The 144,179-nt window shown below is 37.0% G+C and overlaps 6 protein-coding genes and 1 pseudogene across 8 annotated transcripts; 6 read left to right on the top strand and 1 right to left on the bottom strand.

Moving 5' to 3' along the window:
- Positions 1–24,447: 24,447 nt before the first annotated feature.
- On the bottom strand, positions 24,448–29,011 carry LOC145953304 (uncharacterized). Its single transcript, XM_083067247.1, has 3 exons — positions 27,920–29,011; positions 25,316–26,973; positions 24,448–24,504 (listed from the first exon to the last, which is right to left on the bottom strand). The coding sequence occupies exons 2-3, from the start codon at positions 26,465–26,467 to the stop codon at positions 24,448–24,450; spliced, it is 1,209 nt and encodes a 402-aa protein (XP_082923373.1). The 5' UTR covers positions 26,468–26,973; positions 27,920–29,011.
- A 16,865-nt stretch (positions 29,012–45,876) lies between these two features.
- On the top strand, positions 45,877–51,793 carry LOC145953144 (uncharacterized). The gene is made up of 2 exons (XM_083066834.1): positions 45,877–46,718; positions 48,000–51,793. The coding sequence occupies exon 2, from the start codon at positions 48,003–48,005 to the stop codon at positions 48,489–48,491; it is 489 nt and encodes a 162-aa protein (XP_082922960.1). The 5' UTR covers positions 45,877–46,718; positions 48,000–48,002; the 3' UTR covers positions 48,492–51,793.
- A 3,896-nt stretch (positions 51,794–55,689) lies between these two features.
- LOC109792793 (transcription factor SRM1) lies at positions 55,690–68,939 on the top strand. 3 transcript variants are annotated; one of them, XM_083066831.1, is made up of 3 exons: positions 55,690–55,842; positions 57,488–58,202; positions 67,972–68,939. In XM_083066831.1, the coding sequence occupies exons 2-3, from the start codon at positions 57,817–57,819 to the stop codon at positions 68,474–68,476; spliced, it is 891 nt and encodes a 296-aa protein (XP_082922957.1). In that variant the 5' UTR covers positions 55,690–55,842; positions 57,488–57,816; the 3' UTR covers positions 68,477–68,939. The 3 variants fall into 3 exon arrangements, with proteins under 3 accessions (XP_082922957.1, XP_082922959.1, XP_082922958.1); XM_083066833.1 differs by lacking the exon at positions 55,690–55,842 and adding an exon at positions 57,172–57,334; XM_083066832.1 differs by lacking the exon at positions 55,690–55,842 and having other exon boundaries at positions 57,399–58,202.
- A 14,121-nt stretch (positions 68,940–83,060) lies between these two features.
- LOC145953046 (uncharacterized) lies at positions 83,061–84,728 on the top strand. The gene has a single exon (XM_083066530.1). The coding sequence runs from the start codon at positions 83,950–83,952 to the stop codon at positions 84,469–84,471; it is 522 nt and encodes a 173-aa protein (XP_082922656.1). The 5' UTR covers positions 83,061–83,949; the 3' UTR covers positions 84,472–84,728.
- On the top strand, positions 84,476–89,912 carry LOC145953303 (uncharacterized). Its single transcript, XM_083067246.1, has 2 exons — positions 84,476–84,505; positions 84,547–89,912. Exons 1-2 carry the CDS (start codon positions 84,476–84,478, stop codon positions 86,446–86,448), a joined length of 1,932 nt encoding a protein of 643 aa, XP_082923372.1. The 3' UTR covers positions 86,449–89,912.
- A 22,934-nt stretch (positions 89,913–112,846) lies between these two features.
- LOC145953302 (uncharacterized) lies at positions 112,847–114,117 on the top strand. The gene is made up of 2 exons (XM_083067245.1): positions 112,847–114,019; positions 114,061–114,117. Exons 1-2 carry the CDS (start codon positions 112,847–112,849, stop codon positions 114,115–114,117), a joined length of 1,230 nt encoding a protein of 409 aa, XP_082923371.1.
- Positions 114,118–120,195: 6,078 nt separating this feature from the next.
- On the top strand, positions 120,196–128,047 carry LOC145953121 (uncharacterized; annotated as a pseudogene).
- Positions 128,048–144,179: the final 16,132 nt, after the last annotated feature.

Raw genomic sequence — 144,179 nt, 5'->3', positions numbered from 1 at the left:
TCCTCAGAGCAGGGTACTATTGGTCGACCATGGAAAGGGATTGTTACCAATACGTTCGTAAATGCCACAAATGTCAAACATATGCCGACAATATTCATGTCCCACCAACGCCACTCAATGTGTTGGCTTCACCTTGGCCATTTGCAATGTGGGGCATGGATGTTATTGGACCCATCGAGCCAAAAGCATCCAACGGACATAGGTTCATCCTTGTGGCCATTGACTATTTCACCAAATGGGTAGAAGCGGCATCGTATGCTCATGTGACCCGAAAGGTGGTAACATCCTTCATCAGAAAGAATATCATATGCAGATACGGTATTCCCGACAAAATCATCACTGATAACGGATCCAATTTGAACAATAAGATGGTGGAAGAGCTGTGCAAAGAGTTCAAAATTCAGCACCATAACTCTTCCCCATATCGACCAAAGATGAATGGGGCAGTCAAGGCAGCCAATAAGAATATCAAGAAGATAGTACAAAAGATGGTTGTCTCATTCAAAGACTGGCATGAGATGCTACCCTTCGCTCTCCATGGTTATAGGACTTCAGTACGTACATCCACAGGAGCTACTCCATTCTCCCTTGTTTATGGAATGGAGGCAGTTCTGCCGGTTGAAGTCGAGATACCGTCTCTGAGAGTAATCATGGAAGCAAAACTTTCCGAGGCAGAATGGGTTCAAAGTCGACACGACCAATTGAACCTTATCGAAGAAAAACGACTGAACGCCATATGCCATGGTCAAGCCTACCAAAGGAAGATCAAAAAGGCTTTTGACAAGAAAGTCCATCCTCGAGTCTACCATGAGGGAGAGCTGGTGATGAAGAAATTGCTACCGGCTCAAAAGGACAAAATCGGAAAGTGGGCCCCAAATTACGAAGGACCATACGTGGTAAAGCGAGCCTTCTCCGGAGGATCATTGATTCTCACAGACATGGACGGAGAAGAACTTCGATACCCAGTCAACGCTGACGTGGTAAAGAAGTATTATGCTTGAAGACGTTGCTTGCATCAGCCCGCTAGGATGAAAACCCAAAAAGGGCATCCTAGGCAAAAGTTAGGGCAAAACAAAAAGCCCGCCAGTACAAGGGTACTAGGCAAAACAAAGGCAAAATTATCCCCGCTAGGACACGTCCTAGGCAAAAATTAGGGGCAAAAGAATAAGATGCAAAAAGTAAAGCAAGCAACGATCACTTCAACCGAAAACCGAAAGGCGGTCCGAGTGATAATCTTCTGGAAGCAAGCGTCTTGCAGTATCTACACTCCTGGCTCAGGCATCTCACCCGAAACGATTAGGGAAACGGGAAGAGCGACAATTACAGATATAATTGTTTAAGCCAAAAATGTATAGCCTACCTTGGCCAGCCATTCTTCAGAAATTCCCTTTGTAAATCTTTCTGTATAAACATTTGTGAATATCAATAAAATATCCATTTGTTTCTTTTCTTTCTTGACCTTGTGATTATGCCTTTAAATTGATGTTTCTAAAAATTGTACGAAACTCTTAATAATCGGTCAATAAAAGAAAATTGGAGGGGTTCCTGTAAAATCCATAATCTCCTGCATAAAGGCTCACAAAAATACTCCCTCGCGTCAATGACCGAAAGTCCTCCAAGAAGAAGAGGATAGGGAGAGCCACTCACTTTTCTAAATAAATGAACAAAAATAAAAAAATTGTATTGCATTTGTGCATCACACACACATTAGTTGCACATTCAAAGACCTTATCATGAGGCAACTGCATAAAATAGAAAAATAGAAAATTGCTTGTGTATGACAGCAGCAAGCAAAATACAAAGATTCAGAAAATCAGCAGCATCATACAGAATAATTGAGCCTGGAGAGGCTTGCCGAAAGAATACTCTCAAAATAACTGAGCCTGGAGAGGCTCGCTGAAATAATACTCTCTCAGAATAATTGAGCCTGGAGAGGCTTGCCGAAAGAATACTCTCAAAATAACTGAGCCTGGAGAGGCTCGCCGAAATAATACTCTCTCATAATAACTGAATTTAATTTAAATTCTGTACAGCAAAAGCCAAAAACATAAAAAAAAAAAAAGAAAAAGGCAAAATACAGAAAAAGCCAAAAAATAAAAAAGGCAAGGATACAGAAAATCCAACAATCAGTTTGCACAGAATAACTGAGCCTGGAGAGGCTTGCCGAAAGAATACTCTCAGAATAATTGAGCCTGGAGAGGCTCGCAGAAATAATACCCCCCAGAGAAACCTCAACTCACGCTCTTGAACTCAAAATCCCCAGCAAGAGCTATCAAAGCAAGATCGATGACATTCCCAATGGAAGTACGATCACCCAAGCAGAATATCCAAGTCAAAGGACTTAAACTTCCTCAGTGAAGATAGCTCTCCAACTCAAGTGTCGAGTGAGGCTAAGCCTGTAGAGGCTTCCTAAATAATACTCTGGGATACATAAGATCCCCAAATCCCCAGTCGCCTACTCAAGAGGCATCCCTGCAGAAGGAGAAAAAATAAAAAAAATCAATCAATAATCATTCCCCAAGTGGAATCTGGCTCTCAGCCAATCATTGAACGTCAAGCTGATACGCCTAACAGAAGAGGCTAATCAAAATCAACGACAAAATCCCCCAGTGGATAACAGCCTACACAGAGGCAGCAAAATCAGAAAACCGAAAGAGACACCCGAACAAGGATAACCGGGATACTCTACCAACGTCGAAAGGACGTCAGCCAATCATAAGGCACCGCTCACACCAGAAAGAGCATCTTTGTGTCTGCATCCCTAAGGAATCAGAAATTCCCCAGTGGGCACCAACTACGCAATGGAAAGTTGGGACACAAGAACCTATGAGTAATTGCACATCCCCTAGACGGATCCCTGCGTTATCCAGCCCTTAGTGGCACAAAATCAAAAAACAACCGTCGAAGCAGCATCGTGGACTGTGGAGACAAAATCATCACGAATCCCTGAAAAGGAGATATTCACGCTACCCCGTCGTCACAAACACGGAGGTATGCAGCTTCCGGCTCGGGCAATGAGCGAAGCTATCTCTGGAAAAGGGGTACTCACCGCTTACCGTTGTCACAAAGGTACTTAGCTTCCGGCTCAAACAAAGAGTGAAGCTAAGCCTGGAGAGACGGTACTTACAGCTTCCAGCTTGGGCAACAAGCAAAGCAAGGCCTGGAGAGGCAAAAGCTCACACTGCTCACCGTCGTCACAAGGATACTTAGCTTCCGGCTCGAACAAAGAGTGAAGCTAAGCCTGGAGAGGCGGTACTCAACCATCAGCGTCATCAGAGGCGCGTCGATGTCCAACTTCCGGCTCGGGCGTCGAGTGAAGTTGACCTTGGAGAAGGTAAACTCAGCTACCGAGGATGTCAGAAGCGCCGAGGTATGCACCCACTTGGAGAGGCTACTCAACATTTTTCCACCGGAAGACGCTACAAGTCAGAAGGTCGGCACAATACCCGGACAATTGGGTCAACTCCTTTACTTGTCAGCCGATACACCAAAAGGCCGTCCGACTAAGTAAAGGGGGGGCAGCTGTAGACCCCTAAAATTGTCCGGGTCGGAAATAAAGCTTGAAGACTCTCGAAGACTGAAGGATAATCAGCCAGAAGGACTCCTCGAAGGCCCTAGGAGGGTTCTCGGTAGGTCTAGAGGTCTTAGAATAGCTCAAAATAAGGAAGTGGAGGGAAAAAGCCCAATACGGCCGTACTGAACTTAATACGGCCGTATTGAAGCTTCAATACGGCCGCAGCGAAACTCAATACGGCGTATTGAAGTTTCTGAAACTTCAATACGGCCGTACTGAAGTCAATACGACCGTATTGACACTTCAATACGGTCGTACTGAAGTCAATACGACCGTATTGACACTTCAATACAACCGCAGCGAACTCAATACGGGCGTATTGAAATTTCTGAATTTCAATACGACCGTATTGAACTTCAATACGACCGTATTGAAGTTCAAAAATTTCAATACGGCCGTATTGCCCCTGTAGGCCGTATTGCGCCTATTCCCTATAAATATGACGTCAATTGGACGTCATTCCACACTTTTTCACTCAGTTTTGACTCCCTCCTTGAGTATTCTGGGGTTTTTGAGCAGTGTTCTGCCCTAGAAATCTCTCTGGGAGTCGATCCGACGAAGTTCTTGAGCCCCGAGCCATTTTGCTTGAGGATCGAACCTAGTCGAGGGGAAATCTTTTTGATTCCCTTAGTTAAAATTTTGTTCTAGGAGAGCGAGGAGCGGGCTTGTAGAGCGAGGGAACGCCAAAACGCTTCCCAGTTCTTTGCAATATATAAAAGCACGCTTCAAGAGGTTTCCCTTCAATCCTTCCTTTTACTGCTTTCTGTGTGCATATTTAAACTGTCATCATGTAGATAGTCAATTTATAATCGCTTAGAATAAATAGGGGTAATTTAGTAATTTTATACTGTTCTTTTAAAAATAATCTGTCATAGGGAACCCGAAAGGGGCGCCGTGGGGTGCTAACACCTTCCCCACGCGTAACCGACTCCCTTACCCAACTCTGGTTGTAATGGCCAAAGTTGATTTATAAAATCAATTGCCTTATCCCTTTTTCCAATGTTTTGAGTAAAACATTGGTGGCGACTCCACGAACCCCTCCTTTTGCGAAAACCACTAATCCATGGAGGGTCCCGCTTGGGATTAATATGGATTGGTGAGACGTTTTAATAAATAAATTGGATAGGATCGACAAGGTCTCAGTTTGAGAACAAGTCGTTCTAATAATCCAATACATTTTCAAAACTAAAATAAAAGCGAGCTCGACCGTCTTCGCGAATGCCGAAAGCCCGTTTCGGGCCGGTGGCGACAATGATAAAATGTAGTCCGTGTCCATACATGTGTCTTTTGATGTTATATGACAAATGAATATGCCTTGAATGAGTAAGATGTGATATTGTTATTAATCTATGTTATACATATTTTGTTTGTGCTTGGCTATCTGGTATATATTTCTACACTGTGAGCCGAGTGAGATGTTTTCTCACTCCCTTTTTCTTTGTGTTGTTTTTCTCTGACTGTTATACAGGTGATTATCAGTATGAGGCTGAGAATGTTGGTCGTGAAGCTTAGGCTTCTTTATGGGCTATGCTCTGATAGGACATGTGACATCGGGGCATAGATAAGATTAGATTAGGATGTTAATGTTATTATTTTGGAAACTTGAGATTTATTTCTTTGTAATTTCTGCTGATTGTGTTTGTTAAAAATGTGATACTCTTTAAACATGTTTGATTATTAAATGTTATATTTAAATTTATTGAGTTATGATATGCGGGGTAGAGGGTGTCACAAGTTGCAATTTGAGCCTTCCAATCTGTGTGCGAACCACAACATCAATTTTTGTGAGCCCTGAATGGTAACCTAAACGACTTTATTAGGATTTGTGTTCTTCATGAAAGTTGTATATATTGATGTTAGGATTCTAATTGAGTTGGGATCACTTAGAAAGGATATGTATATCTCAAGTTATGGTTAAATTATTAACTGAATGTCATAGATATTGTGATGTGTGTGAAGAATTATGTGAAATTTGTGATCTATGATGTTGATAACTTAATGATAGGTACCTAGCATGTGAGGATGATATTGCATGGATTGTTATTGACATGTGATGATGTTATATAATGGAGATGCATTAATTATGAGTTACGTGGGATGCATGAGTTGCATGAGACTTATGAGTTGCATGTGGTGAGAAGCCAGATGTGGCTATATTGCATTGGACCCTGGGCCCAGAGAGGGGTTGAGACAGGGGGGACCATGACGGGAGGCATTCCATGCGTGGGCCGTTGGGTGTTTAACTGCGCAGCTCACTGGCCACAGAGGGTTTAACGGTGGGTGGATTGCCTTTGCACGGGCCGCTGGGTGTTTAACCGTGCAACATACCGGCCCTAGGAGGGTGTGAGAACGGTATGCCCGCATTGGCAACAACTAAGGGAATTGACGAGGTACACCCATTGTGCGGAGTGCCAAGTTGAGACTCTTAGGAGAGGAGATGTGTATGAGATATAGTGAGCATGTGTATGAAAGCTTGTATGATTGAAAAAAAAAATGATGTTTGGTAATTATATGAGATGTATTTGTTGTTTATATTTAATGATGATATTTTGGTGCACGGTGTGGGGTGGGAATTGGGTAGCTCTATGTTCATATATGATGTTATCTATCTCTCACCGTCCTATTTTTATGTGGTTTTCTTTTAGGTGAAGATGAAGGCACTCATAGTGTTGAGTTCTAAAGGGAAAGGGTTCTGCTATGATAGGATGTGACATTGGGGCATGAATTTAGGATGCTTTAGTTATGAATTGTTATTTGTCGTTTGAGGAAACTTATTTTTAAGAGTTTTATATTCACCTTATATTTGTAAATTCTGGATTCCTTTCATTTTTCTTTAGAGACCTTGATAATTTTCTTTTAAGAGTAAAACTTTATTATTATTATTATTATTATTTCTATTTATTTCAAGACTTGTGAACCTATGAGTTTTTATTAAAATATGTGGACCCTTCTTGATGTTATATTTATTGAATTATTCTTATTGTTGTTACTTATTTATTATGGGGTAGAAGGGTGTCATATTTAGTTGTATCAGAGCAGGTCGATCCAATTGGCCATGAGTTATGAGTCTACTATGCTTGTTTGGTAGATGAATGATGGAATATGTTTTGCTTTATGATGAGGATAATGATGATGATGATGTTTCCCTTGTGTTGTTAGTGTTGTGCTTACACTTATATTGTTTTCTCAGAATTTGGCTGAAAGACATGATATAGCTTAGTTGAGGCTATTCATGATTGCTTATTTGTTTTGATACTTCTTTCTTACGTAAGAAGTAGTGGTTGAGTGGTATCGCTCGTATTGCGAGCATATGTGCCAGTAGTAGTGGACGAAGCCTTGCTAATCAACTAGAAATTATTGGGACCTTAGATTTGGGTGAGACATTGATTTGTCGAGAGTTTACGGTTAATGGAGTTTCTAGAATCTATAGTTGTAGCGATTGAATCCAAGGAGGTTGTATATGAGAATTGGAGTTTTGGTATCCTTGATGAGAGATTGAAATGTTGGTAATTCCCTTGAGTGTTGGTGTTGGCATGTTTACCGTTTATGGTTTAGGTAGCATGTGAGTTTTATTTTCTAAGTCTGTTGTGCTAAATATGTGAGTTGTTTGGCTTAGGATTGTAGTGGGAAGCTTGAATATGAAGTTGAGGTGTGAGTTTGGAAGGGTTGATGTATTTTTGTGGCCTTAGATATATTGATATACTATTGCTGTTTGGTGTAGAGGATATTTTCGCTGCAGTTTTGTTGTGCCATTATGACTACCATATTGACAGATTTAGATTTTATGATCTTCATAAAAGTTGTAGCCTTAGACGTTATCTTTCCAATGGAATTGGAAGCAGGTAAAACGGAGGTCTAGAACTCCAATTATAGCTACTTTGGTGATCAAAGGTCTAGCTGTAAGCGCCGAATATATCTGCTGCGGTTTTTGAAATTTTTAGCTAAGAAGATGATCTTTTAGAATTTTATGTCTTCATAAGAGTTTTAAATTTTTCTCTTATCTTTATTTTGAGATAGGTTTGAGATCATTTGGATGAGTATAACTCTCTAGGTATCATTTTCTTTGATCATTGTTGAAGGGATATGTATGGTGTCATGATATTTTTGAATCGTTAGACAATGCAAGGATAAAAATTGATTTTTGTCATGATTCTAAGATGTTAGGTGGATTGAGAGGTTGTTTAAGATTGTATGATGTTATGTGGTAAAGTTGGTTCATGTACATACTATATGGAGTAAATGGTGATTGATTCGTACATGCTTAGGAATGATATATATCGATTGTTTGAAGTAGATATTCTAATATGATTTGATATGCATGTATGTTGATATGAGGATAAATGACCTTATGGATCAATTAGCGGGTGTTTAGTAAGGTTGACCTTAACGTGTGCTATCATCAAATTGGAATTGAGAGTGAGGATTTATCCAAGATAGCTTTAGGCTAAGTTATCTAAGTATGAATTTTGGTTGTATAAGAAGAGTTTTCTAGGTCCTGTAATTTTAGTGGGGGTATAATGTAGATCTATCTAAGGTAGAAGTTGTATTTCAGTGGGTGATACCTAACTCAATTAGTGAGGTTAAGTGTCTTTTTAGATAAGCTTATTATTATAGGAGAGTTATTGAGGAAATTCTTAAAATAACATTACCTTAGACTAGATTGACGAGAAAGAGGAGTTGCCTTTATGTGGGATAGTGAGTGTGAGAGTAGTTTCCAAACTCTTAAGGAAAGATTGACTAGTGTTAATATTACTGGATTTTAGTAAGCCTTTTATGGTATATAGTAGTGCTTCTAAGATAGGTTTGGGCGGAGTGTTGATGCAAGAAGGAATGGTAGTAGCTTATGCTTCTAGGAAATTGAGAAATCACGAGAGGAATTACCTTACCATGACTTTAAGTTAGCGGCTGTAATATTTATACTAAGATTTGGAGACACTACCTATATGATTCTAAGCTTGAGGTATTTAGTGATCATTAGAGCCTTAAATATCTTTTGACCAAAGGAGATAGTTGGAATTTCTTAAGGACTAGGATTTTAATCTTAGTTGTTATCTAGGTAAAGCCAATGTGGTGATCGATGCTTTGAGTAGGAAACATTTATATTTGCTTTTCCTTATGATTAGAGAGATGGATCTTTTAGTTCAAATTAGGGATTTAAGCTTGACTTATGAGGTTATCCTTAGTAGTGTGAAACTAGGTATGACTCGAATAACTAGTCGATTGTTAAAGGAAAATTGGAGGAAAATAATTTGTTGATTCATTTTGGTGATAAGATATGAGGCTATAGGACAAGATAATGGATAAGTGTTTATCTCGGGTATAGATGAAGTGGTAAGACTTTGAGATCTAGTATGTGTACCTAGTGCACTTATGCTTAGGTGGTTGATCTTTAGAGAGGGTCATAGAAGAAAAGCTAATATTATGGCAGATACCTTGAGTAGGATGATCTTTCATCTATCGTCTTTGATGATTTAAGGTTGGATTTGATTGAAGAGTTTACAGACTTAAGCTTGATGTGTGAGCTTACCCTTAGAAGCATTGAATTGAGTATGTCGAAAGTGACTAGTGAATTAATGGATGAGATTAGAAAAAGCCCAAGAGTCAGATCCTTTCTTAGTGAACCAAGTGAAGAAGATTGATAGGAATATAGGTAACCTTTTCTGAGTAGGAATCGATGTTGTTTTGAGGTGCAAGAACAAAATTTGGGTGCCTAGTAATCCCGAATTAAGAGATGATCTTAGAGGAAGGGCAAAAGAGTACTTTTAGCATCCACTTAGGAGCTATTAACATGTATCAGAGTGGCGCAGCGGAAGCGTGGTGGCCTAAGGTGAAGAGAGAAGGAGAGGAAGTTTGTGTACTCATGTTTAGTATAATATAAGTCTAAGACAGAACATCATAAACCTTTTAGGACTTTTGTAACCTTTAGATGTCCCTGTTTGGAAGTGAGATAATGTGTCTAGACTTTGTTGTGGGTTTGCCTAGGAAGTTTAGGAAGAATCTTGAGTTTAATGAAGGAGTCATAGTCGAACCTCTTCATTTCATAAATTCGAGGACGAATTTCTTAAAAGGGGGGAAGTATTATAACACCCCAATTTTCAAAAAGGTTATTATTATTATATTATTATATTTAGGGTCAGAAATATATTATTATTATAGAGAAAAAATATTTTATAATATACATGTATTTATTTTATTTAATTATTTTGAGGAAAATTAGAAGTGGGTTAGAAAAGAAGGAAAATGGGTTGGGTTGACCCAGTCCAATGGATTAATTTTAAGAAAGGAGTCAGGTGGTGTTAACCCTATCTGCCTCATTTGCGTTCTGAAGGGTTAGGGAAAAAAAAAGGAGAAACAAAGAGCTCTAAGGAAGAGTACTCAGGAACGATCTTAGATCACACCAAGATCATTCATCTTCTGCTCATCCAGGTACGGGGGAGATGGGTTTCTTCATATGTGAATATAGGGGCGTTCGGGTAGTGAGGGCAATCCCTAAGTCCCTCTAGGAACTCTATTTAAAATTCTGAACGATTATCTGTGCAATCGTTGTTCTAAATTCTTAATTCATTTGGAAGAACTTATTTCTTGAATTGTCTTTGAATTCCATTGGGGCTTTCTTGTTAATTCTTTATCCTTAAATTTGATGACTTGAATTTTATGTGTTAAGAAGAGTTTAGATTTTTTTTTGTAAAACCAATGGAAACCAATTTTTGAGGCTTGAGATGTGTATGGATTGATTTGGAACGTATGAAGAATATAAATGGAGTTAAACTGAACCAACAGGGTGTAGAAGTAGTGAAAATTGGTAAAAACCTTGTTGGAACTCGTAAAACGCAGGTTTAATTTCACAGAGGGGAGTCTGGACAGAGATTTGGGCGCTCAGCGCCAGTTTTGGGCGTCGGGCGTCGGGACCCCGACATACGTTTGTAATTTTTCGATATCTTTCTGTGTAGTTATCCAAATCGAGTGCCGTTTGTTTTGTTAGAAACTAGACATCTGGGGATACTATTTAGACACAAACATCGTGTAAAAATATTAATATTTGATCAAGTTATGTGAGTTGCAATTTGAGCCTTCCAATCTATGTGCGAACCACAACATCAATTTTTGTGAGCCCTGAATGGTAACCTAAACGACTTTATTATGATTTGTGTTCTTCATGAAAGTTGTATATATTGATGTTAGGATTCTAATGGAGTTGGGATCACTTATAAAGGATATGTATATCTCGAGTTATGGTTAAATTATTAACTGAATGTCATAGATATTGTGATGTGTGTGAAGAATTATGTGAAATTTGTGATCTATGATGTTGATAACTTAATGATAGGTACCTAGCATGTGAGGATGATATTGCATGGATTTTTATTGACATGTGATGATGTTATATAATGGAGATGCATTAATTATGAGTTACGTGGGATGCATGAGTTGCATGAGACTTATGAGTTGCATGTGGTGCTTGAGAAGCCAGACGTGGCTATATTGCATTGGACCCTGGGCCCAGAGAGGGGTTGAGACAGGGGGACCATGACGGGAGGCATTCCATGCGTGGGCCGTTGGGTGTTTAACTGTGCAGCTCACTGGCCACAGAGGGTTTAACGGTGGGTGGATTGCCTTTGCACGGGCCGCTGGGTGTTTAACCGTGCAACATACCGGCCCTGGGAGGGTGTGAGAACGGTATGCCCGCATTGGCAACAACTAAGGGAATTGACGAGGTACGCCCATTGTGCGGAGTGCCAAGTTGAGACTCTTAGGAGAGGAGATGTGTATGAGCATATAGTGAGCATGTGTATGAAAGCTTGTATGATTGAAAGAAAAAATGATGTTTGGTAATTATATGAGATGTATTTGTTGTTTATATTTAATGATGATATTTTGGTGCACGGTGTGGGGTGGGAATTGGGTAGCTCTATGTTCATATATGATGTTATCTATCTCTCACCGTCCTGTTTTTATGTGGTTTTCTTTTAGGTGAAGATGAAGGCACTCATAGTGTTGAGTTCTAAAGGGAAAGGGTTCTGCTCTGATAGGATGTGACATTGGGGCATGAATTTAGGATGCTTTAGTTATGAATTGTTATTTGTCGTTTGAGGAGACTTATTTTTAAGAGTTTTATATTCACCTTATATTTGTAAATTCTGGATTCCTTCTTGATGTTATATTTATTGAATTATTCTTATTGTTGTTACTTATTTATTATGGGGTAGAAGGGTGTCACACTTTCTAATCAAAGACATTGTACGATATCTCCATTTTCTTTATATTATCATTTTCCCTTTCATAATTTTCTTAATTATTGTAATTAGTTCATCATCAATTTTGCATCCATTAATTGTTGCAATAAGATTCTCTCGAACAAACATTAAACTAAACTAACTCACATTTGAAGTTGGGTTTAGGATTATCAATGTTAAATTTATGTAGCAATTCATTAGGCTAGCAGGAATGAAAGTGGGGATTATTTAGGATACGAGTGACATTATAGCCTAACATAAAAAGATAAACAAACATTAATATTTTGATCAAGTATTATGATATATGATTAAGAACCAATAATTGGGAAAAAAGAATTAATAATTTTAGAGATAGGATTTTTTTCCTATTCCAATTGGATTGTTTAAATACTAATTCAAACTTAATATCTAATACTGAAAGATTTATTATTTGTAGCGAAGAAGAGAAAAACAATGTCAAAGCTTGAAACTTTCTATAATACCCTATTTTCATAAAATATAATATAAGTATTTTATTAATAATTTTTTTTATATTTTTATTTTATTAATAAGGGTTGTTAATTTGTTTTGATTATGTAATATATTTTAGAATATATTACATGATATTTTATTAAAGAATAGTATAATATTTTATTAAAAAGGGAATAGATCTTTTGGATAACTGGGGTCAATATAATTAACTAGATGGTTAAAGGGAGGTTAGGGTTTTTAAAATAGGAGTTTTCTGATCAAAATCTTTTTACGCCTATATGGCTATATTTTCACATACGCTCTTTAGAGCTTGGAGAACAAGAGAACAAAGGAAATCACCTCAAAGTCGTGCACTTGTCATCTAAAGCTTATCCAAGTGAAGGGGGAGTGAAAAACCTCACTCTGGGTGTGAGTTTGTATGCTAGGCAGTGAGATTGGCTCCCAATCCTATGGATGTTTATGCTCATGTATGAGGATTTTTTCCAATTGTGTCTGTTTCACTTTTTGGTTTTTTTTATATGTAATTAATTGAATGAATTGTTTGAATAGATGATCTATTGCATATTTTAATGTTGTAATTGTATGATTTGAGATCCCTATAGGTTCCTTGGAAAACCCTAAGGGAATGCATTGACAATTATGTGAGAAAATTGATTAGGTATGCATTTATATGTATGTAATGTGTCATTTAGAATGCTTATCACATAATTTGAGAATGTTTTTACAAATTGAAATGTGGATTTCGAAATTAAGGTTCTTGTTTAAGAATTCACAATTCTACAGATGTGTAAATTTTGATATGTCATTAGGTGCAACATAGGGAACGTCATGCGTCGTCAAGGATGAGAGCAAGGTTTGCTCTCGGGGTCTCTCATACCTAGTGTGGGATGACCCTCACTAGGTGCGGAAGCTCCAGGGGTTGCTTATGACACTTGCATGAGTTGACTCTTGCTCGGTTTGGACACTCTAGAAAGCTTTTGGTGGTGTTGTTGTTAGGCATAGACTCGGTCATGTTGGGCATGGTTTAGATAGAGACTAATGTGATCCTCTACAAGTATCTCCTTAAGCACGATATGTGTCTTGTTGGGTGTTATCTTGCATGCAAATTCCTTGTTGATCTTTTGTTAAGTTCAATGATGTAATTCACGTATTATAATGTTGATGTGGAATTGAATTGAACTCCGTTGATGAATATATGAAGGCATGTGATAAGTAATCAGATGTGATGAATGTGTTAAGTGTGAGATCATGGAACCATGTGAATGTAATTCATAGAGTCTATTTGACATGCATCATGCGCACAAAATGTTTTTAAAGGGTACTCTATGGAATACACTGCCAAGGAAAGTCCCTTGTGTAAAAGCTTGGGAACCCACCTTAGGGATATTTCAGTTTGGAAGTCCTAGTCCTACCCTCATGAGCATGGGATGTATCTTGCTTGACTTAGCTATCTTGACCAAACCCTAATATGTCCTTCTAGTAAGAGTGCGTAAAGGGTGTGACCTATCATGTACTCCTAGACTACTCTAGTGTGTTGCTGGTATCAATGCACAAGTGTGATGTTTTTACTAATGCCTCATGCATGATAACATGTAGTTTGTGTCCATTGCATACACATTGGTTGGTTATTATGTTATGGATGAACTAAGTATGATAATGATGTGTAATTGTGAATGATATATCATATTTTATGTGTTGTTTGTGTTTGACTAGCCAGTTTGCATTGTTGCTCCGTAAACTAAAGTGAGATGTTTTTCACTCCCTTTTTTTTTGTGTTGTCTTATTGTGTTTTTTGTAGGTAATCCTCAGCATTGTGTTGAGGATGTTAGTGATGAGGCTTAGTCTTTAATGTTGGATTTTGCTTTGATAGGAAACGTGACATCGAAGATTAATTAAGACAAGCAAGTATTTGAATTATTTTATTTAATTTGAGTAGTTTAATTTTAATTCCTTGGAATTTGTTGTTTTTGCTAAGTCTAGTTATGTTAAAATGCGATTTTTTCTACCTATGTGAACTTTGAGTTTATTTTTTATATCTGAGGTATTTTAATTTTATATTATATTTGTAATGGCATGTTAGGTAAAGGGTGTCACACTTCCAAGTATGAGGAGTAGAGGATGCAAAGAATTGTAGATAATAGAGCAAGATTAGAGGCTTTGGGATTACCCCAAATCTCCTCCATTTTTAAGGGTCTAATTCAAAATGCTAAGAACAAAGATAAAAAGAAAGTTGAAAAAGATGAAGAAGACTACATCTTGAAGATGAAGGAAAACTTGTATCAAATTTATCTAGTGAGGATAACAATGATAATGATTTTGCTGTTCAAAATGCTTTTGTATCATGCAAAAGAAAGGTAAGTCTTGAAATTTTTTTCATTGTAATTCTAATATACATTTTTTTGGTATTGAATTTTAGTATATTGTATTAGAGTAATTTAGCTTGTTAGTCATTTGAGTCAATAACATATACATTTATGGAAAACATTTCCTATCAAATATTATTAATCCCTAAAATTTGTAGTTTACAAGTTCATGCATGTTAATTTTTCAACCAAGTACAGTGCCCCATAATCTTATATGCTCAAATGAAATTTGTAGAAATTGTTTGGGTAGCCACTTTATAGTTATTACAGGACACTAATTTTAAAGAAGTCTTAGAATTTTGAATCGACACTTGAAATGCATAGGCAATTTGCCAATTTATTTACTGTTAAGTCAGACGAAGCGAAATTTGCAATTCCCACTAAAGTTTTGAATATGACTAATATAATATATATTGTTATTTCTGACTTGTGCATTAGTGTTTCAATCCGAAAAAAGAAAAGTTCAAACAGTGGGAGATGTTAGACGATAGAGAAGCCAGCATCAAGGCTAAGGATAATCCAGGCTCAAATCAGATACAAAGTTTATCAAATAGAAGCCTAAGGCATCAGACGAAAATTGGACAATATATTGTCATCAATGACCAAGGCATCGACATGAAGTGACCGTCAGGAAGAATTAATATAAAAGATGAAGTTATCACTTCCACACTCAAACGATAAGAAGCGTCAAGATCAGATGTAACATCTAGTAACCAGACGATGTCATGAATACTGAAGCACGTCTGAAGTCCACTAATCACATTGAAAGGAAGTATATAAGAAACATAAGAGGACATAGTCGAGAATAAAAAATTGTTCAAGAATGTTTCCCAAGTCAAAGCCGGATGCGTCAGAGAAAGAACACTTACTTTTCAGGGAAAGACAGCACGATAGCAGCTAAATTGATGAAAAGTACAAATATACCTAGACCATGATTGGACTCAGACATCGAAGAAATCTACTACTCAGAGAGGCTCCACGAATACAAGCAAACATTTAATGCAAAGATGAAATGCATTAAATGAGAAGATCTGCATGAACATGAAAGAAGCCTTCATCTACATCAACAAAAGATTACGCTCCAATAGATAAATTCAAATTCAAACAAGGGGCAGATTTATCAGAAGTATATAAGTATCAAGACCAAGAAGAAGAAGATAGAGATCGAAAAAAAAATAAAACGAGAAATTCAAGAGCCTAAAAGCTTCAACTATTCTTCCTCTCAAAGGACTTCCTGTATATCCGTGTACTAAGATAGCTTGTCTTAGTGAGTGTTGCCAATAGTTCATCCTCTCTTCGAGAGTAACCAAACACTCAGACACTTATCCTTGAAAAACTAAGGTTACGCACCTTAGTGACTGTAGAAATTACCCTATTCTCTTTGTGAGAGTTATACACACACTCAAAATATATAACTGTTGTAACGCCTGAAAAGGCTGATAGAAAGAATACTTGCAAACCAGAAGTAGTTGAGAATACTAGCGTTGGTGAGTGAAGCCGACGGGCCAAGAGTGGTCAAAAGTACTTGGTGAACCAGAAGTGGTTAAGAATACTAGCGTCTAGTTGACGAGCCAGAAGTGGCTAAGAATACTTGTAATCTTTTGTGATTAGTGGAACCCTTCAAGATTCAAGGAAACTAGACGTAGCTTAGTTTGAGTGAACCAATATAACTGTCTGTGCAATCTTTCTAAATTTCATTATTACATGTTTTTCTTTTGAACCATTTCGTTTCTCATCAAAGCTTTGGACGAAAACTTACTTGACCTTGTGAAAACTATCTTTACTAGACGATAAACCTTTTTCAGATAGAGATCTAATCTACTTAGTTTTCTACATTAAGAATTAGTTTGAGTCAACACGAATCACTAGATGAAAATTCTGCTTAAAGTTTGCCAACCAAAAGTATGCTTGCGAAAATATTTTTAAAACTTTCCTTTGAATCCTAACACACACATTCAACCCCCCCCCCCCCCTTTTTGTGTGTATTTCTGCTAACCTCATTTACGACATTCCTTTATACTTATTTAATAATGTAATTTGTATTTACCTTTAATTTTTATAGTTAATTCTTGTAATTGATTGGTGATGAGACCATTTGATGGAGGACTATCCAAGGAGGATGCATACATGAACGCCATTGGACCTTTGACTAGGTCCATGGTTAGGAAGCTAGAGGAGGCTTCTACAGAGGAGGTGCTTCTTAGACCTTTGCTCTTCATGAGCATTGAGTATGATTCCTCTTATTAGTCTCTTGAGTTTCCATTGTACATACATTGTATAGTTTGATTTCTTGTACCTTGTATATAGTAGATACTTGTATAAGTGTATTTTTGCCTTTGTATTTGTGACACTTTATTTCCTTTTATTAGCTATTGTATATTGTTTCTAGGGTAGGTTACTTTGACTCCATTTAACCTAATCTAGAAATACACTCTTTTCTTACTTTTTTAGTAGTAGGATTGAGGGTGGCATTTAGCAAGTTAGAGGGTGTGACTAGTAATTGGGCCAGAGTTGGGCCTAGGCAAAATTTTATATATTAGACTCATTTTGCTCCTAATTTTTCATAGATTTGATTTAGCTAGGTTCCATTCACATTGGATGAACCTAACTAAACCAAATCAACATTTTTCAAAACCGGTTGGAGCATAAATGAGACCTTTGAGCCGCCCACCTTACCTAGACCTTCACTTGGCCGAATTGCTTCTTCCCTCTCAAGCTTAGAAGCTTGAGGCACAAGCTTCTTCTCCTTAGCTAGCTTACCAAGCAAGCTAGGTGAGTAGCTTGCTCTCCAAGTTTCTAGACCATGGACGGTTGGCTAAACCTTTCCATGGTTCCTAGTGAACAATGGTTAAGAATAGCTTGCTCTCCAAGCTACCTTCTCCTATATATTTGTATTTCCTTCATTGTAGTTAACTTTTGGCATATATTGAGAGTGATTTCCGAAAATTGTTCAGCAATCTTTCTCTCTTCTAAAAGTCCTAACCTCTTTGATATTCATCCAATTCTCTTATCCCTTCCCTAGAAGAGTGTGGTGAGAATTGAAGAGACTTATCTCTTCTCCAACGAGTGGCGTCTCTTGAGAGAGTTTTCCACCAAAGCGTGGTGCTTCTAAGGTCTCTTCCTCCATTGGAGACCTTGGAGAAGCTTAAGAAGAATCAAGGAGCCGAAGATCTAGGGAGGAACTTGAAGAGGAATCAACATCAATCCGGTTTCTCTACAAGTTTTCCATCACCATTGATATTGAATTCTAAAGGAGTCTCTAGTGATCCATTTATACACGTTGAATAACAAGTGAATGAGTTTCAACTCAATAGTGCAGCTCATGCCTCAAAAGTGATGAATGTAGAACAAATTGAATCTAATTTAGGTACTTTTATGACACTTTTTTTTAGGAAAAATTAAAATAATGTTATTATAAAATGTTATTTTAATTTATCTTATTTATTCTAGGTGATCATACTATATATTAGGAAAGGACGTGGACATATAATTAATGCTGTAACAACCCACCCTAGGCCGTCACATCAATAACCAACCAAAATAAAATAATATAAAATAAAGAAAATAGAGCAAAAGCCAGCTACGCTAGAGTGTAATTATACAATAACATATAAATTGTTTCCAAAATATATAATATAATCTGCTATGGCAGAGTCATCATCCTTAGTAAAGTTATACAGTAATCCAAAAGATAATATAATTACAATGTCATGAAAACATTAAAATAAGACACCCTAGGTGCTGGTCAAGCTCTAAACCTAGCCACTTCTCAAAGTAGCTATCCAAAAGACTCCTTGTTAACCCAAAGCCTCATACCTGATCTGCTCCCCCACATAGTGAGATCATCACAGTCCAAACCACATGGAAACATGCAAGGGTTAGCACATATAAAACTAATTATAGTACATCATGATAAAATATCATTAAACAAATATTTATCCACAGTATTTATCCAGACCAACAAGTCATTTCCATTCTAAATTTAAACCAATATATTGTATACACGTCCATGCCAATGTATACATATTTTATGATAATAAAATAATCCATAACCAATGTATACAATCCATACCATATGTATACAGATTCCATATCCAAAACAAAGTCACACCACTGTATAATCCATGATGTAACCAACACATCCAAACCAAATGTTGGCCTCAACACCATCCAAACCAAGTGTTGATACGGTGAAACATGTCAGCAACCCATGTCCCACGCCTAACCTCTCATGGAAAATATACAGTTGGATTACGTCGTCACGTAACCCTGGTGGTCATGGCCACTTCATCCATCGGTATGACTCGGCCTGGCCCCCATACCGGTAGCAAATAGAATACTTAAAGGAGTACTTCAGAATCCACCTAACATCTGAAGTGGTTTATTATATAATCTTTGGAAAAGTTCCACATTGGAATCCTCACCATGGGATTCCCAAATTTCATATTTTTTTCCAAAGATTATATCCTGATCTCACCAAGAGATCTAATCCATACCATAACCTTACTCCTTTAAGTCCTATTTACTTTTCCAAACCACATACACATAATATATTCCATAATTAAACATAACCATAACCATGACAATTTGTCAATAATATAACAATAATATAAATAATTAAATATCCAAAATAACCATCAATTAATCCAAATTATATTATGTTAAATGAAAATCTCCACATAAAATAGCATATTAAAATTATACTATTCCTATCATGGTCATACGCACTAGATTAATTTTATAAGCACTACCCTTACTTGTATAAACCTGAACTGAAACTCGGGCAGAACCTCCACCTCTCTCCTTAAACAAGAACCGAAACTCGGGCAGAATCTCCTCTACTGGATTCTTCTTTCTCTCTCTCCTCTTTCCTCTCTCTTTCTCCCTTTCTCTCTCTTCTTTCTCTCTAAAACTTCACTCTTCAAGTTATGAATTTCCTTCAACCCCTAGCCCCTATTTATATAAATTTTCGCCACCTAACCCAGAACGGCCCGTTCCGAAAACGGAACGGCCGTTCTGAACCCTTCAGAACAACGTAAAATTTTCGACTGGAACGGCCCCGGAACGGCCCGTTTCGAAACCCAGCAGAACGGCCCGTTCTCCTTTCGGAACGGCCCGTTCTGCAAGGAGAACGCCCCGTTCTCCAAGCAGAACGGCCCGTTCTGCAAGGGGAACGCCCCGTTCTCCAAGCAGAACGGCCCGTTCTCCTTTGGAGAACGGCCCGTTCCAGTCCTGTTCTGCACAAACCCAGAACACATATTTTTATCTTTTGGAACGGCCCGTTCCGCTTTTGGAACAGCCCGTTCCAAAATCCGAAAATACCCCAAAAACTTTAATAAAATTACGAAAATGTCACCGATAATTACGAAAATGCCATTGATAATTAATAATAATAAAATGGGTATTACAATTCTCTCCAACAACAAAAATTTTCGTCCTCGAAAATTCACTTACTCTAAAAGAGATATGGGTATTGATCCTTCATCCTTTCCTCCAATTCCCAAGTAGCTTCATTAGTAATCTCATCCCAAATAACTTTCACCAAATTGATAGATTTACCTCGCAACTGTTTAACTTTCTTATCTACCACTGAAACTGGCTGTTTCTCAAAAGTTAAATTTTCCTTAACTTGTACTGCCTCTGATTCCAAGACATGACTTGGATCGTGAATATATTTCCTCAGTTGTGAAACATGGAACACATCATGCAGATTAGAAAGGAATGGAGGTAATGCAATCTGATATGCCACTGGTCCAATCCTCTTGAGAATTTGATACGGTCCAATAAACTTAGGATTCAACTTCTTAGCTTTGATAGCTCTTCCCACACCTGTGGTAGGAGTTACTTTCAAAAACACATGTTCTCCTTCTGAAAACTCCAAAGGTTTCCTCCTTTTGTCTGCATAAGACTTTTGCCGACTCTGAGCAGCTCTCATTCTTTCCTGAATTTGTTTCACCTTTTCAGTAGTCTGTAAGATGATCTCTGGCCCCACCATCACTGATTCTCCCTCTTTAAACCAACACAAAGGTGTTCGACATTTCCTCCCATACAGAGCCTCAAACGGTGCCATTCCTATACTTGCATGAAAACTGTTATTATAAGTGAACTCAACCAAAGGCAACATCTCTTCCCAATTCCCTAGATGATCCAAAATACAAGCCCTCAACAAGTCCTCCAAAGATTGGATAGTCCTCTCAGACTGCCCATCAGTTTGTGGGTGATAAGCAGAACTGAGCCTCAACTTAGTCCCTAACGCTTGATGCAAACTTTGCCAAAATCGGGATGTAAAACGAGGATCCCTATCAGAGATGATACTGGAGGGCACACCATGTAATCTAACAATCTCCTTAATATACAATTGAGTTAACTTTTCCAAGGACCACTTTATATTCATTGGAAGGAAATGAGCACACTTAGTTAATCTATCCACGATCACCCAAATAGAATCACAATTCTTAGCAGACCTTGGTAATCCAACAACAAAATCCATGGTTATACTATCCCATTTCCATTCTGGCACTTCCATCATTTGTAACAAACCTCCTGGTTTTTGATGTTCTACTTTAGCTTTTTGACACACAATGCAAGATGTAACATACTCAGCTATCTCCCTCTTCATACCATTCCACCAGAACATTTTCTTCAAATCTTGATACATTTTTGTCATACCTGGATGTACACTCAACTTACTTTTATGACCTTCCTCAAGTATCAACTTCTTCAACTCTTTATCTTGTGGAATACAAATTCTACCCTTGTACCTCAAGATTCCATCCATATCTTGTTCAAATCCTTCAGCTTTCTCAGAACCCAACAACTCTCTAACCTTATTCAATCTCATATCCTGAACTTGTTTTTGTTTCACCATCTCCAAGAAATCACTAGTAATGGTAGTCATACCACAACTAATAAAATCTGGGGCAACCAAAACATTAAGATTCATATCCCTGAATTTCTCTACCAACTCCATCTCTTTAACCATCATGTATGACATATGAAGAGATTTTCTGCTCAAAGCATCTGCCACCACATTTGCTTTACCTGGATGGTACATTAACTGAAAATCATAATCTTTCAAAAACTCAATCCACCTCCTTTGCCTCATATTTAACTCTTTCTGATCAAACAAATATTTCAAACTCTTATGATCACTGAACACATCAAACTTTGCTCCATAGAGATAATGTCTCCAAATCTTCAAAGCAAAAACCACCGCAGCCAACTCTAGATCATGCGTAGGATAATTTCGTTCATGAGTCTTTAACTGCCTAGATGCATAAGCCACAACCTGTCTATCTTGCATAAGAACACATCCTAAACCTTGATGAGATGCATCACAATAAACCTCAAAAGATTTATTAGGATCTGGCAGAATCAACACTGGAGACGAAGTCAGTTTCTCCTTTAACTCTTGAAAACTCCTCTCACACTCCTCCGTCCATACAAAAGGATGATCCTTCCTAGTTAGCTGTGTCAAAGGCATAACTATTTTAGAAAATCCTTCTATGAATCTTCTATAATAGCCAGCCAATCCCACAAAACCTCTAATTTCAGTAACTGATTTTGGACGCTCCCACCTCAAAATCGCTTCCACCTTAGTAGGATCAACTGCAATTCCTCGTGCAGAAATCACATGACCCAAGAACTTAACTTCAGATAACCAAAACTCACATTTTGACAACTTTGCAAATAAATGTTTCTCCTTCAATACCTGCAAAACTACCCTCAAATGTTCTCTATGTTCTTCCATAGATTTAGAATAAACCAGAATATCATCAATGAACACCACCACAAACTTATCCAGAAAGGGTCTGAAAATCCTGTTCATATAATCCATGAAAATAGCTGGAGCATTTGTCACTCCAAAAGGCATGACAACATACTCATAATGGCCATATCGAGTCCTGAAAGCAGTCTTTGGTATGTGATAAATCATAATTTGATATGTATCTTTTCCTTCAATTTAGCTATTTTACATTCCATCTATGGTTAATTATAGGATTTAGATAGATATGTGTGTTGTTGGGCCAAATTGGAAAGTTGGGAATTATTATTCTAAATTCTCGCTGTTTTTGGGCTTATGAACATGTCTCGGTTTTCAGGGCATAACTTGGGCTGTAGGGATCCAAATGGTGCAAACTCGGTGGCCCTGGAAAGCTAAGACAAAGACCTAAATATTTGCAGAAGGCGCTGTCGGCCAATTCGATCATCTAGAAGGTCTAATTCGGTGGAAAACAACTCGGAGCGGAAAAGAATAATGGAATCCAACTCATCCCACCAACTCATCCCACCAACTCTCCCATTTCGTTTTGTCTAAGCTTTTTCCATTATTTTATATTTCTTGTGTGTTATATGAAGGCTATAAATAGGCCTTCACTCTCCCATTGTAAGACATCCCAAAACACCTTCAAATAAGTTACTCTTGGGTGTTCTTCTACCTCCCTTCTCTTTGTTTTCTTTAAGTTTATTTTCTCTCTTGTAGTTGCAATTTATGTTTTATTGTCTTCTCCTTTTGTATGCATTTTAGTTCTGTTCTTTGCCTCCTCCATGGAAGGCTAGGTTGTAGTACTCTTTAACTTGATTTAATGCATTTTCATTTTCCTTGCATTTTCATTTCCATTTCTATTTTAATGGAAGGCTAAAACCTTTGGGTTGGCTTCTTGTTATGGATTGTAATCTCTGTTTGAGGTTGGGTATGTTTGTGTGTCTCTGTTCTACTTTGTTCTCCTTCATTCAACCTCTATATTAGTATGTCCATGCTTAATGGGCTATGCTTAATGACACAGTTGCTTAATCTGTGAAGAGGTTGATGTTGTATACGTTTGCTTAATTCGTGTAGGGAAATCTTGAGTTAATCTTCGCTTAGTTGGTTAACTCGGATGGAACAAGGATTAAGTGGTTAACAGAGCAATCTTATTATGAACCAAGGATAAGAGAGTTACAATCCAAACAAGGAGCCAATCTATTTTACTTATTGTGTTATCTGCATTTTATTGTGTTATAAAATTAAAAATTTGAACAACCAAACCCCCCCCCACTTCGTGTGTTTAAGCCTTTGACAGAGAAAAATGGTCCTTGAGAGACGACCTAGGACAACTTCCTAGTACTACATTTAATTGTTTTTATTTGACCGGATACGACTTCGATCAAATTTGGCGCCGTTGCCGGGGACCATCGGTTTCTGTAAAAGGCTGTGTGTTTATGTGTATTTGTTTTTGTTGTGTTTTGTTGTGTGTTTTGTGTCTTGCGTTTTATGTTGATTAGCTTAGGGTTTAATTTACTAGCTAGTGCTATGAGTAGCTAAGTAGCTTTGGTTGGATTTCTTAATGTGGATAGCAACGTCTCTTTGAGGTTAATGGTATTGTAATATTGTTTTTGAGTTGAATTATGTTCCATAATCTCTAATTAAGTCCTTAATGAATGGTTCTTATATTTTCGCTTAGTTAATTGACGAACCATTAATAATTTCACAAGTCATATAATTGGGTTTTCGCTTAGTTAACAAGATTATGTGAATTGTGATGAGATTTATAATTAGAGAATTGAAGTGGGTTGTGTAAGTGCTTAACTACAACTTACTTTGTTTAATTCTTAATTAATCTTCGCTTAGTTGGTTAATTAGGAGCTCGAATGTGATTTAACTCAGTAACTTGCATCTTTAGATTAATTGAGGATAAGAGGTCAAGCTATCTAGTTAAGGAATCCAACTATTTAGTTTATTGTTTGTTACCGTTTGGTTACCATTTATTCGTTTCTTTCAAAACCCCCCCCACTCTATTTTAATTTCAGTTGCTTGATATGAGTGTCAGTAGTGCTTCAGCCTCAATAATCTATCCTGAAAGCAGTCTTTGGTATGCTCCAGCTATATTCTCATAATGGCCATATCGAGTCCTGAAAGCAGTCTTTGGTATGTCCTCTTCCTTTACCCGAATCTGGTGATACCCAGATCTCAAATCAATCTTGGAGAAAACAGAAGCTCCCCTCAATTGGTCCATCAAATCATCTATCCTTGGCAAAGGATACTTATTCTTGATTGTCAATTTATTTAACTGCCTGTAATCCACACATAACCTCACACCACCATCCTTCTTCTTTACCAATAACACTGGTGCTCCCCACGGAGAGACACTTGGTCTGATCATCTGCTTCTCCAAAAGCTCCTCAACCTGCTTCTTCAATTCAGATAACTCCGCTGGTGCCATTCTATAAGGAGAAATGGACACTGGTCCCGCACCTGGTATAAGATCAATACTAAACTCTAACTCTCGCTTTGGTGGTAATCCCAGAACATCATCCGGAAAAACCTCTGGAAATTCTCTAACAACATCAATACTATTCAACAACTTTTCATTCTCTATACTAATAAAAGATAAGATCATAAACCCAAGAGCTCCATTCTTCAACAACCCATCCACCTGTCTATTAGAAATAAATCTCTCCTGTTCATTAGTAGGAAAGATTAATTTCTTCTCTGAACAATCTATCAAAATCCTATTGGCAGAAAGCCAATCCATCCCTAAAATTACATCCAAATCGGATAGAGGTAAACAAAACAAATTCACTTTATAACAACGCCCTTCCACCTCCACTGGACATCTCAAACAAACCTCAGAAGTCAAAATAGACCCTGAAGCTGGGGTAGAAACAACTAGATCCACACACAAGGAACTCACAACTAAATTTAACCTTGCCACGCATTCATAAGAAATAAAAGAATGTGAAGCACCAGAATCAAATAAAATAGAAATATCATTACCATCAGCTTTGCCCTTTCCTTTTACCAGCTCAGATGTCGTTTCAGCTTCAGCACCTGTTAAAGCAAAGACACGACCTGCTGCAGTAGGCCGATCCACTTTCTGGTTCTCTCTAGCTGGAATATTTTTGACATTGCAATCTTTAGCCATGTGACCCACCTTGCCACATTTAAAACACGTATAGTTCTTTGTAGGACAGTCCTTCATCATATGTGGGCCTCCACAGATATAACATCTAATACTCTGAACATCTCTTGTGGTAGTAGTCCCCATCGGTTTCTTATTAGCATTTCCAATTTGAAACTGAGATGGTCTCTTTTGAGGATGTTTCCCCCTACCAAATCCAGATGATCCCTCTGGACCCTTTGCCATTTTATTTCCTCCTTCAAATCTCTCAACTGTTTTTGCCTTTTCAACTAGAACTGGGAACTCCATAATTTCCATAGGGACAATAGTCTTTTTCAGCTCAAATCTTAGACCCTCACTAAACTTCCTGCATCTCCAGGCTTCAGTGATAGCTTGAGAATAATACCTAGCCAAGTGTTCAAACTTGACCACATACTCTTGTACTGACATATTTCCTTGTTGCAATCTCAAAAATTCAGCTTCCTTAGCATATCTGGCGCTATCTGGAAAATATTTCTCTAGAAATACCTTTTTGAAATTTTTCCAATTTATCACCTCCCCTCTAGCTTCCATCATAGCTTGAGCACCTTTCCACCAGAAACTAGCCTCACCCACCAACATATAAACAGCATAAACTAGCTTCCTCTCCTCGGGGCATTGCATCACCATGAAAATTTTCTCCATCTCCTCAATCCATTGATCAGCAACTTCAGGTCCATTAACACCTGTAAATTGAGGAGGATTCCCTTTTCTGAATTCTAACAAGCCCCTATATTCATCAGGTACTTCAGTCCTAGCTGCTTCAGCTGCAGCCCGGTTGGTCTCCATCTGAGCCAACAAAGTATTCTGTTGTCCAATAGCAGCAGCAATTAACTCCATAGCTTGAGCAATTTGCCGCCCATCCATGCTTGAAGAAGAATTAGAATGATTTCCCCTACCAGCCATCCTAAAAAGGTCAAAGAACTTTATGAGTTTACACGAAACTCATAAGAAATTCCTAATCAAGATTAAGAAACTCATGAGTTACTCATGAAGTTCCTTTCAAAATTCGTTTCCATACAACGGAAACATAACAAGACCATTCCCCACAAACCCTAAAGAGACTCGACCAGCTCTGATACCAAAATTGTAACAACCCACCCTAGGCCGTCACATCAATAACCAACCAAAATAAAATAATATAAAATAAAGAAAATAGAGCAAAAGCCAGCTACGCTAGAGTGTAATTATACAATAACATATAAATTGTTTCCAAAATATATAATATAATCTGCTATGGCAGAGTCATCATCCTTAGTAAAGTTATACAGTAATCCAAAAGATAATATAATTACAATGTCATGAAAACATTAAAATAAGACACCCTAGGTGCTGGTCAAGCTCTAAACCTAGCCACTTCTCAAAGTAGCTATCCAAAAGACTCCTTGTTAACCCAAAGCCTCATACCTGATCTGCTCCCCCACATAGTGAGATCATCACAGTCCAAACCACATGGAAACATGCAAGGGTTAGCACATATAAAACTAATTATAGTACATCATGATAAAATATCATTAAACAAATATTTATCCACAGTATTTATCCAGACCAACAAGTCATTTCCATTCTAAATTTAAACCAATATATTGTATACACGTCCATGCCAATGTATACATATTTTATGATAATAAAATAATCCATAACCAATGTATACAATCCATACCATATGTATACAGATTCCATATCCAAAACAAAGTCACACCACTGTATAATCCATGATGTAACCAACACATCCAAACCAAATGTTGGCCTCAACACCATCCAAACCAAGTGTTGATACGGTGAAACATGTCAGCAACCCATGTCCCACGCCTAACCTCTCATGGAAAATATACAGTTGGATTACGTCGTCACGTAACCCTGGTGGTCATGGCCACTTCATCCATCGGTATGACTCGGCCTGGCCCCCATACCGGTAGCAAATAGAATACTTAAAGGAGTACTTCAGAATCCACCTAACATCTGAAGTGGTTTATTATATAATCTTTGGAAAAGTTCCACATTGGAATCCTCACCATGGGATTCCCAAATTTCATATTTTTTTCCAAAGATTATATCCTGATCTCACCAAGAGATCTAATCCATACCATAACCTTACTCCTTTAAGTCCTATTTACTTTTCCAAACCACATACACATAATATATTCCATAATTAAACATAACCATAACCATGACAATTTGTCAATAATATAACAATAATATAAATAATTAAATATCCAAAATAACCATCAATTAATCCAAATTATATTATGTTAAATGAAAATCTCCACATAAAATAGCATATTAAAATTATACTATTCCTATCATGGTCATACGCACTAGATTAATTTTATAAGCACTACCCTTACTTGTATAAACCTGAACTGAAACTCGGGCAGAACCTCCACCTCTCTCCTTAAACAAGAACCGAAACTCGGGCAGAATCTCCTCTACTGGATTCTTCTTTCTCTCTCTCCTCTTTCCTCTCTCTTTCTCCCTTTCTCTCTCTTCTTTCTCTCTAAAACTTCACTCTTCAAGTTATGAATTTCCTTCAACCCCTAGCCCCTATTTATAGAAATTTTCGCCACCTAACCCAGAACGGCCCGTTCCGAAAACGGAACGGCCGTTCTGAACCCTTCAGAACAACGTAAAATTTTCGACTGGAACGGCCCCGGAACGGCCCGTTTCGAAACCCAGCAGAACGGCCCGTTCTCCTTTCGGAACGGCCCGTTCTGCAAGGAGAACGCCCCGTTCTCCAAGCAGAACGGCCCGTTCTGCAAGGGGAACGCCCCGTTCTCCAAGCAGAACGGCCCGTTCTCCTTTGGAGAACGGCCCGTTCCAGTCCTGTTCTGCACAAACCCAGAACACATATTTTTATCTTTTGGAACGGCCCGTTCCGCTTTTGGAACAGCCCGTTCCAAAATCCGAAAATACCCCAAAAACTTTAATAAAATTACGAAAATGTCACCGATAATTACGAAAATGCCATTGATAATTAATAATAATAAAATGGGTATTACAAATGCAAAATTTAAAAAGAAAAAAGAAAGACTTATGGAAAAAGAAAAAAAAAATATTGACATCTAATTTCCTCCATAGTTTTATAAGATATGTGGAAAACATACAAAATATTTTAAGTTAGAGACAAAATTTTGTATAAATCATAAATATCTTTTACAAGTTAATAGTTCAAGTTAAATAGCTAAAGATGATGTAAATGAAATGTGGAAACATATGAAGGTTAGTATAACTATTACTTTCATTCAACATAATTTTTATTTTTAAATTTGGTTTGATAATATTTTATTTTTGTTTCTCTTATAAAATTCATGTGACATAGGATGCATTAAGTTTATCTAATAAGGTCAAGGAATATGAAATGAAGTAAATTCAATCTCAAAACAAAAATAAGTTTTATCATTTACATCAACTATATCTTAAAAAGAAAGGAAGGCCAAAAAATGTATCTCCTGATAATTGGAATTGGTTAATCATGATAATAAGTGGAGTGATTTAACCTTTTAGGTAAAATTACTTAAATATTATGAGTTCAAATTTTTTTTTATATAATATTATGTTTATAAGATTATAAATAATTTATATTCATATGTAGGAAATGAGTTTGAAAAATAAAGTTAATCGAAGCAAGCAACATATGAAATTAATTACTCGTACAAAATCAATTGTATGAAAGGCATTTGAAATGATAATATTTTATGTAAAATTCTTCATACATTATATCAAATAATTGCCCCTTTTATTTTTATATGGGATAAGATATCAATAAATGTAAGGTTTGCAACCATTCAACACTAAATTTTCTTTTAGTTAATTTAATTAGTAATTTACTTGTATTACTTTCTTATTTTATTTTAATATAAACAAGAATCCAAAGTTGATGAATGGCCAAACACTATGGAAATGTGGAAAACAACATGTATGAGATCTAATGGGACTTGGTGCATTCCAAATGGAGAACAAATTATAGTAAGTAAAAATTTATTTTATAGACTTTATGTTGTTATTAAATATAAAACATTAATTATATATGTTGTGTGTGACATATTATATATAGTTGCAATTTTCTTTATGTGTTGATAGTTAGTAATAATGCTTTTGTGTAATTTTTTTTATATCTACTCGTAAACTAGTATAGTGAAACTTTTAATAATATTATAAAAACTTTTTTATTTTATTTTTATAGGAGGATTTGAAGAATCTAAGTGATACAAATTTAGATTTAGAAGTGCAAAAATTGACTGATATTACTAAAAAAACAAGAGAAGACCAATATTCAACTATAAATTGAATTACAACCCCAAAGAAAACTAATTGATGCTCAACAATAACAAATGAAGAAAAATGTTGAGAATGAAGTGCAACATCAAATTGTTAACTTATCGGGAGAAATGTGATGTTTTGGATTTAAAATGTTGGTATTGTGTTTTAATTTTTGTTATTAAACATATAAAAGTTCAATTATATTTAGTAATTTAGTGTGTTAACATATGTCCAATACTCACACATTTAATCTAATAAGTATTTCTATGCTTTAGTTTGTTATTGTACATGAACTGCGTTATATATATATATATATATATATATATATATATATATATATATATATATATATATATATATATATATGTATGTATATATATATAATATTTTATCAAGTAATTAGTGACTATTTTTTAGATGTCAAAAATAAAGTATTTACTATGATAAAAATATGGTCATTAGTAATCATACATAATAATGATAAAATTATGTTGTCACAAGTATACCAGACTATATAGCGACAATTTAATAATCACTACTAAAAGTTAATAATAATAATAAAGTATATATATATATATATATATATATATATATATATATATAATTTAGTACGTGTACAATAATGAATTAAAACACAAAAATACTAATTAGAGTAAATGTATGAGTATTGGACATAAGTTAAAACACTAAATAACTAAATATAAATGAACTATTAAATGTTTAAGAACAAAAATTAAAATACAATACCAACATTTTAAATCCAAAACATCATATTAAACTATTACAAAATTACTAACATTTCATAATTTTTAAATTAAATTGACTTCTCCTAAAATGAGGTAAAAAGATAGCATTTTCATGAATTTTCAATCCTACAAATAAATATAAGAAAAAAAATGATAAATATGTAGAAAAATAAAATAATTGGTGTTTTTTAAAATTTTAATCATACATAAGTTATTATAAAATATTAATTAATAAAAGATTTCAAATAAAAAAACTTACATTTTTAACTTGAGCACTAAAGTCGCTAAAAAGTCTATAGCATCACATGTCTCCCAACAAGTTAGCAATTTGACACTTCACTTCATTCTCAACATTTTGCTTCATTTGTGTTTGTTGAACATCAATCAATTTTCTTTGAGACTGTAATTTAATTTGTAATTAAATATTCGTCTCCTCTTGATGAGGTCCTACTTGAAGAAACCTCAAGGAATGCTCTTCAATTCTTCTCGGATCCTTGGAAGGAATGCAAGGACTAGAAGCTCCAAGAAGAACAAGTGTAGCCAAGCCTTGACCAAGCTATCTCGGATAGAAAATGATGAAGGAACCTAACTCTACAAAAAGAGGAACTCAAGTAGGGTAGAGTGAGGTTCAAGGAGACTTTCGGAGAGGAGAGTTTAAAATGAAGAATTCTCATTCAATTATTCCAAAAGTGTTTACAAACTCGGCCAAGGAGAGATTTATAGGGAAAAATTAGGTCAAGGGTGCACGTTGGGTTAACCTAGAGTTAAGTAAAACCATGGTATGGTTTACTTAACTCTAGGCGCCAAAATTTGAATTCAAAAATTCAAATTTTGGTGCCAACCGGTCACCTCCTCCATGTGCACTCATTTGGATGTGATTTAGTATCCATTTGAGTTGCATTTCGGTCACACCATGTGCATGTGTGCACATGGCTGAAATACACTCCAAATGCCATACTAATTACATGCAAATGAAGATGTACATGTTAACCTAAATTAACCCTAAATCCAAATGACCATGAAATGAAATTCCTAGTCTAAGTGACCGAAATACAAGGCCCAAAATACAATACAAGCCCTAAGGCCAAACCTACACTACTCCTACTCTACTTGGGCTTGAGTCAAAGCCCAACTGAAAAGTGTGGGGCTTTTCTTGAGCATGGGCCCACTATTCTTGAATCCTCTTTGCCATAGCCCTAGTAGTTGGGCCCTTGGCCCATGGGCCTCCTCCATCATCCCCTCCCTCTTAAAGAGGATTTGTTCTCAAATCCAGAGCTTCCTCCTCTTGGTTAGCAAGTCCTGTAAAAACAGATAAATCAGAGACATTGAAACTAGGACTAACCCCATATTCAGAGGGGAGATCTAAGACATAGGCATTATTGTTTATTTTTCTGAGAATTTGAAAGGGTCCATCTCCTCTAGGACTAAGTTTTGACTTTCTTTTGGAAGGAAACCTATCATTCCTAAGGTGTAGCCAAACCCAGTCACCTTCATTGAAGACAACTTCCTTTCTACCCTTGTTATTGTATTTTGCATATTTTTCTGTTTGGGATTGAATATGATTCCTAACCCTCACATGCAAGTTTTTGACAAATTCAGCCCTAGATGTACCTTCTTTATGGATAAAAGAAGTAACATCGGGAAGGGGTAATAAATCCAAAGGAGTTAGAGGATTGAAACCATAGACAATCTCAAAAGGAGACATGTTGGTGGTTTTATGGACCACCCTATTGTAGGCAAACTCCACATGAGGGAGATAGTCATCCCATGACTTTTTGTTGCCTTTGAGGATTGCCCTCAACATAGTCCCAAGAGACCTATTAACTACCTCATTTTGCCCATCCGTTTGGGGGTGACATGTCATAGAAAATAGAAGTTTAGTTCCTAGCCTTGCCCATAAAGTTTTCCAAAAATGGCTAAGGAACTTAACATCTCTATCTGAGACTATAGTTTTAGGTAACCCATGAAGTCTCACTATTTCTTGAAAGAATAACTTAGCCACACTGCTTGCATCATCCACTTTGTGGCATGGAATAAAGTGTGCCATTTTAGTAAAACGGTCCACTACCACAAAGATGGAATCCTTTCCTCTTTGGGTCCTAGGCAAACCAAGGATAAAATCCATGGAAATGTCTACCCAAGGAGCATTGGATATTGGCAATGGGGTGTATAGTCCATGAGGTTTTGTGGTAGATTTAGCTTGTAGACAAGCTATGCAACTACTACAAAATCTTTGAACGTCTCTTTTCATATGAGGCCAAAAGAATTTCTCTTTCAAAAGTGAAAGAGTCTTCTCAATCCCAAAATGCCCCATGAGCCCACCCTCATGGCTCTCCTTTACCAAGAGTTTCCTAATAGATCCTTGGGGAATACAAAGCTTATTTTATTTAAAAAGAAACCTCTCGGAAATATAGTAACCTTGATAAGGCTTTTGAATACATAAAGAATAAAAGTTAGCAAAATCAAGGTATTTTTCATACAATTTCTTTATGTCATCAAACCCTAGTATTTGAGAACCTAGGATGTTTAATAACACATGTCTTCTTGATAAAGCATCAGCTACTACATTTGTAGAACCTTTCTTATATTTGATGACATAAGGAAATTGCTCAAGGTACTCCACCCATTTTGCATGCCTCTTATTTAATTTATGTTAACCCTTCAAGTATTTAAGTGATTCATGATCACTATGAATGACAAATTCCTTGGTCACAAGATAATGTTCCCAAGTTTGAAGGGCTCGAACTAAAGCATACAACTCCTTGTCATAGGTAGGGTAGTTCAAGGCATCCCCATGAAGTTTTTCACTGAAATAGGCTATGGGATGGCCACCTTGTAACAACACAGCTCTTATGCCAAGACTTGAAGCATCACATTCTAGCTCAAAGGTTTTGCTAAAATCAGGGAGAGCTAGAACAGGTGCTTGAGTGAATTTTTGCTTAAGCTCTTGAAATGCTAAATTATATTTTTCTTGCCACAAAAAGACCACATCCTTCTTCACCAACTCATTGAGAGGTGAGGCTAATGTAGAGAAGTTAGGAACAAATCTTCTATAAAAGCTTGCTAATCCATGGAAGCTCCTAACTTCACTAACATTAGTAGGAATAGGCCACTCTTGAATGGCTTTGATTTTCTCGGGGTCCACATGAACCCCTTTTTTACTCACCACAAACCCTAGGAATATAACATTATCCACACAAAAAGTGCACTTGTCTACATTGGCAAACAAGTGATTGTCTCTAAGAACAAGTAGGACTTGTCTTAGGTGGTCCACATGATCACTTAGACTTTGGCTATAGATTAAGATGTCATCAAAATAAACAACTACAAATCTACCAATGCAATCCCTAAGGGCATGATTCATTAGCCTCATGAATGTGCTAGGTGCATTAGTAAGCCCAAATGGCATTACTAACCATTCATATAATCCAAACTTAGTCTTAAAAGCAGTCTCTCACTCATCACCTTCCTTGAATCTAATTTGGTGATATCCACTTTTAAGATCTATTTTGGAAAATATGGATGACCCATGCAACTCATCAAGCATGTCATCAAGCGTAGGAATTGGGTGCCTATATTTTATGGTAATGTTGTTGATGGCCCTACAGTCACAACACATCTTCCATTTTCCATCTTTTTTTGGCACCAAAATAACAGGTACAACACAAGGGCTTAGACTCTTTTGAATCCAACCCTTATCCAATAACTCTTGTACTTGCTTCTCTATCTCTTTGGTTTCTTGAGGATTTGTCTTATAGGCTAGTTTATTGGGAAGACTAGCCCTAGGCACAAGATCTATTTGATGCTCTATTCCCCTAAAAGGTGGAAGTCCCATAGGGCCTTCACTAGGAAATACATCATCAAAATCTTTTAAAAGATTTTTAACTTCAAGAGGTAGAGAAGTTTCCAAAGAACTTGTGGCAGTGCATGTGAGTGTTCCTCTACACATGATGATATAAGAAGATGGTTCAAGTAAGAGAGATGTTTTTTGTAAATTTTTTGTTTCAAATGTCTCTCCTTGAACTATCTCTAGAGAGGGAACACTAGACTCTCTAGAATCCTCTTGATTGCTAGTTTTTAGAAGTTTTTTTTTCTTTTTTTTGATTTTCTTTGCCTTTCTCTTGCTCATGTTTGGTCTTCATTTGTACTTGATCTTCCATCACTTGTGAAGGTGATAGAGGATGAAGCACAAACTTCTTACCCTTATGAGTGAAAGTTATTTTATTAGTTAGGCCATCATGGTGTGTTTGCTTATCAAATTGCCATGGCCTACCCAACAAAATATGACAAGCTTCCATGGGAACTACATCACATTTGACTTTATCTTGATAGTTCCCAATGGAAAACTCTACTTCCACTTGTTGGTTAACCACCATATCCCCATCTTCATTAAGCCAATGAAGTTGATAAGGTTTGGGATGGGGTGTGGTAGTTAATCCCAACTTCTCAACCATCCTAGTGCTACAACAATTGCACCAAGATCCACTATCCACAATTAGAGAACAAGCTTTGTTGGATATATTACATCTTGTGTGAAAAATATTCTCTCTTTGGGATTGTGTATCACTAGGTTGGTTATTAAGGACCTTTCTCATCATAAGAAGTTCCCCATTGTAAGGGTAAGTGGCCTCACATGACTCTCCCTCACTTGCTTCTTCTTCATCCTCACTTGAAGATGAAGAAGTAGTAGCTTCATCTTGGCTACTATAAATGTCTTGGCCCCTTAGTATCATGACCTTTTTGTTAGGGCATTGAGAAGCAATGTAGCCTCTCCCAAGACACTTAAAGCATTTTATGTCACTAGATTTGGTGCTAGTGTGTGAAGTGTTTTTCTTTTCTTTTTCTTCTTTTGTTTTATCCTTGTCTAGATTTTTGGAGGAATCAAAAGTATTTTTCTTTTCAAAAGTTTTTCCCTCCCTCTTGTAGTCATTCTTTGAATAAGAAGATGAGTATGAGCTTGTTTTGAAATTCTTTCTCAAATTTTGTTGTTCAACCTTGATACAAATTTGAACCAAGTCATTCAAATATCTATAAGGTAAAAGCTCAACCTTATCTCTTATTTCAAAAGTTAAACCACTCAAAAATCTAGCAATGGTAATATCTTCTTCCTCTCTAATGCCAGCCCTCATCAAATACAACTCCATGGTTTGTCTATATTCCTCAACAGTGATGTTCCTTTGATGGAGTCTTTGGAGCTTGTTGATAAGCTCCCTAGTGTAGTATGAGGGAATGTGTCTCCTTCTCAAAGCACTCCTTAACTCATTCCAATATTGTATTGGAGGGTCATTATGGAGGCGCCTATCCCTAACAAGGGATGTCCATCAATACATGGCGTGGCCTTGGAAGCTCAAGGTGGCTAGAGATACTTTTCTTTCTTCACTCACTTGATGACAAGTGAAGATTTGTTCAACCTTCATTTCCCAATCAAGATACCCCTCCACATCATCTTTGCCATGAAAATAAGGGAGATCTACCCTAGATTCCCTAGTTTTAGGGGTCCTATGAACTCTCCTAGGAGGTTGTTGATAATGATCACCTAAGGCTAGGCTATCATCATGCATGAATTCTCCTATGGTTGAACTATGAGCTTGAGAGCTATGTTTATTTCGGTGTCTATTGTGCAATTTTTCCTCTTTTGCCTTTAATAGACAAATTTCCTCTTCCAAAAGAACAAGTTGAGCCTCCCTTTCAAGTTTTTCTTTAAGTCTATGGTTAGCCTCTTGCTCTTTCCAAATTTTGAGTGATCTTAATTCATGTGCTACCTTTGAAATGTCATTGTAGTCACTTGAATTAATATCACTATGAGGATTAGAAAATGCTTCCATTATAGGTGAAAGATTTTGTTTAATGAAAGACTTTTTAAAAGCAATTTTTAAAGGTTAAGACTAAGTACTTGGAGGACTAAGTATACAAATTGAACTTTGGAGGGAGGTGAGCTACTAAGAGTCATTTAATAACCAAGCCTCTTCAAGTAAAAATTACTAATCCCCCTTGTAGTTAATCCTCACCAAAAATCTTTTCAATGAAAATATTTTTTTTTTGTGATTTGTAATATGGTGAATAACTAGACGAATTAGGAACTAAACAATTTAAATTTGCAAGAGAAAATAAACTACCTACACGGATTCCTAAGGTGAAAGCTTGAGAGGTACCAAAGACCAATCAAGGACCACTTTCACCAAGTATAATGAAATTAAAGTTCCTAAGGAGAGATGATTGTGTACCAAAGACACTCCCAAGACACTCCTAAAATGGCCAATTACAATTGAATTAAAAGTTGGATAGAAAAGTAAACAAGTGGCTTCAAGGAAACACAAAAACAGCCACCAAAATTAGTGAAGAAATTAGAGACCACTTTTGCAATGAAAATTCAAATTAGTGATGGAAAATTGGTCTCTAAATCCGTCACTAATACTCTATTTTTTTTTTAAATATTCAATACAATTTGAATTGTTTTCCAATGTATCTTCTTGGTTTTGTAGAGGTACAACAGCCACACAAATTCTAGCAACAAATAGTGTTTGGTGTTTGATTTTTGGTAGCCAATCCGAGAAGCTCTCCTTGTCACCTTCCTCCTCCTTATCTTAGTCCTCTTTTGATGACCCTTGTAGAACTAGTTTCTATGGAGATAGACTAGGTCAAAAATAGGCCACACTTTGAGTACAATATGAACACAAACAGCCAAGACAATTTGAGATTTACCAAGACAAGAATGGAGTATAAGAATAGACAATATAGATGAGCAAGGAAAGAAGTAGGCTAGTACAAGAAGGAAGAAACCTAGATAGGTTCTAGAATTTGAATAAAAAATCAAAACACTCAAAGTTTGCAAGCTGAAAATGTATATTACTCAAGTTATACAAGATCAAACCGAGAAGCACACCAAAACAACACAATCTCCTTTTTGGCTTTTACTTTGAAAATTAGGTTTGAATATATTTTTTTTACCAAATTTCTTTTGAATTTTTCTTTTGAACTTTTTTTCTATTTTTTTTTATCTTTTAGGAGATGCCTTTTTCTCTTATGAATTTTGAAATCTCAATTCTCGGTCACTTCTTTTTCAAAGCACAAAAACCGTTTTCAAATTAGAATGCAAATGACAAGCAAATTAGGTCAACATGTAATGAAATGTAACATGCTTTTGTCACTTGTTTTGTCTTAACCACATGCCACGGTTTTGGCTCCAAATTTGAATTTCAAAGTTTTTCTAAACAAGATTTTTCAGCAACCAAAAGATATGCAAGATTAAACTCACGGAATTAGGCAAAAAAAATTGAAGACACTTTGTAGCAAAGGAAACCTAGAACTAAGAAAACTACTAATGATGTAATAGTAGTTTATGAACTCAAATCAAAAGCAAAAATTATGAGCACACAATACCAAAATGATTTCAGCCAAATCCAGAAAAATTTCACAAGACAATGAAAACAAAAAGTAAAACAAGCATAGCTAAGAATTAACAACAAATAAAGAACTACACATGACACTAGACATGGATTCAAAAATTAAATGACTCAAACAATCAATTGACCGAAAAAAAAATTTCAAGTAAGACTCAAGAAACACAAAAGGTTCATAAGCAGAATTTTCCTAATAGCATAAGATGTGGAGCATGATTCATGAAAGCAATTAAAATAAAATGCATATATGAATCATTCAAGAAAAACCGAAAGCTAGATCCATCAATTTTAGGCAAGAAATAGATCTAGGAATGAATCAACTCTAAGTGACATAAACTCAAATATTTCATACAGATCATACAATTCAACCAAAAGATAAGAAACTTATCTCTTGATGACCGAAGCTCTAGATACCACTTGATGAGGTCCTACTTGAAGAAACCTCAAGGAATGCCCTTCAATTCTTCTCGGATACTTGGAAGGAATGCAAGGACTAGAAGCTCCAAGAAGAACAAGTGTAGCCAAGCCTTGACCAAGCTATCTCGGATAGAAAATGATGAAGGAACCTAACTCTACAAAGAGAGGAGCTCAAGTAGGGTAGAGTGAGGTTCAAGGAGACTTTCGGAGAGGAGAGTTTAAAATGAAGAATTCTCATTCAATTATTGCAAAAGTGTTTACAAACTCGGCCAAGGAGAGATTTATAGGGAAAAATTAGGTCAAGGGTGCATGTTGGGTTAACCTAGAGTTAAGTAAAACCATGATATGGTTTACTTAACTCTAGGCGCCAAAATTTGAATTCAAAAATTCAAATTTTGGTGCCAACCGGTCACCTCCTCCATGTGCACTCATTTGGATGTGATTTAGTATCCATTTGAGTTGCATTTAGGTCACACCATGTGCATGTGTGCACATGGCTGAAATACACTCCAAATGTCATACTAATTACATTCAAATGAAGATGTACATGTTAACCTAAATTAACCCTAAATCCAAATGACCATGAAATGAAATTCCTAGTCTAAGTGACCGAAATACAAGGCCCAAAATACAATACAAGCCCTAAGGCCCAAACCTACACTACTCCTACTCTACTTGGGCTTGAGTCAAAGCCTAACTGAAAAGTGTGATGGGCTTTTCTTGAGCATGGGCCCACTCTTCTTGAATCCTCTTTGCCATAGCCCTAGTAGTTGGGCCCTTGGCCCATGGGCCTCCTCCATCACCTCTTGTTTTTCAGTAATATTAGTGAATTTTACACTTCTAAACCTAAATTATTTGCTCGATTTTGAGCATTCTCAAGTTGATTTTGAAGAAATTGTTTTTGTGAAAATTTCTTAGTTATTCCTAGACTACCAACACCTATAAAGTGATTTGGTTTTCTTCCTAAAACCATGGCAAAGTGTTCCACCAATGGTACAAGGGCCTTTGAAATATTTTCCTGATATGTATGACTTACATTTTTCAAATCTTCCTATAAAAATAAAATAAAATAAATTACAATATCATTAAAAAACTTCACTATACTAGTTTACAAATATATAAAAAAAATTGCACAAAAGTATTAAGCACCACATAAGCGTAGTAGACTCATAGCTCATGGCTGAATGAATCGACCAGCTCTAATACCACTAAATGTGACACTCATTTTACCCCCAAAAAATAATGCAATTAAATATGGAATAAATTCATTAACAACTTAGGTAAAATAGGTTGACCATAACATGAGTTATACACATTCTTTTTGAGTGATTTCAATGTCATTAGAAAGATAACATCCAAGACTACAACTTTCATGAAGAACATGAAGTCTAAAAATGTCGTTAAGGTCACCCCGCATGACTGATAACACAAAACTTAATATTTTGCTCACTAGAATGGAGATTAAACTTATAACTCGCATAACTTGATCAATTCTTAACATTTTACATGATTTTAGAGTCTAAATTATAGTCCCAAGTGTCTATGTTCTAACTCAACAAATGAAAATTGATTTGGTTAATTACACAGAAAGATATTACAAAAATACTAAGGTGTTTGAATAAGTAAAATCTTTCAATTACTCATTAATTCATATAATTAAGGGTGTTCATCAATCTACAAGAATCCTAACTTATAAAGCACATCCTAATGAATTAAATTATCATCTAGATCATCAAATTTACCAAACAATATAACAACCACATTTATAAATCAATATAAAACCTAATTGAATCATTAATTTAAGTGCTAGAACAGAAAACAAACAATCTTAGGAGTTTTATCCCCAATGCATTCAATTATTATTCTGATCATCAATTTTACCAAACAATAAGAAAAACACATTCATAAATCAATATAAAACCTGATTGAATCATCAATTTCAGGGCTAGAACAAAAAATGAACAATCTTGGGAATTTACGGATTTCTCCCGCTACCCATTCTCTCTCGTAATCTCACATATAAATGAACTCATTTTCCTCCCCGTACCTATAGACACTAGCTTTTGTTTGGGTTATTTCTACATGGGTCGGGAGACTTCTAAAGCAAGAAAAGTAGCCCTTGAAGGCCAAGGAAGGAATAGAAGCAGGCGGGATGAAGCTTGGGAAGCTTGGAAGATATTTTTGCATGAAAAAGAGTGAAAACCCTAATTAAGGCTTAGAACGATCGTTCCCACCATTGGAACGACTATTCCCAATAGATTTTATTATGTAGATTTGCAGTCCAGAATAGTCGTTCTAGTTAACCTCATTTAGTGTAAAATTGAGGCGTGAAACGGCCATTCCGAAGTTGGGAACAACTGTTTCCCTTCCTTGGGTGCCTATAAAAGCGTGCCCAAGGCCCATTCTTCCACATGCCTAACACATTGTATTCCCCCCCTCTCTGTGATTTGTGAGTGATAGTGAGGTCTTTATAGAGTGAAAGGCTACCAAAAAGTGCTCCTATACAAATTTGTGAAGAAATTTATAAAAGCTTGCTTCAGAGGTTCTAAACTCTTTCTCTTCACCTCTTATTCTCTTTATTTACTTTACTTGTAACTCTACTTGCATGCAATAAATTAGACACCATGTAGATGATACAACAATATGCATGTTGTAGATTAGGGTTAATGTAAATTGCTATACTTTTAATAAAATAAAAGGGGTAGAAATTCAATTACATTGTTATTATGCTTAATTTGTCATAGGATACCGAATTTGGGCATTGTGGCATGCCTAATACCTTTTCCCGTACGTAACCGACCCCCAAACCTGATTCTGGTTATAAAGGCCAAATCAACATTTTCAAAAACCCTTTTCTTTTTCTGATGTTTTGTGTAAAATATCAGTGGCAACTCCTTCAAACCCTTTTCAAAACCATCAGATAGAGGATTAGTCTGGTCTTCAGGCATTCCAAAGCTGGTGAGATTTTTAAACTGGAGGTCCAAACCATCTGTTAGCAAGGACGAAATTTTTTTGAGTTCCAATAGATGGCGATTCTTCTAGGGAAGCTAAAAGAGGGTCAGGCCCATTTAGTGATAAATTTAGAAAAATAAAGTGTAATCAAATTTCTACCCCTTTTACATTGTAAATATTATGGAACAAGGGTACACAAAAGGGTAAGAATTTCCACACAAAAAATGGAAAAAAAATTCCAATCCATTCTTGTTTTTCATTTTTTGCATTATTTGCTTATGTCTACTTGCTACAGATCATAGAGAGTCATCAAGCCAAAGCACCCGCAAACGTTAGAAAGCTCAACAACCAAGCAAGGCCACAAGATCACAAATCGTATAAACTAAGGGGCGTCAAAAGCTTAGTCCAACAACGGCACTCCCTAAAAGTTGTTCCATAAGGGCACACAGGAAATCAATAGTCATTAAGCAAAAAAAGGCATGGTAGTAGCAGGACAAAGTAGAACCTGCCAAAGAGGAATAAGCGGGCTTACAATTAACATGAGGCATGAAAAGATCACTCATCTAAAGGGTCAAGAGACCAAATGAAAAGCGAATGAATCTCAAGAATTTACTTTCTCAAAGAGAGGTGTCATGATGACATAAGTCAAGCTTCGATCCTAGGAGGCTCTATCTTCAATCGAATCACGGATGATGCAAGAGAATGTTAAGACCAGGAGTGGCTTACAAAATATCGAAGCCAGGAGTGGCATAGAAAAATACTCATCAAAGCTAGAAGTGGCTTCAAAATAATACTCATCAAATAACGCTCTAACAAACACTATCATCGTGGAGAAAGGAACTCTTCACCATTGATGATTTCAAATAAAATTCAAAAATAAAACAAAAAATAGAAAAATTCAATAGCTTAGAAAAAAGGCAAGCTTCATACATGTTGAAAAAGCTGAAGCATTTAGAAAAATGCAAAAATAGCAAGAAAAAGGATAAGCTTCAAACATGTTGAAAAAGTTGAAGCTAAGAAAATGAAAATTCATAAACTCACCAATGAAAAAAACCTAACCAAGTTACCCAAGACTAACAGTCGTTCAGGCCACTAGATATCAGAGATCCAAATAAGGGGTAGAGTCTCCATACCTCTGTTATCTAAAATAAAGCCACCACTTGCCCCTCGAGAGGAGCTAGCCGAGAGCCAAGCAAGGACTAATAGCCATGTGGGCTACCAGATACCCAAGATCCGAACAAGGGGCAAAGTTGCTCATTATCAAAAATTCCAAATAAAGACAGACTGATCACCGGGTAGCCAAAGACCCATAGAAGCAAAAGTTCGGCTAAAAGAGTAGCCTATTCACCAATATCCCTAGCAAGCTCAGATTAAGTCTAAAGAGGCTTTGGTAAATAATTCTCAGCATCCCATATCAAGCTTAGAGAGGCTTCAGCTCAAACAATACTCAAGCTCTAAAAATCTCAGCGAAAGAGACCAAGTCTGGAGAGACTTTAGCGAAAGAATACTCATACTTCAAAATCATACAATCCATAGTGGATAACCGCCTAGACAAAGGAAAGACAATCAAGGCCAGGGGCATCAAGAGTATCCCTACATCTCACCAGCAAGCATCGTTTGCCTTTTAATCCCTAGTAAATGACTGCCTACACAAAGGCAAAACAATTAAAGACAAAAGCATCATCAACACTTCCTCCTGGTTCCCTAGTAGAGAAACAAGATAACACATCTACAATCACCTTAAGGAGAGGAGGATCGTCTGCCCATCAACATAGGGGTATTTCTAACAAATTATCCACACCATCACCTAAGTTAAAGAGGCAATCAAGTTAAGGGAACCTTCTACGACCTAGAAAGGCTACAAATTAATAATACTCAAATCCCCAGTATAGGTCAGTTGGAGCCTTAATACCAATCCAACCTAAGGAAGCTGAGCTTAGCAAATACCATAGGTTGGCTGGAGCCTTGATACTAGTCCAGCATAGAGAGGCTAAGCTCAAGGAACACTCACCCTAAGGCCTGGAGAGGTTGTACAAAGAATACTCACCCTTAAGGCCTGGAGAGGCTATGCAAAGAATACTCATCCTTAAGGCCTAGAGAGGTTGTGCAAAGAATACTTGCCGTAAGGCTTGGAGAAGCTGTGCAAAGAATACTCATCCTTAAGGCCTAGAGAGGTTAGCAAAGAATAGTCACCGAGTTTAGAGAAACTCGAAAAAGATGAACTCACTCCTCAACAAGCTTGGAGAATCTCAAACTCATTCGCTCAACTGCAAGACATTAGCAAATCCTGCCGAACATTAGCACCCACACTGGCCAGGAGAAATGATAAAGGATACTCGTACCCCGCTCATCCCTATAGAGACGCGAAAAAGAAAACTTGGAGAAAATGTTTATGTCTTTACTTGCCTTTGGAAAGTGCAATCATAGTGTCTTGCTACCCAAAGGACAAGTAAAGAGGGATAGCTATAGACACCAGATTTTGTCCAAGCTATTCCTACAAGGGTCAGGAGACTTCTAAAGTAAGAAAAGCAACCCTTGAGGGTCGAGGAAGGCACTGAAGCAGGCTAGGACGAAGCTCGAGAAGCCTAGAAGACATTTTTGCATGAAAAAGAGCCGAAACTCTAATTGAGGCTCAGAACAGCCGTTCCCACCATTGGAATGACTATTTTCAACAAAATTGATAGTGTAGATTTGTAATACAAAATAGTCATTCTAGTTGACCTAATTTAGTGTATAATTGTTCCCCTTCCCTAGGTGCCTATAAAAACGTGTACATGGCTCATTCATCCACACACTCGACACATTATATTCCCCCTCACTCTATGATTTTTGAGTGATAGTGAGGTTTTTATAGAGCGAAAGGTTATCAAAAAGCGTCCCTGTACAAATTTTTGAAGAGATTTATAAAATCTAGCTTCGGAGGTTCTAAATTTTTTCTCTTCCCCACTACTTCTCTTTATTTGCTTTACTTATAGCTCTACTTGCATGCAATATATTAGATACCATGTAGATGATAAAACAATATGTGTGTTGTAGATTAGGGTTAATATAAATTGGTGTACTTTTAATAAATAAAAGGGTTAGAAATTCAATTACATTGTTATTATGCTAAATTTGTCACAGGGTACTGAATTTGGGCATTGTGGGATGCGTAACACCTTCATCGCATGTAATCGACCTCCAAACCCGATTTTGGTTATAAAGGCCAAATCAACATCTTTGAAAACCCTTTTCTTTTTTCAATGTTTTGTGTAAAATATCTGTGGTGACTCTTTCGAACCCTTTTCAAAATCATTAGATGGATGATTAGTCTAGTCTTCGAACATTCCAAAGTTGATGAGATTTTTAAACTGGAGGTCCAAACCATTTGTTGGCAAGGTTAGAATTTTTTCGGGTTTCAATAGTACCTTATTGTGATGATAAGAATAGTATGACGCAATTTGAGACAATTCGGATCTCTTGGGCAAGTAAGAAAAAAAACTCTATAGCTCTTTCAACAAAAAAGGCAAAATATATCTCAGTTGTTGGGTGTTATTCACAATTACTATGGGTCAAGTATCAATTAGAAGACTACTCAAGTCTTGAATCCAATATACCTGTATTTTATGATAACATTAGTGCTATAAATTTGTCCAAAAATTCTATTCAACATTCCAAAGCTAAGAATATTGAGATAAAATACTACTTCATTCGTTATTATGTTCGAAAAGGCATTTTTGACATAAGATTTATTGACATTAATCATCAGTGGTTTGATATCTTTACAAAGGCTGTAGTTGAGGAACGATTTATGTTCATTAGCAAGCACCTAGGATTAAGATCATCTACATTAAAATAGTCATTTCATGCTTCATCTGATCATTTTTTTTATTTCATTTGATTATTGTTGCGTCTACCACATAGAATACACATACGAAGAAAAACACTATCCATAAAAATATCAACATTCAGTAGTTTACAATGATTATACATATTGAGAAAAAAGTTGCAACACTATAAAAGAGCTCTTTAGTGTAAATATTGTACAAAGTTCTTTATAGTTTGTTTGTATTGTATTTTCATCACATCATTACGTCTAGAAGAGATGAAACTATCCTTGTAACTCTTGTTAAGGGTTGAGCCTGGAGAGGCAAGAGAAAGACTACTTAGGTTGAGTCAAAAATGACTTGTGTAAAGAATACTTGTATCTTGTACAAGATAGTGGAACTCAATCTGGTTAGACTAAGAACTGGACTTAGTCTCTATATTTGAGACAAACTAGTATAAAATACTTGTGGCACGTCATTTGTCGATTTCCAATACTTTGTCTGTCACATCTTCTACCATTTCACTATACTTTAAAAGCGCGAGTTTTTGATAGATACTATTCAACCCCCTTCTAGTGTGTATCTTTTTCTCCAACAGTAACCTTTGGATCATCGAGTGACTAAACTCCCCTAGAGCTTATTGCTAAGCAGCCATACCTTGCTAGGTGAGCTTAACTTCATATGGGTCTTGTTGCTAGGCGACCACAGATTTCTAAGTGAACAAAACTGTAACACCCTAGTTTTCAAAATGGTTATTATTACTATTATTATTATTATTATGTGGTATTTGGTCATAAATTGGTGGTTATATTTTACTTCAATTGTAGATAATTTACACTCCATTTATGCTTAGAAAGATATGTGTGTTGTTGGACCTAATTAGATAGTTGTGAATTTTTTAAGAACCATTTCTCGCTGGGCTGACTGACAAGTATCGGTTTTTGGGGTATAACTTGGGCTGTGGTGGTCCAAATGATGCAAAATTGGTGTCAATGGAAAGATAAGAGAAAAACGTACAACTTTGTAAGAAATAGCCATTTGCAAATTCGGTCGTATAGAAGGTCAAAAATTGGAATTTGATTGATACAATTGTTTCTCGCTGGGCTGATTGGCAAGCCTCGGTGTTTAGGGAATAAATTGGGCTGTGATTGTTCAAATAATGCAAACTTGGTGGCTATGGAAAGATACAAGAAAATCCTACAACTTTCATGAAGGAAATATTTTCAGATTCGGCTGTCTATAAGGTCCAAATCAGTAGCTAAAGTCGATGAGGAAAAGAACATGGCACCAACTCCATTAATTCATCCCACCAACTTTAATAATTCATCTCACTAATTCATTCCACTTAGTTTTGTCTAAGATTTTTTCATTATTTTCCATTTTTTAATGTGTCTTGAAGGCTATAAATAGCCCTTCACTTCTCCATTGCAAACCATCCCTCAATTCTCATTCTCTCTTCTCTTATACTCTCTTCTTCTCTTTGAAGACCTAGAGGAATCCATAGGAGGTGGTTCTATCCTAGTAGAAGGAGCCTAGAGGAGGAAGCTCTTCTTTAGTTTCAGCGCTTGTCATCCAGGTAAGGGGGGGAGTGAGAAATCTCGCTCTGGGTGTGGGATTGTATGCTGGGTAGTGGGATTGGCCCCCAATCCTGTGTTTGTTGTATGTTATATTGTTTGTATGTTCTAATTGCTTGGTTAATATGTGTGTATGAATAGAAATTCTGTTGAGATTATGATTGTGAAAGTTATGAATATGATATGATAATGTGAATGTGATGTTTCTAATGATATGATGTGATGATGAAATATGATGTGAAATGACCATGAGATATGATTGACCATGAGATAGATAATGTGATAATGTGACAATGAGATATGAAATGTGATAAAGAGAAATGACCATGGAAAGTGATAAAGTGATATGAGAATGCATAGAGTCTTGTTTGACATGCATCATTTGCATAAAGTGATAAGGGTACGATATGGAATACGCCGCCAGAGAAGGCCCCCTAGTGTAAAAGCTGTGGGGATCAGTCCTTGGGGATGGCTCGGTTTGGAAGTCCCAGTCTCGCCCATTGTGTGCATGGGATGTATCTTGCGCGGCTTAGCTATCCCGACGAGACTCTGGTAGTATGTCCTTCTAGTGAGAGTGCGCAGAGGTTGTGTCCCGGCATGTACTCCTAGACTACTCTTTGTGTATTGCTAGCGGCAATATACTACGTGATAAGTGACTGGCGCCACATACATGATAAAATGTAGTCCGTGTCCATACATGTGTCTTTTGATGTTATATGACAAATGAATATGCCTTGAATGAGTAAGATGTGATATTGTTATTAATCTATGTTATACATATTTTGTTTGTGCTTGGCTATCTGGTATATATTTCTACACTGTGAGCCGAGTGAGATGTTTTCTCACTCCCTTTTTCTTTGTGTTGTTTTTCTCTGACTGTTATACAGGTGATTATCAGTATGAGGCTGAGAATGTTGGTCGTGAAGCTTAGGCTTCTTTATGGGCTATGCTCTGATAGGACATGTGACATCGGGGCATAGATAAGATTAGATTAGGATGTTAATGTTATTATTTTGGAAACTTGAGATTTATTTCTTTGTAATTTCTGCTGATTGTGTTTGTTAAAAATGTGATACTCTTTAAACATGTTTGATTATTAAATGTTATATTTAAATTTATTGAGTTATGATATGCTGGGTAGAGGGTGTCACATTTAGTGGTATCAGAGCAGGTCGATCAAATCGACCGTGAGTTATGAGTCTACTGTGCTTGTGTGATAGTTGAGAAATTTATACTAGCATGATGGTTGATTATGTTTGTTGTCATGTGTACTATTTTCTTAGATTATGGCTGGTAGAAATGATCGTGCAATTGCTGATGCTCTTCAAGCGTTAGCACAAGCCGTGAGTAACAATAATAGGGCTGAAATCACTCCTAACTGGTTAGAGCGATTTCAACAAAATAATCCACCTACTTTCCAAGGAGGATATGACCCAGATGTTGCGATGAATTGGCTAATGGAAATCGAAAAGATTTTTAATGCCATGGAGTGTCCTTTCGCTCAGAAGGTGAGGCTGGCTACCTTCATGTTGACTGCTGATGCCCATTTTTGGTGGGAAGGAGCTCTTCAAAGGATGATTGATGGAGGAGTGCAATTGAATTGGGACAACTTCAAGAGAGTCTTCCTCGAAAAGTATTTCCCGGATGATGTAAGAAGCCAGAAAGAAGTTGAATTTCTCGAGCTGAAACAAGGAAATGATACAGTGGCAGAGTATGCTGCAAAATTTGATGCCTTGATTACGATGATCACTAATATATTTAAGGATTGGATTTGATTGGAGAATTTAGGGACTTATGATTGATGTGTGAGACTACCTTTAGGAACATTGAATTGACTATGGTTGAAAATAACTAGTGAATTAATGGATGAGATTAGAATCTTTTCTAGTGAACCAAGTGGAAAAGATTAGTAGGAATATGATTAAAATTTATAATAAAAAAAAAAAAATTGGAATTGATGTTGTTTTGAGGTGCAAGAATAAATTTGGGTGCTTAGTAATCTTGAAATTAGAAAGATGATCTTAAAGGGAGGACACAAGAGTACTCTTAGCATCCATTTAAGAGCCACTAAGATGTACCAAGACCTTAGGAAAATATTCCAGTGGCCTAAGATAGAAGAATTTGTGTATGCTTGCTTAGTATGTTAGAAGGCTAAGGGAGAACATCAGAAACCTTCAGGTTTACTGCAACCTTTAGATGTGCCTGTGTGGAAATGAGATAGCATCTCGATGGATTTTGTAGTAGGATTACCTAGGACATGGAAGAACTTGGATGATTATATGGGTCATTGTGGATAGATTAACTAAGTCTGCCCATTTTATTCCCATTAACATTAGATACCCTTTGGAAAGGTTAACCAAGTTGTACATAGGTGAGATTGTAAGGTTGCATGGGGTTCCTACTAGTATAGTTTCGGATAGAGATCCTAGGTTCACCTCTAGATTTTGGGATGGCACCCTATGAGGCTTTGTATGGTAGGAGATGTAGAACACCTTTGTGTTGGGCAGAATCTGGAGAGAGTGCCATATTAGGAATTGAAATAGTTCAACAAACTACTGAAAAGGTTAGGACAATCCAAAAGAAAATGAGAGCATCACAGAGTAGGCAGAAGAGCTACCATGATAAAAGAAGGAAAGACCTTGAGTTTAAAGAAGGAGATCATGTATTCCTTAAAGTAACTCCTTGGACTGGAATTGGTAGAGCACTTAAATCTCGCAAGCTTACTCTACGATTCATTGGTCCCTACCAGATCCTTAAGAGAATTGGTGATGTAGCTTTCCAAATTGCGTTACCTCCATCCCTATCAAATCTTCATGATGTCTTTCATGTTTCTCAACCTAGAAAATACATTCATCTCATATTGTGGAATCCGACAACATTCAGTTAAAGGATAACCTCACCTATGAGACTATACCTTTGAGGATTGAGGATAAAAGGGTAAAGAAACTAAGAGGAAAGGAAATTCTTTTAGTCAAGGCTATTTGGGGAGGAAACTTTGAAGAAGGCGCTATATGGAAACTAGAAAGCAAGGGGAGAGAAGATTATCCATTCCTGTTTTCAGGTAAATTTCGAGGACGAAATTTCTTAAAGGAGGGGAGAATTGTAACACCCTAGTTTTCAAAATGGTTATTATTACTATTATTATTATTATTATGTGGTATTTGGTCATAAATTGGTGGTTATATTTTACTTCAATTGTAGATAATTTACACTCCATTTATGCTTAGAAAGATATGTGTGTTGTTGGACCTAATTAGATAGTTGTGAATTTTTTAAGAACCATTTCTCGCTGGGCTGACTGACAAGTATCGGTTTTTGGGGTATAACTTGGGCTGTGGTGGTCCAAATGATGCAAAATTGGTGTCAATGGAAAGATAAGAGAAAAACGTACAACTTTGTAAGAAATAGCCATTTGCAAATTCGGTCGTATAGAAGGTCAAAAATTGGAATTTGATTGATACAATTGTTTCTCGCTGGGCTGATTGGCAAGCCTCGGTGTTTAGGGAATAAATTGGGCTGTGATTGTTCAAATAATGCAAACTTGGTGGCTATGGAAAGATACAAGAAAATCCTACAACTTTCATGAAGGAAATATTTTCAGATTCGGCTGTCTATAAGGTCCAAATCAGTAGCTAAAGTCGATGAGGAAAAGAACATGGCACCAACTCCATTAATTCATCCCACCAACTTTAATAATTCATCTCACTAATTCATTCCACTTAGTTTTGTCTAAGATTTTTTCATTATTTTCCATTTTTTAATGTGTCTTGAAGGCTATAAATAGCCCTTCACTTCTCCATTGCAAACCATCCCTCAATTCTCATTCTCTCTTCTCTTATACTCTCTTCTTCTCTTTGAAGACCTAGAGGAATCCATAGGAGGTGGTTCTATCCTAGTAGAAGGAGCCTAGAGGAGGAAGCTCTTCTTTAGTTTCAGCGCTTGTCATCCAGGTAAGGGGGGGAGTGAGAAATCTCGCTCTGGGTGTGGGATTGTATGCTGGGTAGTGGGATTGGCCCCCAATCCTGTGTTTGTTGTATGTTATATTGTTTGTATGTTCTAATTGCTTGGTTAATATGTGTGTATGAATAGAAATTCTGTTGAGATTATGATTGTGAAAGTTATGAATATGATATGATAATGTGAATGTGATGTTTCTAATGATATGATGTGATGATGAAATATGATGTGAAATGACCATGAGATATGATTGACCATGAGATAGATAATGTGATAATGTGACAATGAGATATGAAATGTGATAAAGAGAAATGACCATGGAAAGTGATAAAGTGATATGAGAATGCATAGAGTCTTGTTTGACATGCATCATTTGCATAAAGTGATAAGGGTACGATATGGAATACGCCGCCAGAGAAGGCCCCCTAGTGTAAAAGCTGTGGGGATCAGTCCTTGGGGATGGCTCGGTTTGGAAGTCCCAGTCTCGCCCATTGTGTGCATGGGATGTATCTTGCGCGGCTTAGCTATCCCGACGAGACTCTGGTAGTATGTCCTTCTAGTGAGAGTGCGCAGAGGTTGTGTCCCGGCATGTACTCCTAGACTACTCTTTGTGTATTGCTAGCGGCAATATACTACGTGATAAGTGACTGGCGCCACATGCATGATAAAATGTAATCCGTGTCCATACATGTGTCTTTTGATGTTATATGACAAATGAATATGCCTTGAATGAGTAAGATGTGATATTGTTATTAATCTATGTTATACATATTTTGTTTGTGCTTGGCTATCTGGTATATATTTCTACACTGTGAGCCGAGTGAGATGTTTTCTCACTCCCTTTTTCTTTGTGTTGTTTTTCTCTGACTGTTATACAGGTGATTATCAGTATGAGGCTGAGAATGTTGGTCGTGAAGCTTAGGCTTCTTTATGGGCTATGCTCTGATAGGACATGTGACATCGGGGCATAGATAAGATTAGATTAGGATGTTAATGTTATTATTTTGGAAACTTGAGATTTATTTCTTTGTAATTTCTGCTGATTGTGTTTGTTAAAAATGTGATACTCTTTAAACATGTTTGATTATTAAATGTTATATTTAAATTTATTGAGTTATGATATGCGGGGTAGAGGGTGTCACAAAAACTCCACGTGGGTTCTCTCACTAGGCGTGTTATGTTTCATTGGACGAGCTCTCAAAAGAGTCACCACAAATTCATTTTCTCTCTAGGCGACAATCACACCATTAAGTGAGGATATAAATCTACGCAAAGGCTAATCAATTATGAATTCCTGCTAGTGAGTATGCATTCTTGCTAAATAAGAATATGAATTTATTCCATAGAAATTCACCTTCTTTCATCAAATTGAGCCACCATAGTTAGGATTCACCATATGAAATCCCTCAAAATATGTCTAAACATCTTAAACATCAAGAATTCAACTTAAAATACCATATCCAATACAATAATCATCATAATTTCATTTCCTTGGGTCTTAACCTTCCTTTCTCATAAAACCCCAACTTTACTACTTAGATAAACAACATCAATTCTCAACAACTAGGCCACCAATTGGTTAAAAAAAATCAACAACAATGTAAAAGAAACATAATGAATCAAATAACAAACTTTCCTTACCTTGATTTCTTTTTAGGGTAAGAAGAAAATGAGAAAGAACAAAACCAACAAACCCTCAAAGGTTAACTTCTCTCTAAGATCCCAAGCTCCTTAGTTAGAATCCAAGCTTCTACCACTTAATCACAGTTTTTAGGAAAACATCTGAATGCTCTTGATGAATTTAGAAGAAGAAAATGTATTTCTTAGCTCCAAAACTTATATATTTGAGACATAAAACTTCTCTTTAGAATTAAGGGAAATGAACTAATGAAGTTCAAGTTCTTTGAAAATCTTATATACCTTCCCTCCATTCTTGGTCAACTTTGCCCTCAACTAAACCAATTTCAAACAACTTAGATTCTAAGTATTTCTTAACCCTTAGAGCTTTAACAAACACACAATAACAACATGACAACACAAACACCACAAATCATAAAACATAACATCATGCAATAAAAGCTTAAAACACACAATGTTACATATGTAACTTGTGAGCCAACCCGACTCACTAAGAGTTCAACTTAGGTGAGCTGAGTTCTAAGCGGGTCAAGTTGAAATTTTCAAATAACTAAGCAAATTTTTTTCAGTCCAACCCAATTCAAACCTATGGTTGGTCAGGTTGGTCCACAAATTATGAGTCACTTTGATGGTTCTAGGGACAAATAAACATAAATCTTATAGAGGCTATTAATGGAGCCTTAAAAGGTACACAAAATCCCCCAATGACTACATTAGTCAAAATCATACTTTAGGTTATTTGAATTAATTCAAAAAATGGGGACCAAAGTTGTAATAGTGATTGCCTCTAACCATAAGTGTACATAAATACTTAACAAGATCACAACAGTGAAACAACAAAGGTCAATCCACTACAAGAAAATTGCCACATAGTGACACACGTCCTATAGTGGCACAATACGTGTCACTAAAAAGTACTTTTATTTACACACTAAATATAATATATGTTGGTATATTGTTAAAAAGTGTTGGTATAGGTTATAGTGATATGTAAAATATGTTGTTATATCATATTCAAAATCAACACTTAAACTGTGTGTAGCTATATGTCAAATAAATATATACCTACATATATTATATCTATAGTGACAATTTTTGTATATCACTGAATGTTACACTTTTTGTAGTGATCTTGCACTTTTTCTGTCAATTCGATCAACAATTAGAAAATTCTTGGTAGAGAAATGGGTGAACCTATTGGAGGGGTGATGTACTAGTAATTTCAGGTTCAACCCAACACAATGGATGTGTGAATTCTAAGAACTACACATATCTTGTTTGCACATCATTGAAGCTTGTGCACATGTCCATCACAACTACAAATCATATGTATATCTAGTGTATAACCTCACAAAAATACTAAATATGTACAACGAACCATTTGATGCATTGTTGAATACCAAACATATTGGCCAAAATATGGTGAACTAGTCATCCATGACAAAAATATGCAAAGACAAAAGTCAAGTCGACCACACTCTACATGTATATATACAAAAGTGAACCTTTGCAAAAATTGTATGTTAAAGAGATGTGGTCATTGTAAATTAGCTAATTGTCCCTACCATAGTCAAAGTTCAGGGTAACATAAAAAATATTTGTAATTATTCTTTTAACATTTTTAAAATTTTATTTACATTTTTTATCCGATAGATGTATTAAACATAGACATGATATTACCAAGAATCGTGAATAACACTTAATGTAGTCACTTAATTTTTTAATAAACAAAAAATAGTTAAAAATAGTTGCATAAAAAATAGGGGAATAAAACAATAGTTTCAATTTTAGAGGAACAAAAAACACAAAAAAAAAGTTTTATAGAACCAAAATCAATATTAACTAATTAACTCTTATATATTAAGCACAAACATCTATTTTATGAGAGATGTTTTTAGGGACTTTTCTTTAACGAGGAAGTTTGTAAGAATTTTTTTTAACTTCTTATTTAATTTAATTTTTATTTATAATAATTATTCATGAATAAAATATTTATATTTTCAAATAAATTATCAATAAAAAATAAGTTACAATATCAATTATTTATTATAAATTTAAAATATAATTTATGTGTCTAAAAATATTTATGTAAATTAATTTTAAATATAATTTATATATTCTAATATAATATTTATTTATATATAATTTTTTTTATAAATTTTAGTTGTATATAATAAATATGTTTGTGTATTCTACAAGTTAAAATGCTATTTTTTTAAGAACGAAAAACATTTTTAACCGTAAACTATAAAAAAAAAAAATCAGATAAAATATGCAGTTAAAGCTAAAAATAAAAAAATCAGATAAAAGATGTAGTTAAAACTTCTCAAAAAATTTTGTTAGTTTGAAACTCTTACACCAAAATTGAAATCATCACTTATTCGATTTCTCCCTTCTTTTAAATACGATATATGCATTTGAATATTAATTTCCCCCTTCTTTTAAATATGATATATGCATTGGAATCTTATAGCACGATAGAGAGAAAAAAACAAAAAGAATTTAATCCTTCATTAAATTATTAAAAATGTAATTATGTTATCTATAATATCTATAAATGTGATTGTTTGATTTGATACACATTTTTTTTTTAGACGATTTTACCTTTACATTTTTAAATAATAAAAAATAATATTAAAAATTAATTATTTTTATAAATACAAGACTCAAATATAAAATTTTAAGGTTTAAAGATCAAATACAATTGATTTAACAAATGATAATATTAAACACTTTTATCAATAAAATATAGAGGTACGAAATATCTTGATTCTACTAATATATATAAAAGTGATAGTCTGATTTATTATACACATATTTTAGACAATTTTCCTCTTAAAACTTTAAATAATAAAAAATAATATTAAAAAAGAATTATCTTTATACACATAATACTCAAATATGAAATTTTAAGATTTGAAAATTAAACATATTACTAATTAATATAACAAATGTTGATAATTTTATATACTTTTATTAAATAATATAAAAACTTGAAGTACATCTACTCCACTAATATATTAGGGTGATAACTTAATTTGATGCATACATTTTTAGATAATTTTACTCAAATTTATAAATAATAAAAAATAATATTAAAATTAATTATTCTTACAAATATAAAACTTAAACATAAAATCTTAATATTTAAGATAACAATATTTGGTTGTTAAAAAAGATAATAATATTTTAAAACTTTTTAGGTAATACATAGAAATTAAACTTGCTCTAAAAAATAATTAATATTTTTATAAAAACTAAAGTGAAAACCTTAATGCTTGTAACAATTAAAAACATATTTAATTTTATCCTAAAAAATATATTTAAATAAAATTATTTTTAGAAAAAGTTGCGAATTTAAATAAAGGGAACAAAATAAGAGGAAGAGAGGGACATGTCAGTTGTTGTACAGTGCAGTATATACGCAGAGACAACATTATTTGACTCTTGTTGATGTGCCTCTTACAGTCCTCAGAACTGAAAGAAAGCCAGCAGCTAAAAAGATTGAAGCATTGCAGAAGAAAGTTGAAGGTGATGACTTCAATATTTCACAATTGACCACAAATCATGACACCCCTCATCACAATTTCATCTTGGGACACTCATATCACTGTTTTCTCAATTTCTTTTATTTTAATTTTCATTTGGGTTAGATAAAATGGTGTAAAAATTGAACCTTTACTTTAATTTGTGCCCCTCTTTCTCTCTCTAGAACTTTGGCTTTTGAGTTTCTCTCTCTTGATGTTTGTATCATCTGTCAGATATTAATGGGCACTGCAGATTCCTGTGGTTTGCAACTTGGGTTGTGGCTTTTTCAACCCCAGCTGTCCTATTTGTAGCAAAGCAGTTGTTGGGATGGGACCAAATTGACCCATCCTGCACCTCTTTGTGGATTTTCAAGACAACCATCAATGTCATTTATGATTTGTGTGTGAGTTCTACCCTTGAAATTTCCACCAAATGTTAGGGCTTTTACTTAAACCTGAATTTATTATCTCTGCGTGTATGTCTGATTTTCTTTTTCACTCTTCAGGTTGTCTTTATCAGGTTGATTGTGATTTTTTTTTAAAAAAAGTTTCATTAGGCTGAAATTAAATTAGTTCCAAATGCAGTATTATGAAATGCCTTCCATGGCTTTTGTTTTATTTTTTTAAAAGATTTTTGGTAAAAAATTGGAGGGTGAATTTCTCTTTTACTGTCAGACTCAGAATTAGGTTTTACTTGCTGTGAATGTAATATGTTAGGTGGCGTGAAAGAAATCTTTTTATTGTTGGTTGGTTAGTGTGTCAGAAGCTTGACAGTGCCTGTGACTTCATGCATCCATTTTTTTTCTTCTTTTTTATTTGATTAACCAGTCTTTTAAAGTGGTGATTAGTTACTAATACAATTGAGTCTGATAACACCATTATCACACACCTACTGAATGGAATCTACAGTTGAGAGTAATTCATTTGATGTTAATGAGGTTGGTTTCTCGCTTCTGTTAAGTTGTTAGGTCAAAACTTTTGAGATTAAGAAATAAGAACATTTATTGGATCTTGTATTCGAGTACAAGGTGGTTTTATTATCTTCAAGTCTGGGAAAAAGACTTTGAACCAAATTGTTAATCACTGTGTATATTCGTACAGCCTTTTCTTTTTTAACTTTTTTGAGATTTTAACCTTAGAAGTCTCACTGACTCTGAGGCCTTGATGCGTAGTTAGTTACTACTTTGTAATTGTCTTCTGGGTTAAAAGGTTTTGGACTTTGGGTTATGAATTACTGTCTGTTACATGGCATGGTTAGAAAACAAAATATGATGTTGAGTGTGTTCAGTGAAAATGAGCTTTACAGTAGTTATACGTGTGGGCCTGTGCTGTTAAAACTGTTGTTATCAGTAGGGCTATGGTAAACTGAAGTTTGTTTTTTATTGAATGGGAAATAGCTATTTTTGAATGCCCTTTGCTTTCCCTTGTAGTCTTATCTATTCTTCCTTCTTTGTTTGTTTCTGAAAGGTCTCTTTCTCAATCTGAAATCCTAGCCGGTAATTACATTGATTTCTTTTACTGCCCCTCACATTAATTTCTAAATTTCACTCCCCTCAAACTGCCATGTATTGCATCGGTGATTTTATGGTTGTCAGACTTGGATATTTTTCATATTCTAACTGATCTATTTTGCCCTTTTCATTCATTAGTAGGTCAGAAATTCACAAGTGTCTGGTTTTCCGAAACTTGAAGAATATAACCTTTGAAATTTCACATACCTCACAAGAGTTTTTGGTTCCGTTGGTATTGAACTCTGTTCAGCTTCCTGCAATTTTCTGCACATGAGGTTGCACCTTGTAGTCCAACACATCTGCTCCCCAAGTTTATAGCATGGCAGCAAGGTTAATATATGTGGTACTCGCCGTTGGAAAAATCAGAGTTTGTGGTATATAAGATGGCCTTAACCTAGATTTAGAGCAGTTAGGTAGAAACCTCTCTCCTTCTAATAAAATTCTGTAGTTGCTTCAAACAAGACTAGATGACTGTGGATGAAGTGGATAGTAGCTCTGAGTGGAGCAGAGAGCAGGATAAAGCATTTGAAAATGCGTTGGCAACTTATCCGGAGGATGCTTCAGATCGATGGGAGAAGATTGCGGCTGATGTGCCGGGGAAGACTATAGAAGATATCAAACAGCATTATGAGCTCTTGGCTGAGGATATTAACCAGATTGAATCCGGTTGTGTGCCTCTACCATCCTATAATTCTTCTTCAGAGGGTTCAGCAAGCCATGCTAGTGATGAAGGAGCTGGCAAGAAAGGTAGTGGTCTTGGAAATTATAACAGTGAATCTAATCATGGAAATAAGCCTTCAAGATCAGATCAGGAACGGCGAAAGGGGATTGCTTGGACAGAGGATGAACACAGGCAAGTTGGTTATTTCTTATGCCTTGTATAGTTGTATATTTTGGAAAAACCTATATATGCTAGTATAGGTTACATTTAAATGGTTATTGTTTTCATCTCAAGTTTATGATGTTTAAACATATATTTTTGTGGTTAGTTCTAGTTGTATCTAGTTGTGGACTCTATTTCCTATCCTTTGCAATGAACATCATGATATATTGAGTCATAATTTGCTTATGCACCTCAAAAAATTCTTGTGCAGCTTTTTGTAAATATCATATTTTTTTGACAATTATCTGTACTACACTAACTAATAATTATCTTACAAAATTCTTGCACTACACCATGGCATGGAATCGGGTACTCCTTAGAATACTTACAGTTTTAAGTGAGGCGGATGTGACAAAAACAGGGGGCGTATGGGGAATATCTAAGCTGAATTGAGTTTTGGTCCAGTTTTGCTCTCTGCTAGTTCCGTTTTAACAGGCATTATGATTATCAACTGTTATTTCCAATGTTGTCAAAGATCAAGATCCTACTTAGGATTGGGAGGACAGTTGCAAGATTGTAAGATCTCACCATAATGTAAAATTATACTGAATACTAATACAGCAAGAGAGAGAAAATATGAAAAAGAACTCTATAAATAACAACATTAAAGCAAAAATAAAAGTTAACAAGAGAAACAGAGCTCAAAAACATTGAACAGAAAAAAGAGAACAGTCACACAGAGGATAAGAAGAGGAAAAACACAAAAAGACAAAAGGAAATGAGGAACATTTAAATAAATGAAGAAAATATGAAAAACAAACAGATAAAAAAAATGGAAGGAAGAAGAAAAACAAAACTGTCATGGGTCACACCAGATTTGTTTGCTGGAAAAGCTTTCCTGAGTTCAGGTTGCCGGCATCGGTGGTGGATTGAGAAGGTTTGCTGGAGTTGTTTGGCTGCAACTTAGGAGCTTCACAAGGGAGGACAAGAGAAGATAAAAAGGGTGAAGGGAAGTTTAGTGTTGCAAACCCTCATGAAGCCATGACAGATATGGAAGACAGCGCCATGTGGAGGGGTCCAAAAACACCATCTTATACCTTTATGCCAGCACCGTAATGGTTATTTGATAACATTGTTTGGAAGAACTCCTGATTTTGTTCCAGCACAACAAAACACTAAACCAACACAAGAGACAGGGAAGATGTACAAAGATATGCAGGGAATCAGCTAGACAGCAAAAGAGAGATGCGGAAGGACAGTTCAAGACAAACAGATATGTGAGAGAGATGACATGGATGAACGACAGTTCAGAACTAGAGATGAACAAGATGTTGTATCCTGCGCAGGGGCTTGAACAAGAGATAGAGTCAGTTTTGGAAAGCAAAAGTCACAATTTAGAGCACAAACATGGGTTAAAGCTACGAGTTTATGTGAACCAGGGTGCGCAACCTGACCCAAAATTCTCCAATTTCAAGATTAACAAACTCACAAAGTGTTTTACGATTTCACTATGATCTACCTATTTCTGATTTTAGGTGCAATCCAGGTTGGGAAAGGGCAGCAGGATTGTGAGATCATGCGATGTACAAAGATGTGCAAGAATCAACGAGATAGAGGTGTGATTTGGGGAAGGACTGAACCTCAAATGAAGTGGGGGAACGGAGAATGACAGTCCAAATTCCTGACCATAGGGGAAGGGAATTGAGTATGTCCCTCATCGATACTACTATATATGCGCACACGTAGGTGTGTGGGTGCACGGGGGCATGTGTATGTGTGTAACTACCATTTCATGCTTACATATATGGGTGTGCAGAAATGGTAGGGACTATTAACAAGGAAGATGTGGGAGAGAGATGGCATAAGTGAACAACGGATCAGAACTAGAGATGAACAAGATGCTGTAACCTGCTAAGGTCTTTGGCATAGATGCAAATGGCTTGAACAAGATTAGGGTTGGTTTTGGAAAGCAATAGTCACAATTTAGGGCACAAACATGTGTTAAAAATGTCGGTTTATATGAACCGAACCGGGTTGCATAACCCAACCCAAAATTATCCAATTTAAAGATTGACAAACTCCCACAATCTTAGGATTTCACTACGATCTTTCTTATTTATGATTTTAGGTGCGATCTAGACTAGGACAGGGCAGCGGGATTGTGAGATCATGCGATCTTATGATCCAAATCGCAAATTTAACAGCATTGGTTATTTCCTTTGATGTGGTTTGTCACATTGTCTATATTCATAATATGCCCAGGTTTGCACGATTACTACCATGACAGCTCATTTTCCATATTTGTATCAGTTACCAAAGCAATAATTTAGAGTAATTATGTCTCATAAATGTGTCTGTTCCGATGTGTTAATTGTGTTATGTTAATAGTCATCCTTTTATTTTCCAACTATGTTATTCATTTCTTTTTCTATTCAACATTTTCCTTTACCAGGATAGGAACCTAAACTGTCTTTGAATGAGAGTATAGTTATTTTTGATCTTCAGTGGAACATCTTCAAAGACATTAATTTATGAAAGAGAAAACTTATGATTTGAATTTAAGGATGTTCCATGAAAGTACTTTGCTGCGGCACTGATTTATGTTATTTGGTTCTTATTTCCTGGTTGACATACTTTGCATATCTTCATTGGATGACATGTCATATGTTTGGATTATGTCAATTTGTTGTGCTTGTAACAGTTTGTCTTTTGATCATAGCTTTCAAGAATTTCATATTACTGCAGTAGACTGTAGATACAAGTCTACCAATAAGCTTACATGTTACACTTCGTGGAGATGATCCTACAATCTTCAATTTAACAATCTTGGTCTAGATTTAAGATTAACTTTATGATCTGAGGGTATGAGATCTTAAAAAGATCTAACATACACTTATAATTCTTGTTTTGTCAAACCACAAATGTGAATAGTATCCTGCATCCATATATGGATATGAATAGTTTATGTGGATTAGGTTTTGGTTAGGCAAGGGGAGAAGATAGCCAAGGCCTCATAGTTTTGCTATGGCGTGGAAAATGCATTATTTTGAGATTTTACTTGATTTTGTTCTGCCAGACTGGACCAATTATTTGTAGTACCTCTTCATAATATCAAGTGCTCAAGCTATTGTTGTTTGTCTTTAGCTTATATTTGTGGTGATGAGTTTGAAATGTGTACTAGATAGAATAGATTGACCATGGGAAGAAACATAAAGGTGGCCAGCAAAACCTTAATAAATTGTGTAGAGTTGCAGATTTCATTGAAATAGGAAAAGTTAAGTAATACATCCTTCAAGTCTTGCCTAAGAAAATACATTTAATTATATGGGATTGTTATTAATAGCAAGCAATAGTGGCCTGGATGGCCCTTGGCCATTACTGGAAACTCCTCACGGAGCATTTTTCTTTCATGACCATTGTGGCTGAAATAGCTAGCAAAATAGTGTGCTAGAGTGGCACTATGCCAATTGGAATCAAATACCCTTTTTGTCCCTGTTAGGGTGATGATTTTGGGGGTGAAAATGAGGATTTTACTCCCTTCTCAGGCCTTAAGCAAAAAGCCAGGGCTTTTGCACAATTCCCACCTTCTGTTTCAAACAGAGTCACCTTTTCTCAACTCTGAAGGATGCCCATTCACTGTTGTTAGAGACACTCTTTTTTCCAGCCATTTTCTAGCATTCTCTTCAGTTGCTGGCTGCATTTTGTCTCTGTTCCCATACAACTTTTTGGCCGCCTTTGTTCTTTTACTAAGCCTTTTCTATTGGCATTGGTATTTTTACTTGTATGTTTTGCTTAAGACCCTATGACTTGTTAATTATGGATAAATCATAAATTTTTACTAGTTTTATTTCCAGCATCTATAAGTATGCAGTATAAATTGTATAATCCAAATAAAATACAGTAGGGCCATGTTGCTATGTGCTTTACAGCTGTAGCATTTTTGGTGTCAGTGGCTATGTGTTGTTATTTGAGTTTTGAGATTGATAGCTATGCTATATGGTATTGGTAAGTGGGTAACTTACTCCGTTTCTAACTTCCCATCTGAAGTACACAACACAAGTCCTTGTAGTCAAAGCCACAAGGAACAATGAAAATGCCATTGTATTTAATCTGGCTCCATATACTTATTTGGGCCTAATTTTAGTTGCACGTTCTTTGAGTCCCTTGTAAGTTAAAGATATTTTCAGGGTTATAATTTTTTTTTGATATGAAGGGGTTGGTTGATATGAATAGACCTCCTATTACTCTATTAGGAGAGTCTATGAGAGGAGGGCAGGAGGCATAGTGCAGCTGTAGGGCATCATAACCCTTAATGGCCACTTTCATTGTAAAAAATGCCAGAAATTAGTTAGTTGCTAGAAGACTAAATAGAGGATGATAGGTTTTACAAGATGGGTTTTGTAGATTGCCTCAAGGTAAGAAAGATTACAAATAATAGGAATATGAATATCCTAATTTAAGATTTCACAAAAGGAAGATTGCAAAATTATTTCCTTGAGCCAAAATTGTTGATAGAGTTTGCATTTAGTAGAATGCTTTTGAAATGAAGTTCTTCTTGTAAGCTTCAGCAATGTTAGTCACTTTTCTTCCCATGCCCATACAATTTGTTTGTTTATATAATTTTGGCGCTGTTTCTGCTATACGGTTCATGGTTGGAGTAATTAAACAGTGCTAGTGAAGGATTTAAAAGTGCCATGAGGCCTGGACTGTAATGTTGTTGCCAATTTGAAGTAACTGCAAATTCTTTCTTGGACAAAATTTCAGTTTACATTGTAGTTTGAACAGAGATTATTTGAACGAGGACACAAAATTTGTGTGTTATCATTTAATGGATTAGATGGGACTGGAAAATGGAGATAGAGAGTCTGTATATATATATATATATATATAACTATTTTACACAAGAGTCTTGATAAACAGTGCAGTAACTGACTTATCTTCATATTAAAAACATGATATCTGGGTTTTACTTTTGGACTCCTACAAGTAATTATTAACTCAACCAATAAGAATGAGCAAAATAATTCTTGATTTTGTTGCTGATACTATTACAGGGTTAAAATAGTGATGGTTTGTATTGACATCGGAAACAAATCTGTAAAATTGATATGTAGTTTATTTCTTTTCATTGAGAACAAATTGGCTTTGTCATATCACCATAAACAATCTATTGAGTGTAAATTTTTGGTCCTTTTTTTTTCATTTTAGTCAGAATGCAGTGCATGTCTTCTAGGTATAAAGGCCTGACCTTTTATAGTTGATATGGTCTTTCTATCCAGTGTTCTATTCTGCACATGTGACTGTGTACATGTGGATTCATGTTTTAGAGATGCCATAGTTATATGTTTCTGGTTTACTATCGTCTTGGAAACTGAATACTATAAACAAGCAATTTCTGGTTAAAAATTGGGTAGCAATGCCCTTGTGTTTGTCATCATCTCTATCTGCTTGTTCTTAGCTTATTTCATTGTTATTCTAACTCTTTGGGAGGTGAAGCTTCATAATATTATTTCTTCAAATCTTCACACATTCTTATATATTCCTTCTGATCTTCTGTAGTTCTGTGCCACCCGATATGGGAAGCACTTTGGATATATTGTTGAGATGCTGTTGTCATTTGGTGAATTGTTTGTCTTTTGGATGGCTTAGCTCTTCAAGTGTATGTATCAAATGCATACTTGTGTGAATTTGAAAGTAGCATTCAATGGATGGGGGCTTATTAAAGATATTGTGTTTAATTGGAGTTTTGAAAAATTATGATTTTGGATCTAAATTGGGTACATGGAAGATAATTTAATTGCTCCAATATCAAATTTTTTCTCAGTGTTAGAAGATTTGCCTTCCATGTTTCTCATTTTCTTCTTATACTTTCTTTCCTTTGTTTTTAATTTAAGTTGTGCGATAAGGCATGGTTCATTTCCTTGTACTTCTATTCTATCTAGTTGTATGTCACAAGGATTAGGGTGATGCTTAGCCTTTGTCCTACTTATTTCCTGTTTAAAGAAAAGAAGGATTACTTTTTTGTGACTTAAGGTGAGTTTGGGGCCTAGGGGAGGTCCCACTATTTGGGTGAAGCCAGGGAGATCCCCCACAAGGATGCCTAGAGGGGAAGGAAAGGGAATTGGTGCATTAGGATTTAGGATTGAACCTCGTGTGGTGAGCACATCAAATACACCATATGCCACAAAGCCTATGGGCTGTGACGTTGATTTGGTTTATCTATTTTCTGTTCTCCAGTTTATGGTTCTTAGAGTACTGACAAATGTCTTAAAAGTTTTTATTTCTGAGAGTACCATAATAACCACAGCCTCGCATTGGACTTTCTGTATAAGCTCTTTTGCATTGCAACCCTGGGTAAAATCTGTTCTTCAGCTGTAGTTGGTAAGGAATTGTGCTTTTGTTGAGCCTATAGAATGAAGTTACAGACCTTGCAAAATCAAATTCTTTATATGTTAAGAAATCTTGTCTGCATTAAATTTTGGATTAATTACACTATTGACCTTTAAGTGTTTGGCTAGAAAATTGTGTTAATTGTTTTTCTTTTGTTTTTTTTTAACTCATTTCCTAAAGACTCCTATGGTTTGTCTTGGATTTAACAAGAAATGTAGCACATAAGAAAAATAGAATTTATTTTAACCTCAAAAACTAGGATTTGTTAAAGCCTTGTATGCTTTAAGTTTGTATTGGACAAGCATTTGGTTGTTTTGTAAACACTATTGATATTGGTAAATCCAAGCTTATGATACTCTATCTCTCTCCTATATCAAGATTCTTAACTGATGTAATCTGCTGCCATTACATTTGTGGTTCTTTAAAAGCCACATGTGCTATAATGATAATATTTGATCATATTGTCTGTAGCTAAATTGAAAATCTGATTGCTGTCATCCTTTTGCTCGTGTAGGAAGTATATTTGCTATTAGGCCTATATTTGTGGCTATAATTTAATTTTGTTATTCACAATTGATTGCGTTCTTTAAGATTCTTTGACATTTAAAAATGATTGAACAAGGACTCTGGTGTTAGTACTTATTCCTTAAATTATTCTGATTGTTTAGTATCAAAACTATGTCTATGACAATTTTCCATCCTTTTGTTGGCTTTTAGTGTCAAAATTTTCCAAGGTATGGCAACATAACGTGTGGGATTAGTTAGATTTTAAGTATGCAAAAGATGCTTACTTTTGGTCACTTAATTTCAGCTAGTGTTTAAGTCACTTAAGTTTATCTTTCTTGGGCTTCTCATATTAGTAGCAACGTCACTATCATTTTTTTGCTCATTTAATTGCTAAAAGGATGCACCTTCTACTGGCAGAAAAAGATGCACTCTTAGCTAGGGTCTGTTTGGTAGGATGGAAAGAAAGAGGTGGAAAATATAGTGTATATAGGAAAGAGAGAAATAGAGTAATGGAAATAGGTGATAGAGGGGATTTAAGAGTGTCTAACTTAAGAGAAACGGAGAAGAAATAAGAAAAGAATAAAAAAAAAAATGCATTTTCATTGGTTAAATTATAATGTTAAGTTAATTGGTTAAAGTCTAGTTTAAGAGAGTAATGGAAATAGGTGAGAAATAGAGTGGATTTTAGAGTGTCTAGTTTAAGAGAAATGGAGAAGAATTGAAGAAATAAGAAAAGAATAAAAAAAATGCATTTTAATCTATTAAATTAGAATGTTAAGTTAATTGATTAAAGTTTGCTTTTAATCGACTAAACAGAGTTTTCAGTGAACTTTTGGCTGGAAAGCTGATCGTATGTGGGATGTCTTAATTTCTTCTCCATTTCCCTTCTCATCTGCGTGGAAATATTTTTTAGTTGGACTCACTAAATTTTTTATTTCTCTTCTCTATTTCACCTTTACCAAACAACACCAATTCTTTTGCATTATCTCTATTTCCACCTTCATTCAATTTCATGGCCATTTCTTACTGATAGGTCAGTTAATTATATTACTAATATTAGTAAATAGCAGAATGGGCCTCCAACAGATTAGGCCCATTAAGCGTGGGTTTATATTAGCATAGCAGTAGTAGCCTATAAATAGGTAGAGGATTCGAGAAGAGTCAGTCATTTAGTGAAATAGAATTGGGACTAGGTAGACGGCCAGAATCTCTTGAATATCCAGGGAATTCTTTGTAGGGATATAATCAATCAACAAATTCTGTTTATCTTCCATTTTTATCCGGTTTCTGTGACTCACCTACCAAATAGTGTTAATGTCCCTTCACAAATATCAATGCATTCTCATTATTTCTTTTTTGTAGTATGATTATGTTATGATGTTGATGTGTTGTTTTTATTGTATGGTATCTAAGTTCACTAGTAGGCATGCAACTCCTTGGTTATTACTCCAGGTACCATCTCTTGGTTGTCTTCCTACTCAACCTCTGGGTTCCCTTTTCTTGTTGCCTTAGTTTAAATCTATAGGGCAAGTTCCTTATACCACTATCATTAAATTCTCAAATCAAACAATGACACCGGGGTTCTTTTCCGACATTAAATTAGCCTCCATCAAGGGTATGTTGTGGAATTTTAGGAAAATGTCTGTCACGGTTTAATTTAAAAACTTAGTCAATAATATAACTTACTGGATATAAGTTTTGTCCACATGTGTGTGTGTGTTGTGCATTATGATTTTTTTTATTGTATTGTAAATAAGCTCTCAAGTAGGCTTGTAACTTTGGTTATAACTTATTAGTCCTGGTACTATCTCTTGGTTCTTCCAAATTAGTTATGTTTTCCGTTTCTTGTTGCCTTATGTCAAATCTAAAGCTTGTGCGATTTCTGAACACTATATCCCTACTTCATATCAGCATAATTATAAAGACTTTAAAATAGTCATGTAACAAAACTTAGATTCATGCAGCGATTATTGATGCATATTGTTTATCACAACTCAATTATAAATTCTGTTCCTAGTCAATTTTATGCCTGTTGTGTCATTTCTCGTCCCACATAAAAACATAAAATAATTCCTGTCGGCAATGTGCTAACCCAGTTTTTCTATAGCCAAAAACTATGGTCTCCCATCCTAAATTTGTTTTACGCTAAAGAGGGAATGAGCTTCTGACCATGTTTCCTTCCTGCTAAAAACTATGCATTTTTTATTATCTGATATTACCAATAAAACAAAAACAAAAGAAAGAAATATGATCGAAAATTCCAGGGTGTGAAGATTGAGATTGGGTAACCCCCATAGTTAGTTACATAGTAGAATAATTAGAATTAGTTGGGGGCTCAGATAATTAGAGAAATGAGTCATGTTGCCTTTAAATAAGAAAAAAAGGGTTGAGAGGGAAATTTTTTGTGATTTGTGAGGGAATTCAGATTGTTATGAGAGTCTAGGCCTCTTGAAAGTCCTGGGAACCATTTGTTCTTTTTTTGTAAATAAAAGCTTTTCTCCATTTCTTTCTGTTCTATTTTCTATCAGATAATCCTGGAGCCTACAAATTGTGCTTTCATGGTGGCTTGAGGTTTTCTTCTGAAACCTAGATCAAGATCACTTATTATGGTGATATGTTTGCCCTTGCCTAGGATTACAAGTTTACAACAGGACATCTGTAACATTTTTCATGCGAGTTTTAACAAGAAGAAAAGCCATTACTGATGATACCTCTGCCTTTCAGAATTCTCAGAGCTAGCTACTGATTTTAATACATATGTGATTGCATCAGTGTGTGGATTACTGGATTTTGCAATTTATGGTTACTTATTGCTGTTTAATGCCTCTTTTTAGGATGTCACATAGATGCATCCTCATGCTAAGCATTATTTAGTTTTAAAATTTCAAATTTGGTTGAACAGGTTATTTCTTCTGGGCTTGGAAAAGTATGGAAAAGGTGACTGGCGAAGCATATCAAGGAACTTTGTGGTAACAAGAACACCTACTCAAGTAGCTAGCCATGCCCAGAAATACTTCATTCGTTTGAACTCGATGAACAAAGATAGAAGGCGATCCAGCATACATGATATCACCAGTGTTAACAATGGAGACATTTCAGCGCCTCAAGGACCGATTACCGGTCAAACGAATGGTTCTGCCGGAAATTCTACTTCCAAAGCAGCAAAACAAGCCACTACAGCATCAACTGGGGTGCCTGGTGTTGGAATATATGCTGCTCCTACCATTGGACAACCTATAGGAGGACCCTTAGTATCTGCTGTTGGCACCCCAGTGAATCTTCCTGCTCCTCCACACATGGCATATGGTGTCCGGGCCCCGGTTTCCGGTGCAGTTGTACCCGGTGCACCGGTGAACATGGGCCCTGTGACGTACCCTATGCCGCATACATCTGCTCCTCACAGGTGATGTACTATTTAGAGGCCTAATGTACAAAACAAAACCAACAGTCTAGTGGTGGCTTCTGTTGTTAATGTGATTCTTTTCTTAGACAATTGCTTTTTGCTTATTATATGCAAGCATGAGTTATGTGGATAATCAGTCATTTAAAATAAGCCATATGAGGAAGCAATTGAATGTATGCGTATAGGCTGCCATGGAATGTTTGACAGCCTCAAGTTCAACATAGGACAGCATAAAAGTACGGTTGTTCTGTAGACCTTTGGATTTCTATTGTTAGACCGTGCTACAGAGGAAGGTTCTATGGATTTCAAGTGTAAATTATTGTTGCATACTCTTGGGTTTTGTAGGAAATAAACCCTTCATCCTTAACTTTTTCGGTTGTAAGTTACTATCATTGGCATGGATTTTTATAGTTTACTATGAGTCTGTTTGAATAAAATTTTCCAGAAGTACTTTTAGGAAGCAAAAATTCGGATCAAAATTATTCAAACAGGCCCTATATTCTAGTGCACAGCACTGGAGCAGCTTGGCCATAAAAATTTAACAAGATTAGTGTATGTTTAAATGTTGGACGGCCACAAAAGAACTTTTATTTTCAAAGCAACAAACTTTTCTTTTTCATTTTGTGCTTTAGCATTTGGGAGTGTGGATTGGAATTATCAAAAGTACGTTACCACTTTTTTAATCAAACATAGCCCAGGAATTTCTTCGGTGGTGTTGGTGTCATTATTGGTTTTCTATTCTTTCTCTATAAGTAGAAAGCAACTTTTCAAAAGATTGGTAAAAGTTTTGTAGTGATCCGTGATTGTCACTTAATTTTCAACTGAAAAAGTGATGATTAAATTTGAAGGCAACATTTGACTTATGCAGCACAAGAAAGAGGAAAGCATAATAGGAATTCAATGCTACCTTTTCCTTATGTTTTCAACCACTATATTTTATTCTTTCTTTTTTATATACAACGGTTGTAATAGTCTTTTTATTATTATTATTATTATTATTATTATATCATACACTTTTTCTAAACTTTTTGTTTTTTAAACTTGCCACTAGCAGATTTTATTCAAAATTCAATTTTTCTAGAAAAGCAAGACTTACCTAACATTTGATTCAATTTTTGGTTTGATTGAAATTTAAGGATAAAAATAGAAATGAAAAATTATTAATTTGAAGCATAAAATAAAGTATATTATTAAATCTAAATCTAACGTATTATTTTTGTAAACTTTAAAATGTTATTTTCTCAGTAAAAAATATTTTTTTTTCTTCATCCATATAATAATTTTAGTTACTAACAGAGTGGAAAAAGAGTAATTTATATCCGGGATTTATACACCTAGCGTCCGCCTAACATACTCAGTTAACTAAGTGTAAAAATATGGTTATTTTTGTTTCATAAATAGTTAAGAATATATTAACTTAATTATATATAATTACTAATTGTTAGAACTTAGAATAAAACGTTTGACTCTCAATTTGTTTAGCAAAGGCTATTGAAATTTATGAAAAAGTCTAGTATAACATATTAAGAAGTTCTTGGTCTACACAACAAAATATTTTTAATTGAAAACACATTCAAAGGTTTAACCTTTTTACAATAAAGTTGCAACAAAACGTTCAACTATTTCACAATGAAGTGTCCAATACATGTTTCTACAACAAGGAGTCCAATACGAGTTTTTACGACAAAGTGTGTCCAATGCGAGGTTTAACAATAAAGGAGTCCAAAATTCGTTCCTATATAAACATAAAGAAAAAAAAAAACACTTTAGAACTTCCAAAAGTGTTGGACATAGTCTCGTTATCCTCTTATAACAAGTTAATGTTTTCTACCTTTTTCAAAAATGCTTAATGACAAAGAAGTATATTATGTTCTCTATGCAAAATGTTTTTGAGTTCTACAATACATATACCCCGTGAAAGAAACCATAGATTCGTGTTAGTATATTCATGTTTCTTAATGAATCAAAAGAGAATCTATCCTTAATGATTGAAATGGATAAAGAATAAAATAGACTTTTAGAGTTTATATTCAAAAACATAATTACTTTTAGAATATTTGTATGATACTAGTTGTATAGCTTGGAGAGGGATTGAGAATACTTTAGTTGTATCTACCATGGTTAGTGAAATTCTTCAAGATTAAAGACACTGAACTTTGGGTTAGAAAGTGAATCAGTGTAAAATATTTGTGTGCTATCTCCCTTTATCCTTGTAGCTCATGTCTTATCCTTTCAAGGTTCTATATTTGTGGTTACATAAATTTTATTTTCATGAAAATTTTTTAAATCACTTACAATTCAATATTTCTTCTTATTTGTACTTGTTATTTTTCACAATATGTGATTTATAGTATCGCAAGGTTCTTGAATGATGATTAATTTTTCTTCACATGTGATTAATAGTGTTATGAGATTATCAATTACCATACGTGTTTCACTATATGTTGTAAACATGATTAATTTTGTTTCAGAAATAATTAATAGTAAAGAGTCATAATTATATGAATATATATAGTTAATAATGTCAAAAGATTATTAAAAAATTAACATAATTAAATTTATTTTAAATTGGTAAAAAAACTTTATCCTAATAAATAATTGGTTAAAATATTTTTTAGTCCTTATAATTTTATTTACTTTATCTTTTAGTGTCAATAATTCAAAATATATATTTTTAGTTATTTATTTATTTTTTTAATCATTTTAAGTTCTTATAATTTAAGATAAGTCCTTTTAATCTCCATATTTACTGTTTTTTAATTGTTTTAGTTGCTGTTATTATTATTATTTTTGTAATATTGTCTTTTTTGTGTTGACGTAATAAACTTATTAATTTATTTTTTTTATCTAATGTCAAAGTTATTTTGTTTGAGTTACTCTAAATTGGACATTTCGACGTTTCAAGTTTCTTATGTATCCTCACTTGCAACACCATTGTTGAGACACCCTCTTTTTTATCCTCACAAAATTGAAGATCTTTACCTAGAAAAAATAAATAGTGTTATAAAAAATTAGTAATAGAGACTAAAATGATTAAAAAATAGGAACTAAAAAGATTCATCTTAAATTATAGAAATTAAAAAAATTGAAAGAAATAAATATAAAAACTACAAAAATATATTTTTAAAATATAAAAATTAAAAGATAAAGTAATTAAAAATATAATACCTATAAAGTATTTTAACCTAAATAATATTAACCCCAACCACAATTGTGTACAAATTTACTTATTTATTTCTAATCAAATATAAAATAAAATTAGCTTTATTTATACAAGCACACGGGTGGATATGTTGGTTAATCATTACACTAATAGATTTCATGCCTAAAACATCCTACAATGTTGCATTCAATCACTATCATAATTATGTTCCATGATCGTGGCAAGAACATTTACACCCAACTATCAACAATCTGTACAACTGCTTGTGGTTCAGACTTCAGATGAAGATCGATCAGATGGTTAACATTTCAAATGCATATTTTAAGTGGCATGCTTAGTTAAAAAGAGTAGTATCTATTAAGTAATTCCTTACAAATATAGTAATAATCCATTAGGACCATTATAAATCCAAAATTTAAAAAGTAGTCTTAAATTATCACAAGAATAAAATTTAAAAATAAGAAAAATATTCTAAGCTATTGTAAGTCCAAAAATACTCAATTTAGTCTTTCATAGTTTTAAGAAGATTGTCCCATGAACCATCATTTTGATGGCACATCAGTGTACTTTTAATATTTTGTGTTTTACGAAAATGATTTATCGGTTAAATATTGATTGAATACAGTTAGATCGATAAAAATTTAAATGAATGAATTAAATTTAACAACTTTTATTTAATATTTAAATTAATTTATTAAATCAACTGTCTATTTTAACTCTTATATTCAAAATACCACTATCATTCATCTTTTTATTGAATGTGGATTGCAATTTCTGCAAGAGTTTTCATCACATTCTATAATCATCTGTTAAAGATTCTGATAAAAAAGAACGCTCTAAATTAATTAATTTTGTTTTGTGACAATTGATAAGTCATAATTTGATATGTATCTTATCCTTCAATTTAGCTATTTTACATTCCATTCATGGTTAATTATAGGATTTAGATAGATATGTGTGTTGTTGGGCCAAATTGGATAGTTGGGAATTATTATTCTAAATTTTCGCTGTTTTTGGGCTGATGAACATGTCTCGGTCTTCAGGGCATAACTTGGGCTGTAGTGATCCAAATGGTGAAAACTCGGTGGCCCTGGAAAGCTGAGACACAGACCTAGAACTTTGCAGAAGGAACCGTGTTCAAATTCGTTCATCTAGAAGGACAATTTCGGTGGTCAAAAATCGGTGCGGAAATGGCATCCAACTCATCCCACCAACAACACCAACTCATCCCATTTCGTTTTGTCTTAGCTTTTTCCCATTATTTTATATTTCTTTTGTGTTAGATGAATGCTATAAATAGGCCTTCACTTCTCCATTGTAAGACATCCCTGAATACACATTCAAATAAGTTACTCTTGGGTGTTCTTCTTCCTCCCTTCTCTTTGTTTTCTTTGAGTTTATTTTCTCTGTTGTAGTTGTAGTTTATGTTTTATTGTCCTTTCCTTTTGTATGCATTTTAATTCTGTTCTTTGCCTCCTCCATGGAAGGCTAGATTGTAGTACTCTTTAACTTGATTTAATGCATTTTCATTTTTCTTGCATTTTCATTTCTAGTTCAAATTTAATGGAAGGCTAAAACCATTGGGTTGGCTTCTGGTTATGGATTGTAATCTCTGTTTGAGGTTGGGTATGTTTGTGTGTCTCTGTTCTACTTTGTTCTTCTTCATTCAACCTCTATATTAGTATGTCCATGCTTAATGGGCTATGCTTAATGACACAGTTGCTTAATCTGTGAAGAGGTTGATGTTGTATACGTTTTCTTAATTCGTGTAGGGAAATCTTGAGTTAATCTTCGCTTAGTTGGTTAACTCGGATGGAACAAGGATTAAGTAGTTAATAGAGCAATCTTATTGTAAATCAAGGATAAGAGAGTTACAATCCGAACAAGGAGCCAATCTATTTTACTTATTGTGTTATCTGTATTTTATTGTGTTATAAACTTAAAATTTAAACAACCAAAATTCTAGAGAATTGGTGATGTAGCTTTCCAAATTGCGTTACCTCCATCCCTATCAAATCTTCATGATGTCTTTCATGTTTCTCAACCTAGAAAATACATTCATCTCATATTGTGGAATCCGACAACATTCAGTTAAAGGATAACCTCACCTATGAGACTATACCTTTGAGGATTGAGGATAAGAGGGTAAAGAAACTAAGAGGTAAGGAAATTCCTTTAGTCAAAGTTGTTTGGGGAGGAAACTTTGAAGAAGGCGCTACATGGGAACTAGAAAGCAAAATGCGGGAAGCTCATCCATTCCTGTTTTCAGGTAAATTTCGAGGACGAAATTTCTTAAAGGAGGGGAGAATTGTAACATCCCAGTTTTCATTATTATTATTATATGGTATTTGGTCATAATTTGGTGATTATCTTTTACTTCAATTGTAGCTAATTCACACTCCATTTATGCTTAATTGTAGGCTTTAGAAAGATATGTGTATTGTTGGGTTTATAGTTGTGTATTTTTGTTTCTCGCTGGGCTGACTGACTAGTCTCAGTGTCTGAGGCATAACTTGGGCTGTGATGGTCCAAATGATGCATAATTGGTGTCAATGGAAATCTAAGAGAAAAACGCACAACTTTTGCAGAAATAGCCATTTGCAAAATCGGTCGTTTAGGAGGTCAAAATTGGACTTTTATTGATACAATTGTTTCTCGCTGGGCTGATTGGCAAGCCTTGGTTTTTGGGGTATAACTTGGTCGGTGGTTGTTCAAATGATACAAACTTGGTGGCTATGGAAAGATACGAGAAAATCCTACAACTTTCATGAAGGAAATATTTTCCGATTCGGCTGTCTATAAGGTCCAAATCAGTAGCCAAAGTCGGTGAGGAAAAGAACATGGCACCAACTCCATTAATTCACACCAACTCCATTAATTCATCCCACCAACTTCTATAATTCATTCCACTAATTCATTCCACTTAGTTTTGTCTATCTTTTTCTCCATTATTTTACATTTTTTAATGTGTTTTGGAGGCTATAAATAAGCCTTCACTTCTCCATTGCAAACCATCCCAAGAAATACTTCTCATTCTCATTCTCATTCTCTCTTCTTCTTCTCCTCTTCTTCTCTTTGAAGACCTAGAGGAATCCATAGGAGGTGGTTCTACCCTAGTAGAAGGAGCCTAGAGGAGGAAGCTTTCCTCCTCTAGGCTCCTTCTACTAGGGTAGAACCACCTCCTATGGATTCCTCTAGGTCTTCAAAGAGAAGAAGAGGAGAAGAAGAAGAGAGAATGAGAATGAGAATGAGAAGTATTTCTTGGGATGGTTTGCAATGGAGAAGTGAAGGCTTATTTATAGCCTCCAAAACACATTAAAAAATGTAAAATAATGGAGAAAAAGATAGACAAAACTAAGTGGAATGAATTAGTGGAATGAATTATAGAAGTTGGTGGGATGAATTAATGGAGTTGGTGTGAATTAATGGAGTTGGTGCCATGTTCTTTTCCTCACCAACTTTGGCTACGGATTTGGACCTTATAGACAGCCGAATCTGAAAAAATTTCCTTCATTAAAGTTGTAGGATTTGCTCTTATCTTTCCATAGCCACCACGTTTGTATCATTTGAACAACCACCGACCAAGTTATACCCCAAAAACAGAGGCTTGCCAATCAGCCCAGCGAGAAACAATTGTATCAATAAAAGTCCAATTTTGACCTCCTAAACGACCGATTTTGCAAATGGCTATTTCTGCAACAGTTGTGCGTTTTTCTCTTAGATTTCCATTGACACCAATTTTGCATCATTGGGACCATCACAGCCCAAGTTATGCCTCAGACACTGAGACTAGTCAGTCAGCCCAGCGAGAAAAAAAAAATACACAACTATAAACCCAACAATACACATATCTTTCTAAAGCCTACAATTAAGCATAAATGGAGTGTGAATTAGCTACAATTGAAGTAAAAGATAATCACCAAATTATGACCAAATACCATATAATAATAATAATGAAAACCGGGATGTTACAATTCTCCCCTCCTTTAAGAAATTTCGTCCTCGAAATTTACCTGAAAACAGGAATGGATGAGCTTCCCGCATTTTGCTTTCTAGTTCCCATGTAGCGCCTTCTTCAAAGTTTCCTCCCCAAACAACTTTGACTAAAGGAATTTCCTTACCTCTTAGTTTCTTTACCCTCTTATCCTCAATCCTCAAAGGTATAGTCTCATAGGTGAGGTTATCCTTTAACTGAATGTTGTCGGATTCCACAATATGAGATGAATGTATTTTCTAGGTTGAGAAACATGAAAGACATCATGAAGATTTGATAGGGATGGAGGTAACGCAATTTGGAAAGCTACATCACCAATTCTCTTAAGGATCTGGTAGGGACCAATGAATCGTAGAGTAAGCTTGCGAGATTTAAGTGCTCTACCAATTCCAGTCCAAGGAGTTACTTTAAGGATTAGATTTAATGTTATCCTCTAGACTTTCCTTGGTCTTCAAAGAGAAGAAGAGGAGAAGAAGAGAGTATAAGAGAAGAGAGAATGAGAATGAGAAGTGTTTCTTGGGATGGTTTGCAATGGAGAAGTGAAGGCCTATTTATAACCTCCAAAACACATTAAAAAAAATGTAAAATAATGGAGAAAAAGATAGACAAAACTAAGTGGAATGAATTAGTGGAATGAATTATTGAAATGAATTAGTGGAATGAATTAGTGGAATGAATTATTGAAGTTGGTGGGATGAATTAGTGGAGTTAGTGGATGAATTAATGGAGTTGGTGCCATGTTCTTTTCCTCACCGACTTTGGCCACCGATTTGGACCTTATAGACAGCCTAATCTGAAAGTAATTTCTTCATAAACGTTGTAGGATTTTCTCTTATCTTTCCATAGCCACCAAGGTTGCATCATTTGGACAACCACAGTCCAAGTTATGCCCCAAAAACCGAGGCTTGCCAATCAGTCCAGCGAGAAACAATTGTATCAATCAAATTCCAATTTTGACCTCCTAAACGACCGATTTTGCAAATGGCTATTTCTGTAAAAGTTGTGCGTTTTTCTCTTAGTTTTTCTGTAAAAGTTGTGCACAAGAAACAAACCCAGAAACCTCTAATGACCTCTATGATGATCAATCCTCTTTCTCTTGCCTCAAACAACTTCTATTTTTTTTTGCCGGGGACCATCAGTTTCTGTAAAAGGCTTAAACACACGAAGTGGGGGGGGGGGGGAATTTTGGTTGTTTAAATTTTAAGTTTATAACACAATAAAATACAGATAACACAATAAGTAAAATAGATTGGCTCCTTGTTCGGATTGTAACTCTCTTATCCTTGATTTACAATAAGATTGCTCTATTAACTACTTAATCCTTGTTCCATCCGAGTTAACCAACTAAGCGAAGATTAACTCAAGATTTCCCTACACGAATTAAGAAAACGTATACAACATCAACCTCTTCACAGATTAAACAACTGTGTCATTAAGCATAGCCCATTAAGCATGGACATACTAATATAGAGGTTGAATGAAGAAGAACAAAGTAGAACAGAGACACACAAACATACCCAACCTCAAACAGAGATTACAATCCATAACAAGAAGCCAACCCAATGGTTTTAGCCTTCCATTAAATTTGAACTAGAAATGAAAATGCAAGGAAAATGAAAATGCATTAAATCAAGTTAAAGAGTACTACAATCTAGCCTTCCATGGAGGAGGCAAAGAACAGAATTAAAATGCATACAAAAGGAAAGGACAATAAAACATAAACTACAACTACAACAGAGAAAATAAACTCAAAGAAAACAAAGAGAAGGGAGGAAGAAGAACACCCAAGAGTAACTTATTTGAAGGTGTATTCAGGGATGTCTTACAATGGAGAAGTGAAGGCCTATTTATAGCCTTCATCTAACACAAAAGAAATATAAAATAATGGGAAAAAGCTAAGACAAAACGAAATGGGATGAGTTGGTGTTGTTGGTGGGATGAGTTGGATGCCATTTCCGCACCGATTTTTGACCACCGAAATTGTCCTTCTAGATGAACGAATTTGAACACGGTTCCTTCTGAAAAGTTCTAGGTCTTTGTCTCAGATTTCCAGGGCCACCGAGTTTTCACCATTTGGATCACTACAGCCCAAGTTATGCCCTTAAGACCGAGACATGTTCATCAGCCCAAAAACAGCGAAAATTTAGAATAATAATTCCCAACTATCCAATTTGGCCCAACAACACACATATCTATCTAAATCCTATAATTAACCATGAATGGAATGTAAAATAGCTAAATTGAAGGATAAGATACATATCAAATTATGACTTATCAAATACCCCCACACTTAGCTTTTTGCACTCCTGGGCAAAATCAAGAAAGCAAAGCAAAGAACAATTCCAAATATATCAAAGAAAGTGACGAAACAGGAAGAAACAGAGACAACAATACACACAAGAAAACAAACAGGTTTACATAATCCTCAATGAATCTTGGGAAAAGGAAAGAAGTAGACAACATCCAACATATAAAGAGTCAGAGAAACCAGATACTTATGGAAATCATCCAAGCATTTCAAAACATGGCAAGACAATCAATCAGCTCAAGAGGTGATTCAAAAGCAACAGAACCTCACAAGATGCACTGTATCACTGTATCTCTCAAGTGTCTAGGCAACTGTATACTCTCAAAGCACTCATGAAAAACAAGCAACAGATAGACTTGGCAAGCCTCTAAAATCAACACCCAATAAACATGCACATAAGGATCAAAAGGTCTTTTTAGGGTTGTAATGAGGCCAAGGACAGGGTAGAGGAAAACATATGGGATAAGTAACTACAAACCAGAGGAACTAGAGGAGCAATGGGGAATAAGTCAAGAATGTGCACAAGAAACAAACCCAGAAACCTCTAATGACCTCTATGATGATCAATCCTCTTTCTCTTGCCTCAAACAACTTCTCTCTTTTTTTTTTTTTTTTTTTTTTTTTAACGAAAATTACATCGTGAACAGTACACACGAATTTTGAAATGAGAAAAGATAACATGCAGAGAAGTAAAATGTACAGCATAAGGAATCAACTAGTCAATATATATCATCCAATGAAACATACACACACCCCCACACTTATTCAAGAACTTATTCCCAAAACAATTCCAAAGCTCCAAAACTCCCTAAGGTTAAGGTAATCATGGTTTTTCGCTTAAGGCTTGTAATGAGCTTCAAACAAAAGAAGGGGAAATAGACTCAGCAGGGGTTATCAGAGGAGATAATTCAGGGTAAGCTTATTTGGCCAGAGGCTTATAAGAACAAAAATGCCTTAATCATATCCAAACATGCATGTGAATCAAGAAGTATCAAAAAGAGTCAAGACAAGGCAACTGTGCAGGGAATCAAGAGGCATAACACACAAGTAAGAACAGAGAGTGGCTCAAATCCTCACACAGGGTATATTTGTCACAGTTAAAACAACCTCTCAAACCTCAAAATCATCTTTCCAAGTAGAGAAAAACAGGGATTTCAAACCATATAGTATCAAGAAACTCCTATCCAAGAATGAAGTCAGTGCCTACAAACAATCAAAACCCAGAAATCACAGAGAAACATGCAAAGCTGTACAGAACACCTAAACATAAAACCTAAAATAACAAATAAACCCTAAAAACATGTAATCAAGCTAAAACCGTCCCCCCCACACTTAAATCACACATTGTCCCAATGTGGCCCAAACAGAAGATCAGAGCAATCAGGACAATCAATAAATCTGGACAAGTGCAATAAAAGTAAAGAAGGAGAAGGGAAAAGAAAACTCCCTATGTCATGGTGGAAGAGAAGTGGGGTCGAGCAGAGACATCTCCTCTACAACTGCATTCAACAGGGAAGGATTGCTGAGGAAAGGTTTCAGACGGTGCCCGTTAACTTTGAAGCTCTTGTCTGTGGATTCACTTTTGATCTCAACTGTACCATAAGGAAAAACATTAGTAACAACAAAAGGTCCAATCCACTTAGAACGCAACTTACCACCCATGAGACCAAGCCTTGAATTATACAGTAAAACTTTCTGCCCAACCGTGAAGTCCTTTCTAGCTATCAAACTATCATGGAACTTCTTGGTTTTCTCCTTGTAGAACTTAGAGTTCTCATAGGCTTCCAGGCGGATCTCATCCAGCTCACTCAGTTGCAACTTTCTTTCCTCACCAGCCTGATCAATGGAGAAGTTGCAGGTCTTCACAGCCCAGTAGGCCCGATGCTCAATCTCAACAGGTAAATGACATGCCTTGCCCAAGACAACCCGATAAGGAGACATCCCTATAGGTGCTTTGTAGGCAGTCCTATGTGCCCAAAGAGCATCATCCAACCTGTTACTCCAATCTTTTCTGTTGGGCTGTACAATCTTCTCTATGATTCTCTTGATCTCCCTATTTGAAATCTCAGCTTGTCCATTAGTTTGGGGGTGGTAAGGTGTGGAAATTCTGTGCACTACCCCATACTTCTTGAGCAAAGCCTGCATAGATCTGTTGCAAAAATGGGTTCCTTGATCACTAACAATGGCTCTGGGTACTCCAAACCTGCAAAATAGGTGAGATCTAACAAAATCCACTACGACCCGAGCATCATTAGTTCTGGTGGGTTTGGCTTCCACCCATTTTGAAACATAATCAACAGCTAAAAGAATGTAGGAAAAACCAAAAGAAACAGGAAAGGGACCCATGAAATCAATACCCCAGACATCAAACACCTCACAGAATAGCATGGGCTGCTGAGGCATCTGCTGTCTCCATGTAAGGGATCCTCCTGCTCGCTGGCACTGCTCACAAGTGCTACAAATCTTCCACGCGTCTCTGAAGATCGTGGGCCAGTAGAAACCACAGTCAAGCACCTTGCGAGCTGTCCTCTGAATGCCTAGATGGCCACCTGGTGGGGAAGAATGACAAAACTGCAGGACCGAATCAATCTCATGATCTGGTATACATCTCCTAATCACCTGGTCACTGCAAAACTTCCACAAATAGGCGTCATCCCAAATATAATGCTTAGCATCACTCTTAATTTTATCAATTTGAGCTCGTGATGCTAAGGGAGGAAAAACAGAAGCAACTAAAAAATTAACAATGTTTGCAAACCAAGGGGTAGAAGAAGCAGAAACAAAAGAAATAATAAACAAATTTTCATCAGGAAAATTATCCTGGATGGGCAAGATGTCAGCACTATCCTCAGGTCTTTCAATTCTGCTGAGATGGTCTGCCACCAAATTTTGAGCTCCACTCCTGTCCCGGATATCCAAGTCAAACTCCTGGAGCCAAAGCATCCACCTGATCAATCTAGGCTTTGACTCAGCCTTTTTCAGCAGGTACTTTAGAGCTGCATGGTCAGTATAGATAATAACACGAGAACCAAGCAAATACGATCTAAATTTATCAAGAGCAAAAACAATGGCAAGAAGCTCTTTCTCTGTGGTAGTGTAGTTTGCTTGGGCAGCATCCAAAGTCCTGGAAGCATAATATATCACTCGAGGCAACCTATCAACTCTCTGTGCTAGGACAACTCCCAATGCATAATTGGATGCATCACACATCAGCTCAAATGGGACTGTCCAATCAGGTGCCTGAATGATTGGAGTGGTGGTCAGTGCTTCCTTGAGGCAGTCAAATGCCTGTTTACACCTGTCATCAAAAACAAAATCAACCTTCTTCTGTAGTAGATTGGATAGTGGAAGGGCCTTCTTGCTGAAGTCTTTAATGAAGCGCCTGTAGAAACCTGCATGGCCAAGAAAAGATCGCACCTCTCGCACGCAAGAGGGGTAAGGCAATTGTGAAATAACAGATATCTTTGCAGGATCTACCTCAATGCCCCTACTAGAGATGATATGCCCTAAAACCAGACCCTGCTCAACCATGAAATGACATTTCTCAAAATTAAGAACAAGGTTAGTCTCAATGCATCTATTCAAAACTTTATCCAGACTATCCAAACATGTATCAAAAGAGGATCCATACACAGTGAAATCATCCATAAACACCTCTATGCAATTTTCAAGAAAATCAGAAAAGATACTAAGCATGCACCGCTGGAAGGTACCAGGGGCATTGCATAGGCCAAAGGGCATCCTCCTATAGGCAAAAGTGCCAAAGGGGCAGGTGAATGTTGTTTTCTCTTGATCCTCAGGAGCAATGTGGATTTGAAAGTAACCAGAGAACCCATCAAGAAAACAATAATGAGATTTACCTGATAGACGCTCAAGCATCTGATCAATGAAGGGCAGAGGAAAATGATCCTTCCTTGTTGCTTGGTTGAGCCTCCGGTAGTCAATACAAACCCTCCAACTATTTTGGACTCTGGTGGGTATGAGCTCATCCTTCTTATTCTTAACAACAGTGAGGCCTGTCTTCTTGGGGACCACCTGGACCGGACTCACCCACTGACTATCTGAAATGGGATAGATAATCCCAGCCTGTAGAAGCTTGGTGACCTCTTTCTTCACAACGTCCATAATCACTGGGTTAAGTCTTCTCTGAGGTTGTCTTACTGGTTTTGCTCCATCCTCCAATAATATCCTGTGCATGCATGTGGATGGGCTAATGCCAGAAATGTCTGCCAAGGTCCAACCAATTGCTTTCTTATGCTTCTTTAGAACCTGCAACAATTTGTCCTCTTGAACAACATCAAGGGAGGTGGAAATGATTACTGGCAACTTCTCATTATCTTCTAAGTAAGCATACTTGAGATTCTCTGGAAGAGGCTTCAGTTCTGGTGTGGGTGCTGGTTGAACATTAGAAGAAACCAAAGAAGGGGAAAGGGGTTCCACAACCTGTACCTCAACCTGCAAGTCAGATTCTTTTGTACTTCCTGCAACATGGTTAGGGCATTCTGACTGTATAAAATCAAGAGCAAGAGGTACAACACCTAAAGTGTTAAATTCAGATGCATCATAATTAGTTTCACATTCAGATTCATATTCAGATTCAGATTCAAACTCAGAATCAATGTATGAAAGACAATTATACAAATCAAGTGAAGGTGAATGCTTTTTAGCATGAGAAAAAAAAAACAACTTCAATCATTTAGGCACCTGAATTTAGATTGTAGTACTCTTTAACTTGATTTAATGCATTTTCATTTTCCTTGCATTTTCATTTCTAGTTCAAGTTTAATGGAAGGCTAAAACCATTGGGTTGGCTTCTTGTTATGGATTGCAATCTCTGTTTGAGGTTGGGTATGTTTGTGTGTCTCTGTTCTACTTTGTTCTTCTTCATTCAACCTCTATATTAGTATGTCCATGCTTAATGGGCTATGCTTAATGACACAGTTGCTTAATCTGTGAAGAGGTTGATGTTGTATACGTTTTCTTAATTCGTGTAGGGAAATCTTGAGTTAATCTTCGCTTAGTTGGTTAACTCGGATGGAACAAGGATTAAGTAGTTAATAGAGCAATCTTATTGTAAATCAAGGATAAGAGAGTTACAATCCGAACAAGGAGCCAATCTATTTTACTTATTGTGTTATCTTTATTTTATTGTGTTATAAACTTAAAATTTAAACAACCAAAATTCCCCCCCCACTTCGTGTGTTTAAGCCTTTGACAGAGAAAAATGGTCCTTGAGAGACGACCCAGGACAACTTCCTAGTACTACATTTAATTGTTTTTATTTGGTGGCCTCATGGTGGAACAAACTATATGGAACTCCTTAAGATGCTTATGTGCGTCTTCACCTGCACGACCATGAAACTTAGGCAGCAAATGGATTAGTCCAGTTTTAAGCACAAAAGGAACATCTTCCTCAGGGTATTGAATGCATAAACTCTCATAAGTAAAATCAGGTGCAGCCATTTCCCTAAGTGTTCTCTCTCGAGGTCCAGGTTGGTCAGCCATGTTTTGTTGTTGACTTGAATGAAGTTCAAATGCAACACTTACACTATCACTAACACTATGAGTATCACTATCACTATCTAAAGATGGAATGATATGCTCTCTAGTTAATCTATGGAATGTCCTATCAATCTCAGGATCAAATGGATGCAAAGTCTGTGGATTGTTCCTAGTCATGCACTACATGTACCACTATAGTAACAGTGAACAAAAAGGGATTTTTATGAAAACTTATAAAACAACAAAACTAATGCACCAGTATCATTAGCTACTACCACACAAAATTTGAGGTAAAATGATAAATCTAGTTGTCAAAACCAAAAATCACAATTAATTAGAAAATTCTAATATTTGACATTATTCATATTCACATTAATACACTAAAACAAAACACACAAAAATTGACAAAGACTCTAAAACATAAAACACAAAACACAAAACAGAACATCACAATAACAAATACACATAAACACACGGCCTTTTACAGAAACTGATGGTCCCCGGCAACTCATGGGGGAGAGCTTATACGAGTACTGGGAAAGATTCAAGAGGCTATGTGCTAGCTGTCCTCACCATCAGATTTCTGAACAGCTATTATTACAGTATTTCTATGAAGGATTGAACATAATGGATAGAAGCATGATTGATGCAGCTAGTGGAGGAGCCTTAGGAGATATGACACCTGCTTCTGCTAGAGGGTTGATTGAAAAAATGGCGTCAAACTCACAACAATTCAATATGAGGAGTGATGCCATTGTCGTGAGAGGTGTGCATGATGTGGTAGCCTCAGACTCCATTGAACATAAAAAGCTAGAGAGTAAGATTGATGCTCTCACCACCTTGGTTTCACAACTGGCTACAAATCAAAAAGCAGCTCCAACACCAGCAAAGGTATGTGGCATCTGCACTTCAATTAATCATCTAACTGATGCTTGTCCCTCCTTGCAAGACTCTTCTATAGGTCCTGATGCCCCACAAGCCTATGCTGCAAATATCTATAATAACAGACCAGCGCAACAACAACAGCAGTAGAGTTATGACCTCTCCAACAATAGGTACAATCCAGGTTGGAGAAATCATCCTAATCTCAGATGGTCTAACCAGCAGCAGCAGCAACAACAACAGCCATCCCCTCCCTTCCAAAACAATGTTGGTCCTAGCAGATATGTGCCTCCTCCTATCCAACAACAACAACAAAGACAACATGAAGCTCCTGCACCACCAGCTCTTCAACCTTCTACTTCTGAACCTACATTGGAGGAGTTAGTGAGGCAGATGACTATTCAAAACATGCAGTTCGAACAAGAGACCAGAACTTCCATACAAAGTTTGACAAATCAGATGGGTCAGATGGCCACTCAGCTTAATCAATCACAGTCCCAAAATTCAGACAAGCTACCTTCACAAACTGTGCAAAATCCGAAGAATGTGAGTGCCATCACCTTGAGGTCTGGCAAACAAATTGACATTCCAGCACCTCCTACAACTGTTGTACCTCCACCTAAGCCTACACTTGAGAAAGAGGATTCTACAGGTAGTAGCAAAATTTTTCATGCAGGTAGTGCACGTAGTGATAATCTACATCAGCCTCCTATCCCTCTTCCATTTCCACAAAAATTAATTCCAAGCAAAAAAATGGAAGAGGTGGACAAGGAGATATTAGAAACCTTCAGGAAGGTGGAGGTGAACATACCTCTACTGGATGCCATCAAGCAAATTCCCAGATATGCAAAATTCTTGAAGGAGCTGTGCACTCACAAGAGGAAGTTGAAGGGAAATGAGCGAATCAGCATGGGCAGGAATGTCTCAGCACTCATAGGTAAATCTGTTCCACACATTCCTGAAAAGTGTAAGGATCCAGGTACATTTTGTGTACCTTGCATTATTGGTAACAATAAGTTTGAAAATGCCATGCTTGATTTAGGAGCTTCAATTAATGTCATGCCTCTGTCTATTTTCAATTCTTTGTCTCTTGGTACTTTGCAACCTACGGGTGTGGTCATTCAGTTGGCCAATAGGAGTGTTGCCCACCCCACAGGTTTAATAGAGGATGTCTTAGTTCGGGTTGGTGAATTAATTTTTCCTGCTGATTTTTATGTGCTTAATATGGAAGATAGATTTTCCCATGGTTCTGCCCCAATCATTTTGGGTAGACCATTTTTAAAAACAGCCCGGACCAAGATTGATGTTTATGCTGGCACCTTGTCTATGGAATTTGGTGATATTGTTGTTCATTTTAATATTTTGGATGCCATGAAATTTCCTTCTGAAGCTTATTCTGCTTTTCGTGCTGAACTGATTGATGATCTAGTTGATGAGCATTTTTTTTCTCATGCTAAAAAGCATTCACCTTCACTTGATTTGTATAATTGTCTTTCATACATTGATTCTGAGTTTGAATCTGAATCTGAATATGAATCTGAATGTGAAACTAATTATGATGCATCTGAATTTAACACTTTAGGTGTTGTACCTCTTGCTCTTGATTTTATACAGTCAGAATGCCCTAACCATGTTGCAGGAAGTACAAAAGAATCTGACTTGCAGGTTGAGGTACAGGTTGTGGAACCCCTTTCCCCTTCTTTGGTTTCTTCTAATGTTCAACCAGCACCCACACCAGAACTGAAGCCTCTTCCAGAGAATCTCAAGTATGCTTACTTAGAAGATAATGAGAAGTTGCCAGTAATCATTTCCACCTCCCTTGATGCTGTTCAAGAGGACAAATTGTTGCAGGTTCTAAAGAAGCATAAGAAAGCAATTGGTTGGACCTTGGCAGACATTTCTGGCATTAGCCCATCCACATGCATGCACAGGATATTATTGGAGGATGGAGCAAAACCAGTAAGACAACCTCAGAGAAGACTTAACCCAGTGATTATGGACGTTGTGAAGAAAGAGGTCACCAAGCTTCTACAGGCTGGGATTATCTATCCCATTTCTGATGGAATAACACTAAGGCCGAAAAGACCAAGAGGTGATATACTAAAGGAGGCGAGAGGAATGGGATAGTGAGGCCATTTTTGGACCTTAGCTCCTATGTTTTTTTTAGCATTTATTTTATTTCCTATTTTACCCTTGTATTTTGGGGTATTTTAGTCATAGGATCTATTTTACTTGTATTTCCTATTTTACCCTTGTATTTTGGGGTGCTTTAGATGATTAAGTTTTTAATTTGGGCTAGGGTATTACACTAGAAGGGTGACACATTTTTGGTGAGTTTTGGTTCTATTTTTGGTGATAGAAAGGCTTAGGCCCAAGTGGAGGGCAAAGGTTGCATGATCATATCATACACCTTGATGTAGCGAATCTAGACCCATAGATTCCAAACTTGGTAACCAAGTAGCATCTAGGGTTCATTTGGCATGTCATTTGGAGTGCATTTGCCTTGTGAATTTCGGCCATGCACACTCCAAATGCAACCCTAGATGCCTCCCCTCCTATAAATACCCAACACCCCACCACTTGTAAATACTTTGGAATATATGAATTTGAGTGAGCATTTTTGCCTCAAATCCTCTCCTTAGTCACTAGGTCTACACGGCCTACCTCTCCTATCTCCTCCCTAGAGTGAGTTTAGGGTTCCCTTGAGTGGCCTTCATCCCCACTTGATGAAGAGAGCCAACTAGAACACCCAAAAACACCATCCTCCATTTATCTCTCATATTCGCCCAAATCAATCCATTTACGCCCACCTTCCTTTTTTTGCCTCACCCTTGAAGGAACATCCACCCTTAAGGTCATCATTTTGGCCTTAGCAAGGAGATTCTTCCCACCTTGGACGTCCATCATCACCCCCTTGGTGGAAGGAGTCCATCATTTGGTATCAAGAGCTTAGGTTATCTTCAAGGGTAACTAGCTTCCTTTCCATTTCTTTGAGTCTTTTCTTTTTTTGAGTCTTGATTTGCGTCATCTTTGAGTTCTTTGTCATCCATGAAAACCTTGTTAAAAATGTCTTTTTATGTTACTCCATGGTTCATTGCTTATTCATGAGCCTCCTTTTGTGCTTTAGGGTTTTTCTTGAGTTTTAGGTTCTTGTGTGCCATTTTTGTTTTTACTCTTGTTGCTGGAAAAATATATTATGAACATCAAGAACATGTCTTCCATCTCTTTTTGATCTTTTTACCTTTAAAGTTTTGTCAAAACTTGTGTTTATCTCACCTTTCTCAAAAAGACAAAAAAATATATGTATGATGCACCCATTTGATGTATGAAACCATGAAAATATGAAATGTATGTGTTTTTCCATGAGGTGGCCTAAATTTTGCTGCACCATTTAGAGGTCATTCATGCATGTTAACTAGTCCTTGGCATGCTCCAAATTTGTGTTGAAATCTATGTGTTATTTCCTTCCTACACATACATGATTGGCCACCTTTCCATGCACATCATTACATGATTATTCTTTTGTCCTTTTATGCACATGTGTGAGTGATAAGTTTTGTGTGTGAGTGCTGGAATCTTTGAAAAAAAAATCTGCACCAAAAAGAAAATAGTACAAGACATACTCCACTCACAACATGCTTCTATACCCACTCATGTGTTGCCACTTGTCTCTCTATTTTTGACTCCTTATATGTGCTGAATTTTTAATCACCCACAAGTGTAAAAACCAAGCAACATTTAAAAGAAAAATAGAAACAAAATATGGACAAAAATATTAAAAAAAAAACGTGACCAAAAAGGCTAAAAGAAAAAGAAAGAAAAACAAAAAGGACTTGTTGCTAGACTTGTGGACATTGACCTAATTACCCTTGCACATTGGAGTTAGACTTGGACTGAATTTTTGGACCTTATTGGACCATTTTGAGACACAAAACCGTGGCTGGACCTCTACCAAAAAGGACTTAAAAATTCACAAGTGAAAACCATTAAAGTTTTAACTCCATTCTAGTTCCATTCTAGGACTTTTCCTTTGTGTGCTAGCCTTTTTAATGTGTCTTAATTTTTTTGCTTGTATTCTTTGGAATTCTTATGTTTGTCTCATTAATCTCTCTTTGAGTTCAGCCTTTTAATTGAGCATTTTCAGCTTTATTCCTTTGGCCTCCTTCTTGTTCTTGGTTGGTTTGTTATCTTTGGGTGTAGGTGAAGTACTACCTCCAAGAAACCCTTAGCAAAACTTCTTTGGGGGATTGAGTGGAGACTAAATCCGTGAGGTCCCAAGTGCTTTGGAGAAGGATATCATATCTCAAAGAGTGCAAACACCAAAGGAGAGGACTAACTTTGTTTGTTCCTTGTGAAGGGGAGCCAAATTGGAGGAGTTGAAGACCTTTAATTTCTTTTCTTTCTTACTTTCTCATTTTGCTCAATTTTTGGCCACTTGTAATTGGGCCTTGTTTCTTTATTTTGGTTTGTAATTGGCCATTTTAAACCTCTTCATTTTGGTGGTAGTTTCGTGTAGTTGAAGGTGATTTGAAAACCTTCACCTAGGCATTCGACTAGTATATGCTTTAAGTGCTTTCCTTATGCATGTTTTAAAGCTTTTAGTAGTATAATTGCTTAGGTCTTTTTTTTGCCTCAATTTTCATTTAGAAGGCTTACAATTGCCTACTAAGGGTCCGTGCACACACACACCTTATTGTTGTGCCAACTTGTTTTGTGAGAAAAGTGGAAAAGGCTTAGTGATTTTTACTTGAAAAGGCTTGGTTTTTAAGTGATTCTTAGTAGTCCACCTCCCTTTGAAAGTTCACTTTGTACACTTAGGCCTTTTCCTACCTATCTTGCACTTTGAAAACCTTTTGTGAAAACCTTTTTTTTATCACTCACTCTTTGTGAAAACCTTTTTCAAACCTTTTTGAAAACAAGAATTTGTGAAAACCTTTTCTTGATCAAAGATGAGTGATCATTTTAGTGTCCAAGGTCATAATTCTTGTAGTACTAGGTCTAGTGTTAGGGATGAACTTAGGGAATTGAAAGAGTACCTAAGAAAAAAAGAAGAGGAAAACATAAAAAGAGAGGAAGAAATTAGAAAAAAGGAAAGAGAAAATGCAAGGAATCATGAGGAAATAAAACAACTACTTGAAAAATTAGTTGAGGAGAGAGAAACTAGTGAATCCCAACCTAGGATTGTTCCAACTAGATCTCAAAAAGGCAAAGAAGTTAGAGTTCCTAGGAGTATGCATGAGCAAGAAAATACAACAAGAGAGGAGGAACTTAGAACGAAAGAAAAAGAAAATAACATAGAAAAGAAAGAAAGAATAAAGAGAAGTATAGAGAAGGTTAAAGAGTGGTTAGAAAATGAGACACAACCAACACTCTTGGAGAAGAGTAAGGAAGATAATGTTTCCTCCAAAGGGCTTATGCTTAAAGAGAGTCACTTTCCCATTGAAAATGATTTAAAAGAAACTCTCTTTATTCATCAAGACCTTAATTCTTTCTCTCACGTTGCCACTAGTCATGAAGTGGAGATTCAAAAACAAATCCTTTTTAAAGAAAAAGAATCTCAACTTCAAGATTTAGTGAAGAAGAAGTGGACTTCACTTAGTTCCACTTCTTGTGCTACTTCCTTGATGGTACCCAAGGTAGATAGCCTTCCTTTGTGTAGGACTTTTCCTACCTTAGTTGTGTCAATAATGCACCCAATTTATGGAATATATTATTTGTTGGATATACCATATGAACCTTCAAGGTTCCTTGTGACAAATTCTTTTCATAACTATCCAACAAATAATATAATCCAAAATTGCTTAGGAAATTTTCTAGTTGTATTTCCTTTGTTTTCTAGGAAATGCCTAGGTTACCACATAGGGTACTTTAGGCAAGATGTTCTAGTTTTTAGGACTAATGACTTAGTGTGCTATAGTTTTAGTCTTTTTAACTTTTTAGGTTTTAGTTATACACCTAGACTTCACTATGAGGAGGATCCTATCTTTCGCATTAGAGAATCAGTCCTTTTAGTTTAGACAATCTTTTTAGCATTTTTAGTGGAACTCCTCTTTGGATACACTTTCCATTTCTATCATATACTGTCACCTTTAATGCTTATTTTTATGTTTTTATTGGTCATGAGGCCCACCATGAAGAACCTCTTGATTTGAGGTCAAATCCTTTTCAAGAGGGAGGGAATGATGGAATAACACTAAGGCCGAGAAGACCAAGAGGTGATATACTAAAGGAGGCGAGAGGAATGGGATAGTGAGGCCATTTTTGGACCTTAGCTCCTATGTTTTTTTTAGCATTTATTTTATTTCCTATTTTACCCTTGTATTTTGGGGTATTTTAGTCATAGGATCTATTTTACTTGTATTTCCTATTTTACCCTTGTATTTTGGGGTGCTTTAGATGATTAAGTTTTTAATTTGGGCTAGGGTATTACACTAGAAGGGTGACACATTTTTGGTGAGTTTTGGTTCTATTTTTGGTGATAGAAAGGCTTAGGCCCAAGTGGAGGGCAAAGGTTGCATGATCATATCATACACCTTGATGTAGCCAATCTAGACCCATAGATTCCAAACTTGGTCACCAAGTAGCATCTAGGGTTCATTTGGCATGTCATTTGGAGTGCATTTGCCTTGTGAATTTCGGCCATGCACACTCCAAATGCAACCCTAGATGCCTCCCCTCCTATAAATACCCAACACCCCACCACTTGTAAATACTTTGGAATATATGAATTTGAGTGAGCATTTTTGCCTCAAATCCTCTCCTTAGTCACTAGGTCTACACGGCCTACCTCTCCTATCTCCTCCCTAGAGTGAGTTTAGGGTTCCCTTGAGTGGCCTTCATCCCCACTTGATGAAGAGAGCCAACTAGAACACCCAAAAACACCATCCTCCATTTATCTCTCATATTCGCCCAAATCAATCCATTTACGCCCACCTTCCTTTTTTTGCCTCACCCTTGAAGGAACATCCACCCTTAAGGTCATCATTTTGGCCTTAGCAAGGAGATTCTTCCCACCTTGGACGTCCATCATCACCCCCTTGGTGGAAGGAGTCCATCAATTTCAGATAGTCAGTGGGTGAGTCCGGTCCAGGTGGTCCCCAAGAAGACAGGCCTCACTGTTGTTAAGAATGAGAAGGATGAGCTCATACCCACCAGAGTCCAAAATAGTTGGAGGGTTTGTATTGACTACCAGAGGCTCAACCAAGCAACAAGGAAGGATCATTTTCCTCTGCCCTTCATTGATCAGATGCTTGAGCGTCTATCAGGTAAATCTCATTATTGTTTTCTTGATGGGTTCTCTGGTTACTTTCAAATCCACATTGCTCCTGAGGATCAAGAGAAAACCACATTCACCTGCCCCTTTGGCACTTTTGCCTATAGGAGGATGCCCTTTGGCCTATGCAATGCCCCTGGTACCTTCCAGCGGTGCATGCTTAGTATCTTTTCTGATTTTCTTGAAAATTGCATAGAGGTGTTTATGGATGATTTCACTGTGTATGGATCCTCTTTTGATACATGTTTGGATAGTCTGGATAAAGTTTTGAATAGATGCATTGAGACTAACCTTGTTCTTAATTTTGAGAAATGTCATTTCATGGTTGAGCAGGGTCTGGTTTTAGGGCATATCATCTCTAGTAGGGGCATTGAGGTAGATCCTGCAAAGATATCTATTATTTCACAATTGCCTTACCCCTCTTGCGTACGAGAGGTGCGATCTTTTCTTGGCCATGCAGGTTTCTACAGGCGCTTCATTAAAGACTTCAGCAAGAAGGCCCTTCCACTATCCAATCTACTACAGAAGAAGGTTGATTTTGTTTTTGATGACAGGTGTAAACAGGCATTTGACTGCCTCAAGGAAGCACTGACCACCACTCCAATCATTCAGGCACCTGATTGGACAGTCCCATTTGAGCTGATGTGTGATGCATCCAATTGTGCATTGGGAGCTGTCCTAGCACAGAGAGTTGATAGGTTGCCTCGAGTGATATATTATGCTTCCAGGACTTTGGATGCTGCCCAAGCAAACTACACTACCACAGAGAAAGATCTTCTTGCCATTGTTTTTGCTCTTGATAAATTTAGATCGTATTTGCTTGGTTCTCGTGTTATTATCTATACTGACCATGCAGCTCTAAAGTACCTGCTGAAAAAGGCTGAGTCAAAGCCTAGATTGATCAGGTGGATGCTTTGGCTCCAGGAGTTTGACTTGGATATCCGGGACAGGAGTGGAGCTCAAAATTTGGTGGCAGACCATCTAAGCAGAATTGAAAGACCTGAGGATAGTGCTGACATCTTGCCCATCCAGGATAATTTTCCTGATGAAAATTTGTATATTATTTCTTTTGTTTCTACTTCTTCTACCCCTTGGTTTGCAAACATTGTTAATTTTTTAGTTGCTTCTGTTTTTCCTCCCTTAGCATCACGAGCTCAAATTGATAAAATTAAGAGTGATGCTAAGCATTATATTTGGGATGACCCCTATTTGTGGAAGTTTTGCAGTGACCAGGTGATTAGGAGATGTATACCAGATCATGAGATTGATTCGGTCCTGCAGTTTTGTCATTCTTCCCCACCAGGTGGCCATCTAGGCATTCAGAGGACAGCTCGCAAGGTGCTTGACTGTGGTTTCTACTGGCCCACGATCTTCAGAGACGCGTGGAAGATTTGTAGCACTTGTGAGCAGTGCCAGCGAGCAGGAGGATCCCTTACATGGAGACAGCAGATGCCTCAGCAGCCCATGCTATTCTGTGAGGTGTTTGATGTCTGGGGTATTGATTTCATGGGTCCCTTTCCTGTTTCTTTTGGTTTTTCCTACATTCTTTTAGCTGTTGATTATGTTTCAAAATGGGTGGAAGCCAAACCCACCAGAACTAATGATGCTTGGGTCTTAGTGGATTTTGTTAGATCTCACCTATTTTGCAGGTTTGGAGTACCCAGAGCCATTGTTAGTGATCAAGGAACCCATTTTTGCAACAGATCTATGCAGGCTTTGCTCAAGAAGTATGGGGTAGTGCACAGAATTTCCACACCTTACCAGCCCCAAACTAATGGACAGGCTGAGATTTCAAATAGGGAGATCAAGAGAATCATAGAGAAGATTGTACAGCTCAACAGAAAAGATTGGAGTAACAGGTTGGATGATGCTCTTTGGGCACATAGGACTGCCGACAAAGCACCTATAGGGATGTCTCCTTATCGGGTTGTCTTTGGCAAGGCATGTCATTTACCTGTTGAGATTGAGCATCGGGCCTACTGGGCTGTGAAGACCTGCAACTTCTCCATTGATCAGGCTGGTGAGGAAAGAAAGTTGCAACTGAGTGAGCTGGATGAGATCCGCCTGGAAGCGTATGAGAACTCTAAGTTCTACAAGGAGAAAACCAAGAAGTTCCATGATAGTTTGATAGCTAGAAAGGACTTCACGGTTGGGCAGAAAGTTTTACTGTATAATTCAAGGCTTGGTCTCATGGGTGGTAAGTTGCGTTCTAAGTGGATTGGACCTTTTGTTGTTACTAATGTTTTTCCTTATGGTACAGTTGAGATCAAAAGTGAATCCACAGACAAGAGCTTCAAAGTTAACGGGCACCGTCTGAAACCTTTCCTCAGCAATCCTTCCCTGTTGAATGCAGTTGTAGAGGAGATGTCTCTGCTCGACCCCACTTCTCTTCCACCATGACTTAGGGAGTTTTCTTTTCCCTTCTCCTTCTTTACTTTTATTGCACTTGTCCAGATTTATTGATTGTCCTGATTGCTCTGATCTTCTGTTTGGGCCACATTGGGACAATGTGTGATTTAAGTGTGGGGGGGACGGTTTTAGCTTGATTACATGTTTTTAGGGTTTATTTGTTATTTTAGATTTTATGTTTAGGTGTTCTGTACAGCTTTGCATGTTTCTCTGTGATTTCTGGGTTTTGATTGTTTGTAGGCACTGACTTCATTCTTGGATAGGAGTTTCTTGATACTATATGGTTTGAAATCCCTGTTTTTCTCTACTTGGAAAGATGATTTTGAGGTTTGAGAGGTTGTTTTAACTGTGACAAATATACCCTGTGTGAGGATTTCAGCCACTCTCTGTTCTTAATTGTGTGTTATGCCTCTTGATTCCCTGCACAGTTGCCTTGTCTTGACTCTTTTTGATACTTCTTGATTCACATGCATGTTTGGATATGATTAAGGCATTTTTGTTCTTATAAGCCTCTGGCCAAATAAGCTTACCCTGAATTATCTCCTCTGATAACCCCTGCTGAGCCTATTTCCCCTTCTTTTGTTTGAAGCTCATTACAAGCCTTAAGCGAAAAACCATGATTACCTTAACCTTAGGGAGTTTTGGAGCTTTGGAATTGTTTTGGGAATAAGTTCTTGAATAAGTGTGGGGGTGTGTGTATGTTTCATTGGATGATATATATTGACTAGTTGATTCCTTATGCTGTACATTTTACTTCTCTGCATGTTATCTTTTCTCATTTCAAAATTCGTGTGTACTGTTCACTATGTAATTTTCGTTAAAAAAAAAAAAAAAAGAGAAGTTGTTTGAGGCAAGAGAAAGAGGATTGATCATCATAGAGGTCATTAGAGGTTTCTGGGTTTGTTTCTTGTGCACATTCTTGACTTATTCCCCATTGCTCCTCTAGTTCCTCTGGTTTGTAGTTACTTATCCCATATGTTTTCCTCTACCCTGTCCTTGGCCTCATTACAACCCTAAAAAGACCTTTTGATCCTTATGTGCATGTTTATTGGGTGTTGATTTTAGAGGCTTGCCAAGTCTATCTGTTGCTTGTTTTTCATGAGTGCTTTGAGAGTATACAGTTGCCTAGACACTTGAGAGATACAGTGATACAGTGCATCTTGTGAGGTTCTGTTGCTTTTGAATCACCTCTTGAGCTGATTGATTGTCTTGCCATGTTTTGAAATGCTTGGATGATTTCCATAAGTATCTGGTTTCTCTGACTCTTTATATGTTGGATGTTGTCTACTTCTTTCCTTTTCCCAAGATTCATTGAGGATTATGTAAACCTGTTTGTTTTCTTGTGTGTATTGTTGTCTCTGTTTCTTCCTGTTTCGTCACTTTCTTTGATATATTTGGAATTGTTCTTTGCTTTGCTTTCTTGATTTTGCCCAGGAGTGCAAAAAGCTAAGTGTGGGGGTATTTGATAAGTCATAATTTGATATGTATCTTATCCTTCAATTTAGCTATTTTACATTCCATTCATGGTTAATTATAGGATTTAGATAGATATGTGTGTTGTTGGGCCAAATTGGATAGTTGGGAATTATTATTCTAAATTTTCGCTGTTTTTGGGCTGATGAACATGTCTCGGTCTTAAGGGCATAACTTGGGCTGTAGTGATCCAAATGGTGAAAACTCGGTGGCCCTGGAAAGCTGTGACAAAGACCTAGAACTTTGTAGAAGGAACCGTGTTCAAATTCGTTCATCTAGAAGGACAATTTCGGTGGTCCAAAATCGGTGCGGAAATGGCATCCAACTCATCCCACCAACAACACCAACTCATCCCATTTCGTTTTGTCTTAGCTTTTTCCCATTATTTTATATTTCTTTTGTGTTAGATGAAGGCTATAAATAGGCCTTCACTTCTCCATTGTAAGACATCCCTGAATACACCTTCAAATAAGTTACTCTTGGGTGTTCTTCTTCCTCCCTTCTCTTTGTTTTCTTTGAGTTTATTTTCTCTGTTGTAGTTGTAGTTTATGTTTTATTGTCCTTTCCTTTTGTATGCATTTTAATTCTGTTCTTTGCCTCCTCCATGGAAGGCTAGATTGTAGTACTCTTTAACTTGATTTAATGCATTTTCATTTTCCTTGCATTTTCATTTCTAGTTCAATTTTAATGGAAGGCTAAAACCATTGGGTTGGCTTCTTGTTATGGATTGTAATCTCTGTTTGAGGTTGGGTATGTTTGTGTGTCTCTGTTCTACTTTGTTCTTCTTCATTCAACCTCTATATTAGTATGTCCATGCTTAATGGGCTATGCTTAATGACACAGTTGCTTAATCTGTGAAGAGGTTGATGTTGTATACATTTTCTTAATTCGTGTAGGGAAATCTTGAGTTAATCTTCGCTTAGTTGGTTAACTCGGATGGAACAAGGATTAAGTAGTTAATAGAGCAATCTTATTGTAAATCAAGGATAAGAGAGTTACAATCCGAACAAGGAGCCAATCTATTTTACTTATCGTGTTATCTGTATTTTATTGTGTTATAAACTTAAAATTTAAACAACCAAAATTCCCCCCCCACTTCGTGTGTTTAAGCCTTTTACAGAAACTGATGGTCCCCGGCAAAAAAAATAGAAGTTGTTTGAGGCAAGAGAAAGAGGATTGATCATCATAGAGGTCATTAGAGGTTTCTGGGTTTGTTTCTTGTGCACATCTTTTACAGAAAAACTAAGAGAAAAACGCACAACTTTTACAGAAATAGCCATTTGAAAAATCGGTCGTTTAGGAGCTCAAAATTGGAATTTGATTGATACAATTGTTTCTCGCTGGACTGATTGGCAAGCCTCGGTTTTTGGGGCATAACTTGGACTGTGGTTGTCCAAATGATGCAACCTTGGTGGCTATGGAAAGATAAGAGAAACTCCTACAACTTTTATGAAGAAATTACTTTCAGATTAGGCTGTCTATAAGGTCCAAATCGGTGGCCAAAGTCGGTGAGGAAAAGAACATGGCACCAACTCCATTAATTCATCCACTAACTCCACTAATTCATCCCACCAACTTCAATAATTCATTCCACTAATTCATTCCACTAATTCATTTCAATAATTCATTCCACTAATTCATTCCACTTAGTTTTGTCTATCTTTTTCTCCATTATTTTACATTTTTTTAATGTGTTTTGGAGGTTATAAATAGGCCTTCACTTCTCCATTGCAAACCATCCCAAGAAACACTTCTCATTCTCATTCTCTCTTCTCTTATACTCTCTTCTTCTCCTCTTCTTCTCTTTGAAGACCAAGGAAAGTCTAGAGGATAACATTAAATCTAATCCTTAAAGTAACTCCTTGGACTGGAATTGGTAGAGCACTTAAATCTCGCAAGCTTACTCTACGATTCATTGGTCCCTACCAGATCCTTAAGAGAATTGGTGATGTAGCTTTCCAAATTGCGTTACCTCCATCCCTATCAAATCTTCATGATGTCTTTCATGTTTCTCAACCTAGAAAATACATTCATCTCATATTGTGGAATCCGACAACATTCAGTTAAAGGATAACCTCACCTATGAGACTATACCTTTGAGGATTGAGGATAAGAGGGTAAAGAAACTAAGAGGTAAGGAAATTCCTTTAGTCAAAGTTTTTTGGGGAGGAAACTTTGAAGAAGGCGCTACATGGGAACTAGAAAGCAAAATGCGGGAAGCTCATCCATTCCTGTTTTCAGGTAAATTTCGAGGACGAAATTTCTTAAAGGAGGGGAGAATTGTAACATCCCAGTTTTCATTATTATTATTATATGGTATTTGGTCATAATTTGGTGATTATCTTTTACTTCAATTGTAGCTAATTCACACTCCATTTATGCTTAATTGTAGGCTTTAGAAAGATATGTGTATTGTTGGGTTTATAGTTGTGTATTTTTTGTTTTCTCGCTGGGCTGACTGACTAGTCTCAGTGTCTGAGGCATAACTTGGGCTGTGATGGTCTAAATGATGCAAAATTGGTGTCAATGGAAATCTAAGAGAAAAACGCACAACTTTTGCAGAAATAGCCATTTGCAAAATCGGTCGTTTAGGAGGTCAAAATTGGACTTTTATTGATACAATTGTTTCTCGCTGGGCTGATTGGCAAGCCTCTATTTTTGGGGTATAACTTGGTCGGTGGTTGTTCAAATGATCCAAACTTGGTGGCTATGGAAAGATAAGAGAAAATCCTACAATTTTAATGAAGGAAATATTTTCAGATTCGGCTGTCTATAAGGTCCAAATCCGTAGCCAAAGTCGGTGAGGAAAAGAACATGGCACCAACTCCATTAATTCACACCAACTCCATTAATTCATCCCACCAACTTCTATAATTCATTCCACTAATTCATTCCACTTAGTTTTGTCTATCTTTTTCTCCATTATTTTACATTTTTTAATGTGTTTTGGAGGCTATAAATAAGCCTTCACTTCTCCATTGCAAACCATCCCAAGAAATACTTCTCATTCTCATTCTCATTCTCTCTTCTTCTTCTCCTCTTCTTCTCTTTGAAGACCTAGAGGAATCCATAAGAGGTGGTTCTACCCTAGGATGAGAATGAGAATGAGAAGTATTTCTTGGGATGGTTTGCAATGGACAAGTGAAGGCTTATTTATAGCCTCCAAAACACATTAAAAAATGTAAAATAATGGAGAAAAAGATAGACAAAACTAAGTGGAATGAATTATAGAAGTTGGTGGGATGAATTAATGGAGTTGGTGTGAATTAATGGAGTTGGTGCCATGTTCTTTTCCCCACCGACTTTGGCTACGAATTTGGACCTTATAGACAGCCGAATCTGAAAATATTTCCTTCATTAAAGTTGTAGGATTTTCTCTTATCTTTCCATAGCCACCAAGTTTGTATCATTTGAACAACCACCGACCAAGTTATACCCCAAAAACAGAGGCTTGCTAATCAGCCCAGCGAGAAACAATTGTATCAATAAAAGTCCAATTTTAACCTCCTAAACGACCGATTTTGCAAATGGCTATTTCTGAAAATGTTGTGCGTTTTTCTCTTAGATTTCCATTGACACCAATTTTGCATCATTTGGACCATCACAGCCCAAGTTATGCCTCAGACACTGAGACTAGTCAGTCAGCCCAGCGAGAAAAAAAAAATACACAACTATAAACCCAACAATACACATATCTTTCTAAAGCCTACAATTAAGCATAAATGGAGTGTGAATTAGCTACAATTGAAGTAAAAGATAATCACCAAATTATGACCAAATACCATATAATAATAATAATGAAAACTGGGATGTTACAATTCTCCCCTCCTTTAAGAAATTTCGTCCTCGAAATTTACCTGAAAACAGGAATGGATGAGCTTCCCGCATTTTGCTTTCTAGTTCCCATGTAGCGCCTTCTTCAAAGTTTCCTCCCCAAACAACTTTGACTAAAGGAATTTCCTTACCTCTTAGTTTCTTTACCCTCTTATCCTCAATCCTCAAAGGTATAGTCTCATAGGTGAGGTTATCCTTTAACTGAATGTTGTCGGATTCCACAATATGAGATGAATGTATTTTCTAGGTTGAGAAACATGAAAGACATCATGAAGATTTGATAGGGATGGAGGTAACGCAATTTGGAAAGCTACATCACCAATTCTCTTAAGGATCTGGTAGGGACCAATGAATCGTAGAGTAAGCTTGCGAGATTTAAGTGCTCTACCAATTCCAGTCCAAGGAGTTACTTTAAGGATTAGATTTAATGTTATCCTCTAGACTTTCCTTGGTCTTCAAAGAGAAGAAGAGGAGAAGAAGAGAGTATAAGAGAAGAGAGAATGAGAATGAGAAGTGTTTCTTGGGATGGTTTGCAATGGAGAAGTGAAGGCCTATTTATAACCTCCAAAACACATTAAAAAAAATGTAAAATAATGGAGAAAAAGATAGACAAAACAAAGTGGAATGAATTAGTGGAATGAATTATTGAAATGAATTAGTGGAATGAATTAGTGGAATGAATTATTGAAGTTGGTGGGATGAATTAGTGGAGTTAGTGGATGAATTAATGGAGTTGGTGCCATGTTCTTTTCCTCACCGACTTTGGCCACCGATTTGGACCTTATAGACAGCCTAATCTGAAAGTAATTTCTTCATAAAAGTTGTAGGATTTTCTCTTATCTTTCCATAGCCACCAAGTTTGCATCATTTGGACAACCACAGTCCAAGTTATGCCCCAAAAACCGAGGCTTGCCAATCAGTCCAGCGAGAAACAATTGTATCAATCAAATTCCAATTTTGACCTCCTAAACGACCGATTTTGCAAATGGCTATTTCTGTAAAAGTTGTGCGTTTTTCTCTTAGTTTTTCTGTAAAAGTTGTGCACAAGAAACAAACCCAGAAACCTCTAATGACCTCTATGATGATCAATCCTCTTTCTCTTGCCTCAAACAACTTCTATTTTTTTTGCCGGGGACCATCAGTTTCTGTAAAAGGCTTAAACACACGAAGTGGGGGGGGGGGGGAATTTTGGTTGTTTAAATTTTAAGTTTATAACACAATAAAATACAGATAACACAATAAGTAAAATAGATTGGCTCCTTGTTCGGATTGTAACTCTCTTATCCTTGATTTACAATAAGATTGCTCTATTAACTACTTAATCCTTGTTCCATCCGAGTTAACCAACTAAGCGAAGATTAACTCAAGATTTCCCTACACGAATTAAGAAAACGTATACAACATCAACCTCTTCACAGATTAAGCAACTGTGTCATTAAGCATAGCCCATTAAGCATGGACATACTAATATAGAGGTTGAATGAAGAAGAACAAAGTAGAACAGAGACACACAAACATACCCAACCTCAAACAGAGATTACAATCCATAACAAGAAGCCAACCCAATGGTTTTAGCCTTCCATTAAATTTGAACTAGAAATGAAAATGCAAGGAAAATGAAAATGCATTAAATCAAGTTAAAGAGTACTACAATCTAGCCTTCCATGGAGGAGGCAAAGAACAGAATTAAAATGCATACAAAAGGAAAGGACAATAAAACATAAACTACAACTACAACAGAGAAAATAAACTCAAAGAATACAAAGAGAAGGGAGGAAGAAGAACACCCAAGAGTAACTTATTTGAAGGTGTATTCAGGGATGTCTTACAATGGAGAAGTGAAGGCCTATTTATAGCCTTCATCTAACACAAAAGAAATATAAAATAATGGGAAAAAGCTAAGACAAAACGAAATGGGATGAGTTGGTGTTGTTGGTGGGATGAGTTGGATGCCATTTCCGCACCGATTTTTGACCACCGAAATTGTCCTCTAGATGAACGAATTTGAACACGGTTCCTTCTGCAAAGTTCTAGGTCTTTGTCTCAGCTTTCCAGGGCCACCGAGGTTTCACCATTTGGATCACTACAGCCCAAGTTATGCCCTTAATACCGAGACATGTTCATCAGCCCAAAAACAGCGAAAATTTAGAATAATAATTCCCAACTATCCAATTTGGCCCAACAACACACATATCTATCTAAATCCTATAATTAACCATGAATGGAATGTAAAATAGCTAAATTGAAGGATAAGATACATATCAAATTATGACTTATCAAATACCCCCACACTTAGCTTTTTGCACTCCTGGGCAAAATCAAGAAAGCAAAGCAAAGAACAATTCCAAATATATCAAAGAAAGTGACGAAACAGGAAGAAACAGAGACAACAATACACACAAGAAAACAAACAGGTTTACATAATCCTCAATGAATCTTGGGAAAAGGAAAGAAGTAGACAACATCCAACATATAAAGAGTCAGAGAAACCAGATACTTATGGAAATCATCCAAGCATTTCAAAACATGGCAAGACAATCAATCAGCTCAAGAGGTGATTCAAAAGCAACAGAACCTCACAAGATGCACTGTATCACTGTATCTCTCAAGTGTCTAGGCAACTGTATACTCTCAAAGCACTCATGAAAAACAAGCAACAGATAGACTTGGCAAGCCTCTAAAATCAACACCCAATAAACATGCACATAAGGATCAAAAGGTCTTTTTAGGGTTGTAATGAGGCCAAGGACAGGGTAGAGGAAAACATATGGGATAAGTAACTACAAACCAGAGGAACTAGAGGAGCAATGGGGAATAAGTCAAGAATGTGCACAAGAAACAAACCTAGAAACCTCTAATGACCTCTATGATGATCAATCCTCTTTCTCTTGCCTCAAACAACTTCTTTTTTTTTTTTTTTTTTTAACGAAAATTACATAGTGAACAGTACACACGAATTTTGAAATGAGAAAAGATAACATGCAGAGAAGTAAAATGTACAGCATAAGGAATCAACTAGTCAATATATATCATCCAATGAAACATACACACACCCCCACACTTATTCAAGAACTTATTCCCAAAACAATTCCAAAGCTCCAAAACTCCCTAAGGTTAAGGTAATCATGGTTTTTTGCTTAAGGCTTGTAATGAGCTTCAAACAAAAGAAGGGGAAATAGGCTCAGCAGGGGTTATCAGAGGAGATAATTCAGGGTAAGCTTATTTGGCCAGAGGCTTATAAGAACAAAAATGCCTTAATCATATCCAAACATGCATGTGAATCAAGAAGTATCAAAAAGAGTCAAGACAAGGCAACTGTGCAGGGAATCAAGAGGCATAACACACAAGTAAGAACAGAGAGTGGCTCAAATCCTCACACAGGGTATATTTGTCACAGTTAAAACAACCTCTCAAACCTCAAAATCATCTTTCCAAGTAGAGAAAAACAGGGATTTCAAACCATATAGTGTCAAGAAACTCCTATCCAAGAATGAAGTCAGTGCCTACAAACAATCAAAACCCAGAAATCACAGAAACATGCAAAGCTGTACAGAACACCTAAACATAAAACCTAAAATAACAAATAAACCCTAAAAACATGTAATCAAGCTAAAACCGTCCCCCCCACACTTAAATCACACATTGTCCCAATGTGGCCCAAACAGAAGATCAGAGCAATCAGGACAATCAATAAATCTGGACAAGTGCAATAAAAGTAAAGAAGGAGAAGGGAAAAGAAAACTCCCTAAGTCATGGTGGAAGAGAAGTGGGGTCGAGCAGAGACATCTCCTCTACAACTGCATTCAACAGGGAAGGATTGCTGAGGAAAGGTTTCAGACGATGCCCGTTAACTTTGAAGCTCTTGTCTGTGGATTCACTTTTGATCTCAACTGTACCATAAGGAAAAACATTAGTAACAACAAAAGGTCCAATCCACTTAGAACGCAACTTACCACCCATGAGACCAAGCCTTGAATTATACAGTAAAACTTTCTGCCCAACCGTGAAGTCCTTTCTAGCTATCAAACTATCATGGAACTTCTTGGTTTTCTCCTTGTAGAACTTAGAGTTCTCATAGGCTTCCAGGCGGATCTCATCCAGCTCACTCAGTTGCAACTTTCTTTCCTCACCAGCCTGATCAATGGAGAAGTTGCAGGTCTTCACAGCCCAGTAGGCCCGATGCTCAATCTCAACAGGTAAATGACATGCCTTGCCAAAGACAACCCGATAAGGAGACATCCCTATAGGTGCTTTGTAGGCAGTCCTATGTGCCCAAAGAGCATCATCCAACCTGTTACTCCAATCTTTTCTGTTGGGTTGTACAATCTTCTCTATGATTCTCTTGATCTCCCTATTTGAAATCTCAGCTTGTCCATTAGTTTGGGGGTGGTAAGGTGTGGAAATTCTGTGCACTACCCCATACTTCTTGAGCAAAGCCTGCATAGATCTGTTGCAAAAATGGGTTCCTTGATCACTAACAATGGCTCTGGGTACTCCAAACCTGCAAAATAGGTGAGATCTAACAAAATTCACTACGACCCGAGCATCATTAGTTCTGGTGGGTTTGGCTTCCACCCATTTTGAAACATAATCAACAGCTAAAAGAATGTAGGAAAAACCAAAAGAAACAGGAAAGGGACCCATGAAATCAATACCCCAGACATCAAACACCTCACAGAATAGCATGGGCTGCTGAGGCATCTGTTGTCTCCATGTAAGGGATCCTCCTGCTCGCTGGCACTGCTCACAAGTGCTACAAATCTTCCACGCGTCTCTGAAGATCGTGGGCCAGTAGAAACCACAGTCAAGCACCTTGCGAGCTGTCCTCTGAATGCCTAGATGGCCACCTGGTGGGGAAGAATGACAAAACTGCAGGACCGAATCAATCTCATGATCTGGTATACATCTCCTAATCACCTGGTCACTGCAAAACTTCCACAAATAGGGGTCATCCCAAATATAATGCTTAGCATCACTCTTAATTTTATCAATTTGAGCTCGTGATGCTAAGGGAGGAAAAACAGAAGCAACTAAAAAATTAACAATGTTTGCAAACCAAGGGGTAGAAGAAGCAGAAACAAAAGAAATAATAAACAAATTTTCATCAGGAAAATTATCCTGGATGGGCAAGATGTCAGGACTATCCTCAGGTCTTTCAATTCTGCTGAGATGGTCTGCCACCAAATTTTGAGCTCCACTCCTGTCCCGGATATCCAAGTCAAACTCCTGGAGCCAAAGCATCCACCTGATCAATCTAGGCTTTGACTCAGCCTTTTTCAGCAGGTACTTTAGAGCTGCATGGTCAGTATAGATAATAACACGAGAACCAAGCAAATACGATCTAAATTTATCAAGAGCAAAAACAATGGCAAGAAGCTCTTTCTCTGTGGTAGTGTAGTTTGCTTGGGCAGTGATAAATCATAATTTGATATGTATCTTTTCCTTCAATTTAGCTATTTTACATTCCATCTATGGTTAATTATAGGATTTAGATAGATATGTGTGTTGTTGGGCCAAATTGGAAAGTTGGGAATTATTATTCTAAATTCTCGCTGTTTTTGGGCTGATGAACATGTCTCGGTTTTCAGGGCATAACTTGGGCTGTAGTGATCCAAATGGTGCAAACTCGGTGGCCCTGAAAAGCTAAGACAAAGACCTAAATATTTGCAGAAGGCGTCGTCGGCCAATTCGATCATCTAGAAGGTCTAATTCGGTTGAAAACAACTCGGTGCGGAAAAGAATAATGGAATCCAACTCATCCCACCAACTCATCCCACCAACTCTCCCATTTCGTTTTGTCTAAGCTTTTTCCATTATTTTATATTTCTTGTGTGTTATATGAAGGCTATAAATAGGCCTTCACTCTCCCATTGTAAGACATCCCAAATACACCTTCAAATAAGTTACTCTTGGGTGTTCTTCTTCCTCCCTTCTCTTTGTTTTCTTTGAGTTTATTTTCTCTGTTGTAGTTGTAGTTTATGTTTTATTGTCCTTTCCTTTTGTATGCATTTTAATTCTGTTCTTTGCCTCCTCCATGGAAGGCTAGATTGTAGTACTCTTTAACTTGATTTAATGCATTTTCATTTTCCTTGCATTTTCATTTCATTTCTATTTTAATGGAAGGCTAAAACCTTTGGGTTGGTTTCTTGTTATGGATTGTAATCTCTGTTTGAGGTTGTGTATGTTTGTATGTCTCTGTTCTACTTTGTTCTTCTTCATTTAACCTCTATATCAGTATGTCCATGCTTAATGGGCTATGCTTAATGACACAGTTGCTTAATCTGTGAAGAGGTTGATGTTGTATACGTTTGCTTAATTCGTGTAGGGAAATCTTGAGTTAATCTTCGCTTAGTTGGTTAACTCGGATGGAACAAGGATTAAGTGGTTAATAGAGCAATCTTATTGTGAACCAAGGATAAGAGAGTTACAATCCAAACAAGAACCAATCTATTTTACTTGTTGTGTTATCTACATTTTATTGTGTTATAAACTTAAATCTGAACAACCAAACCCCCCCCATTTGGTGTGTTTAAGCCTTTGGCAGATAAAAATGGTCCTTGAGAGACGACCTAGGACAACTTCCTAGTACTACATTTAATTGTTTTTATTTGACCGGATACGACTTCGATCAAATTTGGCGCCGTTGCCGGGGAATAATGGTTTTTTGTCTTAGGATTCTAGTTTGTGTGTGTGTGTTGGGTAGAATAAATTCTCAGTATGTTTATGTGTTCAGTTGTGTTTTATTTCAGTTTGGAGTGATGTAACAAAATGAAAAAAAAAATCTGAATAATTTTAGTGTTGTGTTATGTGTTAGTTTGAATCATGTTATGGCGATGAGTAGCACTTAACAGTAATCATGTTTTGGTCTTTTGTTATTTTTTACGTCTTTTGGTCTTTTGTTATTTTTTACGTTTTTGGTTTTCCTTGTGAATTCCTGGATCTGTATAGGTAATAAATACTTGTTTCACTCTTGGTTTTGAGTTTCCGAATATTTCATGGACTGAATTCTTGTATTTCTTGGCATGTTGAGTTTATCTTGAGGTTTGAGAGGTTGTTTTGAAAGTGACTTATATACCCTGTGTGAGGATTGGAGCCTTCATGATTCTTTCTTGGAAATTTTATGCCTCTTGACTGCTTGCACATGTGCCTTGGCTTGACTCTTTTTGATGATTCTTGATTGATATGCATGTATGGAAGTGATAAAGGCAATTTTGTTCTTGATCCTCTAGCCAAATAAGCTTACCTTGATTTAATCCCTTGATAGCCCCTTTGAGCCTATGTTTATCCCTTTTCTTTGTTTTGAAGCTCATCATTAGCCTTAAGTGAAAAACCATGATTACCTTAACCTTAGGGAATTTTGGAGCTTTGGAATTGTTTTGGGAACAAGTGTGGGGGCGTGTGTGCTCATTGGATTCATGTGAATTGGCTAGTTGATTTTATTGGCTCCTTGTACTTTTTATTGTGTAAATATGTTTAATATCTTGTCTCTTGCAAAAAAAAAAAAAATAGAAAAAAAAAAAAATCATTATCAAATTCGAAAAAAAAAAATGAAAAAAAAAAAAAAAGAGAGACAAGATAAGAAAAAAAAAATAGTAAATAAAAGTGTTTGGTGGAGTCAAGAAGAGGATTAGAATTAGGGGTTTTGGGTGTGTTTTTATTGTATTTTCACTTGTTCCCCATTGCTCCTCTATTCTCTTTAGCTTTCAGCTTCTCATCCATATTTTATCCTCCCTTATCCTTGGCCCCATTACAACCCTGAAAAGTCCTTTTGATCTGAATATGTATATGTTTTCGAGTGTTTGATTGTAGAGGCTTGCCAAGTCTTGTGTGTTGCTTGCTTTCTTGAGTGCATTGAGCGGAATTTCATTTACCTTATACACTATACACTTGAGAGATACACTTGAGTGATCCTGTGAGGTTTGGTTGCTTTTGATTCACCTCTTGAACTGATTGATGTGCTTATCATGTTTTGAGGTATTTCAATGATGTTCATGGATATTTGGTTGCTTTGACTGAAAGTGTACAAGTTATTTGTTCCTTACATTTTCCTTGGATTCGTGCTGGTTAACAAAATCTTCTCTTCCTTATGTTTCTCTTGTTGGGTTGTTTCGTGATTTGATTTTGCCCGGGAGTGCAAAAAGCTAAGTGTGGGGGTATTTGATAAATCATAATTTGATATGTATCTTTTCCTTCAATTTAGCTATTTTACATTCCATCTATGGTTAATTATAGGATTTAGATAGATATGTGTGTTGTTGGGCCAAATTGGAAAGTTGGGAATTATTATTCTAAATTCTCGCTGTTTTTGGGCTGATGAACATGTCTCGGTTTTCAGGGCATAACTTGGGCTGTAGTGATCCAAATGGTGCAAACTCGGTGGCCCTGAAAAGCTAAGACAAAGACCTAAATATTTGCAGAAGGCGCCGTCGGCCAATTCGATCATCTAGAAGGTCTAATTCGGTGGAAAACAACTCGGTGCGGAAAAGAATAATGGAATCCAACTCATCCCACCAACTCATCCCACCAACTCTCCCATTTCGTTTTGTCTAAGCTTTTTCCATTATTTTATATTTCTTGTGTGTTATATGAAGGCTATAAATAGGCCTTCACTCTCCCATTGTAAGACATCCCAAATACACCTTCAAATAAGTTACTCTTGGGTGTTCTTCTTCCTCCCTTCTCTTTGTTTTCTTTGAGTTTATTTTCTCTGTTGTAGTTGTAGTTTATGTTTTATTGTCCTTTCCTTTTGTATGCATTTTAATTCTGTTCTTTGCCTCCTCCATGGAAGGCTAGATTGTAGTACTCTTTAACTTGATTTAATGCATTTTCATTTTCCTTGCATTTTCATTTCATTTCTATTTTAATGGAAGGCTAAAACCTTTGGGTTGGTTTCTTGTTATGGATTGTAATCTCTGTTTGAGGTTGTGTATGTTTGTATGTCTCTGTTCTACTTTGTTCTTCTTCATTTAACCTCTATATCAGTATGTCCATGCTTAATGGGCTATGCTTAATGACACAGTTGCTTAATCTGTGAAGAGGTTGATGTTGTATACGTTTGCTTAATTCGTGTAGGGAAATCTTGAGTTAATCTTTGCTTAGTTGGTTAACTCGGATGGAACAAGGATTAAGTGGTTAATAGAGCAATCTTATTGTGAACCAAGGATAAGAGAGTTACAATCCAAACAAGAAGCCAATCTATTTTACTTGTTGTGTTATCTACATTTTATTGTGTTATAAACTTAAATCTGAACAACCAAACCCCCCCATTTGGTGTGTTTAAGCCTTTGGCAGAAAAAAATGGTCCTTGAGAGACGACCTAGGACAACTTCCTAGTACTACATTTAATTGTTTTTATTTGACCGGATACGACTTCGATCAAATTTGTCCCCGGCAACGGCGCCAAATTTGATCGAAGTCGTATCCGGTCAAATAAAAACAATTAAATGTAGTACTAGGAAGTTGTCCTAGGTCGTCTCTCAAGGACCATTTTTATCTGCCAAAGGCTTAAACACACCAAATGGGGGGGGTTTGGTTGTTCAGATTTAAGTTTATAACACAATAAAATGTAGATAACACAACAAGTAAAATAGATTGGCTTCTTGTTTGGATTGTAACTCTCTTATCCTTGGTTCACAATAAGATTGCTCTATTAACCACTTAATCCTTGTTCTATCCGAGTTAACCAACTAAGCGAAGATTAACTCAAGATTTCCCTACACGAATTAAGCAAACGTATACAACATCAACCTCTTCACAGATTAAGCAACTGTGTCATTAAGCATAGCCCATTAAGCATGGACATACTGATATAGAGGTTAAATGAAGAAGAACAAAGTAGAACAGAGACATACAAACATACACAACCTCAAACAGAGATTACAATCCATAACAAGAAACCAACCCAAAGGTTTTAGCCTTCCATTAAAATAGAAATGAAATGAAAATGCAAGGAAAATGAAAATGCATTAAATCAAGTTAAAGAGTACTACAATCTAGCCTTCCATGGAGGAGGCAAAGAACAGAATTAAAATGCATACAAAAGGAAAGGACAATAAAACATAAACTACAACTACAACAGAGAAAATAAACTCAAAGAAAACAAAGAGAAGGGAGGAAGAAGAACACCCAAGAGTAACTTATTTGAAGGTGTATTTGGGATGTCTTACAATGGGAGAGTGAAGGCCTATTTATAGCCTTCATATAACACACAAGAAATATAAAATAATGGAAAAAGCTTAGACAAAACGAAATGGGAGAGTTGGTGGGATGAGTTGGTGGGATGAGTTGGATTCCATTATTCTTTTCCGCACCGAGTTGTTTTCCACCGAATTAGACCTTCTAGATGATCGAATTGGCCGACGGCGCCTTCTGCAAATATTTAGGTCTTTGTCTTAGCTTTTCAGGGCCACCGAGTTTGCACCATTTGGATCACTACAGCCCAAGTTATGCCCTGAAAACCGAGACATGTTCATCAGCCCAAAAACAGCGAGAATTTAGAATAATAATTCCCAATTTTCCAATTTGGCCCAACAACACACATATCTATCTAAATCCTATAATTAACCATAGATGGAATGTAAAATAGCTAAATTGAAGGAAAAGATACATATCAAATTATGATTTATCAGGCAGCATCCAAAGTCCTGGAAGCATAATATATCACTCGAGGCAACCTATCAACTCTCTGTGCTAGGACAGCTCCCAATGCATAATTGGATGCATCACACATCAGCTCAAATGGGACTGTCCAATCAGGTGCCTGAATGATTGGAGTGGTGGTCAGTGCTTCCTTGAGGCAGTCAAATGCCTGTTTACACCTGTCATCAAAAACAAAATCAACCTTCTTCTGTAGTAGATTGGATAGTGGAAGGGCCTTCTTGTTGAAGTCTTTAATGAAGCGCCTGTAGAAACCTGCATGGCCAAGAAAAGATCGCACCTCTCGCACGCAAGAGGGGTAAGGCAATTGTGAAATAACAGATATCTTTGCAGGATCTACCTCAATGCCCCTACTAGAGATGATATGCCCTAAAACCAGACCCTGCTCAACCATGAAATGACATTTCTCAAAATTAAGAACAAGGTTAGTCTCAATGCATCTATTCAAAACTTTATCCAGACTATCCAAACATGTATCAAAAGAGGATCCATACACAGTGAAATCATCCATAAACACCTCTATGCAATTTTCAAGAAAATCAGAAAAGATACTAAGCATGCACCGCTGGAAGGTACCAGGGGCATTGCATAGGCCAAAGGGCATCCTCCTATAGGCAAAAGTGCCAAAGGGGCAGGTGAATGTTGTTTTCTCTTGATCCTCAGGAGCAATGTGGATTTGAAAGTAACCAGAGAACCCATCAAGAAAACAATAATGAGATTTACCTGATAGACGCTCAAGCATCTGATCAATGAAGGGCAGAGGAAAATGATCCTTCCTTGTTGCTTGGTTGAGCCTCCGGTAGTCAATACAAACCCGCCAACTATTTTGGACTCTGGTGGGTATGAGCTCATCCTTCTCATTCTTAACAACAGTGAGGCCTGTCTTCTTGGGGACCACCTGGACCGGACTCACCCACTGACTATCTGAAATGGGATAGATAATCCCAGCCTGTAGAAGCTTGGTGACCTCTTTCTTCACAACGTCCATAATCACTGGGTTAAGTCTTCTCTGAGGTTGTCTTACTGGTTTTGCTCCATCCTCCAATAATATCCTGTGCATGCATGTGGATGGGCTAATGCCAGAAATGTCTGCCAAGGTCCAACCAATTGCTTTCTTATGCTTCTTTAGAACCTGCAACAATTTGTCCTCTTGAACAGCATCAAGGGAGGTGGAAATGATTACTGGCAACTTCTCATTATCTTCTAAGTAAGCATACTTGAGATTCTCTGGAAGAGGCTTCAGTTCTGGTGTGGGTGCTGGTTGAACATTAGAAGAAACCAAAGAAGGGGAAAGGGGTTCCACAACCTGTACCTCAACCTGCAAGTCAGATTCTTTTGTACTTCCTGCAACATGGTTAGGGCATTCTGACTGTATAAAATCAAGAGCAAGAGGTACAACACCTAAAGTGTTAAATTCAGATGCATCATAATTAGTTTCATATTCAGATTCATATTCAGATTCAGATTCAAACTCAGAATCAATGTATGAAAGACAATTATACAAATCAAGTGAAGGTGAATGCTTTTTAGCATGAGAAAAAAAAAAACAACTTCAATCATTCAGGCACCTGAATTTAGATTGTAGTACTCTTTAACTTGATTTAATGCATTTTCATTTTCCTTGCATTTTCATTTCTAGTTCAAATTTAATGGAAGGCTAAAACCATTGGGTTGGCTTCTTGTTATGGATTGTAATCTCTGTTTGAGGTTGGGTATGTTTGTGTGTCTCTGTTCTACTTTGTTCTTCTTCATTCAACCTCTATATTAGTATGTCCATGCTTAATGGGCTATGCTTAATGACATAGTTGCTTAATCTGTGAAGAGGTTGATGTTGTATACGTTTTCTTAATTCGTGTAGGGAAATCTTGAGTTAATCTTCGCTTAGTTGGTTAACTCGGATGGAACAAGTATTAAGTAGTTAATAGAGCAATCTTATTGTAAATCAAGGATAAGAGAGTTACAATCCGAACAAGGAGCCAATCTATTTTACTTATTGTGTTATCTGTATTTTATTGTGTTATAAACTTAAAATTTAAACAACCAAAATTCCCCCCCCCCCCACTTCGTGTGTTTAAGCCTTTGACAGAGAAAAATGGTCCTTGAGAGACGACCTAGGACAACTTCCTAGTACTACATTTAATTGTTTTTATTTGGTGGCCTCATGGTGGAACAAACTATATGGAACTCCTTAAGATGCTTATGTGCGTCTTCACCTGCACGACCATGAAACTTAGGCAGCAAATGGATTAGTCCAGTTTTAAGCACAAAAGGAACATCTTCCTCAGGGTATTGAATGCATAAACTCTCATAAGTAAAATCAGGTGCAGCCATTTCCCTAAGTGTTCTCTCTCGAGGTCCAGGTTGGTCAGCCATGTTTTGTTGTTGACTTGAATGAAGTTCAAATGCAACACTTACACTATCACTAACACTATGAGTATCACTATCACTATCTAAAGATGGAATGATATGCTCTCTAGTTAATCTATGGAATGTCCTATCAATCTCAGGATCAAATGGATGCAAAGTCTGTGGATTGTTCCTAGTCATGCACTACATGTACCACTATAGTAACAGTGAACAAAAAGGGATTTTTATGAAAACTTATAAAACAACAAAACTAATGCACCAGTATCATTAGCTACTACCACACAAAATTTGAGGTAAAATGATAAATCTAGTTGTCAAAACCAAAAATCACAATTAATTAGAAAATTCTAATATTTGACATTATTCATATTCACATTAATACACTAAAACAAAACACACAAAAATTGACAAAGACTCTAAAACATAAAACACAAAGCACAAAACAGAACATCACAATAACAAATACACATAAACACACGGCCTTTTACAGAAACTGATGGTCCCCGGCAACTCATGGGGGAGAGCTTATACGAGTACTGGGAAAGATTCAAGAGGCTATGTGCTAGCTGTCCTCACCATCAGATTTCTGAACAGCTATTATTACAGTATTTCTATGAAGGATTGAACATAATGGATAGAAGCATGATTGATGCAGCTAGTGGAGGAGCCTTAGGAGATATGACACCTGCTTCTGCTAGAGGGTTGATTGAAAAAATGGCGTCAAACTCACAACAATTCAATATGAGGAGTGATGCCATTGTCGTGAGAGGTGTGCATGATGTGGTAGCCTCAGACTCCATTGAACATAAAAAGCTAGAGAGTAAGATTGATGCTCTCACCACCTTGGTTTCACAACTGGCTACAAATCAAAAAGAAGCTCCAACACCAGCAAAGGTATGTGGCATCTGCACTTCAATTAATCATCTAACTGATGCTTGTCCCTCCTTGCAAGACTCTTCTATAGGTCCTGATGCCCCACAAGCCTATGCTGCAAATACCTATAATAACAGACCAGCGCAACAACAACAGCAGCAGAGTTATGACCTCTCCAACAATAGGTACAATCCAGGTTGGAGAAATCATCCTAATCTCAGATGGTCTAACCAGCAGCAGCAGCAACAACAACAGCCATCCCCTCCCTTCCAAAACAATGTTGGTCCTAGCAGATATGTGCCTCCTCCTATCCAACAACAACAACAAAGACAACATGAAGCTCCTGCACCACCAGCTCTTCAACCTTCTACTTCTGAACCTACATTGGAGGAGTTAGTGAGGCAGATGACTATTCAAAACATGCAGTTCCAACAAGAGACCAGAACTTCCATACAAAGTTTGACAAATCAGATGGGTCAGATGGCCACTCAGCTTAATCAATCACAGTCCCAAAATTCAGACAAGCTACCTTCACAAACTGTGCAAAATCTGAAGAATGTGAGTGCCATCACCTTGAGGTCTGGCAAACAAATTGACATTCCAGCACCTCCTACAACTGTTGTACCTCCACCTAAGCCTACACTTGAGAAAGAGGATTCTACAGGTAGTAGCAAAAATTTTCATGCAGGTAGTGCACGTAGTGATGATCTACATCAGCCTCCTATCCCTCTTCCATTTCCACCAAAATTAATTCCAAGCAAAAAAATGGAAGAGGTGGACAAGGAGATATTAGAAACCTTTAGGAAGGTGGAGGTGAACATACCTCTACTGGATGCCATCAAGCAAATTCCCAGATATGCAAAATTCTTGAAGGAGCTGTGCACTCACAAGAGGAAGTTGAAGCGAAATGAGCGAATCAGCATGGGCAGGAATGTCTCAGCACTCATAGGTAAATCTGTTCCACACATTCCTAAAAAGTGTAAGGATCCAGGTACATTTTGTGTACCTTGCATTATTGGTAACAATAAGTTTGAAAATGCCATGCTTGATTTAGGAGCTTCAATTAATGTCATGCCTCTGTCTATTTTCAATTCTTTGTCTCTTGGTACTTTGCAACCTACGGGTGTGGTCATTCAGTTGGCCAATAGGAGTGTTGCCCACCCCACAGGTTTAATAGAGGATGTCTTAGTTCGGGTTGGTGAATTAATTTTTCCTGCTGATTTTTATGTGCTTAATATGGAAGATGGATTTTCCCATGGTTCTGCCCCAATCATTTTGGGTAGACCATTTTTAAAAACAGCCCGGACCAAGATTGATGTTTATGCTGGCACCTTGTCTATGGAATTTGGTGATATTGTTGTTCATTTTAATATTTTGGATGCCATGAAATTTCCTTCTGAAGCTCATTCTGCTTTTCGTGCTGAATTGATTGATGATCTAGTTGATGAGCATTTTTTTTCTCATGCTAAAAAGCATTCACCTTCACTTGATTTGTATAATTGTCTTTCATACATTGATTCTGAGTTTGAATCTGAATCTGAATATGAATCTGAATGTGAAACTAATTATGATGCATCTGAATTTAACACTTTAGGTGTTGTACCTCTTGCTCTTGATTTTATACAGTCAGAATGCCCTAACCATGTTGCAGGAAGTACAAAAGAATCTGACTTGCAGGTTGAGGTACAGGTTGTGGAACCCCTTTCCCCTTCTTTGGTTTCTTCTAATGTTCAACCAGCACCCACACCAGAACTGAAGCCTCTTCCAGAGAATCTCAAGTATGCTTACTTAGAAGATAATGAGAAGTTGCCAGTAATCATTTCCACCTCCCTTGATGCTGTTCAAGAGGACAAATTGTTGCAGGTTCTAAAGAAGCATAAGAAATCAATTGGTTGGACCTTGGCAGACATTTCTGGCATTAGCCCATCCACATGCATGCACAGGATATTATTGGAGGATGGAGCAAAACCAGTAAGACAACCTCAGAGAAGACTTAACCCAGTGATTATGGACGTTGTGAAGAAAGAGGTCACCAAGCTTCTACAGGCTGGGATTATCTATCCCATTTCAGATAGTCAGTGGGTGAGTCCGGTCCAGGTGGTTCCCAAGAAGACAGGCCTCATTGTTGTTAAGAATGAGAAGGATGAGCTCATACCCACCAGAGTCCAAAATAGTTGGAGGGTTTGTATTGACTACCGGAGGCTCAACCAAGCAACAAGGAAGGATCATTTTCCTCTGCCCTTCATTGATCAGATGCTTGAGCGTCTATCAGGTAAATCTCATTATTGTTTTCTTGATGGGTTCTCTGGTTACTTTCAAATCCACATTGCTCCTGAGGATCAAGAGAAAACCACATTCACCTGCCCCTTTGGCACTTTTGCCTATAGGAGGATGCCCTTTGGCCTATGCAATGCCCCTGGTACCTTCCAGCGGTGCATGCTTAGTATCTTTTCTGATTTTCTTGAAAATTGCATAGAGGTGTTTATGGATGATTTCACTGTGTATGGATCCTCTTTTGATACATGTTTGGATAGTCTGGATAAAGTTTTGAATAGATGCATTGAGACTAACCTTGTTCTTAATTTTGAGAAATGTCATTTCATGGTTGAGCAGGGTCTGGTTTTAGGGCATATCATCTCTAGTAGGGGCATTGAGGTAGATCCTGCAAAGATATCTGTTATTTCACAATTGCCTTACCCCTCTTGCGTGCGAGAGGTGCGATCTTTTCTTGGCCATGCAGGTTTCTACAGGCGCTTCATTAAAGACTTCAGCAAGAAGGCCCTTCCACTATCCAATCTACTACAGAAGAAGGTTGATTTTGTTTTTGATGACAGGTGTAAACAGGCATTTGACTGCCTCAAGGAAGCACTGACCACCACTCCAATCATTCAGGCACCTGATTGGACAGTCCCATTTGAGCTGATGTGTGATGCATCCAATTATGCATTGGGAGCTGTCCTAGCACAGAGAGTTGATAGGTTGCCTCGAGTGATATATTATGCTTCCAGGACTTTGGATGCTGCCCAAGCAAACTACACTACCACAGAGAAAGAGCTTCTTGCCATTGTTTTTGCTCTTGATAAATTTAGATCGTATTTGCTTGGTTCTTGTGTTATTATCTATACTGACCATGCAGCTCTAAAGTACCTGCTGAAAAAGGCTGAGTCAAAGCCTAGATTGATCAGGTGGATGCTTTGGCTCCAGGAGTTTGACATGGATATCCAGGACAGGAGTGGAGCTCAAAATTTGGTGGCAGACCATCTAAGCAGAATTGAAAGACCTGAGGATAGTGCTGACATCTTGCCCATCCAGGATAATTTTCCTGATGAAAATTTTTTTATTATTTCTTTTGTTTCTGCTTCTTCTACCCCTTGGTTTGCAAACATTGTTAATTTTTTAGTTGCTTCTGTTTTTCCTCCCTTAGCATCACGAGCTCAAATTGATAAAATTAAGAGTGATGCTAAGCATTATATTTGGGATGACCCCTATTTGTGGAAGTTTTGCAGTGACCAGGTGATTAGGAGATGTATACCAGATCATGAGATTGATTCGGTCCTGCAGTTTTGTCATTCTTCCCCACCAGGTGGCCATCTAGGCATTCAGAGGACAGCTCGCAAGGTGCTTGACTGTGGTTTCTACTGGCCCACGATCTTCAGAGACGCGTGGAAGATTTGTAGCACTTGTGAGCAGTGCCAGCGAGCAGGAGGATCCCTTACATGGAGACAGCAGATGCCTCAGCAGCCCATGCTATTCTGTGAGGTGTTTGATGTCTGGGGTATTGATTTCATGGGTCCCTTTCCTGTTTCTTTTGGTTTTTCCTACATTCTTTTAGCTGTTGATTATGTTTCAAAATGGGTGGAAGCCAAACCCACCAGAACTAATGATGCTCGGGTCGTAGTGGATTTTGTTAGATCTCACCTATTTTGCAGGTTTGGAGTACCCAGAGCCATTGTTAGTGATCAAGGAATCCATTTTTGCAACAGATCTATGCAGGCTTTGCTCAAGAAGTATGGGGTAGTGCACAGAATTTCCACACCTTACCACCCCCAAACTAATGGACAAGCTGAGATTTCAAATAGGGAGATCAAGAGAATCATAGAGAAGATTGTACAGCCCAACAGAAAAGATTGGAGTAACAGGTTGGATGATGCTCTTTGGGCACATAGGACTGCCTACAAAGCACCTATAGGGATGTCTTTTTATCGGGTTGTCTTTGGCAAGGCATGTCATTTACCTGTTGAGATTGAGCATCGGGCCTACTGGGCTGTGAAGACCTGCAACTTCTCTATTGATCAGGCTGGTGAGGAAAGAAAGTTGCAACTGAGTGAGCTGGATGAGATCCGCCTGGAAGCCTATGAGAACTCTAAGTTCTACAAGGAGAAAACCAAGAAGTTCCATGATAGTTTGATAGCTAGAAAGGACTTCACGGTTGGGCAGAAAGTTTTACTGTATAATTCAAGGCTTGGTCTCATGGGTGGTAAGTTGCGTTCTAAGTGGATTGGACCTTTTGTTGTTACTAATGTTTTTCCTTATGGTACAGTTGAGATCAAAAGTGAATCCAAAGACAAGAGCTTCAAAGTTAACGGGCACCGTCTGAAACCTTTCCTCAGCAATCCTTCCCTGTTGAATGCAGTTGTAGAGGAGATGTCTCTGCTCGACCCCACTTCTCTTCCACCATGACTTAGGGAGTTTTCTTTTCCCTTCTCCTTCTTTACTTTTATTGCACTTGTCCAGATTTATTGATTGTCCTGATTGCTCTGATCTTCTGTTTGGGCCACATTGGGACAATGTGTGATTTAAGTGTGGGGGGGACGGTTTTAGCTTGATTACATGTTTTTAGGGTTTATTTGTTATTTTAGGTTTTATGTTTAGGTGTTCTGTACAGCTTTGCATGTTTCTCTGTGATTTCTGGGTTTTGATTGTTTGTAGGCACTGACTTCATTCTTGGATAGGAGTTTCTTGATACTATATGGTTTGAAATCCCTGTTTTTCTCTACTTGGAAAGATGATTTTGAGGTTTGAGAGGTTGTTTTAACTGTGACAAATATACCCTGTGTGAGGATTTGAGCCACTCTCTGTTCTTACTTGTGTGTTATGCCTCTTGATTCCCTGCACAGTTGCCTTGTCTTGACTCTTTTTGATACTTCTTGATTCACATGCATGTTTGGATATGATTAAGGCATTTTTGTTCTTATAAGCCTCTGGCCAAATAAGCTTACCCTGAATTATCTCCTCTGATAACCCCTGCTGAGCCTATTTCCCCTTCTTTTGTTTGAAACTCATTACAAGCCTTAAGCGAAAAACCATGATTACCTTAACCTTAGGGAGTTTTGGAGCTTTGGAATTGTTTTGGGAATAAGTTCTTGAATAAGTGTGGGGGTGTGTGTATGTTTCATTGGATGATATATATTGACTAGTTGATTCCTTATGCTGTACATTTTACTTCTCTGCATGTTATCTTTTCTCATTTCAAAATTCGTGTGTACTGTTCACGATGTAATTTTCGTTAAAAAAAAAAAAAAAAAAAAAGAGAGAGAAGTTGTTTGAGGCAAGAGAAAGAGGATTGATCATCATAGAGGTCATTAGAGGTTTCTGGGTTTGTTTCTTGTGCACATTCTTGACTTATTCCCCATTGCTCCTCTAGTTCCTCTGGTTTGTAGTTACTTATCCCATATGTTTTCCTCTACCCTGTCCTTGGCCTCATTACAACCCTAAAAAGACCTTTTGATCCTTATGTGCATGTTTATTGGGTGTTGATTTTAGAGGCTTGCCAAGTCTATCTGTTGCTTGTTTTTCATGAGTGCTTTGAGAGTATACAGTTGCCTAGACACTTGAGAGATACAGTGATACAGTGCATCTTGTGAGGTTCTGTTGCTTTTGAATCACCTCTTGAGCTGATTGATTGTCTTGCCATGTTTTGAAATGCTTGGATGATTTCCATAAGTATCTGGTTTCTCTGACTCTTTATATGTTGGATGTTGTCTACTTCTTTCCTTTTCCCAAGATTCATTGAGGATTATGTAAACCTGTTTGTTTTCTTGTGTGTATTGTTGTCTCTGTTTCTTCCTGTTTCGTCACTTTCTTTGATATATTTGGAATTGTTCTTTGCTTTGCTTTCTTGATTTTGCCCAGGAGTGCAAAAAGCTAAGTGTGGGGGTATTTGATAAGTCATAATTTGATATGTATCTTATCCTTCAATTTAGCTATTTTACATTCCATTCATGGTTAATTATAGGATTTAGATAGATATGTGTGTTGTTGGGCCAAATTGGATAGTTGGGAATTATTATTCTAAATTTTCGCTGTTTTTGGGCTGATGAACATGTCTCGGTCTTCAGGGCATAACTTGGGCTGTAGTGATCCAAATGGTGAAAACTCTGTGGCCCTGGAAATCTGAGACAAAGACCTAGAACTTTGCAGAAGGAACCGTGTTCAAATTCGTTCATCTAGAAGGACAATTTCGGTGGTCAAAAATCGGTGCGGAAATGGCATCCAACTCATCCCACCAACAACACCAACTCATCCCATTTCGTTTTGTCTTAGCTTTTTCCCATTATTTTATATTTCTTTTGTGTTAGATGAAGGCTATAAATAGGCCTTCACTTCTCCATTGTAAGACATCCCTGAATACACCTTCAAATAAGTTACTCTTGGGTGTTCTTCTTCCTCCCTTCTCTTTGTTTTCTTTGAGTTTATTTTCTCTGTTGTAGTTGTAGTTTATGTTTTATTGTCCTTTCCTTTTGTATGCATTTTAATTCTGTTCTTTGCCTCCTCCATGGAAGGCTAGATTGTAGTACTCTTTAACTTGATTTAATGCATTTTCATTTTCCTTGCATTTTCATTTCTAGTTCAAATTTAATGGAAGGCTAAAACCATTGGGTTGGCTTCTTGTTATGGATTGTAATCTCTGTTTGAGGTTGGGTATGTTTGTGTGTCTCTGTTCTACTTTGTTCTTCTTCATTCAACCTCTATATTAGTATGTCCATGCTTAATGGGCTATGCTTAATGACACAGTTGCTTAATCTGTGAAGAGGTTGATGTTGTATACGTTTTCTTAATTCGTGGAGGGAAATCTTGAGTTAATCTTTGCTTAGTTGGTTAACTCGGATGGAACAAGGATTAAGTAGTTAATAGAGCAATCTTATTGTAAATCTAGGATAAGAGAGTTACAATCCGAACAAGGAGCCAATCTATTTTACTTATTGTGTTATCTGTATTTTATTGTGTTATAAACTTAAAATTTAAACAACCAAAATTCCCCCCCCCACTTCGTGTGTTTAAGCCTTTGACAGAGAAAAATGGTCCTTGAGAGACGACCTAGGACAACTTCCTAGTACTACATTTAATTGTTTTTATTTGGTGGCCTCATGGTGGAACAAACTATATGGAACTCCTTAAGATGCTTATGTGCGTCTTCACCTGCACGACCATGAAACTTAGGCAGCAAATGGATTAGTCCAGTTTTAAGCACAAAAGGAACATCTTCCTCAGGGTATTGAATGCATAAACTCTCATAAGTAAAATCAGGTGCAGCCATTTCCCTAAGTGTTCTCTCTCGAGGTCCAGGTTGGTCAGCCATGTTTTGTTGTTGACTTGAATGAAGTTCAAATGCAACACTTACACTATCACTAACACTATGAGTATCACTATCACTATCTAAAGATGGAATGATATGCTCTCTAGTTAATCTATGGAATGTCCTATCAATCTCAGGATCAAATGGATGCAAAGTCTGTGGATTGTTCCTAGTCATGCACTACATGTACCACTATAGTAATAGTGAACAAAAAGGGATTTTTATGAAAACTTATAAAACAACAAAACTAATGCACCAGTATCATTAGCTACTACCACACAAAATTTGAGGTAAAATGATAAATCTAGTTGTCAAAACCAAAAATCACAATTAATTAGAAAATTCTAATATTCGACATTATTCATATTCACATTAATACACTAAAACAAAACACACAAAAATTGACAAAGACTCTAAAACATAAAACACAAAACACAAAACAGAACATCACAATAACAAATACACATAAACACACGGCCTTTTACAGAAACCGATGGTCCCCGGCAACTCATGGGGGAGAGCTTATACGAGTACTGGGAAAGATTCAAGAGGCTATGTGCTAGCTGTCCTCACCATCAGATTTCTGAACAGCTATTATTACAGTATTTCTATGAAGGATTGAACATAATGGATAGAAGCATGATTGATGCAGCTAGTGGAGGAGCCTTAGGAGATATGACACCTGCTTCTGCTAGAGGGTTGATTGAAAAAATGGCGTCAAACTCACAACAATTCAATATGAGGAGTGATGCCATTGTCGTGAGAGGTGTGCATGATGTGGTAGCCTCAGACTCCATTGAACATAAAAAGCTAGAGAGTAAGATTGATGCTCTCACCACCTTGGTTTCACAACTGGCTACAAATCAAAAAGAAGCTCCAACACCAGCAAAGGTATGTGGCATCTGCACTTCAATTAATCATCTAACTGATGCTTGTCCCTCCTTGCAAGACTCTTCTATAGGTCCTGATGCCCCACAAGCCTATGCTGCAAATATCTATAATAACAGACCAGCGCAACAACAACAGCAGCAGAGTTATGACCTCTCCAACAATAGGTACAATCCAGGTTGGAGAAATCATCCTAATCTCAGATGGTCTAACCAGCAGCAGCAGCAACAACAACAGCCATCCCCTCCCTTCCAAAACAATGTTGGTCCTAGCAGATATGTGCCTCCTCCTATCCAACAACAACAACAAAGACAACATGAAGCTCCTGCACCACCAGCTCTTCAACCTTCTACTTCTGAACCTACATTGGAGGAGTTAGTGAGGTAGATGACTATTCAAAACATGCAGTTCCAACAAGAGACCAGAACTTCCATACAAAGTTTGACAAATCAGATGGGTCAGATGGCCACTCAGCTTAATCAATCACAGTCCCAAAATTCAGACAAGCTACCTTCACAAACTGTGCAAAATCCGAAGAATGTGAGTGCCATCACCTTGAGGTCTGGCAAACAAATTGACATTCCAGCACCTCCTACAACTGTTGTACCTCCACCTAAGCCTACACTTGAGAAAGAGGATTCTACAGGTAGTAGCAAAAATTTTCATGCAGGTAGTGCACGTAGTGATGATCTACATCAGCCTCCTATCCCTCTTCCATTTCCACCAAAATTAATTCCAAGCAAAAAAATGGAAGAGGTGGACAAGGAGATATTAGAAACCTTCAGGAAGGTGGAGGTGAACATACCTCTACTGGATGCCATCAAGCAAATTCCCAGATATGCAAAATTCTTGAAGGAGCTGTGCACTCACAAGAGGAAGTTGAAGGGAAATGAGCGAATCAGCATGGGCAGGAATGTCTCAGCACTCATAGGTAAATCTGTTCCACACATTCCTGAAAAGTGTAAGGATCCAGGTACATTTTGTGTACCTTGCATTATTGGTAACAATAAGTTTGAAAATGCCATGCTTGATTTAGGAGCTTCAATTAATGTCATGCCTCTGTCTATTTTCAATTCTTTGTCTCTTGGTACTTTGAAACCTACGGGTGTGGTCATTCAGTTGGCCAATAGGAGTGTTGCCCACCCCACAGGTTTAATAGAGGATGTCTTAGTTCGGGTTGGTGAATTAATTTTTCCTGCTGATTTTTATGTGCTTAATATGGAAGATGGATTTTCCCATGGTTCTGCCCCAATCATTTTGGGTAGACCATTTTTAAAAACAGCCCGGACCAAGATTGATGTTTATGCTGGCACCTTGTCTATGGAATTTGGTGATATTGTTGTTCATTTTAATATTTTGGATGCCATGAAATTTCCTTCTGAAGCTCATTCTGCTTTTCGTGCTGAATTGATTGATGATCTAGTTGATGAGCATTTTTTTTCTCATGCTAAAAAGCATTCACCTTCACTTGATTTGTATAATTGTCTTTCATACATTGATTCTGAGTTTGAATCTGAATCTGAATATGAATCTGAATGTGAAACTAATTATGATGCATCTGAATTTAACACTTTAGGTGTTGTACCTCTTGCTCTTGATTTTATACAGTCAGAATGCCCTAACCATGTTGCAGGAAGTACAAAAGAATCTGACTTGCAGGTTGAGGTACAGGTTGTGGAACCCCTTTCCCCTTCTTTGGTTTCTTCTAATGTTCAACCAGCACCCACACCAGAACTGAAGCCTCTTCCAGAGAATCTCAAGTATGCTTACTTAGAAGATAATGAGAAGTTGCCAGTAATCATTTCCACCTCCCTTGATGCTATTCAAGAGGACAAATTGTTGCAGGTTCTAAAGAAGCATAAGAAATCAATTGGTTGGACCTTGGCAGACATTTCTGGCATTAGCCCATCCACATGCATGCACAGGATATTATTGGAGGATGGAGCAAAACCAGTAAGACAACCTCAGAGAAGACTTAACCCAGTGATTATGGACGTTGTGAAGAAAGAGGTCACCAAGCTTCTACAGGCTGGGATTATCTATCCCATTTCAGATAGTCAGTGGGTGAGTCCGGTCCAGGTGGTTCCCAAGAAGACAGGCCTCATTGTTGTTAAGAATGAGAAGGATGAGCTCATACCCACCAGAGTCCAAAATAGTTGGAGGGTTTGTATTGACTACCGGAGGCTCAACCAAGCAACAAGGAAGGATCATTTTCCTCTGCCCTTCATTGATCAGATGCTTGAGCGTCTATCAGGTAAATCTCATTATTGTTTTCTTGATGGGTTCTCTGGTTACTTTCAAATCCACATTGCTCCTGAGGATCAAGAGAAAACCACATTCACCTGCCCCTTTGGCACTTTTGCCTATAGGAGGATGCCCTTTGGCCTATGCAATGCCCCTGGTACCTTCCAGTGGTGCATGCTTAGTATCTTTTCTGATTTTCTTGAAAATTGCATAGAGGTGTTTATGGATGATTTCACTGTGTATGGATCCTCTTTTGATACATGTTTGGATAGTCTGGTGACGAGAGGTTGTCGAAGCCTCTATCAAACACAAAATAAAATGAGTTTAAACTTGTAGCACAGTAGTGCCCTAAAGTCGTCTCTCGAGGATCAAAGGAAATTCTTTTTATTATATTAGCAATATTAACAAAATTTTGGAAAAGGGGGGGTTTGGAGTTTGATATAATTTTTAGAACAAGAAGTTGAATAATAAACTTAGATGATAAAAACTTCAACTTGTGGATTTTCGTTCTTTGGATTTATCCTTGGTTCAAAATCTCAATCTCAAATAATAATTAATTTCTTGCATTTAAGTTCAATTAGTTAAGCACCAACAAAACTTAAATAGATTCTTTCCAAAGTTCAAGCGAACATCATTTGAGTCCATTAGGTTAGGATCAAGCGTCCAAATTTAATCCCTATTTGGTCTCTAAGTCCAAGAATCCAACAAGCCATCCATTGGAGAATTTAATTAATCAAATCTTGCTTGTCCCAAAGTTAATCAATCAAGCGTCAATTAATTTAGGAGATTCTTCAAATGTTTAAGCAAACATGATTTGAGTTAACAAGGTTAGAATTATTCATTCACATTTAATCCCTAGTTAAACTCTAAGTCCTTGAATCGGCAAACAATTAATGAGTCAATCAATTAAGTCCATGAATGTTCCTTTGTCTTTCTCAAAATTAATGTAAACAAGTGTCACATAATTCTTGGTCTTGCATTCCTTCTTAAGTCCAATGTAAGTAAGCATCACATAGGTCTTAGTTCAAGGAGTTAATGAGAACATCTTATGTAATGAATTTAAGTGATCAATTCAAATTCAATTATATAAGCATAAACAAGATAGAAAGATAAAGGTAAATTCAATTATTAAGAGTTGAGGATACACAAAATTTTCTTCAAACCTCAAAATCCATTAGAACTTATTACCACAAGCTGAATTAGAAACTTAGCTATCCATAAAATTAAAAGACATTATAACATTAAATAACAAGAAAGACTAAGAAGAAATTGAGAAGAAGAAGAAGAAAGGGAGGTAGAAGAACACCCAAGAGTAACTTATTTGAAGGTGTTTGGGACATCTTGCAATGGAGAAATGAAGGCCTATTTATAGCCTTCATACAACACATAAAAACTGTAAAATAATGGGAAAAATTGTAGACAAAACGAAATGGGATGAGTTGTGTAGGTGGTGGGATGATTTGGTGTTGTTGGTGGGATGAGTTGGATTCCATATTCTTTTCCGCACCGATTATTGATCACCGAATTTGGCCTTCTAGATGATCGAAGTTGCCAACGGCGCCTTCTGCAAAGTTTTAGGTCTTTGTCTCAGCTTTCCAGGGCCACCAAGTTTGCTCCATTTGGATCACCACAGCCCAAGTTATGGCCTGAAAACCGAGACATGTTCATCAGCCCAAAAACAGCAAAATTTAGAATAATAATTCCCAACTATCCAATTAGGCCCAACAACACACATATCTATCTAAATCCTATAATTAGCCATGGATGGAATGTAAAATAGCTAAATTAAAGGAAAAGATACATATCAAATCATGATTTATCAAATACCCCCACACTTAGCTTTTTGCACTCCTGGGCAAAATCAAGAAAGCAAAGCAAAGAACAATTCCAAAGATATCAAAGAAAATGATGAAACAGGAAGAGACAGAGACAACAATACACACAAGAAAACAAACAGATTTACACAATCCTTAATGAATCATGGGAAAAGAAAAGGAGTAGACAACATCTAACACACAAAGAGTCAGAGAAACCAGATACTTATGGAAATCATCCAAGCATTTCAAAACATGGCAAGACAATTAATCAGCTCAAGAGGTGATTCAAAAGCAACAGAACCTCACAAGATGCACTGTATCACTGTATCTCTCAAGTGTCAAGGCAACTGTATACTCTCAAAGCACTCATGAAAAACAAGCAACAAATAGACTTGGCAAGCCTCTAAAATCAACACCCGACAAACATGCATATAAGGATCAAAAGGTCTTTTTAGGGTTGTAATGAGGCCAAGGACAGGGTAGAGGATAATATATGGGATAAGTAACTACAAACCAAAGGAACCAGAGGAGCAATGGGGAATAAGTCAAGACTACGCATAAGAAACAAACCCAAAAACCTCTAATGACCTTTATGATAATGAATCCTCTTTCTCTTGCCTCAAACAACTTTTTTTTTTTTTTTTTTTTTTTTGTTTTTGTTTTTGTTTTTGTTTTGTTTTGTTTTGTTTTTTTTTTTTTTTTTTTTTTTTAGATTTTTTTTTTTTTTGAATAAACAGTACATAGTGAATAGTACATACGAAAATTTTAAATGAGATAAGATAACATGTAAAGAAGTAAAATGTACAGCATAAGGAATCAACTAGCCAAAATACATCATCCAATGAAACATACACATACCCCCACACTTATTCAAGAACTTATTCCCAAAACAATTCCAAAGCTCCAAAACTCCCTAAGGTTAAGGTAATCAATTTTTTTTTTTTTTTTTTTCACTTAAGGATTGTAATGAGCTTGAAACAAAGAAGGGAAAATAGGCTCAGCAGGGATTATCAGAGGATTTAATTCAAGGTAGGCTTATTTGGCTAGAGGCTTATGAGAATCAAAATGCCTTAATCAAATCCAAACATGCATGTGAATCAAGAAGTATCAAACAGAGTCAAGACAAGGCAACTGTGCAAGCAATCAAGAGGCATAACACACAAGAAAGAACAGAGAGTGGCTCAAATCCTCACACAGGGTATATCTGTCACAATTAAAACAACTTCTTAAACCTCAAAATCATATTTCCAAGCATAGAAAAATAGGGATTTCAAACCATATAGTATCAAGAAACTCCTATCCAAGAATGAAGTAAGTGCCTACAAACAATCAAAACCCAGAATTCACAGAGAAACATGCAAAGCTCTACAGAACACTAAACATAAAACCTAGACCCAAAAATAACAATTAAACCTACAAACATATAACTAAAATAGTTCCTCCCCCATACTTAAATCACACATTGTCCCAATGTGGCCCAAACAGAAGATCAAAGCAATCAGAATAATCAATAAATCTTGACAAGTGCAATAAAAGTAAAGAAGGAGAAGGAAAAGAAAACTCCCTAGGTCATGGTGGATGCCAAGACACTGCAGAGATGGCATTGGAAATAGCATCAGGTGAAAGATGGCAATGGGAGTGGTGCGGCGGGTGTGAAATCTCCAACAGCCAATCATCAAAGGGTGGTGGATAATGATCCTTCCTCAATGGAGGTGGTGGCACAAAATAATAACCTGCAAAAAGAAAGTGTGCTTGTGCAGAATGCACCTCACTAAAGGGGTTAGATGTATCAATTAAAATAGAACCGCCCTCAATATCCATGGATACAAGTGTATCTAAAGAATGTGGATGCAAAGCATTTTCAATTTCAACACAGATAGCGCATCTCATGGAATCAGAACAAACATGATGAGTGTCCATCAAAGATGGAAAATCAATATTAAGTGCAAAATCAGATATACACTCATCTTCAACAAAATCAAGGAATTCAAGGAAATCAATGTAATCAGGATGAGAAAGTAATTTGGCTCCGAAAACAGAATGATCCTCAAATGGACATTTCGAATCAAGAATATTGAACCGAACTACTATGTCACCAACTTCCATACTCCAAATTTTTTATGAGCCGTCACAACTCAACGGAAATTAAAATAAAGGGGGGTTTTGATTATTAGAAGTATTTCTAAAAAGTCTTCTTCTAGTTATCCTTAGTGTTCTTTCAATTTCAGGATCCAAATCAAGTAAAGGACTAGTAGAAGATCTTGTCATACACTATACAAAAATACAAAGAGAAAATGAAAATAAAATAAAATGAAAGATATCTAATATAACAAAATGACACCTTTAATCCCCGGCAACGGCGCCAATTTGACGAGAGGTTGTCGAAGCCTCTATCAAACACAAAATAAAATGAGTTTAAACTTGTAGCACAGTAGTGCCCTAAAGTCGTCTCTCGAGGATCAAAGGAAATTCTTTTTATTATATTAGCAATATTAACAAAATTTTGGAAAAGGGGGGGTTTGGAGTTTGATATAATTTTTAGAACAAGAAGTTGAATAATAAACTTAGATGATAAAAACTTCAACTTGTGGATTTTCGTTCTTTGGATTTATCCTTGGTTCAAAATCTCAATCTCAAATAATAATTAATTTCTTGCATTTAAGTTCAATTAGTTAAGCACCAACAAAACTTAAATAGATTCTTTCCAAAGTTCAAGCGAACATCATTTGAGTCCATTAGGTTAGGATCAAGCGTCCAAATTTAATCCCTATTTGGTCTCTAAGTCCAAGAATCCAACAAGCCATCCATTGGAGAATTTAATTAATCAAATCTTGCTTGTCCCAAAGTTAATCAATCAAGCGTCAATTAATTTAGGAGATTCTTCAAATGTTTAAGCAAACATGATTTGAGTTAACAAGGTTAGAATTATTCATTCACATTTAATCCCTAGTTAAACTCTAAGTCCTTGAATCGGCAAACAATTAATGAGTCAATCAATTAAGTCCATGAATGTTCCTTTGTCTTTCTCAAAATTAATGTAAACAAGTGTCACATAATTCTTGGTCTTGCATTCCTTCTTAAGTCCAATGTAAGTAAGCATCACATAGGTCTTAGTTCAAGGAGTTAATGAGAACATCTTATGTAATGAATTTAAGTGATCAATTCAAATTCAATTATATAAGCATAAACAAGATAGAAAGATAAAGGTAAATTCAATTATTAAGAGTTGAGGATACACAAAATTTTCTTCAAACCTCAAAATCCATTAGAACTTATTACCACAAGCTGAATTAGAAACTTAGCTATCCATAAAATTAAAAGACATTATAACATTAAATAACAAGAAAGACTAAGAAGAAATTGAGAAGAAGAAGAAGAAAGGGAGGTAGAAGAACACCCAAGAGTAACTTATTTGAAGGTGTTTGGGACATCTTGCAATGGAGAAATGAAGGCCTATTTATAGCCTTCATACAACACATAAAAACTGTAAAATAATGGGAAAAAGTGTAGACAAAACGAAATGGGATGAGTTGTGTAGGTGGTGGGATGATTTGGTGTTGTTGGTGGGATGAGTTGGATTCCATATTCTTTTCCGCACCGATTATTGATCACCGAATTTGGCCTTCTAGATGATCGAAGTTGCCAACGGAGCCTTCTGCAAAGTTTTAGGTCTTTGTCTCAGCTTTCCAGGGCCACCAAGTTTGCTCCATTTGGATCACCACAGCCCAAGTTATGGCCTGAAAACCGAGACATGTTCATCAGCCCAAAAACAGCAAAATTTAGAATAATAATTCCCAACTATCCAATTAGGCCCAACAACACACATATCTATCTAAATCCTATAATTAGCCATGGATGGAATGTAAAATAGCTAAATTAAAGGAAAAGATACATATCAAATCATGATTTATCATCTGGATAAAGTTTTGAATAGATGCATTGAGACTAACCTTGTTCTTAATTTTGAGAAATGTCATTTCATGGTTGAGCAGGGTCTGGTTTTAGGGCATATCATCTCTAGTAGGGGCATTGAGGTAGATCCTGCAAAGATATCTGTTATTTCACAATTGCCTTACCCCTCTTGCGTGCGAGAGGTGCGATCTTTTCTTGGCCATGCAGGTTTCTACAGGCGCTTCATTAAAGACTTCAGCAAGAAGGCCCTTCCACTATCCAATCTACTACAGAAGAAGGTTGATTTTGTTTTTGATGACAGGTGTAAACAGGCATTTGACTGCCTCAAGGAAGCACTGACCACCACTCCAATCATTCAGGCACCTGATTGGACAGTCCCATTTGAGCTGATGTGTGATGCATCCAATTATGCATTGGGAGCTGTCCTAGCACAGAGAGTTGATAGGTTGCCTCGAGTGATATATTATGCTTCCAGGACTTTGGATGCTGCCCAAGCAAACTACACTACCACAGAGAAAGAGCTTCTTGCCATTGTTTTTGCTCTTGATAAATTTAGATCGTATTTGCTTGGTTCTCGTGTTATTATCTATACTGACCATGCAGCTCTAAAGTACCTGCTGAAAAAGGCTGAGTCAAAGCCTAGATTGATCAGGTGGATGCTTTGGCTCCAGGAGTTTGACTTGGATATCCGGGACAGGAGTGGAGCTCAAAATTTGGTGGCAGACCATCTAAGCAGAATTGAAAGACCTGAGGATAGTGCTGACATCTTGCCCATCCAGGATAATTTTCCTGATGAAAATTTGTTTATTATTTCTTTTGTTTCTACTTCTTCTACCCCTTGGTTTGCAAACATTGTTAATTTTTTAGTTGCTTCTGTTTTTCCTCCCTTAGCATCACGAGCTCAAATTGATAAAATTAAGAGTGATGCTAAGCATTATATTTGGGATGACCCCTATTTGTGGAAGTTTTGCAGTGACCAGGTGATTAGGAGATGTATACCAGATCATGAGATTGATTCGGTCCTGCAGTTTTGTCATTCTTCCCCACCAGGTGGCCATCTAGGCATTCAGAGGACAGCTCGCAAGGTGCTTGACTGTGGTTTCTACTGGCCCACGATCTTCAGAGACGCGTGGAAGATTTGTAGCACTTGTGAGCAGTGCCAGCGAGCAGGAGGATCCCTTACATGGAGACAGCAGATGCCTCAGCAGCCCATGCTATTCTGTGAGGTGTTTGATGTCTGGGGTATTGATTTCATGGGTCCCTTTCCTGTTTCTTTTGGTTTTTCCTACATTCTTTTAGCTGTTGATTATGTTTCAAAATGGGTGGAAGCCAAACCCACCAGAACTAATGATGCTCGGGTCGTAGTGGATTTTGTTAGATCTCACCTATTTTGCAGGTTTGGAGTACCCAGAGCCATTGTTAGTGATCAAGGAACCCATTTTTGCAACAGATCTATGCAGGCTTTGCTCAAGAAGTATGGGGTAGTGCACAGAATTTCCACACCTTACCACCCCCAAACTAATGGACAAGCTGAGATTTCAAATAGGGAGATCAAGAGAATCATAGAGAAGATTGTACAGCCCAACAGAAAAGATTGGAGTAACAGGTTGGATGATGCTCTTTGGGCACATAGGACTGCCTACAAAGCACCTATAGGGATGTCTCCTTATCGGGTTGTCTTTGGCAAGGCATGTCATTTACCTGTTGAGATTGAGCATCGGGCCTACTGGGCTGTGAAGACCTGCAACTTCTCCATTGATCAGGCTGGTGAGGAAAGAAAGTTGCAACTGAGTGAGCTGGATGAGATCCGCCTGGAAGCCTATGAGAACTCTAAGTTCTACAAGGAGAAAACCAAGAAGTTCCATGATAGTTTGATAGCTAGAAAGGACTTCACGGTTGGGCAGAAAGTTTTACTGTATAATTCAAGGCTTGGTCTCATGGGTGGTAAGTTGCGTTCTAAGTGGATTGGACCTTTTGTTGTTACTAATGTTTTTCCTTATGGTACAGTTGAGATCAAAAGTGAATCCACAGACAAGAGCTTCAAAGTTAACGGGCACCGTCTGAAACCTTTCCTCAGCAATCCTTCCCTGTTGAATGCAGTTGTAGAGGAGATGTCTCTGCTCGACCCCACTTCTCTTCCACCATGACTTAGGGAGTTTTCTTTTCCCTTCTCCTTCTTTACTTTTATTGCACTTGTCCAGATTTATTGATTGTCCTGATTGCTCTGATCTTCTGTTTGGGCCACATTGGGACAATGTGTGATTTAAGTGTGGGGGGGACGATTTTAGCTTGATTACATGTTTTTAGGGTTTATTTGTTATTTTAGGTTTTATGTTTAGGTGTTCTGTACAGCTTTGCATGTTTCTCTGTGATTTCTGGGTTTTGATTGTTTGTAGGCACTGACTTCATTCTTGGATAGGAGTTTCTTGATACTATATGGTTTGAAATCCCTGTTTTTCTCTACTTGGAAAGATGATTTTGAGGTTTGAGAGGTTGTTTTAACTGTGACAAATATACCCTGTGTGAGGATTTGAGCCACTCTCTGTTCTTACTTGTGTGTTATGCCTCTTGATTCCCTGCACAGTTGCCTTGTCTTGACTCTTTTTGATACTTCTTGATTCACATGCATGTTTGGATATGATTAAGGCATTTTTGTTCTTATAAGCCTCTGGCCAAATAAGCTTACCCTAAATTATCTCCTCTAATAACCCCTGCTGAGCCTATTTCCCCTTCTTTTGTTTGAAGCTCATTACAAGCCTTAAGCGCAAAACCATGATGACCTTAACCTTAGGGAGTTTTGGAGCTTTGGAATTGTTTTGGGAATAAGTTCTTGAATAAGTGTGGGGGTGTGTGTATGTTTCTGGGTTTGTTTCTTGTGCACATTCTTGACTTATTCCCCATTGCTCCTCTAGTTCCTCTGGTTTGTAGTTACTTATCCCATATGTTTTCCTCTACCCTGTCCTTGGCCTCATTACAACCCTAAAAAGACCTTTTGATCCTTATGTGCATGTTTATTGGGTGTTGATTTTAGAGGCTTGCCAAGTCTATCTGTTGCTTGTTTTTCATGAGTGCTTTGAGAGTATACAGTTGCCTAGACACTTGAGAGATACAGTGATACAGTGCATCTTGTGAGGTTCTGTTGCTTTTGAATCACCTCTTGAGCTGATTGATTGTCTTGCCATGTTTTGAAATGCTTGGATGATTTCCATAAGTATCTGGTTTCTCTGACTCTTTATATGTTGGATGTTGTCTACTTCTTTCCTTTTCCCAAGATTCATTGAGGATTATGTAAACCTGTTTGTTTTCTTGTGTGTATTGTTGTCTCTGTTTCTTCCTGTTTCGTCACTTTCTTTGATATATTTGGAATTGTTCTTTGCTTTGCTTTCTTGATTTTGCCCAGGAGTGCGAAAAGCTAAGTGTGGGGGTATTTGATAAGTCATAATTTGATATGTATCTTATCCTTCAATTTAGCTATTTTACATTCCATTCATGGTTAATTATAGGATTTAGATAGATATGTGTGTTGTTGGGCCAAATTGGATAGTTGGGAATTATTATTCTAAATTTTCGCTGTTTTTGGGCTGATGAACATGTCTCGGTCTTAAGGGCATAACTTGGGCTGTAGTGATCCAAATGGTGAACACTCGGTGGCCCTGGAAATCTGAGACAAAGACCTAGAACTTTGTAGAAGGAACCGTGTTCAAATTCGTTCATCTAGAAGGACAATTTCGGTGGTCAAAAATCGGTGCGGAAATGGCATCCAACTCATCCCACCAACAACACCAACTCATCCCATTTCGTTTTGTCTTAGCTTTTTCCCATTATTTTATATTTCTTTTGTGTTAGATGAAGGCTATAAATAGGCCTTCACTTCTCCATTGTAAGACATCCCTGAATACACCTTCAAATAAGTTACTCTTGGGTGTTCTTCTTCCTCCCTTCTCTTTGTTTTCTTTGAGTTTATTTTCTCTGTTGTAGTTGTAGTTTATGTTTTATTGTCCTTTCCTTTTGTATGCATTTTAATTATGTTCTTTGCCTCCTCCATGGAAGGCTAGATTGTAGTACTCTTTAACTTGATTTAATGCATTTTCATTTTCCTTGCATTTTCATTTCTAGTTCAAATTTAATGGAAGGCTAAAACCATTGGGTTGGCTTCTTGTTATGGATTGTAATCTCTGTTTGAGGTTGGGTATGTTTGTGTGTCTCTGTTCTACTTTGTTCTTCTTCATTCAACCTCTATATTAGTATGTCCATGCTTAATGGGCTATGCTTAATGACACAGTTGCTTAATCTGTGAAGAGGTTGATGTTGTATACATTTTCTTAATTCGTGTAGGGAAATCTTGAGTTAATCTTCGCTTAGTTGGTTAACTCGGATGGAACAAGGATTAAGTAGTTAATAGAGCAATCTTATTGTAAATCAAGGATAAGAGAGTTACAATCCGAACAAGGAGCCAATCTATTTTACTTATTGTGTTATCTGTATTTTATTGTGTTATAAACTTAAAATTTAAACAACCAAAATTCCCCCCCCCCCCACTTCGTGTGTTTAAGCCTTTTACAGAAACTGATGGTCCCCGGCAAAAAAAATAGAAGTTGTTTGAGGCAAGAGAAAGAGGATTGATCATCATAGAGGTCATTAGAGGTTTCTGGGTTTGTTTCTTGTGCACAACTTTTACAGAAAAACTAAGAGAAAAACGCACAACTTTTACAGAAATAGCCATTTGAAAAATCGGTCGTTTAGGAGGTCAAAATTGGAATTTGATTGATACAATTGTTTCTCGCTGGACTGATTGGCAAGCCTCGGTTTTTGGGGCATAACTTGGACTGTGGTTGTCCAAATGATGCAACCTTGGTGGCTATGGAAAGATAAGAGAAAATCCTACAACTTTTATGAAGAAATTACTTTCAGATTAGGCTGTCTATAAGGTCCAAATCGGTGGCCAAAGTCGGTGAGGAAAAGAACATGGCACCAACTCCATTAATTGATCCACTAACTCCACTAATTCATCCCACCAACTTCAATAATTCATTCCACTAATTCATTCCACTAATTCATTTCAATAATTCATTCCACTAATTCATTCCACTTAGTTTTGTCTATCTTTTTCTCCATTATTTTACATTTTTTTTAATGTGTTTTGGAGGTTATAAATAGGCCTTCACTTCTCCATTGCAAACCATCCCAAGAAACACTTCTCATTCTCATTCTCTCTTCTCTTATACTCTCTTCTTCTCCTCTTCTTCTCTTTGAAGACCAAGGAAAGTCTAGAGGATAACATTAAATCTAATCCTTAAAGTAACTCCTTGGACTGGAATTGGTAGAGCACTTAAATCTCGCAAGCTTACTCTACGATTCATTGGTCCCTACCAGATCCTTAAGAGAATTGGTGATGTAGCTTTCCAAATTGCGTTACCTCCATCCCTATCAAATCTTCATGATGTCTTTCATGTTTCTCAACCTAGAAAATACATTCATCTCATATTGTGGAATCCGACAACATTCAGTTAAAGGATAACCTCACCTATGAGACTATACCTTTGAGGATTGAGGATAAGAGGGTAAAGAAACTAAGAGGTAAGGAAATTCCTTTAGTCAAAGTTGTTTGGGGAGGAAACTTTGAAGAAGGCGCTACATGGGAACTAGAAAGCAAAATGCGGGAAGCTCATCCATTCCTGTTTTCAGGTAAATTTCGAGGACGAAATTTCTTAAAGGAGGGGAGAATTGTAACATCCCAGTTTTCATTATTATTATTATATGGTATTTGGTCATAATTTGGTGATTATCTTTTACTTCAATTGTAGCTAATTCACACTCCATTTATGCTTAATTGTAGGCTTTAGAAAGATATGTGTATTGTTGGGTTTATAGTTGTGTATTTTTTTTTTCTCGCTGGGCTGACTGACTAGTCTCAGTGTCTGAGGCATAACTTGGGCTGTGATGGTCCAAATGCTGCAAAATTGGTGTCAATGGAAATCTAAGAGAAAAACGCACAACGTTTGCAGAAATAGCCATTTGCAAAATCGGTCGTTTAGGAGGTCAAAATTGGACTTTTATTGATACAATTGTTTCTCGCTGGGCTGATTGGCAAGCCTCTGTTTTTGGGGTATAACTTGGTAGGTGGTTGTTAAAATGATACAAACTTGGTGGCTATGGAAAGATAAGAGAAAATCCTACAACTTTAATGAAGGAAATATTTTCAGATTCGGCTGTCTATAAGGTCCAAATCCGTAGCCAAAGTCGGTGAGGAAAAGAACATGGCACCAACTCCATTAATTCACACCAACTCCATTAATTCATCCCACCAACTTCTATAATTCATTCCACTAATTCATTCCACTTAGTTTTGTCTATCTTTTTCTCCATTATTTTACATTTTTTAATGTGTTTTGGAGGCTATAAATAAGCCTTCACTTCTCCATTGCAAACCATCCCAAGAAATACTTCTCATTCTCATTCTCATTCTCTCTTCTTCTTCTCCTCTTCTTCTCTTTGAAGACCTAGAGGAATCCATAAGAGGTGGTTCTACCCTAGGATGAGAATGAGAATGAGAAGTATTTCTTGGGATGGTTTGCAATGGACAAGTGAAGGCTTATTTATAGCCTCCAAAACACATTAAAAAATGTAAAATAATGGAGAAAAAGATAGACAAAACTAAGTGGAATGAATTAGTGGAATGAATTATAGAAGTTGGTGGGATGAATTAATGGAGTTGGTGTGAATTAATGGAGTTGGTGCCATGTTCTTTTCCTCACCGACTTTGGCTACGGATTTGGACCTTATAGACAGCCGAATCTGAAAATATTTCCTTCATTAAAGTTGTAGGATTTTCTCTTATCTTTCCATAGCCACCAAGTTTGTATCATTTGAACAACCACCGACCAAGTTATACCCCAAAGACAGAGGCTTGCCAATCAGCCCAGCGAGAAACAATTGTATCAATAAAAGTCCAATTTTGACCTCCTAAACGACCGATTTTGCAAATGGCTATTTCTGCAAAGGTTGTGCGTGTTTCTCTTAGATTTCCATTGACACCAATTTTGCATCATTTGGACCATCACAGCCCAAGTTATGCCTCAGACACTGAGACTAGTCAGTCAGCCCAGCGAGAAAAAAAAAATACACAACTATAAACCCAACAATACACATATCTTTCTAAAGCCTACAATTAAGCATAAATGGATTATGAATTAGCTACAATTGAAGTAAAAGATAATCACCAAATTATGACCAAATACCATATAATAATAATAATGAAAACTGGGATGTTACAATTCTCCCCTCCTTTAAGAAATTTCGTCCTCGAAATTTACCTGAAAACAGGAATGGATGAGCTTCCCGCATTTTGCTTTCTAGTTCCCATGTAGCGCCTTCTTCAAAGTTTCCTCCCCAAACAACTTTGACTAAAGGAATTTCCTTACCTCTTAGTTTCTTTACCCTCTTATCCTCAATCCTCAAAGGTATAGTCTCATAGGTGAGGTTATCCTTTAACTGAATGTTGTCGGATTCCACAATATGAGATGAATGTATTTTCTAGGTTGAGAAACATGAAAGACATCATGAAGATTTGATAGGGATGGAGGTAACGCAATTTGGAAAGCTACATCACCAATTCTCTTAAGGATCTGGTAGGGACCAATGAATCGTAGAGTAAGCTTGCGAGATTTAAGTGCTCTACCAATTCCAGTCCAAGGAGTTACTTTAAGGATTAGATTTAATGTTATCCTCTAGACTTTCCTTGGTTCAAAGAGAAGAAGAGGAGAAGAAGAGAGTATAAGAGAAGAGAGAATGAGAATGAGAAGTGTTTCTTGGGATGGTTTGCAATGGAGAAGTGAAGGCCTATTTATAACCTCCAAAACACATTAAAAAAAATGTAAAATAATGGAGAAAAAGATAGACAAAACTAAGTGGAATGAATTAGTGGAATGAATTATTGAAATGAATTAGTGGAATGAATTAGTGGAATGAATTATTGAAGTTGGTGGGATGAATTAGTGGAGTTAGTGTATGAATTAATGGAGTTGGTGCCATGTTCTTTTCCTCACCGACTTTGGCCACCGATTTGGACCTTATAGACAGCCTAATCTGAAAGTCATTTCTTCATAAAAGTTGTAGGATTTTCTCTTATCTTTCCATAGCCACCAAGGTTGCATCATTTGGACAACCACAGTCCAAGTTATGCCCCAAAAACCGAGGCTTGCCAATCAGTCCAGCGAGAAACAATTGTATCAATCAAATTCTAATTTTGACCTCCTAAACGACCGATTTTGCAAATGGCTATTTCTGTAAAAGTTGTGCGTTTTTCTCTTAGTTTTTCTGTAAAAGTTGTGCACAAGAAACAAACCCAGAAACCTCTAATGACCTCTATGATGATCAATCCTCTTTCTCTTGCCTCAAACAACTTCTATTTTTTTTGCCGGGGACCATCAGTCTCTGTCAAAGGCTTAAACACACGAAGTGGGGGGGGGGAATTTTGGTTGTTTAAATTTTAAGTTTATAACACAATAAAATACAGATAACACAATAAGTAAAATAGATTGGCTCCTTGTTCGGATTGTAACTCTCTTATCCTAGATTTACAATAAGATTGCTCTATTAACTACTTAATCCTTGTTCCATCCGAGTTAACCAACTAAGCAAAGATTAACTCAAGATTTCCCTCCACGAATTAAGAAAACGTATACAACATCAACCTCTTCACAGATTAAGCAAGTGTGTCATTAAGCATAGCCCATTAAGCATGGACATACTAATATAGAGGTTGAATGAAGAAGAACAAAGTAGAACAGAGACACACAAACATACCCAACCTCAAACAGAGATTACAATCCATAACAAGAAGCCAACCCAATGGTTTTAGCCTTCCATTAAATTTGAACTAGAAATGAAAATGCAAGGAAAATGAAAATGCATTAAATCAAGTTAAAGAGTACTACAATCTAGCCTTCCATGGAGGAGGCAAAGAACAGAATTAAAATGCATACAAAAGGAAAGGACAATAAAACATAAACTACAACTACAACAGAGAAAATAAACTCAAAGAAAACAAAGAGAAGGGAGGAAGAAGAACACCCAAGAGTAACTTATTTGAAGGTGTATTCAGGGATGTCTTACAATGGAGAAGTGAAGGCCTATTTATAGCCTTCATCTAACACAAAAGAAATATAAAATAATGGGAAAAAGCTAAGACAAAACGAAATGGGATGAGTTGGTGTTGTTGGTGGGATGAGTTGGATGCCATTTCGCACCGATTTTTGACCACCGAAATTGTCCTTCTAGATGAACGAATTTGAACACGGTTCCTTCTGCAAAGTTCTAGGTCCTTGTCTCAGATTTCCAGGGCCACCGAGTTTTCACCATTTGGATCACTACATCCCAAGTTATGCCCTTAAGACCGAGACATGTTCATCAGCCCAAAAACAGCGAAAATTTAGAATAATAATTCCCAACTATCCAATTTGGCCCAACAACACACATATCTATCTAAATCCTATAATTAACCATGAATGGAATGTAAAATAGCTAAATTGAAGGATAAGATACATATCAAATTATGACTTATCAAATACCCCCACACTTAGCTTTTTGCACTCCTGGGCAAAATCAAGAAAGCAAAGCAAAGAACAATTCCAAATATATCAAAGAAAGTGACGAAACAGGAAGAAACAGAGACAACAATACACACAAGAAAACAAACAGGTTTACATAATCCTCAATGAATCTTGGGAAAAGGAAAGAAGTAGACAACATCCAACATATAAAGAGTCAGAGAAACCAGATACTTATGGAAATCATCCAAGCATTTCAAAACATGGCAAGACAATCAATCAGCTCAAGAGGTGATTCAAAAGCAACAGAACCTCACAAGATGCACTGTATCACTGTATCTCTCAAGTGTCTAGGCAACTGTATACTCTCAAAGCACTCATGAAAAACAAGCAACAGATAGACTTGGCAAGCCTCTAAAATCAACACCCAATAAACATGCACATAAGGATCAAAAGGTCTTTTTAGGGTTGTAATGAGGCCAAGGACAGGGTACAGGAAAACATATGGGATAAGTAACTACAAACCAGAGGAACTAGAGGAGCAATGGGGAATAAGTCAAGAATGTGCACAAGAAACAAACCCAGAAACCTCTAATGACCTCTATGATGATCAATCCTCTTTCTCTTGCCTCAAACAACTTCTCTTTTTTTTTTTTTTTTTTTTTAACGAAAATTACATCGTGAACAGTACACACGAATTTTGAAATGAGAAAAGATAACATGCAGAGAAGTAAAATGTACAGCATAAGGAATCAACTAGTCAATATATATCATCCAATGAAACATACACACACCCCCACACTTATTCAAGAACTTATTCCCAAAACAATTCCAAAGCTCCAAAACTCCCTAAGGTTAAGGTAATCATGGTTTTTCGCTTAAGGCTTGTAATGAGTTTCAAACAAAAGAAGGGGAAATAGGCTCAGCAGGGGTTATCAGAGGAGATAATTCAGGGTAAGCTTATTTGGCCAGAGGCTTATAAGAACAAAAATGCCTTAATCATATCCAAACATGCATGTGAATCAAGAAGTATCAAAAAGAGTCAAGACAAGGCAACTGTGCAGGGAATCAAGAGGCATAACACACAAGTAAGAACAGAGAGTGGCTCAAATCCTCACACAGGGTATATTTGTCACAGTTAAAACAACCTCTCAAACCTCAAAATCATCTTTCCAAGTAGAGAAAAACAGGGATTTCAAACCATATAGTATCAAGAAACTCCTATCCAAGAATGAAGTCAGTGCCTACAAACAATCAAAACCCAGAAATCACAGAGAAACATGCAAAGCTGTACAGAACACCTAAACATAAAACCTAAAATAACAAATAAACCCTAAAAACATGTAATCAAGCTAAAACCGTCCCCCCCACACTTAAATCACACATTGTCCCAATGTGGCCCAAACAGAAGATCAGAGCAATCAGGACAATCAATAAATCTGGACAAGTGCAATAAAAGTAAAGAAGGAGAAGGGAAAAGAAAACTCCCTAAGTCATGGTGGAAGAGAAGTGGGGTCGAGCAGAGACATCTCCTCTACAACTGCATTCAACAGGGAAGGATTGCTGAGGAAAGGTTTCAGACGGTGCCCGTTAACTTTGAAGCTCTTGTCTGTGGATTCACTTTTGATCTCAACTGTACCATAAGGAAAAACATTAGTAACAACAAAAGGTCCAATCCACTTAGAACGCAACTTACCACCCATGAGACCAAGCCTTGAATTATACAGTAAAACTTTCTGCCCAACCGTGAAGTCCTTTCTAGCTATCAAACTATCATGGAACTTCTTGGTTTTCTCCTTGTAGAACTTAGAGTTCTCATAGGCTTCCAGGCGGATCTCATCCAGCTCACTCAGTTGCAACTTTCTTTCCTCACCAGCCTGATCAATGGAGAAGTTGCAGGTCTTCACAGCCCAGTAGGCCCGATGCTCAATCTCAACAGGTAAATGACATGCCTTGCCAAAGACAACCCGATAAGGAGACATCCCTATAGGTGCTTTGTAGGCAGTCCTATGTGCCCAAAGAGCATCATCCAACCTGTTACTCCAATCTTTTCTGTTGGGCTGTACAATCTTCTCTATGATTCTCTTGATCTCCCTATTTGAAATCTCAGCTTGTCCATTAGTTTGGGGGTGGTAAGGTGTGGAAATTCTGTGCACTACCCCATACTTCTTGAGCAAAGCCTGCATAGATCTGTTGCAAAAATGGGTTCCTTGATCACTAACAATGGCTCTGGGTACTCCAAACCTGCAAAATAGGTGAGATCTAACAAAATCCACTACGACCCGAGCATCATTAGTTCTGGTGGGTTTGGCTTCCACCCATTTTGAAACATAATCAACAGCTAAAAGAATTGTCGCCACCGGCCCGAAACGGGCTTTCGGCAATCGCGAAGGATGGTTGGACTCTTTTATTTGTTTAAAAATATGGATTGCTAGAATGACTTATTCTTGAACTGAGACCTTGTCAAATGAGCAATTTTATTAAAAGGCTCACCAATCCATGTTTTTCCCAAGCGGGACCCTCCATGGATTAGCGGTTTTCATAAAAAAGAAGGGTTCATGGAGTCGCCACCAATGTTTTACTCAAAACATTAGAAAAAGAAGTTTAAGGCAATCGATTCAAAAATCGACTTCGGCCATGACAACCAGAGTCGGGTAAGGGAGTCGGTTACGCGTGGGGAAGGTGTTAGCACCCCACAGCGCCCCTTTCGGGTTCCCTATGACAGATTATTTCTAAAAATAATAGTGCGAAATTACTAAATTACCCCTATTTATTCTAAACAATTATAACTTAACTATCTACATGATGACAGTTAAATATACACACAGAAAGCAGTAAAAGGAAGGACTTAAGAAGAAACCTTTGAAGCGTGCTTTTATATTCAAGTAAAACTGGGAAGCTTTTTGGCATTCCCTCGCTCTACAAGCCTGCTCGCTCCCTCCTAGAAAATTTTAACTATGGAAATCCGGAGGATTTCCCTTCTACTAAGTTCGAATCTCCAAGCTAAATGCTCGGAATTCCAGAACTTCGTCGGATCGACTCCCAGAGAGATTTCTAGGGCAGAACACTGCTCAAAAACCCCAGAATACTCAAGGAGGGAGTCAAAACCGTGTGTAGAAGTGTGGAAGGACGTCCAAATGACCTCCTATTTATAGGGATGGGGCTCAATACGGCCCCTGGGTTCAATACGGCCCGTATTGCATTTTTGCACTTCAATACGGCCGTATTGAATTCAGTACGGCCGTATTGAAGCACCGACACTTCAATACGGCCGTATTGAATTCAGTACGGCCGTATTGAAGCACCGACACTTCAATACGGCCGTATTGATTCAATACGGCCCGTATTGTAGTGCAAAACATGCAATACGGCCATATTGAACTCAAGGGAGGCCGTATTGAGCTTCAATACGGCCGTATTGGTTTCAGTACGGCCGTATTGTAGTACAAAATGTGCAGTACGGTCGTACTGAACTCCAAGGAGGCCGTATTGAGCTCTAAACCTCCCACTTTCTTATTTTTTGCTACTCTAAGACCTCTAAACCTACAGATAGTCATCCTATGGTCTTCTGGGAGTCCTTCTGGCTGACTTTCCTTTGATCTTCGAGAGTCTTCGAGTCTTATTTCCGTCCCGGACAATTTTAAGGGTCTACAGCTGCCCCCCCTTTACTTAGTCGGACGGCCTTTTGGTGTACCGGCTGACAAGTAAAGGAGTTGACCCAATTGTCCGAGTGATGTGCCGACCTTCTGACTTGTAATGTCTTCCGGTGGAAAATTGTTGAGTAGCCTCTCCAGGTGAGTGCATACCTCGGCGCTTCTGACATCCTCGGTAGCTGAGTTTACCCTCTCCAGGGTCAACTTCACTCGACACCCGAGCCGGAAGTTGAACACCGACGTGCCTCTGGCGACGCTGGTGATTGAGTACCGTCTCTCCAGACCTAGCCTCACTCGACGCCCGAGCCGGAAGCTAGACACCAATGTGTTAACATCACACTGATGATTAAGTATTGCCTCTCCAGGCCCAACCTCACTCGCCGCCCGAGCCGGAAGTTGGACACCAACGCACCTCTGATGACGCTGATGGTTGAGTACCGTCTCTCCAGACCTAGCCTCACTCGACGCCCGAGCCGGAAGCTAGACACCAGTGTGTTAACATCACCCTGATGATTGAGTACCCCGCCTCTCCAGGCTCTGCCGCTTAACATTTGGCAGTTGAGTTTGCCCTCTCCAGGGTCTGCGTCTTAACATCGGCAGGTGAGTTTACCCTCTCCAGGGTCTTGAGATGATTTTTGTCTCCACAGTCCACTATGCTGCTTCGACAGTTTTTTCTGATTTTGTGCCGCTGAGGGCTGGATAACGCAGGGATCCGTCTAGGGGATGTGCAGTCATTCATAGGTTCCTGTGCCCCAACTTGCATTGCATTGTTGGTACCCATGGGGAATTTCTGAATCCTTGGGGTGTGGACACAGATGCTCTCTCTTTGAGTTGAGCGATGCCTTATGTTTGGCTGACGTCCTTTGACGTTGGTGGAGTATCCCGGTTGTCCTTATTCGGGTATCTCTTTTTTGATTTTCTGGTTTTGTTGCCTCTGTGTAGGCTGTTATCCGCTGGGGGATTCTGCTGTGATGATTTTGATTGGCCTCTTCTGTTAGGCGGATCATCTTGACGTTCAATGATCGGCTGAATGCCGAATTCCGCTTGGGGAATGATTATTTGATCTTTTTTGGATTTTCTCTTTTTGAAGGGGTGCCTCTGAGTAGGCGAATTATCTTGATGTTCGGTGTTTGGCTGGATGCCGAATTCCACCTGGGGAATATTTATTGATATTTTTTATTTTTCTCCTTTTGTAGGGGTGCCTCTTGAGTAGGCGACTGGGGATTTGGGGATCTTATGTATCCCAGAGTATTATTTAGGAAGCCTCTACAGGCTTAGTCTCACTCAACGCTTGAGTCGGAGAGTTATCTTCCACTGAAGAAGTTTTAAAGTCCT

Source organism: Cajanus cajan, chromosome 11, assembly GCF_000230855.2.
Source record: "Cajanus cajan strain Asha chromosome 11, NIPB_CcT2T_4, whole genome shotgun sequence".
NCBI classification, from domain to species: domain Eukaryota; kingdom Viridiplantae; phylum Streptophyta; class Magnoliopsida; order Fabales; family Fabaceae; genus Cajanus; species Cajanus cajan.
The sequence above is the reverse complement of the archived record's forward strand: the minus strand, read 5'-3'. Positions and strand labels throughout refer to the sequence as shown.

Excerpts from the sequence above, each read along its gene's own strand:
- LOC145953046 (XM_083066530.1), top strand. The coding sequence starts at position 83,950 with ATGGGGGAGAGCTTATACGAGTACTGGGAAAGATTCAAGAGGCTATGT.
- LOC109792793 (XM_083066831.1), top strand. The coding sequence starts at position 57,817 with ATGACTGTGGATGAAGTGGATAGTAGCTCTGAGTGGAGCAGAGAGCAG. Across the intron at positions 58,203-67,971 it reads TGGACAGAGGATGAACACAG|GTTATTTCTTCTGGGCTTGG; the intron begins GCAAGTTGGTTA and ends TTGGTTGAACAG.
- LOC145953303 (XM_083067246.1), top strand. The coding sequence starts at position 84,476 with ATGACCTCTCCAACAATAGGTACAATCCAG. Across the intron at positions 84,506-84,546 it reads CAACAATAGGTACAATCCAG|CAGCAGCAACAACAACAGCC; the intron begins GTTGGAGAAATC and ends TCTAACCAGCAG.
- LOC145953304 (XM_083067247.1), bottom strand. The coding sequence starts at position 26,467 with ATGGCTGGTAGGGGAAATCATTCTAATTCTTCTTCAAGCATGGATGGG. Across the intron at positions 24,505-25,315 it reads TGGCAAGGTTAAATTTAGTT|CTGGAGCATACCAAAGACTG; the intron begins GTGAGTTCCTTG and ends ATGAGAATATAG.
- LOC145953144 (XM_083066834.1), top strand. The coding sequence starts at position 48,003 with ATGGCTGGTAGAAATGATCGTGCAATTGCTGATGCTCTTCAAGCGTTA.
- LOC145953302 (XM_083067245.1), top strand. The coding sequence starts at position 112,847 with ATGGGGGAGAGCTTATACGAGTACTGGGAAAGATTCAAGAGGCTATGT. Across the intron at positions 114,020-114,060 it reads AAACCTTTAGGAAGGTGGAG|ATATGCAAAATTCTTGAAGG; the intron begins GTGAACATACCT and ends GCAAATTCCCAG.